At 39.0% G+C, this 143,285-nt stretch overlaps 2 protein-coding genes across 2 annotated transcripts; one reads left to right on the forward strand and one right to left on the reverse strand.

Moving 5' to 3' along the window:
• Positions 1 to 282: 282 nt before the first annotated feature.
• On the reverse strand, positions 283 to 73,593 carry KIAA0895 (KIAA0895 ortholog). Its single transcript, XM_030308227.1, has 8 exons — positions 73,480 to 73,593; positions 66,539 to 66,608; positions 46,334 to 47,028; positions 18,790 to 18,933; positions 17,816 to 17,948; positions 17,005 to 17,310; positions 3,205 to 3,302; positions 283 to 444 (listed from the first exon to the last, which is right to left on the reverse strand). Exons 1-8 carry the CDS (start codon positions 73,591 to 73,593, stop codon positions 283 to 285), a joined length of 1,722 nt encoding a protein of 573 aa, XP_030164087.1.
• ANLN (anillin actin binding protein) lies at positions 73,488 to 120,822 on the forward strand. The gene is given in 30 exon segments (XM_030308228.1): positions 73,488 to 73,563; positions 80,188 to 80,293; positions 80,296 to 80,340; positions 81,831 to 82,145; positions 86,326 to 86,711; positions 88,086 to 88,314; positions 91,042 to 91,232; positions 91,510 to 91,617; positions 94,834 to 94,865; positions 94,867 to 94,958; positions 98,010 to 98,120; positions 99,205 to 99,330; positions 99,333 to 99,442; positions 100,148 to 100,220; positions 100,223 to 100,291; positions 100,480 to 100,646; positions 101,270 to 101,405; positions 102,027 to 102,115; positions 102,118 to 102,208; positions 103,481 to 103,607; positions 104,493 to 104,548; positions 104,634 to 104,689; positions 105,127 to 105,165; positions 105,435 to 105,456; positions 106,359 to 106,471; positions 112,084 to 112,117; positions 112,120 to 112,169; positions 116,976 to 117,083; positions 117,922 to 118,094; positions 119,522 to 120,822. Coding segments are annotated over 30 exon segments (3,396 nt in total). The 5' UTR covers positions 73,488 to 73,545; the 3' UTR covers positions 119,646 to 120,822.
• The last annotated feature ends 22,463 nt before the right edge of the window (positions 120,823 to 143,285 follow it).

Here is a 143,285-nt window from a genome sequence, read left to right on the forward strand (position 1 = left end):
TCAGTTTGACCAAGATTCTTCAAAAACACTCACCAGTAGTATTTTCATCGGACTCTGTTGAGATCCAGATGAAAATAGGAGGAACTTCCCCCTGCAGCCTATAGAAACATGTTAGGGAAACAGTGTAAGGTTGGTACTTAACCTTTTAAAAATTCAGCTGAATACTGCAGATCATTCTTCAGAAAACTCATGTAAACATTCATCTTTTATAAATATGCTGGTGCTAACTGCACCTAACTATAATATAGAGGTATAGCTTCACTATGTCTGCAAGAATGCTGATTAATATATAAGATCTTTCAGTTCCCTGTCAGTCAATTCATTCACTTCCATGATCTTCTCTAAATGTTCCATGTATCGGCCATGGTCCTGCAGGAAATGAGGGACCCTCATGTTTTCAATAACTGCCAATCCTTTTAAGCGATCCACATCTTCGTAAGAGACCTGAAAAAAGGAAGACAGTTTTTATACGTAAGTAACTTCTTCCCTAAGTCTTAAGTGAAACTTTACATGGACGGGTTTTCAAATTAATACCTGCAAAGTAACAAAAATCAGTGACTTCCTTTACTATATTAAATAAGAATGTGTTTTAAAAAATCACTAGTACTGATTTAACACTCAATCTTGGACTTATACTCAGTTTGTCTAGAAATTATACAACTAAATGTAATACATGTGTATGAGAAACTCTAAATCTAAACAAATGTTCTAAATTTAAATAAAAGAACCCAGGAAATAGCTAGAATATAAATGCCATATTATGGAATTAGGAAAATCAGCACAATTATATACTGAATTCCTATTTTCTATTTAATTTCAGAAATAAAATTGTGTTTTATGTTGAATTATTTTACTTTTATTTTGAATTTTTGTAAGCAAATATTTTATAAAATTTCACGTTATTCACTTACTTACATAAAACGTTTCACCCATAAATACCAAAGATTGGCTTAAGTTCTAGAAACTGTCATTACAACTTTAAATTCCAAAACATGGCTGGCTTTAAAAACTACTGTCTTCTGATCAACACTCTTCCTGATTCAGTGGAAAGATTATAAAGAAATCATGTTCATATTGTATTTTATTACATTTTAAAATTTAAGTTATTGAAATTATTTGAGTATTTATACCACTAAGTGTAATTAAAATGGGTTTGTTGTTGATACTCGTGTGGTTTAGTAATTTATTTTTCCTTTTTTGACTGAGGAGACACAGCCATAAATATGTTGCTAAAAGTCAATGTCCAAAAAATTACTGTGTCTGTTTGCTTTTAATTTTTGGTGTTTAATCCACTTTGAGTTTATTTTTGTCTATGGTGTAAGAAAGCAGTTCAGTTTCCTCAGCACTATTTACTGAGGGAAGTTGTCTTTTCTCCACTGTATATTCTTGCCTCTATCATAGATTAATTGATAAAGGCATGAGTTTATTTCTGGGCTATCCTGTTCCATTAATTTACATATCTGTTTTTGTATTAACGCCATACTGTTTTGATCACTACAGCTTTGTAGTGTTCCTTGAAATCTCGGATTCTTACACATTCAGTGTGGTTCTTTATTCAGATGGCTTTGCTATTCGAGGTTGTTTGTGGTTCTGTACAAATTTTAGGATTATTCTAGTTCTGTGAAAAATGCTACTGGTATTTTGATAGGGATTGTGCTGAATCTGTAGATTGCTTTGGCTATTAGGGAAATTTTAACAGTATTAATTGTTCTGATCCAAGGGCACAGTATATCCTTCCAATTGTTTGTGGCATCTTCATTTCTAGATATTTTATCCTTTTGGTACGATTGTAAATGGGACTAAATTTCTCTTTCTGCTTTGTTATTAATATGTAGACATGCAACAGATTCCTGTGTATTAAATTTGTATCCTTAGAAAAATATCTCAGCTGAGATTTGGGTAGAAAAAGTCTAAAATGAGCCCAGTGCATTTTACTTAGCCAGCAAACATGATGACATGTTTCTAAAAACAAAGGAGTAGCCAGTGGAAGGGCTGAATAAAATAATAAGTCTGGGGGTTCCTGGGTGGCTCAGTTGGTTAAGTGTCTCACTCTTTTGATTTTGGCTCAGGTCATGATTTCTTGGTTTGCAAGATTGAGCCCCACCTTGGGATCTGCACTGACAGTGCAGAGCCAGTTTGCGATTCTGTGTCTTCCTCTCTTCTGCCCTTCCCTCACTCATACTCTCTCAAAGTTTTGTTTTTTTTTTTTAAAGAGTAAGTCCATAACAATACTACAAAAAAGAATGAAATGTAAAAGAATCAAAATATCTCTATTTTGCTACCACTAGTGTAGTTAACTGGGCAAAGAACAATGGATATTAAAACCATTCCTTGAAAGATTTAAGGAACAGTACATTCACAGGTATTACCCCACAGATTACTTATTTAATACAAAAAAGATACCTTTATTTTCTGATCTTTCCAGATCTTTCCATTGTAATTTACCCAGTGATCAAACGAAGTATCACTGATAATGGAACAAAATCACATGTGTGCTTTCTAGCGTGATGCACTATAAACTATACAAGTCACGCATGTAGTGTATTCTTGGTAAAAAAGCGTTTAGCCTGAATCTAACCATAAGAAAACAATTCATTAATCCAGATTGTAGGAATTCCCAAGAAAATGGTCCTGGACTCTCAAAAATGTCAGGAAAAACAAAAACACTTGATAGAGGGCAGCACAAGAGGAACTGTTACAGATTAAGAGACTAAATATTATGAACAAATGCAGGATCCAATCCTGATTGTAGCTCTTTTTTTGTGAGCCAGGATCCAAAGGACATTTTTGGGATAATCTGAGAAATATTAAGTAGACTGTGTTTTAGATATTGTATTGAATCAGTGATACATTTCTTAAAAAAAATCACATGGTCATGTCACAATATTTGGGAGATAAAGGGGAAAGTGTTATATTTGCAGCTCACTTTAAAATGCTTTAGAAGATGTACATTAAAAATACATTGCCAAATTTATTTTTCCCTTCATTTACCTCTTATTGTCCACGAAGAAATTCTGAAACTTGGTTTTGTAACAACCATACTTCTTCCCTCCAGTTATCACAAGAAGGAAACTTACTCCAACACAAAGTATAAAAACAATTTGAACCTGAGTCTTATTGAATCATTAAATTGAGCTGAAGGAAATAATGACCCCGGGTGTTGGTTTCACACCAACCAATGGTTTTGCCATTGGTTTCACTCACCTTCCCCAGAGCAGTCAGCAGATGAAAGTCAATGGTCTCTCTGTACCGGAGGATCTGCAGGATGCCATCCAAGTAGACCTGGTCTTTACTGAAGCACCCTGGAGGAACCACAATAGCATTTATTTTCTGACGTTTAGTAAAATTACTAAGTAATTAGATACTAACCCATTCCCTTTACTGTAGGAATCAGCCCTGAGTGAAAATATACACAGCAAATTATCTGTCTTCATAACATAAAATAGAGGGTCTTGGGAAGCACCAGGATATTGTGCCGAGTGGCAGCTTCCCTTTAAGAATTTTTTCTCTCCAGATCCCCACTCCCGTAATTAAAGCAGCATTTTTTTTCCAGTTATAAAGAAACACAGGTAGTTAAAAATATAGGACTCATAAATACGTCACCCACACTCCCACTATTTGGTCATAACCCTAACTCTCATGTACACAGAGGCACTTGAGGCAAGGGGAAGGATGGCTACAAAGCAGTGAATCTCAAAGGCAATGTGAAGACATGGGATCTCAGAAACCCCTGGTTTTTAAAAATGCTACTCCTTACACCATTAAAAAGTTATAGGTAATGTTGATACTATTCCTCCATATGAAAATAAGAATTAGAACTGGATTTTAACATGGACACTTAAAAGCAGAACAAAATATGAAGACATGGAAAGTAGGAACAGCCCACGGGAACAGAGACTAGTTAAGAGTGTTCCACTCACAAAGAAAATTTTTCTCCCGTGACATAACTTATGTAAATTTTCTAAAATTTTGCTCTATTAAACGGACTAAAATTCTATCCTCCATTAAGTCCTACATTAAGAATTACTTTTTTTAGGTATGCTAAAAGCATAGGAATTATGGACAAAAAGTGGGACACTTTGTAAACTAGGCTCCTATCTCATAAGCTGGTCCTACTTTTCAGTAGGAACAAAACTCTTATTTGAGATACCTAATGCATGAGCCCTGACTGGATCTAGATTTTAAAAAATGGCTATAAGGAACACTTTCCTTATAGCTATTTTTCCTCCACAGAGTGGGAGAAAATATTTGTAAATCCTGTATCTGACAAGAGATTTGTAATTAGAACATATAAAGAACTCTTAAACTCAATAATAAAAGTAACCCAATAAAAAAATGGACTAAGGATCTAAATAGACAATTATCCACAGGAAATATGCAAAGGACCATGAAAGCACATGAAAAGATGCTCAACATCATTAATCATCAGGGAAATTGCAAATCAAAACCCCAGTGCGGTAGGACTTCCAAGGAAGATGGCAGAGTAGGAGGATCCTAAGCTCACCTTGTCCCAAGATGGAGATAATTATTAACACCCACATTAGTGTAAATAACTCAAAAAAACAACCTGAAGACTGGAAGAACACACTCTCCACAGCTAAATGTAGACAGGCCACACTGAAGAGGGTAGAAAGGGCAGCGATAGGAGATTGTCTTCAGGAGAGAGGAACACCGTAACCATGCAGGAAGGAGAGAGGATCATTGTAAAACATAGTGAAGGGAGAGGAGCAGATCCCACACCTGGCACCCTACACATAGGGGACCTGCACTACAAAGACAAATCCCTTAACATTTGGCTTTGAAAGCCAGAGGGGCTTAGCTTCATGGGTTCTTATAGTCAGTGGGGCTTAATACCTGGAACTTTAAAAATCACGAAGCTCTGGCATGGGAGACCTGGAGAGCAATAGGAAACTGAGTCCCTAACCTTAAAGAGAAAGCATACCAAACAACCCCACTGAGGTGCAGCATAGAAGCAGCACTGGGGTATATGGGAAGGAGACTTATTTAGTAATCTCAGCATGTGTGCTGGAGGGACAAGAATCTTTAGAAGACTTCTCCAAGAACAAAAGAGCTGATGGGTGCCATCCCTCTCCCAACCACAGCCTAGATACATGGACACATGCAGGAACCAGAACAAATACTCTCCACCTGGCTTGCTAACAGTGCATCCTGCCCCCTCCAGCCCATCCTCAGCAGTTCTCCAAAACAGCTACAGGTCCCCTCAGAGAGCAGACCCTCGCCCAGCTTGCAAAGCTGTATTCTCCTGCGGATCCACCCCTCCATCCTGGCCTCCACAGGAGTTTTCCCAGATGGCTGCAGGTCCCCTCCAACAGCAGACCACTGTGGATCTTGCAGGCACCATATGCCCCACCCCAACCACACAGCACTACAAAACCTCTTCTTCATAAGGCCACTACTCTCAAGAGCAGGAAAGGTAGCTGACTTTACTAACACAAAGAAACACATCCAGGAGAGTTAGAAAAAATGAGGAGACAGAGGAATATCTCCCAAATGAAAGAATAGGACAATATCCCTGCAAAAGAGCTAAATGAAACGGTTTATGCAATATGCCTGACAGAGAATTTAAAGTAATGGCCTCATGGGCTTGAGAAAAGAGTGGAAGATTTCAGTTAAGACCCTCGACAAAAAGACGGAAAACATAAAGAACCAATCCCAGATCGAGAACTCAATAAATGATATTAAAAATACACTAGTGGGAATAGATAGTAGAGTAGAGGAAGCAGAAGAATGGATCAGCAACCTGGAGGACAGAGTAATGGAAATCAAGAAGCTGAACAGGAAAAACAATAAAAAATGAAAATAGATTAAGGAAACTCAGCAACACCATCATGCATAATAACATTCTAAGGACCTCAGAAGGAGGAGAGAGAGAAAAAAGAGGGAAGAAAATTTATCTGAAAAAATAATAGCTAAAAACTTCCCTAATCTGGGGAAGATAAAAGAAATCCAGATCAGGAGGCACAAATGGCTCCCAATAAAATCAACCCAAGGAGATCCACACCAAGATATAGAGCAATTGAGATGGAGTTAAGATGGTGGAATAGTATGGAGACCCTGAGCTTGTCACCTTCCTGAAACACAGCTAGATCAGCATCAAACTATTTTTGAACACCAAGGGAACTGATCTGAGGATTAACGCAACAATCTGCATAATTTGAGCCAGAGAACTTGGCAGGTACATGGTGTGGAAAGGTGAATTGGGGGACAGAAAAGTCACGGAGCCATGGAGGACAGGGAGCCATTTTTGCGGAGAGAGGCCGGGTGGGGGGGGGGGGGATGCAGCGGGTCGGGATCATGTAAGAAAAGCACTCCCCCCAAAAGCAACTAGAGAGAAAGAAAAAGAGTGAAAACACAGGGAACTGGGCAAGAAATCTGTTCCCCAAAACTATTACAGAGTAAAAGGAGAGGGTTCCAATATCGCCAGGATTCTATAAACTGTGGAGCGCAGTCTGAAGTTTCGGTGCACCTGGCAGTGCTCTGGTGAGGAAGTGGGACAAATCCGCAGGAGCAGTACTCTGAAAGTTCCCCGTGTGCCATACAGGGAGGAAAGATTCCCCTGCTAGGAATCCATTTGGTAGAGGTCTCCCAGTGGGCAAAAGTCCCACCAGACCTCAGAGAGCTGCCACTTTTACTGAAATTGGACCAAAGACACTAGAGTGCAGGAAAACCTGGTGCCAGCTGTGTTGTGATTTACCATAAACTCTGAGCCTCTGCTGCTTTGGGAGCAGGCAGACATTTTCTGGGACAAGCCAGCACCCAACCATTGTTCAGCAAGATCTTCCCCCAGAGAATCAGTGCAGGTCTAAACCGCAGGGGTCTCTGAAGGGTGGGGTTTTGAAACACAGCCCCATCTGAGATAAAACTCTGGAGGGAGGCGCCACCTGGTACGCAGACAGCTTGAACAGAAGATAAAGGTGGGGAGTGGATGGAAGGCTAAGACAAAGGAGGGGTGTTTGATCACATGTTTGTGAGGGCACAAAATTCCGTGCCAGAGATTAGAGAGCTGGGTGAAGCTATTTTCACCTCTAGCAGGTACATATAGAGACCGACCCCACTGAGCTAAGCGGAGCCACCAAGTGGAGAACAGAGCTGTTACACCACACCCTGCCTACCTGTGCCCTCCAAGCACATCCCCCAGAAGACCAGCACAAATCCCTTCCAACTGCTTAGTCTACAGACTATAGTATGCTGCAGTTTCAATTCTAGGGGAAACTGGATATAACTTCATTTGGGTCTCATGCTGTTTGTTGGTTTGGTTGTTTTCTTTGCTTCCGTTTTTGTTTATGTTGTTTTCTTTTTCTTTTCTTTCTCTTTCTTGGATACAGAAAGAGCAAAATTTTAAATTTAAACAATTGTTTTATTCTATTAATTTTTTTTAAATTTTAAATGTTTTTTTTTCTCTTTTCTATCAAGCTTCTCTGAGCAAGTAGACTGGAACACACCTAGGATCTAGCTTCCTTTATTTGATTTTTTGTTTTGTTAGAATATATAGTAATTAAAATGGCAAGAAGCAGAAATTAAGAGAGAATTTTAAAGCAGCAAGGGAAAGGGGGTGCCTGGATAGCTCAGTTGGTTGAGCGTCCAACTTCAGCTCAGGTCATGACCTTGCAGTTTATGAGTTTGAACCTCATGTCAGGCTCTGTGCTGACAGCTCAGAGCCTGGAGCGTGCTTCAGATTCTGTGTCTCCCTCCCTCTCTGTCTCTGCCCCACTTGCACTCTTTCTCCAAAACATAAATAGACATTAAAATTTTTTTTTAAAGCAGCAAGGGAAAAGAAAACAGTTACACACAAGAGAAACCCAATTAAGACTATTAGCTGTTCAGCAGAAACTTTGCAGGCCAGAAGGGAGTGGCATGATATATTTGAAATGCTGAAAGAAAACCTGCAACCAAGAATACTCTATCCCACAAAGCTATCATTCAGAATAGAAGGAGAGAGATAATTTCCCAAACACAAGTTAAAGGAATTCATCACCACTAAACCAGCCTTACAAGAAATGCTAAAGGCGTTTCACTGAGTGGAAAGGAAAGACCATAAGCAGGAATAAGGAAAGTAGGAACCACAAAAGTAATAAAATAGAGCACATGTATAAAAATCAGTCAAGGGATTCACAAAATAAAAGGAAGTAAATTATGACACCATATACCTAAAATGTGGTGGGGAGAGGAGTATAGATTTAATGCTTTTAGTATAGTTTACTAATGAAGAACTTAATGAAGAGACTCCAGCAAAAATTCCTAGAACTGATAAATGAATTCAGTAAGGTTGCACAACACAAAATCATTATACTGAAATCCACTGCATTTCTATACCCTGATATTGAGCATATAGAGAAATTAAGAAAACAATCCCATTTACAATTGCACCAAAAATAAAATACCTAGGAGTAAACTTAACCATGGAGATGAAAGACCTGTACTCTGAAAACTATAAAACACTGATGAAAGAAACTGAAGGTGACACAAATGGAAAGATACTCCATGCTGATGGATTTGTACAATATTGCTAAAATGACCATACTACGCAGCAATTTCCAAATTTAATGCAATCCCTATCAAAACACCAATAGCATTTTTCAAAGAACTAGAGTAATTAATCCTAAAATTTGTATGTAACCACAAAAGACCATAAATAGCCAAAGTAATCTGGGAAAAAGAACAATACAGGAGGTTATCACAATCCTGATTTCCAGATACATTACCAAGCTCTAGTAATCAAAGCAGTATGGTACTGATGCAAAATAGATATATACGTCAATGGAAAAGAATAGAGAACACAGAAATAAACCAATGATTATATGGTCAATTAATCTTCAGCAAAGGAGGCAAAAATATTCAATGGGAAAAACTTTCTTCAACAAATGGTGTTGGGAAAATTGGACCACTTTCTTACACCATACACAAAAATAAACTGAAAATGATTTAAGGAACCTAAATGTGAGACCCGAAACTAAAAATCCTAGAAAAGAGCACAGGGAATAACTGGACACTGGCAACATTTGTCTAGATCTGTCTCCTGAGGCAAGGGAGCACAAAACAAAGAAAAAAATCAAAAGAACCACTCTTAAATATAGAGAATAAACTCATGGTTACCAGAGGGGAGGTGGGTGGGAGATGAGTGAAACAGGTGAAAGGAATTAAGAGTACATTTATTGTGATAAGCACTGAATAAATACAGAATTGCTGAATCACAATATTGTAAACCTGAAACTAATATAACACTATACTAATGACACTGGAATTTTAAAAAATAAAACATTTAAAAAACAAAACAAAAAACCACAATGAGATACCCACTAGGATGATTATAATAATAATTTTTAAAGTGAAAACAGTACGTGTTGGTAAGGATATGGAAAAATAAAAACCAAAGGATGGCAGAGCAGCATGGAGACCCTCCCTCAGCTTCTCTTGTCCCTGAAATGCAGCTAGATCAGCACCAAACCATTTTGCACACCTAGGACTGAGCAGAGAGAATTTGTATAACTTGAGCCCAGAAACTGGCAGGTACACAGTGTGGAGAGGAGAACTGGGGGAGTGAAAAGCCACAGCAGGTAGGGAGCTGTTTTGGCAGAGACAGAGGAGAAGAGTGCAGTCATTGGGAGAGTGCAGGGAAAACACTCCCCTGGAGAGAAAGAGTGAAAACACTTGCAGGGGACTGAACAAGAAATCTGTTTCCCAAAACCACCGACAGGAATAAAGGAGAGAGTCTCAATACTACCGGGATTCTATAAACAGTGGAGCAGAGTCTGACATTCCAGAGCTCAGTGCCTGGTGGCACTCTGGTGAGGAAGCAGGGTGAATCCCCAGGAGCAGGCAGAGTGGTCCAGGGGTCCATGTGCCACACGGGGAGAAGTGCTTCCCCTGCTTGGAGTGCATTTGGTAGAGGTCATAAAGCCTCCCCACAGGGAAAGGTCCCAGTGGACCCTGGAGAGCAGCCATGTTTGCTGGTATTGGGACAAAGACACTGGAGTGTGGTGAAACCTGGTGCTTGCTGTGTGTTGTGATTTGCCACAATCTCTGAACCTCTGCTGCTGCGTGATGGCATGAACATTTTCTGGGGCAAGCTGGCCGTTCGCCATTGCTCAGTGAGACTCTCCCCTGAAGAGTTGGAATGGGTCCAAGCCACAGGGGTCTCTGAAGTGTGGGATTTTGAAACACAACCCCATCGGAGATAAAACTCTGGAGGGAGGTGCCACCTGATGGGTAGACAGCCTGGACACGAGCAGGGTAGAGGCGGGGAGGGGAAGGAGTCCTGAGACCCGTGCTCGATCACAGGTCAGTGAGAATGCAAAGTTCCTGTGCCAGAGATTAGGGAGCTGGATGAAGCCATTTCCAACTCTCCTGCACATGTGCATGCACACCACACTGATCCACCCCAGTAAGCTAAGCAGTGCCACCTAGTGGAGAACAGAGCCGTTACACCAAGCCCTGCCCAACAGCGCCTTCTAAACACATCCCCTAGACGACCAGCACAAGTCACCCCACCTGCTTAGTGTACCAACTACAGAGCACTTCACAGTTTGAGTTCTATGGGAAACTGGATGCAACTTCATTTGGGTTTCATTCTGTTTGCTGGTTCATTTATCTGTTTAAATTTTGTTTCCTTTCTTTTCCATGGATACAGAAAAATTTATTTTTAATTTTTTAGATTTTTTTGTTCTATTCGATTTTGTTATGTCAATTTTTAAAAATTTTTTCTTTTCCCCTTTTTCTTCCCCTTTTTTCTCTATTCCATAAAGCTTCTTTCAACAAGCAGACCAAAACACACCTAGGATCTAGCTTCATTTATTTTTTTTAATTTTTAAAAAATATTTTAATTTAAATTTATTTTATTAATTTTTTCTTCCTCCAAAATGAAAAATGAAGGAATTCATCCCAAAAGAAAGAACAGGAAGAAATGACAGCCAGGGGCTTAAACAACACAGAAAGAAGCAGGATGAACTAGAATTTAGAACCATGATAATAAGAATATGTTGAAAAAAAGCACAGAATCCCTTTCTGTGGAGATAAAAGATGTAAAATCTAGTCAGGACAAATTAAAAATGCTATAACCAAGGTGTAATCTCGAATGGATGCCATGATGGCAAGGACAGATGAAGCAGAGCAGCAAAATCAGTGATATAGAAAAAATTATGGAGAATGAAGCAGAAAAAAAGACGGAAACAAAGGCAAAAGAGCACAATACAAGACTTAGAAAACTCAGTGACTTATTATAGAGGAATAACAACTGAATCATACAAGTCCCAGAAGAGAACAGAGAGAAAGAGAGGCAGAAGGGTTATGTGAGCAAGTTATAGCTGAAAACTTATCTGGGGAAGGACACAGACATCAAAATCTAAGAAGCACAGAGAACTCCCATTAGATTCAACAAAAACTGACCATCACCAAGGCATATCATAGTCAAATTCACAAAATACACAGACAAGGAAAGAATTCTGAAAGAGCAAGGAAGAAAAAAGTCCTTACCCTATAAGGGAAGATAGATTAGGTTTGCTGCAGACCTATCCACAGAAACTTGGCAGGCCAGAAAGGAATGGCAGGATATAGTCAACGTGCTGAATTGGAAAAATATGCAGCCAAAAATTCTTTATCCAGCAAGACTGTCACTCAAAACAGAAGGAGAGATAAAGAGTTTTCCAGGCAAAAACTAAAAGAGTTCCTGACCACTAAACCAGTTCTGCAAGAAATTTTAAGTGGGACTCTTTGGGGAAAAGATGAAAACAAAACAAAAAAGACCAAAAGCAACAAAGACTAGAAAGAGCCAGAGCACATCACCAGAAACTCCAACTCTACAGGTAACACAATTCATATCTTTCAGTATTCACTCTAAATGTCAATGGACTAAATGCTACAATCAAAAGACACAGGGTATCAGAATTGATAAGAAAACAAGACTCATCTATATGCTGCTTACAAGAGTCCCATTTTTAGACCTAAAAACACCTGCAATTGAAAGTAAGGAGATGGAGAACCATCTATCATGCCAATGGTCATCAAAGAAACTAGAGTAGTCATACTTATATCCCACAAACGAGATTTTAAAATAAAGATTTTAACAAGAGGTGAAGAATGGCAACATAACATAATTAAGGGGTTTATCCACCAAGAAGATTGTAAAATATTGTAAATGTTGTAAATATTTAGGCCCCCTACATGGGAAAAATCAAATATATAAATCAATTAAACACAAACATAAAGAAACTCATTGATAATAATACCATAATAGTAGGGGACTTCAACACCCCACTTACAACAATGGACAGATCATCTAAGCAGAAAATGAACAAGGAGACAATGGCTTTGAATGACACACTGGACCAAATGGACTTAACAGATACATTCAGAACATTTCATTGTAAAGCATACACATTCTTCTCGAGTACACATGGAACATTCTCTGGAACAGATCACATACTGTGACACAAATCAGCCCTCAACAAGTACAAAAAGATCAGGATCATACCTTGCATATTTTCAAACCACAACACTATGAAACTTGAAATCAACCACAAGAAAAAACTTGGAAAGAAAATGAATACTTGGAGATTAACAAATATCCTGCTAAAGAATGAATGGGTTAACCAAGAAATTTTTTTGAAGTTTCTTTTGAGTGCACAGGGGAGAGGCAGAGAGAGAGAGAGAGAGAGAGAGAAAGAAAGAGAGAGAGAGAGAGAGAGAGAGAGGATCTCTAGCAGGCTCCATGCTGCCAGCATAGAGCCGAACATGGGGCTTGAACTCATAAACTGTGAGACCATGACCTGAGCCGAAATCAAGAATCGAAAATTTAACCAATTGAGCCAACCAGGCACACCTAACCAAGAAACTAAAAAGGAAATTAAAAAGTACATGGAAGTCAATGAAAATGAAAACACAATAGCCCAAAACCTCTGGGATGCAGCAAAGGCGGTCATAAAAGGAACAAAGGTCTCAAATACACAATCTAACCTTACACCTAAAAGAGCTGGAAAAATAACAGCAAATAAAGCCCAAAACCAGCAGAAGAAGGGAAATAATAAAACATTAGAGCATAAATCAATGATATCAAAATTAAAAAAAAAAAAAACAGTTGGACAGAGCAGTGAAAGGTTCTTTGAAAGAATTAACAAAATTGATAAACCCCTTAGCCAGAGTGATCAAAAGAAAAAGCAAAGGACCCAAATAAATGAAATCACAAATGAAAGAGAGAGCACAACCAAAACTGCAGAAATACAAACAATGATAAGAGAATATAATCAATTATATGCCAACAATATGGGCAATCTGGAAGAAATGGACAAATTCCTAGAAACATATAAACTACCAAAACTGACACAAGAAGAAATAGAAAATTTGAACAGACCCATAACCAATAAAGACATTGAATTAGTAATCAAAAATCTCCCAAAAAACAGGAGTCCGGGGCAGATGGCTTTCCAGGGGAATTCTACCAAACATTTAAAGAGTTGGGGGGCCTGGGTGGCTCAGTCAGTTAAGCGTCCAACTTCAGCTCAGGTCATGATCTTGTGATTTGTGGGTTTGAGCCCCGCGTTGGGCTCTGTGCTGACAGCTCAGAGACTGGAGACTGCTCCAGGCAAATGAAAACCACAGAGCCTGCTGCCTCTTCTCTCTGCCCCTCCCATGCTCATGCTCTGTTTCTGTCTCTCAATAATAAATAAAACATTAAAAAAATTAAAAAATAAAATAAAGAAGAGTTAACACCTATTCTTTTGAAGCTGTTCCAAAAAATAGAAATGGATAGAAAACTTCCAAACTCATTCTATGAAGCTAGCATTACCTTGATTCCAAAACCAGACAAAGACCCACTAAAAAGGAGAACTACAGACCCTGATCAACATGGATGCAAAAATTGTCAACAAGATACGGGAAAACCAGATCCAATAATACATTGAAAGAATTATTCACCACGATCAGGTGGGGCTTATTCCTGGGATGCAGGGCTGGTTCAATATCCACAAACCAATTAACGTGATACACCATGTAAATAAAAGAAAGGATAAGAACCATATGATCCTCTCAGTAGATGCAGAAAAAGCACTTGACAAAATACAGCATCGATTCTTGATAAAAACCCTCAAGAAAGCAGGGATAGAAGGATCATATCTCAAGATCATGAAAGCCATATATGAAAGACCCACTGATAACAACATCCTCAATGGGGAAAACCTGAGAGCTTTCCCTCTAAGGTCAGGAACAAGACAGGGATGTCCACTCTCACCACTGTTATTCAACATAGTGTTGGAAGCCTTAGCCTCAGCAATCAGCACAAAGAAATAAAAGGCATCCAAATTGGCAAGGAGGAAGTCAAACTTTTACTCTGCAGATGACATGATACTCTCCGTAGAAAACCCAAAAGGCTCTGCCAAAAAACTGCTAGAACTGATCCATGAATTCGGCGAAGTTGAAGGATATAAAATCTATGCTCAGAAATTGGCTGCATTTCTATGCACCAATAGCAAAGCAGCAGAAAGAGAAATCAAGGAATCTATCCCATTTACAATTGAACCAAACACCATAAAATACCTAGGATTAAACCTAACTAAAGCAGTGAAAAATCTATACACTGAAAACTACAGAAAGCTTAGGAAAGAAATTGAAAAACACAAAAAAATGGAAAAATATTCCAGGCTCATGGATTGGAAGAACAAATATTGTTCAAATGTCGAAAGTACCCAAAGCAACCTACATATTCAATGCACTCCCTATCAAAATAACACCAGCATACTTCACAGAGCTGGAACAAACAATCCTAAAATTTGTATGGAACCAGAAAAGACCATGAATATCCAAAGCAATCCTAAAAAAGAAAACCAAAGATGGAGGCATCACAATTTTGGACTTCAAGATGTATTACAAAGCTGTAATCATCAGGAAAGTATGGTACTGTCACAAAAACAGACCTATAGATCAATGGAACAGAACGAAGAACCTAGAAATGGACCTACAAACATATGGCCAACATCTTTGACAAAGCAGGAAAGAATATCCAATGGAAAAAAAAGTCTCTTCAGCAAATGGTGTTGGGAAAACTGGACAGTGACATGAAGAATGAACCTGGACCACTTTCTTACACCATACATAAAAATAAACTAAAGGGACGAAAGACCTAAATGTAAGACAGGAAGCCATTAAAGTCCTAGAGGAGAAAGCAGGCAACAACCTCTTTGACCTTAGCTGCAGCAACTTCTTACTTGACATGTCTCTGGAGGCAAGGCAAATGAAAACCACAATGAGATACCACTTCACATGTGTCAAAATGGCTTAAATTAACAACTCAGGCAACAAGAGATGTTGGCAAGGATGTGGAGAAAGAGGAACCCTATTGCAATGCTGGTGGAAATGCAAACTGGTGCAGCCACTTTGGAAAACAGCATGGAGGTTCCTCAAAAAGTTAAAAATGGAACTATCCTATGACCAAGGATTTATCCAAAGGATACAGAAGTGCTGTTTTGAAGGGACACGTGCACCCCAATGTTTATAGCAGCACTATCAACAATAGCCCAAGTATGGAAAGACCCTAAATGTCCATCGACTGATGAATGGAAAAGAAGATGTGGTGTGTGTGTGTGTATGGTACATATATGTATTATATATACACATGTGTAACACATATATACACATATATGTATATATATACACACACATACACACATATACAACAGAATATTACTTGGTGATCAAAAAGAATGAAATCTTGCCATTTGCAACAATGTGGGTAGAACTACAGTATATTATGCTAAGTGAAATCAGAGAAAGACAAAGAGCATGTGGCTTCACCCATATGCAGAATTTAAGATACAAAATAGATGAACATAAGAGAAGGGAAGCAAAAATAATATACAAACAGGGAGACAAACCATAAGAGACTTAAATACAAAGAACAAACTGAGGGCTGCTTGAAGGGTGTTGGGTGGGGGTGATGGGCTAAAGGTGTGAGGGGCATTAAGGAGGACACTTGTTGGGATGAACACTGGGTGTTATACATAAGTGATGAGTCACTAAATTATATTCCTGAAATCAAAAAAAAAAAAAGAAAGAAAAAAATAAGAACCCCCATATACTGCTGGTGGGAATGTAAAATGGAGCAGTCACTTTGAAGAACATTCTGGCAGTTCCTCAAAAGGTTAAACAGAGAGTTACCATATGACCCAACAATTCCACTCAAAAATATATATATAATCCATGAGAATTAAAAATATAAACTTGTACCCAAATGTTCATAGCAACATTATTTGTAACAGCCAAAAAGTGTGGAAACAACTCAAATGTCCATTAATGGTGAATAGAAAAATAAAATTTCATATATATATATATATTGTTATTCAGCAATAAAAAGGACTGAATACTAATACATGCTACCATACGGATGAATCTTAAAAACATTATGCTAAGTGAAAGAACCCAGACACAAAGGGTTATATATTATATGATTCCATCTGTATGAAATGTTCAAAACAGGCAAACCTATGAAAGTAGAGTAATGGTTACTTGGAGCTGGGGGCATGGGGGAGAAGGAATGGGAAATGACAATGGGTACAGGTTTATTTTTGGGGTGATGAAAACGTTCTGGAATTAGACAGTGGTGACAGCTGCACAACACTACGAATATTCTAAAAACTACTGAACTGTACCTTTTAATGGGCAAACTGTATGCCAAGTGAATTATATCTCAGTAAACCTGTTTTTACAATCAGCGCGCGAAGGCAGAACTGGCAAAATGTTAACTATTCATGTATCTACAGGAAGGGTAATATGGGTGTGAATTCTATCACTGCCATATTTCTGTAGGCTTGAAATTTTTCAAAATGGGATTTGAGAAAATAATGCTAACGAAACGTGATTTGGGAAAACCAGCACTGACCTCAAGTAACAGGTTTACTTTTTCGTAAGTAAGTGAATTCTATGGTTGGTGGAGAAGGATGTAACCAAAATCAACAGACAACTAACCACAAGTCAGGAAACCTATAGTCAAGGGACACCCACCTGGTTGAGAAGTATCAGTCCATCCCCTCTTCGCTCGTACACAATAATCCCATCTTGTATTGGGGTCTTTGACAAACTTTCCAATATCTTTGAAGAGTTCACAAAAAGACATTTGGCTGGCTCGATAAACAGTGTAGTAGAGGAGGGCAGCCCTCCATAAAAAGGGGTCTTTTCTAAAAAGGACACTGTGAATACTTGCCAGTCCTTCCTCTGTGGGATTGTTTGGCTTTAGCTCATGTTTTTTACGACCAGTCCAACTGTTCCATGGCTGCTGAAGGTTGTTAATACCTCGAAAATAATGTGTGCCTGTGGACAAGAAAAGGCACACAAAAACCAAGAAATGACATTCTCATTTTAACTCTTAGCCAAAAAAAGATTCTACCAACAGTTCTAAAATTAAACTGATGTGTACCTACAAAACAAAGTGGAAAATGACCTTACCCTAAAGCCTTTTGCAGGAGGTACTCTGCCTTCAGAAGGACTACATGTGTCATGAGGAGAGGTAAAGGGAAGAATCACAGACTTTGATATTTGAAAAAAATATGAGAGCACTTAGTTCAATTTCTTCAAGTTTCAGGTGGGAGGACTAAAATTCAGAGGAATTAAATGACTATCCATGCTTAATACAGCTACACAGTGCCTGAAAAAATCTAATTTGAAGTAAGACATTACTATCTTGGCTCAAGTGAAACCTAAAAATGTCATTACTTTTTGCTAAATACTGCTAAGAGAAAACCCCATTATAAAAGAATGTTTCTCTGATGCTGATTTCTGATATTACAAATGAACAAATGGAGAAGGGCTACCCTACCTATTTCATGCCTCAGCATTCCCTCCAGCCAGTGCTCACGTGCAGTGGAAACATTGATGGTCAGCGTTGGACATCCATTTACCACTGTCATCGAAGCTCGGGAAAGCAGATCTTCAGTGAGATGTACCACAATCTAAGGAGCAAGAGGAAAAATATAAATATATGAAACAAAACGTAAAGGCTGGGGAGAAGCAGCTTTCACAGGAAACCACAGACCCATAAATCAAGATGTTTTTATTTTGCTTATACCAATTCAAATCTCCCAGAAACCTAGACGATGAAATGCAGGGCCAATCACTTCTGACGCTTCCACCTTTGAGCCGGGGGAACTCAAGAACCTTTCCTGGAATGAAGGAAAGTAGAGGGCCGCGCTCTCAAATACAGTCCCCCCTGGCTACAATGATGCAAAGGAAGGTATACAAGCCAGAGTCCTGTTCGCTGTTGGGCCAAAGCTTATTTTGAACTGGCTACTAACAAGAGGAGCCACTGAGGCAAATCTCTTAAGAATTTTCATAAAACAATTCCAACAGGGGCGCCTGGGTGGCGCAGTCGGTTAAGTGTCCGACTTCAGCCAGGTCACGATCTCACGGTCCGTCAGTTCAAGCCCTGCGTCAGGCTCTGGGCTGATGGCTCAGAGCCTGGAGCCTGTTTCTGATTCTGTGTCTCCCTCTCTCTCTGCCCCTCCCCCGTTCATGCTCTGTCTCTCTCTGTCCCAAAAATAAATAAACGTTGAAAAAAAAAAAAAAAACAATTCCAACAATTCCATAAAGTATACAGAAGTGGTAGTAAGTAAAGAAAAACACATAGTGAGCAAAATAATTCAATGCGACATAAATTTAGCATTTAGTGAGACTTCTGGGTGACTAATTTAATGAGCAGAATGGGGATAGGAGAACAAAACCTGCAGAGAAAACCATGTGGCACCGGGAGTTAAAATGCCAGCAGTCAGCATCTCGTGTCATCCCAATTCATACCTCACCCATGCAGCCTTCTTTCATCATGTACTTCCTAACGTGACTCCAGATTCGAGTTTTAGATAGCAGGCTGCCACCGGTGGCCTGCTCAAATTTTTCATAACTTCCATATTTCTGTAAAGTCAGTTCCATAATATTGATGGACTGTAAAAAAAAAAAACCCACAGATAATGCAAATAAATAACCTTGAATTATTTTGAGATGAGTAATAAGCCAGTTATATTCTTATTGATCATGACCTGTTCTGTGTTTATTGATTTCCAAATGAAACTGCAACTGAGGTACCACATCTAATCCTAAACACTGTTCACTAACTGTCACAAATTTTTACAAACACCTCAGTACTTAGAAATCCTCTTTCTGTGTTTGTTTCTCCTTCACATGCTAAAGGACAAAGGTACTGCATACAGTGTCACCACCTGACAGGCTGAGGAGATAAGGCAGAGGGCTCCTTGGCTTCTCTAAGACCATTTGGTGGTTTGGCAAGAGAACTCAGAGTGGAAGGTATGTCTCCAGATTAATTACTAAATTATAACTGCCATTTGGATAAAAAAAATAATAGCCCCAATTTTCTTTTTTTTTTTCAACGTTTATTTATTTTTGGGACAGAGAGAGACAGAGCATGAACGGGGGAGGGGCAGAGAGAGAGGGAGACACAGAATCAGAAACAGGCTCCAGGCTCTAAGCCATCAGCCCAGAGCCTGACGCGGGGCTTGAACTCACGGACCGCGAGATCGTGACCTGGCTGAAGTCGGATGCTTAACCGACTGCGCCACCCAGGGGCCCCATAGCCCCAATTTTCAAGAACACAAAAAAATAATCCACAATTCTTCTGTGACAATCTTATAAAATTTGAAGCTTTCCTGGGCTAGTCTTTCACAGAAAACAGTCTCAACATTACTAAAAACATTTTCATCTTTCATTCAGGGAAGGGTACTACCTACTTTTCATTCTTCATTAATTTTCACATCAAAAGAATATGAAAATTGAGATCTTTTCTAAACACAGATATACAGAAAGGAAGACTTAAAAAAAACCCCTAGTAATGAATCAGAGATCCTTAGTATCCTGAAAAAGCCACAAGAAAGGAAAACATACGGAAGAAAAAGAATCTTCAAAAGGCCTTTTGGGAAAGAAGCTAGAAAATGCAAATATATCTTATAGGAACTGAGAGAGAAGCTAGAAAATTCATGCTATGAAGTCTAGTTTTTTATTGTCAGACTAGTAAAGAGATTGAAACTATAAGCACTAGAGTCAGACTACTTGCATTGCTGCCCTGGTTCTATCCACCTTCTGGCTTTGTGGCCATGGGCAAGTCACTAAACTTGTCAGTAAGCCTCCTCATTTTTAAATGGGGTAATAATAATAATGCCTACTTCATGGTTTTGTTGAGAAAATTTAGTCAATCTTTGTAAAGTACAAATAAGTAGTCAATACCTGTCAATTATTATTACATCATCATCGTCATCATGATCGGTACATTCATTCTTTGTAAATGCCACCGCTGTACATAATATGCTCAACACAAAAACTACAGAAAACGAACACACTACAAGTTATAATACAACATATATATCTCCACTGAAAAAATATGTATTACTAATAAACTAGGCATGTGACTTAAAGTTAGTGTAACAAGAAATGGCTTCGATAGGCTTTGCCTGGCTTCTGTTCCCAAAACTGTTCTTGAAAGCCTTGCAATTCAAACTGTGGTCGAAAGGCTGTGAGCTGGTTTCAAATGCAGAATTTTGCCCCCCACCATGCCTAGTGAATCAGAACATGCACTTTAACAAGATCCTCAGATGACTCATGTGCACGGTAAAAAGCAGCATCTCAGAGAATGGAAATATAGCATAAAGAGGCTACATTTTTTATATGACAACTCTGATAATTAAAAGAATAAAAGCACATAATTAAAAACCCATTTCAGCAGATTAGCAAATATTTTTTGCATACCCTAGTTTAATGATCCCAAGTCATCAATATATCAAACACGGTGAGAAGAAGGTAAGAAATTTGGCCTTAATTCCAGGAGACAGATGTGGTGCCTTCTATATTGGACTGACACTTAGACCTAAAAAAGGTTAAAGAATTTTTTTAATATAACTTGTAGTTGTATGTTTTTAAAGTATGTACTTAATTTTGGATAAAATTAGCTTTTCTAGCATATGCTTACTCACTAGAAAAACTGTCGTTATCTGGTTACTATGGTAGTCCCCGCTCATCTGCAGGGGATACATTCTAAGACCCCAGTGGATGACTGAAAATGCAGAGTACAAAAGCCTATGTACACTATTTTTTTCCTATATATACCCACCTATGATAAGGTTTAATTTATAAATTAGGCACATTAAGAGTTTAACAATAACTATTAAATAGAACAATTATAACAATACACTGTAATAAAAGATAAGTGAATGTGGCCTCTCTCTCAAAATATCTTATGGTACCATAACCCACTCTTCTTCTTGTGATGTGAGATGATAAAATGACTGTGTGATAAGATGGAGGGGGGGTGAATGACACAGGCAGCAGCATGAGGCTACCACTGACCTTCTGACGATATGTCAGAAAGAGGATCATCTGCTTCCAGAGAGAGGTTGATCTCAGGCAACTGAAACTGCAGAAGGTGAAACCACAGATAAGGGGTACTACTATGTTTATTACAGCAGATATAAAAGAATTTAGAGAATTAAGAAAAACTTAAATACAGGTGTTCCCTGTTATTGCCAATGAATGGTACTAGAAGGCTATTAAGTGTTCATATTCATTCATATTCCTAATAGGAAACGAAAATTTGATAGGAAGTTTATACTAAAAATGTACCCTATAAATATAAGAAAGAAAACATACCTTGGCAGCTTAATAACATTTAGGCAATCTTTATGTATGCCTATGTACTAATTTTTTGATTCATCAATGAATGAATAAAAATAGTGGGGGCTGGGGGGGGAGGGGGAGTGATTTTTCCATCAGAATGATATACAATAGCACATAACATCCTTCATTTCATCCTGATTTACATAGCATCATAATGGTGGCAAACTACATGGGAGCTTGTGTTAATATGATGTCATGTCCAATCATTCTTTAAAGTGCCTATCCTATTGTTATCTCTACTGATTTCTTTCTTCAACAGTTTTTCAACTGGTCCGACCTAGATAGATTTGTCAGTGATCACAAAGATCTCCAGTATCCTTCACTAACCTCAAGAAATAACTTCCCAATCCACCTGCATTATAATAACGCCCAGGCACAGAGACAGAAACAGTGGTTAAATGGGTGAATAAGTTCAAACATTAAAAGAGAGAGCAGAAATGTTGAGTGGTCACTTCATCAGTGAATATTTTTATATTACAATTTCTACTGCTTTATGTAATCTCTTAACTGCAGGCCACAAAAATTTTAGGAGTATGATCTCAGCTTTGGAAAAAGGAAAAGGCAATAAACAATGTAAAAAGGCACAAGGAAGCCTGCAAGAATATACCCAAAGGCTCCTGCTCCTGTTTGGGGTGGAGTGACAGATTGCACTGAAGTTTATTATCTGTACTTTTCAGAAGTTTTAAAATTCTTTACAATATGCATTTGTTAGTGTTATGATCAAGAGGAAAAAGTCATTTTTCTTCAGTTTTACTGAGTTATGACTAACAAATACAAATAAAAATTGTGGGGGCACCTGGGTGGCTCAGTCAGTTAAGCGTCTGACTCCTGATCTCAGCTCAGGTCATGATCTCACGGTTCGTGAGATCGAGCCCTGAGTCGTGCTCTGTGCTGACATTGTGGAACCTTCTTGGGATTCTCTCTCTTCCTCTCTCTCTCTCTCTCTCTGCTCCTCCCCCACTCAGTGTATGGGCACGTGTGCTCCCTCTCTCAAAATAATAAACTTAAAAAATAAAATAATAAAAATGGGGCATATTTAGGTTGTACCATGTGATGTGTTTTTCTAAAGGTGTACAATGTAATGATTTAGTATATGTACACACTGTGAAATGATTACTACAATCAAGTTGATTGACACAGCTATCACCTCACGTAGTTACCACTTTCTGTGTGGCGAAAACATCTAAGATCTTAGTATATTTCAAGTATACAATACAGTAATTTTATCTTAATTTTTTTAAGTTTATTTTGAGAAAGGGAGAGAGAGAGTAGGAGAGGGGAAGGGGGGGGGGGGGGGGGAGGGGGGGAGGGAGAGAGAGAGAGAGAGAGAGAGAGAGAGAGAGAGAGAGAGAGAATCTCAAGCAGGTTCTGCACTGTCAGCACAGAGCCGAACACGAGGCTTGAACCCATGAACCATGAGATCATGACCTGAGCTGAAATCAAGAATCAGACACTCAACCGAGCCACCTACAATACAGTATTATTAACTATAATCATCATGCTGTACATTAGATCCCCAGGACTTATTCAGCTTATAACTGAAAGTTTGTACCCTTTGACCTACATCTCCCCATTCTCCCCCACAACCCATTTTTTTTTTTTAAGAGAAAAGAAAGGAGAAGTTTATCTGCTCTCCCTTGAGTTCAGAGAATCCATATCTATACCACTTGGAGAATCAAGCTTTCACATACCTCATCCACATGGCAAACTACTTCTAAAAGGCAATAAATTTCATGTCAAATCTCTCTTCTCCATTAGTGTCATCATTTAAGTGAATCAGAAGACATTTCCCAGTATTATTTGGTGGGGAATTAAAACAAGAAGACGCTTAATTATTTTTCTCCAATCATCACTTTATTTTTTTTTAATTTTTTAAAGTTTATTTATGTATTTTGAGAGAGAGAAAAACAGCACACGAGTGGGGGGGGGTGGGGGGCAGAGAGAGAGAGAGAGAATCCCAAGAAGGCTTTGCGTGCTGTCAGCCAGAGTCCAATGTGGGGCTCAAACTCATGAACTGTGAATCATGACCTGAGCGGAAGTCAAGAGCGAGATGCTTAACCAAATGAACCATTCAGGTGCCTCTCCAATCATCACTTTCAATTTGCCATCCAGGATATCATCTTCTTATGTCCAAATATCTCAACCAGTTTCATTGGCTTTCCAATAATTTTCAAATATCAAGGAAAGTCCACTTGAAGTCAACTTAATCAACTTTAAAAGGTCAATCACATAGAATTTAAAGCGCTTTCCCCTCCCTGAGGACAGGCCAGGCCTGAGGCCTAAAGAACCTTCACTGGGAAAGAAAGGTATAATAGTGATTTGATTCTTTCTCATTCCTCCCCGGTTTTCTGGGCCTCTCTTTCCCTTCAGCATACTGCGGGATGGGAGAAAGGAAAAAACAATTCTGAGATAGCTGGTTCAGCTGCAGCCCTCCTTCCTCGAGGAGAAGTCTGACACAGGCCTATCCTAGCCGGCACCTCCACTACAGCACGGCCACTGCAAGAAGCCGCCTAGAGTGGACTACTAACAAAACTCTGAAATTTTAAAACACAGTAGGAAAAAACAAAAGACTTAACTGATTGTATACCCATTTTATGAAATACATGCAGTCAGTGACAATAATGCTGACAAAAAAGGTTGACAGTTTTTAATGACATGAGAAAATACAGGTATGTAAACAAAAAATATACTAACCTCAATTATGAACATTAGGGATGGGACAAGGAAAACACACTAAATGTCAATAGTGATTATCTGTTAGCGACAGAATAATGGGATTTTATTCTCTTCTCTATACTTTTCCAACTTTCTATACTGAACATATATTTCTTTTATGACTGGAAAAATATAATGTTTAAGTGTCGTCTACTTTGTAAACTCCAAGTCTTTCTATTTACCACCTACTTTCTCCCACTTGCCAGTTAGTCATTGATATCCTTTCTCTGGAGTATTTGTGTTTAAAAAAAAGAACACATGGGGGAACAATCTTAACAATTCAAATATTTTTCTATAGATTTTTAGGCAGAGCAGACTGCTGGTAGAGTTGGTATGGCTTGCACACTTGAGGCCTCCTCATGGAGGAAGCAGCCACTTGCCTCAGCCATGTGAAGATCTAGCCCTGACTTACCTATAAATATCAAATGTATTCTCTGCTGCCTTTCAACCATAAGAATAGCAAACACAAACAGTAAGCAATCAGATATTACATAGTTTTACTGATCAGTTTTAAAAGTTTGGAACCAAATCATCTTAATATATAGACAACCCTATTGCCCAGGTCTTAGTTCCCTAGTCTGGAGGAATGTGACCTTGTTTCTTGCTTTTGTGTCCATCTTACAACTATGCCAACTCTTCCATCACTGTGTTAGAAAATGATATAACAGAATCTCCTCTTGAGTTCTATAAGAACAATATCAGGTAGGATATTTCTTCCTAAAAATGGGCTGAAATATGCCACCAAACAGTTTTGCCTTTTAAAATTGGACCAAAAACCATTATTTTTTTGCTAAATTATGAATCAATACCAGAGTAATAGAGAATAGAGAATCAATATTGATATCTCTGCTCATATCAACTATTTCTGAATCCTTCTCTTTATAAGAGGATGTTCTGAAGCTTTGTATATCTTACAGACATAAAAACAAATAGATTTTCAGAGAGCTCAAACCTAGAGCAAAAAGGAAGTAAATACAAACAAACAATTGTTCAGCATGAAGGAAATGATCCTATCTCTCCCATGATCTAGATGTTATTTATAATGTTACATAAAATAAAACATAAAAATAAAAATAAAATAAAACATTCTTCATAATGCTACAGCACTACCATCTCATGACCCTGAATCACTCTTATTCTTTTCTAGGAAAACAAGAAGCGGGGTGCCTAGGTGGCTCAGTCGGTTGAGTGTCTGACTCTTCATTTTGGCTCAGGTCACGATCTCACAGTTTGTGAGATGAGCCCCGCGTTGGGCTCTGCGCTGACAGCATGGAGCCTGTCTGGGATTCTCTCTCCCTTTCTCGCTCTCTGCTCTCCCCTGCTCTTTCTAAACTCTCTCTCTCAAAATAAATAAATAAAAATAACAAAAACCCCAGAATTGTATAATCAGGAAGACAGCAAAATAAGAGGACCCTAAACTCACCTCGCCACATGGATACAACTAGGCAACACTCACATCAGTGTAAATAACCCAGAAAATGGGAAGACTGGCAAAACAAACTCCACAACTAAAGGTAGAGAAGAGGCCACAATGAAGAGGGTAGGAAGGGTGGAAGTGTGGTAGGGAGCTAAACAGGCCATCTGCAGGAGGGAACCTGTGGACGCAGAGCGGGGAGAGAAACAGATCCTTTCACTGGGGAGCCCACAAGGGGAAGGCAAATCCCCACATCATTTAACTCAGAAAACCAGAGAATACGAATTTCACTAGTTTTTACAACCAGTGGGACTTAAAGCCTAGAATTTACCATTATCAGCTGGCTCAGCTCTGAGAGAGCCCAGAAGGCAAATGAAAACTGAGTCCCCACCCTTAAGGGGACAGCACAATAAACAGCCCAGAGAGATATACGGAAGCAGCAGTTTGAAAAATGCCTGGGGCATAAGGGAGGGAGAGTTATTTACTAATTGCAGAGCCTGTTCCAGTGGGGCAGATTAAACTGGGAGGCTCCTCCAAGAACAAAGGAGCTGGCAGGGCCATTTCCCTCTCCTACCCCCAGCATTAACACATGCTACCCTGCAGGAATCACCACACTCCCTACCTAACTTGCTTACAACCTACCCTGCCCCCTCCAGCCAGGCCAGCCTCAGTCCCTGTGCTGCAAGTCCCCTCCAGAAGACCAGCGCAAACCTTGCCAACACCATCTGCCGACTGTGAGCTTTGCAGGGCCTCCTGTGGGAGATACATGCACCTTGTTAAAACTGGGATTTATTCCTGGGATGCAAGGGTGATTCATTATTTGCAAATCAATCAAAGTGATATATCACATCAACCAGAGAAAGGATAAAACTATAGGATCATCTCAATAGATACAGAGAAAGCATCTGACAAGAACAACAACGATTTATGGTGAAAACTGGGGACAAAGTAGGTCTAGGGGGAATATACCCCAACATAATAAAGGAAAACCCACAAGGGCACCTGGGTGGCTCAGCTGGTTAGTGTCCAACTTGATTTCAGCTCAGGTCATGCTCCCAAGGTCATGGGATCAAGTCCTGTGCCAGGCTCCGTGCTAAGCATGAAGCCTGCTTGAGATTCTCTCTCTCCCCCTCGGTCCCTCTCACCTATTTGTTCTCTTTCTAAAAAAAAAAAATTTTTTTATTTATATAAAAAAAAAAAAAGTCCACAGCTAACATTATTCTCAATAGGGAAAAAAATGAGAGCTTTTCCCCTAAGGTCAAGAACAAGACAAGGATGTCCACTCCTACCACTTTTATTCAACATAGTACTTAAAGTCTTAGCCACAGCAATCAGACAAGAAAAAGAAATAAAAGGCACCCAAATTGGTAAGGAAGAAGTAAAACTTTCACTATTTACAGATGCCATATTATATATAGAAAACCCTAAAAAGTCTATCCAACAACTATTAGAACTAATAAATGAATTCAGTAAGGTTGCAGGATACAAAATCAATGTACAGAAAGCTGTTGCATTTCTATACACTAATAATGAAATAGCAGAAAAAGAAATTAAGAAAAGAATCCTATTTATAATTATACCAAGAATAATAAAATACCTAGGAATAAACATAACCAAGGAGGTGCAAGACCTGTACTCTGAAAACTATAAAACACTGACTGAAAAAAATTGAAGATGACACAAATGGAAAGACAGTCCATGCTCATGGATGGGAAGAACGAATATTGTTAAAATGTCCATACTACCCAAAGCAACCTACAGATTTAAATTTTTTTTTATGTTTATTTAGTTTTGAGAGAGAGAGTGCAAGCAGGGGAGGGGCAGAGAGAGGGAGACACAGAATCCGAAGCAGGCTCCAGGCTCTGAGCTGTCAGCACAGAGCCCGACGCGGGGCTCGAACTCACGAACTGTGAGATCATGACCTGAGCTGAAGTCAGACGCTTAACCAACTGAGCCACCCAGGCACCCCAGCAACCTACAGATTTAAAGTAATCCCTCCCTATCAAAATACCAACAGCATTTTTCACAGAACTAGAACCAACAATCCTAAAATTTGTATGGAACCACAAAGACCCCAAATAGCAAATGCAATTTTGAAAAAGAAAAACAAAACTGGAGGTATCACAATTCCAGTCTTCAAGTTACATTACAAAGCTGTAGTAACCCAAACAGTATGGTACTGCTACAAAAATAGAATGGAAAAGAAGAGAAAACCCAAAAAGAAACCCACAATTATATGGTCAATTAATCTTTAACACATGGGGCAAAAATATGCAATAGGAAAAAGACAGTTTCTCCAACAAATGGTGCTGGGAAAACTGGACAGCTACATGCAAAAGAATGAAACTAGACCAATTTCTTACACCATAAACAAAAATAAACTCAAAACACATTAAGAACCTAACTGTGAGACCTAAAACTATAAAAATAGTAGAAGAAACCACAGGAAGTAGTGTCTCTTAGCCACAGCAACATTTTTCTAGATATGTCTCCTTCTGAGGCAAGGGAAACAAAAGCAAATATAAACTATTGGGACTACATCAAAATAAAAAGCTTCTTCTGCACAGAAAAGGAAACCAACAAACCAAAAACAACCTAGTGAATGATAGAAGATATTTGTAAATGACATATGCGATAAAGGGTTAGTATCCAAAATACATAAAGAACTTATACAACTGAACACCAAAAAATCCTCAAAATAATCCAATTAAAAATGGGCAGAAAACATGAACAGACATTTCTCCAAAGAAGACAAACAGATAGCCAAAGGACACATGAAAAGACACTCAGCATCACTCATCATTAGGGAAAGGCAAATCAATACCCCAATGAGATTTCACCTCACACCTGTCAGTGTTTTAAAATAAAAAAACACTTTTTCTGATGGAAAGATGGCAGCATAGGAGGACGCTGGGCTCACCACATCCTGTTGATCACTTAGATTCCACCCACACCTGCCTAAATAACCCAGAAAACCACCAGAAGACTAGCAGAAAGGACTCTCCAGAGCCAAGCATAGACAAGAGGCCCACAAAAGAGGGTAGGAAGGGCAGAGAGGTGGTGCACGCTACACAGACTGGCAGGAGGGAGCCGGGGCTGTGGAGGGGCAGCCCGCCGGCAAGGTAGAGCCCCCGAGTCTGACTTGCAAAAGCGGAGGGGCCAGACTGCGTGAGTTCTGACAGCCAGCGGGACTTGACATCTGGAATGTTAAAAGCCAACAGCTCTGCTCTCAGAGAGCAGGAGGTCTAGAGGACAACGGGAGAAAGAGCTGTTGAGCCCTGGAGGACAGAGCTCAGCTTGGCGGGGAACAAAGGCGCTGGCCAGCGCCATCTCCCTCGCCCATCCCCCAGCCAAAATCCCAAAGGGAACCAGTTCCCATCAGGGAACTTGCTTGCACCGCGCAGACACCCAACGCTGTGCTTCTGCTGATCCATCCCTCTGACAGGTCTACCTCCCTCCTGGTGCTTCAGGGCCCCTCCGGAAGCGGACCACCAAAGGCAAAGCAAGCTGAGTCTGCGTCTCCCGCCTCTGTGCACCTTGCGGACCCACCCCAGCTAATACGCCAGATTCCATCGAAGCAGCACCACAAGCTGGCAGTGTGCAAGTAGCCCAGACAGAGGCCACACCACTCCACAGTGAGTCCTACCCTTGGGAGAGGGGAAGATAAGGTAAACACCAGTCTGACTGTGGTCCCAGTGGTGGGCTGGGGGCAGACAACGGGTCTGACAGCGGCCCCACCCACCAACGTAAGTTACTCCAGACAGCACAGAGGAAGAGCCCTGCAGTTCCGTGCCACTCCAGGGACTATCCAAAATGACGAAACAGAAGAATTCTCCTCAAAAGAAACTCCAGGAAGTAGTGACAGCTAACAAACTGATCAAAAACGATTTAAGCAATATAACAGAAAATGAATTTAAAATAATAGTCATAATATTAATCACTGGGCTTGAAAAAAGTATAGAGGACAGCAGAGAATCTACTGCTACAGAGATCAAGGGACCAAGAAACAGTCAGGAGGAGCTAAAAAATGCTATAAATGAGCTGCAAAATAAAATGGAGGTGACCACAGCTCGGATTGAAGAGGCAGAGGAGAGAATAGATGAATTAGAAGATAAAATCATGGAAAAAGAGGAAGCTGAGAAAAAGAGAGATTAAAAATATACAGGAGTATGAGGGGAGAATTAGAGAACTAAGCGATGCTATGAAATGCAATAATATACACATAATTGGGATTCCAGAGGAGGAAGAGAGAGAGAAAGGTGCTGAAGGTGTACTTGAAGAAATCATAGCTGAGAACTTCCCTGATCTGGGCAAGGAAAAAGACATTGAAATCCAACAGGCACAGAGAACTCCCTTCAGACGTAACTTGAATTGATCTTCTGCATGACATATCATAGTGAAACTGGCAAAATACAAGGATAAAGAGAAAATTCTGAAAGCAGCTAAGGATAAACATGTTCTAACATATAAAGGGAGACCGATAAGACTAGTGATGGATCTATCTACTGAAACTTGGCAGGACAGAGGGAATGGCAGGAAATCTTCAGTGTGATGAATAGAAAAAATATGCAGCTGAGAATCCTTTATCCAGCAAGTCTCTCATTTAGAATAGAAGGAGAGATAAAGGTCTTCCCAAACAGACAAAAACTGAAGGAATTCATCACCACTAAACCAGCCCTACCAGAGATCCTAAGGGGGATCCTGTGAGACAAAGTACCAGAGACATCACTACAAGCATGAAACCTACAGACATCACAACGACTCTAAACCCATATCTTTCTATAATAACACTGAATGTAAATGGACTAAATGCTCCAACCAAAAGACACAGGGTATCATACTGGATAAAAAAAAACCAAGACCCATCTATTTGCTGTCTACAAGAGACTCATTTTAGACCTGAGGACACCTTCAGATTGAAAGCGAGGGGTATCATACTACTGGAAGTCAAAAGAAAGCTGGAGTAGTCATATCAGACAAACTAGATTTTAAATTAAAGGCTGTAACAAGAGATGAAGAAGAGTATTATATAATAATTACAGGGTCTATCCATCAGGAAGAGCTAACAATTATAAATGTCTATGTGCCGAATACAGGAGCCCCCAAATATATTAAACAATTACTCACAAACATAAGCAACCTTATTGATAAGAATATGGTAATTGCAGGAATTTAATACTCCACTTACAACAATGGATAGATCATCTAGACACATGGTCAATAAAGAAACAAGGGCCCTGAATGATACATTGGATCAGATGGACTTGACAGATCTATTTAGAACTCTGCATCCCAAAGCAACAGAATATACTTTCTTCTTGAGTGCACATGGAACATTCTCCAAGATAGATCACATAATGGGTCACAAAACAGCCTTTCATAAGTATACAAGAATTGAGATCATACCATGCATACTTTCAGACCACAATGCTATGAAGCTTGAAATCAACCACAGGAAAAAGTCTGGAAAACCTCCAAAAGCATGGAGGTTAAAGAACACCCTACTAAAGAATGAGTGGGTCAACCAGGCAATTAGAGAAGAAATTAAAAAATATATGGAAACAAACGAAAATGAAAATACAACAATCCAAATGCTTTGGGATGCAGCGAAGGCAGTCCTGAGAGGAAAATACATAGCAATCCAGGCCTATCTCAAGAAACAAGAAAAATCCCCAATACAAAGTCTAACAGCACACCTAAAGGAAACAGAAGCAAAACAGCAAAGACACCCCAAACCCAGCAGAAGAAGAGAAATAATAAAGATCAGAGCAGAAATAAACAATATAGAATCCAAAAAAAACTGTAGAGCAGATCAATGAAACAAAGAGTTGGTTTTTTGAGAAAACAATCAAAATTGATAAACCTCTAGCCAGGCTTCTCAAAAAGAAAAGGGAGATGACCCAAATAGATAAAATCATGAATGCAAATGGAATTATTATAACCAATCCCTCAGAAATACAAGAAATAGGGGCGCCTGGGTGGCGCAGTCGGTTACGCGTCCGACTTCAGCCAGGTCACGATCTCGCAGTCCGTGAGTTCGAGCCCCGCGTCGGGCTCTGGGCTGATGGCTCAGAGCCTGGAGCCTGTTTCCGATTCTGTGTCTCCCTCTCTCTCTGCCCCTCCCCCGTTCATGCTCTGTCTCTCTCTGTCCCAAAAATAAATAAAAGACGTTGAAAAAAAAATTTAAGAAATACAAGAAATTATCAGGGAATACTATGAAAAATTATATGCCAACAAACTGTGGACAACCTGGAAGAAATGGACAAATTCCTAAACACCCACACACTCCCAAAACTCAAACAGGAAGAAATAGAAAGTTTGAACAGACCCATAACCAGCGAAGAAATTGAATCAGTTATCAAAAATCTCCCAACAAATAAGATGGCTTATTGGGGACCAGATGGCTTCCCTGGGGAATTCTACCAGACGTTTAAAGCAGAGAAAATACCTATCCTTCTCAAGCTATTCCAAAAAATAGAAAGGGAAGGAAAACTTCCAGACTCATTCTATGAAGCCAGCATTACTTTGATTCCTAAACCAGACAGAGACACAGTAAAAAAAGAGAACTACAGGCCAATATCCCTGATGAATATGGATGCAAAAATTCTCAATAAGATACTAGCAAATCGAATTCAACAGCATATAAAAAGAATTATACACCATGATCAAGTGGGATTCATTCCTGGGCTGCAGGGCTGGGTCAACATTCACAAATCAATCAATGTGATATATCACATTAATAAAAGAAAAGAACCATATGATCCTGTCAATCGATGCAGAAAAAGCATTTCACAAAATTCAGCATCCATTCTTAATAAAAGCCCTCGAGAAAGTCAGGATAGAAGGAACATACTTAAACATCATAAAAGCCATTTATGAAAAGCCCATAGCTAGTATCATCCTCAATGGGGAAAAACTGAGAGCTTTCTCCCTGAGATCAGGAACACAACAGGGATGTCCACTCTCACCGCTGTTGTTTAACATAGTGTTGGAAGTTCTAGCATCAGCAATCAGACAACAAAATGAAATCAAAGGCATAAAAATTGGCAAAGATGAAGTTAAGCCTTCACTCTTTGCAGATGACATGATATTATACATGGAAAACCCAAGAGACTCCACCAAAAGTCTGCTAGAACTGATACATGAATTCAGCAAAGTCGCAGGATACAAAATCAATGTCCAGAAATCAGTTGCATTCTTATACACTAATAATGAAGCAACAGAAAGACAAAGAGACTGATCCCATTCACAATTGCACCAAGAACCATAAAATATCTAGGAATAAACTTAACCAAAGATGTAAAAGATCTGTATGCTGAAAACTATAGAAAGCTTATGAAGGAAATTGAAGAAGATACAAAGAAATGGAAAAACAGTCCATGCTCATGGATTGGAAGAATAAATATTATTAAAATGTCAATACTACCCAAAGCTATCTACACATTCAATGCAATCCCAATCAAAATTGCACTAGTATTCTTCTCAAAGCTAGAACAAGCAATCTTAAAATTTGTATGGAACCACAAAAGGCCCCAAATAGCCAAAGTAATTTTGAAGAAGAAGACCAAAGCAGGAAGCATCACAATCCCAGACTTTAGCCTCTACTACAAAGCTGTAATGATCAAGACAGCATGGTATTGGCACAAAAACAGATACATAGACCAATGGAATAGAATAGAAACCCCAGAACTAGACCCACAAAAGTATGGCCAACTAATCTTTGACAAAGCAGGAAAGAATATCCAATGGAAAAAAGTCTCTTTAACAAATGGTGCTGGGAGAGCTGGACAACAACATGAAGAAGAATGAAACTAGACCACTTTCTTACACCAGTCACAAAAACAAACTCAAAATGGATAAAGGATCTGAATGTGAGACAGGAAACCATCAAAACCCTAGAGGGGAAAGTAGGAAAAAACCTCTCTGACTTCAGCCGCAGAAATTTCTTACTTGACACATCCCCAAAGGCAAGGGAATTAAAACCAAAAATGAATTACTGGGACCTTATGGAGATAAAAAGCTTCTTCACAGCAAAGGAAACAATCAATAAAACTAAAAGGCAACCAACAGAATGGGAAAAGATATTTGCAAATGACATATCAGAGAAAGGGCTAGTATCCAAAATCTATAAAAAGCTCACCAAACTCCACACCTGAAAAACAAATAATCCAGTGAAGAAATGGGCAGAAGACATGAATAGACACTTCTCTAAAGAAGACATCCAGATGGCCAACGTCACTCCTCATCAGGGAAATACAAATCAAAACCACACTCAGATACTACCTGATGCCAGTCAGAGTGGCCAAAATGAACAAATCAGGAGACTATAGATGCTGGCGAGGATGTGGAGAAACGGGAACCCTCTTGCACTGTTGGTGGGAATGCAAACTGGTGCAGCCACTCTGGAAAACAGTATGGAGGTTCCTCAAAAAATTAAAAATAGACCTACCCTATGACCCAGCAATAGCACTGCTAGGAATTTACCCAAGGGATACAGGAGTACTGATGCATAGGGCACTTGTACCCCAATGTTGATAGCAGCACTCTCAACAATAGCCAAATTATGGAAAGAGCCTAAATGTCCATCAACTGATGAATGGATAAAGAAATTGTGGTTTATATACACAATGGAGTACTACGTGGCAATGAGAAAGAATGAAATATGGCCCTTTGTAGCAACGTGGATGGAACTGGAGAGTGTGATGCTAAGTGAAATAAGCCATACAGAGAAAGACAGATACTGTATGTTTTCACTCTTATGTGGATCCTGAGAAACTTAACAGAAGTCCATGGGGGAGGGGAAGAAAAAAAAAAGAGGTTAGAGTGGGAGAGAACCAAAGCATAAGAGACTCTTAAAAACTGAGAACTGAGGGTTGATGGGGGGTGGGAGGGAGGGGAGGGTGGGTGATGGGTATTGAGGAGGGCACCTTTTGGGATGAGCACTGGGTGTTGTATAGAAACCAATTTGCCAATAAGTTTCATATATATATATATATATATATAGTTTCATATATATATATATATATATATATATATATATATATATAAAGAATAGTCAAATAGCACAATGTAACATTCAAACCACTAGTCCAGAAAATAAAAAATCTCTATATAAAACTTTTAGCATTGTATGCAGTGCTGGGGGGCTCAGTTGGTTAAACATCTGACTGGATCTCAGCTTAGGTCTTGATCTCAGGATTGTAAATTTAAGCTCAGTGTTGGGCTCCACACCCAGCATGGAGCCTACTTTAAAAAGAAAACAAAACACTTGGCATTATCTTAGATCATTTTAAAAACTTTCTGAAAAATCTTAACATTCTGGTGAATGATCTGCTTTTGGTATACCTGCTAATTCTGTTTACTGTTTAGTAGTTTGAAAATCTGACCATCAATCATGAACCACTTCAACAGTCCTGTGTAGAAAAACTATCTCCCTTCTTAATTGCAGTTTTCACTCAGTGAAAAACTGTGTACAATAGGGACACTATTATGATACGAGTCGGGGTGATATTGTGAAAGACTAGAAATGAGTAGATCTAGTTTTACATTAATGCCTTACTAAATGTGTCATCTTGAGTATGTCATTTTACTTTTCACAGGTTTAGTTTCTTCACAGGCAAAATGGAGATGAAAATTTTTGCCATTTACCTCAAAGAGTTGTTGTGAGGATGAAATTAGAGACAATACCAAGAAAGGAGAAAAGGAAAGAATGTGTTTTGCAATCTATTTCCCACATGACTGTATACAGGTTTAACAGAAGATAGCTGGGTCTTAATTTTACAATTTAAAGTAACTGATTTGACATCCATCCAGTCCCAACCCTCCCTTCATTACTTTCCTTTTTAGTAAATTCTAACACCTAGAACTCTTCCCCCACCACCCATCCAAATACTGAATAACCCCTAGGAGATCATATAGACCTTGTCTTTAAGTCAGTGTTTTCCAAACTGTTTCCTGTAGAAAAGTGGTTAACAAGGTATCATTTTTAAGAGTTTTATGGCCAAATGTGATTGGAAAATATTGTATTAAACAAAATTAAACAAGACTCTTCCAAGCCTTCATTTTGATGCTGTACATGGTCAATCTCAGGGATGAATATAACATTTTGTGTCTTCCAACTTATGTGACCCTCTTTTCTCATGCAGTATTCCTCAAATCAGTTTGAAAATACTTATTTCAGATAAGCATGAGTTGTGTACACACCCATACACTCTCTCTGGTACTTTGAGATTCTCAGAATGAAAAGCAAAATCCCAAATACTAAATGAATTTTCCAATGGTGACTACTACTTCTTGGCAGCAAATTAAGTAAGATATGGATTACTCAATCAGATCATTAGGTCTCCACTTAAGGTACTACAGCCACAAACTGATGGGACACCAGAGCAGTAGTCATACTCAGATACCTTTAGCTGTGAGCAGTCACTACTCTGTAAAGCCACTGAGTGTAATACCTGGGAGAAACAATAGATTCATCCTTACATTCCAATTAAAAAAAAAAAAAAACACTATGTTGACCCCTTAAAAAACATACATTCAGGTTAAACCTGACCCTTGGGCCACAAATATGGATCCATTGTTTGTAAAGTACATCACTAAATTTCTACATTACCATCTAGAAAGTAAGGGCCATTCATTCATTCATCTTATTTGTGCTAATCACTGATACATTTTTTTAAGGTTTTAAGTAATCTCTACACCCAGTGTAAGGCTTGAACTCACAACCCTGAGATCAAGAATTATACACTCTACTGACTGAACCAGCCAGACACCCCTAATCACTGATACTTTTGTTATTTTTATATTTTATAATCTAAGCCCCCATTTAACCATTAGACTGGAAAAGATGACACATAAACCAACAAAATTTAGTAATACTCTGATAGAGGTATAAATATTGAGATGATGGAGAAAGGTAAATAAAAGTAGGCCACTAGAGGAAATAGAGGGCATTCTGGACAAAGGAAAGAATAGTGTCAGAAGCATACACAAAATTAAGTGAAATAGAGTTTCTGGGCTGGAGAGGCATCATAAGTCTCATTTATTTAATGCCAGGAACTGAGCTAGATTCTGGGTCCCTGGCTGGTGCATCCAGAGAGTGTGCGCCCGAACCCCAGGCATCGCCCAACAGACCCCCAAAGCTTGGCCAAGGCAACTTCAGGTGAGCCACCCACCCCCCCCCAGCCCCTTGTGAGCACAGCAGGTGGCGCTCTACCCCAGCTGAGCTGGGAGAGGTTGGGGAGGGGATGCAGGGCCCCGGGCCCGTAGACCTTTGGTGGGGAGCCTGAGAGTCACCCAGCAGCTGGCACGGTGCACAGCATACACACACAGCCTTCAGACCCAGATTTCAGACACCCAACAGCTGGCAAGGCCTGCCCCTTAATGTCCCACACGGCAGGGCTGGACAAGGGGTCCCAGACCTGGCAGGTGCTCTGTCCCGCCTTCCTGCAGCCGCCTGGGTCCCTAATCTCACCATTTCCCTCCCATATGCTGCCTTCCTCACTCCCAGGGTCTGTGGATCTCCTCTTTTTGGAGGAAGGAGAAGATTAAGAAGAGGTTTGCCAGTTGGGTGGGGAGCACAGGACCTCCTTCAGACCTAGGCAGGAGCCTGTGAATTGTGGAGGGGTTGTCAGGACTGTCTTTGGGTTTGGAGCCTTCGACAGCAGGCTGGGGGTGGTGGGGAGGCCTGTCCACCCCTCCTGCTCCACAGACCTGACCTGGACCCCTCCTCACACCAAGATCTGACTCCCATGTGGCAAATTCCTTCAGAGTCTTACTGGGATTGGAAGAAGCCCTCTGGCACAGAGACTCCTAGAGGTCTTCAGGAGGTCTCCAGCTATCAACCCTGAGACTCTGCTCCCTACCAAGCCCCACATGCTCCCCTTCCAGATCAAGCATGGTGTCCAGGGTCTGGGGGCGGGGTTGAGTAGGACCCTGGATGGAGGCAGCTGCCCCTACTCCTCACTGATGGAGCTGGACCACTGTTCAAGAGAGAGGGGACAGAACCTTCTGGAGGTGGGAGCTGAAGATCCAGGCTGGCAGCGAACATAGCTGCTCTGTCTCCCCTAGGTCCTGCTGAGCCTGCAGGTATAGCTGATAAATAAAATACTCTTTTTATCAAAGGAGTCAGTCTAGTGGTGAAGACAAAAAAAAAAAAAAAAAAAAAAAAAAGAGGATAGCAGCATGATAAACGCTATGCTAGATAATTTCCACAAGATACTGTGGGATTACAGAGTTGACTTGGAAATGTAAGCATGAGCCAGATCATGAAAGATGAAAGACCTACAGGCCATGCTACAGATTTCGGACCTAATCTCAAATTATGAGGAGACCTGAAGTGTTTCAGGAAGGCAAATGACATCAGACTTGTATCTTAGAAAGACACTGATGCAGTGTAGAGAGCAGGGGAGACTGAAGCAAATACTTTTGCCAATACATAATTCAGTTTTCCATAAAATAGAAATTGTAGACTATGACCAGATTATAAGAAAAGTATTAAAAACATATATATTCTACATATGCAGAATGTAATAGATTGAGCGATCTGAGACACTGAGTCTAACATCAATGAAGGGAACAAATGAAAGAACACAGTTGGACTAAAAAAGATGTCACCCGCAGCCTTCTTCCCGCCCCGCCCCCGCCCCCACTGCATGTTTGCGTCCTCAGGGCTGGGGGTAGTCTGGATGTATACAGTGGTGACTGGGAATATCAGAGGGCAACTGCTACCAGGATAAGAGATTTATAAACAGCTTAGTAATGAAGACTCTTCTTTTACCACCTATCAGGAAAAAGCAGATATTCAAGCTGTTCTGTAGCAAAGATCCTGTTAAGAACCTAAGAACGCATGTTACGCAAAATTTCAAAGGCAAATCAACAAAATGCTGTTTCAGTGAGTCATCTAGGTCATAGCTTCTTCCAAAGACATACAATCTGATGGTGTATTTCCATCTCTGAATATAAAAAATCTTCCTTGCTATTTATTAGGTTAACAAATGACTCCACTTCTCATACAGAACATCTAACACAGAACATACTAAACTCTCAATCTTTAAAAAAAAAAAAAAACTCACAATTTTAGGTTATCTGTGAAAGGTTTGTGATTTGCTAAACACAAAACTATGTCACCTAAGGAGAGGTAAGATTTAAAGGTGGCTTGCTTTTTCTTCCCCTTTTTATTTGAATGACTTGAGGTCTACCAAGATAAAGTACTACAACATTCGTACAATTAAACCTTAGCCTCAAGGAACCTTTTATAAGGCCTAAGGAAACCTTAGCCGCAAGGAAATGTTGCGTCAAGACATCCTGCTATCAGTGAAGCTGTCTGATTTCCAATTAAGTTGCTTCCAACAAAAACGGAAAATAAACACATCTTGCTTTTAGAACATGACATGATTTTATGTATTATTCAAAAGCATGTGTTTTAATATAATGAATTACCTATTCCATTTACACAAGACCTTGTTTTCTGAGAACCACACTTAAAATTAAAAGTCTTTATGTTATGCCAACCATTGGTCCCAGTACAACAGAGCTTATTATATTTAATAGATCTGGTAAAATAGAGGTGGTGAACTGGCAACCCAAGGGATAAATGTGGCCCAGGAACAAGTTTTCCTTGGTCTGGACAGCCTTTGTTAATTGAATTAGCAGTTAACATTTACTTGGAGATAAGCAATTTACATGTTTCTATGTCAGAATAAAGATACATTACAAAGTATAATGTAAAATTACATGAATTTAAGATAAAACAGATTTGCTCCTGATTTCCATGATTATTCTCTTTACATCTCTATTAGGTTATCTTCTTAGTAAAGCTTGAAAAGCATTCTCCTGAGTTGTCACACTGAATATACATTATAGAAAGAACTGCATTGAAATGGTTAACTTTTAGGTTTTTGTACTTGGAGCACTGTTATCTGAAGTAAAAGAATTTTCAGTTAACACAGCTTGTGGAAACTGAGCTTTTCTGTGATTAATACGCAATGTGAAAGAAGAACTAAAAGTTTTTACAAAATAAATGACACAACTGGATATATAATATGACAAAAACAGAATCTTGATTTAATTAGCCACAGTATTTTTAGGTCTCAAATTGAGAGAGATCTGTGAGGTCCTAGAAAGAGTTCTAAATAATCATTTTCATTCTACACCATAATGTGCAAGGAAAACTTCAGAGACTGAGCCCATTTCTCTCCTACAAAGCAAGAGTCCTACAAATTAATCCCAAATCAAAGAAAAAAATATACACATATTAATGTTTGTTTATTTCTGAGAAAGAGAGAGAGATAGAGAGAGAGAGACAGAGAGACAGAATCTGAAGCAGGCTCCAGGCTCTGAGCTGTCAGCACAGAGCCTGATGTGGGGCAAGATCATGACCTGAGCCGTAGTCAGATGCTTAACCAACTGAGCCACCCACACGTCCCCCAAATCAAGGAATATATTTTTTTTTCAACGTTTATTTTATTTTTGGGACAGAGAGAGACAGAGCATGAACGGGGGAGGGGCAGAGAGAGGGAGACACAAAATCGGAAACAGGCTCCAGGCTCTGAGCCATCAGCCCAGAGCCCGACGCGGGGCTCGAACTCACGGACCGCGAGATCGTGACCTGGCTGAAGTCGGACGCTTAACCGACTGCGCCACCCAGGCGCCCCAAGGAATATTTTTAAAAGAAGGCAATTCTCCAATTTCTTAGTTACATTTAAATGTCTGACAAACCTTTTATTTAACATAGTAATTCTTACAAACAGCTAAAATCCATTCTGCTATTGGTTGAAAGGGTTATATCTTAAGGTATCGTAAAGATTAACAAGTACACATCTATGGAGTACTTTGGCATACTACAATAGAAACATAAATATGTTTTATTGTATGTTTTTGACATCTCAATACTTTGCAAACTTATCTGTACATTTCTTCCAGTAATTGCAAGCCTTTAACGTCTGTTCTTTATCCAGACTAACATTCCTTAATACTTATTTCCCTGTCTTTCCCAAGTTCATCTTTTCCCCCAGAGGTTATGATGCAAGATGTCTATAACCAAATCAGAGGTTCAAAAGCTTTCTTTCTTTCTTTATAAATCAATTCAGTGCTTTATTTTTACTTAGATGTTTGATTTTAAGCATTGCTTCTATCTCTACTTCATGCCACTGTTTGTGGCTTTTTTCTACTACTGCGTTTACTACTTACTACAGACACTAGTGAATTACTCATGGCTGGTGTAGCACCATCCTCAGTAGGAAAGCAAAGGTGGTAGCTGCCTTCATGAGAACTATTCCACAGAGAGAGAGCAGGGAATATCTTCCTATTTTAACTAATTCATATAAATGCTTCCTTCCATTAATATGGGTAATCAATAACTACCCTTACAAATAGTTCTTTTGAAATATATAAAGTCTTAGGAATAGGAAAACACTGGATACAGTATTTCAATTGTAGAAGGAATTTTTGAAAACTATTTTTTAATTTTTTAATTTATGGATTAAATTAATGTATTTTATGTATTTATCTTGAGAGAGAGAAAGAGAGCAGGGGATGGGGTAGAAAGAGAGAGGGAGAGAGAGAATCCCAAGAAGGCTCTGTGCTGTCAGTGCAGAGCCCCATGCAAGGCTCGGTCTCACAAACTGTGAGACCACGACCTGAGCCGAAATCGAGAATCAGATGCTTAACTGACTGAGCCACCAGGCACCCCTTACACTATTTTCCATTATTTTTTTCATTTGAAGACACTTAAGTAATTTTATTTTAACACTTATCAATTCTGGATTATGTATACTCCACCTGAAGCAGAAAGGGAACAGATGAAATGCAACAGTCAGGACAATAGTAAAAGAGAAGTAGTACAGAGCCTTACTGGAAGGGATGTTGCTGCTTTGTTCCCTGGCAGAGCCACAAGGTCAGGAAGAGAGAAATCAACACCTATAATGTTGTGGATAGCCTGTCTGGGGAGCCCTTCCCAGTCTTCCTAAGGCATTCATTAACACTGTATTGAGTTGAGACTGAAGTCATAACTAAAAGAGGACGATGGGTGCCCTTACTGGGAGATACTTTTGTCTCACAGTTCTAAAAAAACCAGCAAAATCACTATTACACAAGTATATATCATAAAGAGGAAAAAATATCTTCAATGTCCTCATAATTAGCTTCTGCCAGAGGCATGGATCCTTGCCAGCAAAGTGAGAGGATCTTTCCATCTGGTGCCCTTTGGGTGCTGGGGGTGGCAAAGGGACAGCCAGGCTAAAACCATGCTGTGAAACAGTGGTGTGCTGGAGCCCCATCATTCTGGCTTGTGAGGACTGAATTTTTATTAATTTGCAAGCAGTTCATGTTACACTGCTTGAAACTGATCATGGTGGAAGTATTCATATTTACATCATGGACACTGAGAGCTGGTTTTCCAACATGCCATTGTGTGGAAGTCAGCAGCACTTGAAACAGACTCCTGGTTCTGCACCTTACTATATGTGACCTCAGGAAAGTTACTACACTTCTCTACGTCATTTTTTTCAACTGGTAAAACTACAAGTATTGCACCTCATGTGAGGAACTAAAAATGGTAACAGCTATAAAGTACTAAGCAATCAGAGTAACAAGCAAATATTAAGTAGTCTATCAATGCTAGTTATAATCTGTCACACATTGATGGTTCATGTGACTTTGTCCTTAAATTTCAAAGCAATTTTAATGGAGCAAGGGTCCTTAAATAAAAGGGCAATGTCAACAATTTCATAATAATACAAGTATATGGAGAACAAATGTTTTTGTTCGCTCTTCCCCTGCTACCCTCAAGGCAAAATTTCTAACTTACTATACACTTAATTTACTTGGCCTTCTGTACAAATATCATACAACTAAAAAGTATTAGAAAGTATTACAATGCCAAAGAACCCCATGCTTATGGTAAATATTATATGAATATAGGGCCCAGGCTCAATTTGTGAATAGTAATGTAACACAATGGACCTTTACAAAGCTATCAGAGAGCAGGCCTTACAACTGACCAGGAATCTCAAACTGACAGCAAATACAGCAGCCCAAACAGATGTTTCATTTGAATACAGAGTTTTTTTCTTCTTCTTTTCTAAAATATGAATGTAAATAAATGCCTTTAAGAGATCAACTTAAGCCCACCAGTCCCCATCTCTTACATCTAGGAAAGTCTGAAGGAAACCAGAAGCAAGCTTCTAAGAGTCCTCTCCAAATGAAGTCACAAAGGATGCAAGTAACTTCTCCAGCAACTGAGTTCTAAGAACAGGTAAAGAGTGGTCTACCAAGGAAACTTGTTACAGATCAGCACCCAAGGTTTTAATTGGGAACTAGTACAGAAGCACCCCTATGCCTACCATGTTCTAAAATTCCAGACTCTCAAAAGGAAAAGAGGTGTCCAATATAAACACTTTGCACAACTCAGGCACAGCAAACTACTCTTACCATTTAAGGCAAGTTTTATTTCAGTCAACTGTTTACCAGTCAAGTTCTCAGACTAAGGCCAACGTTGCAAGCAGACCTTTCTAAGTCAGTGGTATCAGGCCTGCTATCAACTGCTTTTGCACACCTACCTTTAATTTTTCTTCCCTGACAGCCAGAGGAGCCTCGTCCAAAGGTCTTTACCTGATACCCCAAAGCCTTCTTTCTCTCATACAAAAGCGACCCATTTGCCAACCACTAATTATCCCCACTGCTCCAGTTTTATTAATACATACGAAAATAATTCAACCGTTATCTTATCTAGCCAAACAAAAGTTGACTTATTTTCCCAATGTTATTAAATATCACTCTACTAATCAGAACCTCTAGTTAGCATGAGCTAGCCTGGATCTACACTGAGATAGGATTCCAGCCAGAGGTAGAAAACAAGTCACTTAAGTTGTCCATTGGCTTTATCATGTAAATATATAATTTCCATTTGACTTGCTGGAAATACTGAAAATAGTTCAAGGACTCTTATTACTACCCTGAAGACTCTTCTCATCTCTCACTTCCAATCTTACTCAACAAAGTGCACAGTGCAAAGCCAAATGGATTTGGTATCTAGGTTTCCCAGGGGCAGTCAGCCCCCAGGAAGTAGGACAAAAAGTGCACTGGCTGCCAGTTTTGCTGTATGAGGGCGCCACTGAGGAGCCACTTCTAAGCCGCTGGTGAGGATGCACCTGACCCTTAACAGCTTTCAGCATTCTCTCACCCCAGATCCCTTCTTCAACTCCCAGGAAGCACTGCACTCCTTCCTGCAAAGGTCCAGAGCCACACAAAACAGATATTCTCAGTTTCTGTCAAGTTTAAAAATACTCAAGGGTTGGGAAGCTGAGGGCCACCATGGCTGTCAGCAAGAGGGTGAGCAGGGTTCAGCAGGCTCCACCTGGAATTATATTCAAGTCCAATAGCCTATGCTAGACCCCATGAACCACCTCACGGACCTGTCTCCTGGGGGACCTAATGCTTAGATCACAAAAACCTGCATCCTGGAACTCCTGGACATTGATGGGACAATCAACTGAGACTGACCAGAGCTTGAGCACTGCTTTGGTTCCATTCTGATAGACTTACCTTGTGCATGGAAAGTTTAGCACTGTTCTGCCAATGTGTGCACTGGAGAGGACCATGGTCACTCCAACAACAGTGCAGACTGCCTTCCATTGAAGGATTCAGATCCTGACTATCTGCTAGGGGTCGACAAGGCCTTGAGGGTAGAGGCCAGAGACCATCAGGTGACTTGGCTATCCTGGTCCCCTTGTGTAGCATGTTTCTGAATCCCGAGACTAGCTCTGAAGCTATGTTTTTGCTTCACAGCTGGGGGCGGGGAAGGATGTATGACATCATGTCATAATCCACTCAGATGCTAAATAGGAATTTAAGCAAATTTTATGGAGGCCTTGTTCTAATGAATCCCTTTTATTCAATTAAAGTGGTTTAAACAGTACACTAGGCATTTGTTGACAGCATTCTCCCAAAGGGTGGCCTTTGAAGTACAGCCAGTAGGATTGCTGGTGCTATTTACTCGAGCAACCCAAGTATAGGTTTATCTCCTCAAGCCGGAATTGGGTTAAAATAAAGACTGTAAAGCCACAGGCCAAGCAGTGTCAGTTCTCAATCTGTGGAGCAGCTGATCTTCCTGTCTTCCAGGGAAATGAGAGAACACTCATTTTGATCCAATGGTGGGAAATCTCTTTCCCAATTGGTAGGGTTTAGGGTAGGACACCAAATTAAAGAATATTGGTAGGTAAATCTCAGCCATCTCTTTCAGCACTAATGGGGAAAAAAGCAAATAGCATTTTCATAATTATCATAAATTTTAAATGAGTGAAATCCCTATTCAGTTGATTGCAATGTCCGAAATAAAAATCACAAAATGACTGCCAAAACAGGAATAAAGACAATAGTTGCCCTTATTAGTATTTAGTACAATCTCAGCACTTCTAAATAAAAAGTGCCCATTAAAAATCTAGAGAAGCAGTTGAAAAAGTTTCTTCTAATAAAGGAAAATAAATAGCAAAACTAAAATTATTATAATCCTAAAATAAGCTTTACATAATGGCTTCAAAAGGCTTGTCAGATTCCGTCATTTATTGCAACAAAAATCTGCTGGCCACAAGTCCAAGGAACTGTATTATAGCAAAAATGCTAAAATAGGGCACACACCACAGGCAAATGGAACCACGCAGTTTCACCTAGCCTACAAACAGATTTTCAATCACTCACAAAGCCAAGTTGAACCTCATGTATTATAAAAGCGTGTAGAAAGTTAATTCAACCAAAGGTAGTCTGCCTTTATCATCTCAACACTATGCCTTTCAGATAAACATCAGCCAATTTCTCCTCAAAAAGTTAAGGATTTCAAAGTTTTTTAAGCCTCATAATACACAAAACTATGTGCCACATGTCTAAATGGAGCAATATCGAAAGTGTTGCTCATATCCTTCACATCATGATTTTCTAACCTTGAAAATAATTGTTAAAACTCCACTATTTTCTTCTTTAAATGAGTGCTGAAATATTTATTTGACAATGATTAACAATGACAACAAAGCATTAAGAAGTTCATGGGCAAGTATCAAGTCTAGCTCTCCAAAATGCCTATGGAGCCTAAAAAAGATGGGAGTGTAATAGCATAGGGGAACCAAAGACTGTATGATCTACCTAAGGCCCTCAAAATCAAATGGAAAATGCAAACACAGTGTGAGCTGCATAACACTGGTCTCTGGGTTGGCTAATGGCCTACATGTCTGTAACTCCCAAATGAAAGCCTAGAACCAGAATCTTAAGCTTTTTCCAAATATAGCTGCTTCCTGCCACAAAGTCTATCTAACAGATTCTTCATAGATTCTGACTAGTGCATAGTAGTTTACATATAGGCTATGGCACTCACCTGGATTTTTCCTATCACATATTTACATGTACTGAATGGGAGTTAACTATAACATATAAACAACTGGAATGTTTTTTAAAGTCTTTTTTTCTTTTTTTTTTCTTTTTATAAGATTGTAAATAATTGCTTTAGTTACATAAAAATGAAATACCATTACTGAAGTAGCATTTTACCTGTTTAAGAAATCGGTCAGATGCATTGCTGTGTTTGGCCAACACACTTGGCAGAGATGGATTTGCATATTCAAACTGAGGATTGTAGGTATAGTCAGACTTGAAAAATCTCAGTTTTTCTTTCTCCAAGTTGGTGGGCTTTATAGCAGTCAGTATACAAAATTTCTTCCCAGAAAAGTCATCTCCCTTTTCAAAACTTCTAGACAGCTGAGGCTGTGGCTTTGGCTTTGGCAGAGTGGAGAAATGGCGTCGCTTTACCTTGTTTTTGGGTTTAGGCGGCAGTACTATGCTGCTCCCTGTAACAGAGATATCATGTGTAAACTTTATAGGACTCGACACTGAACTAGTGACAAAGACACCAGGCTGCCTTTCTAGGCAGTACCAAGTACCACTGCTCATCACAGGCACTGGGGCTTTCATCTTGCGAAGATCTTTACTACGAGAAGAACTAGGAGATTTGCTGGGCTTTCTACATCTTTTGGAGTAGGTGGAAGAAGGCTGTTTTTGTGAATGATGTTTTTTCTCCTCTTTGCTCTGTAGCAAAACATTGTAACTACTGGTTCCAGTTGTGAAAATGTCCTTTAGTATCCCAGTAGATAAATGTGAAATGCTTCTTTTGCTGTCAGTGATCAATGACTCTTCTGCATTTAGAACAGACTTCTTAGCAAGTTCTTGCTCAGGCCAGTGAAGCTTTTCTGTGTTAATAAACAAAATCAAAACAAAAGAAATAACAAAGATACCCGATGAAGCAAATTGCTTATTATACAAAAAGTACTCTGAAGGTTCTGTAAACCTTACAATTTTGCAACGATCTTTAGAAAAGACATTTTAAATATTAAATATATTACCAAGCTTTGGTCATGCTAGACATTGTCACTTCTATATAAGCATATATATGCTAAATTTTAAAAATTCTCAGCTTGAAGCCATTAAGATGATCAAAGTTTAATATCAATGTGAGATAATACACATAAATAATCTGAATATTCAACTCTACCAATGACTATAATTTCACAGTAAGGATATAATTTTCAATAGTATTTCCAATATCAAAGCAAGACCCAAGGCATTTAAAAGCCAGTACAATCTTGAAATTAGATGCTGTAAATAAAGATAGCTATCAGGAAAAGAAGGACAACACTGCCTTATTTATCTCAGCAACAATTTTTAAAATTAAATAAATGATATGTGTATGTTAAAGCATGTTTTCATAATGTCACTCAATTGTTTGATTTTCTTAATTCTAGGCTACAGGTTAAAAGAAAATTAAGTTTTTTTTTCTTGTCAAATCTGAAAAAAACTGTAACTGTTATTACCTAGACATAAGAATATCAAATGGTAAATTAAGGAAAGGTCAGCTTTGCCTTTAGATTTCACAGTGCTTTAAAGAGGTGCGAACCACCTGATATACTGACGCTCGCGCTCTGCTTTAAAACTGTGTTGACCTGCATTGTTTCATTCCACAAATACATGGAATACTACTAACTAGGCACTACGAGAAACATATGTTATGAGAAACATCTTTATAAATCTACTGTCTCTGCCTTCAACCAGCTTCCAATCTGGCTCTGAAGGCAAGGCAAGCCTATGAAGATTTGAATAGTAATACAAGACAGTATAAGTTTAAAAGCAAAAACAGAAAATACAGAGTTCAGAGAAGAAAGAAAGTAATGTGAAGAGAAACATGAGATTTCGGCTAGACCCTTAAGAACTTTCAGATTCAATTCTAAATTGATGAAGCGTTTGAATTTGTCTTAAATCCTACTTACCAGAACTAGATTCCAGCCCAAGTCCTATCTACAAATATGACCTCTGGCCAAGTATGCTTATAAACCTTCCTTAAGTCTTTCAAATGACATATGATTCTCTCAATTCTCTTTTCCAAGTCTCATGGACCCTTATGCCTCTAGCCCCAACCTTTGGCTCCTACTACGGAAGCAACTTCAATGCTAGCCAACTTGAACAGCTGCCTGCCTTGCTAAGAAACAATTTATTTCAATTTTTTAAAAACTTTATCCACGTACATCTGTCATTCACTCATTCAAGGTTTGACATTCAGGGATCCTTTCTACAATGAGTAGTAATACATAATAATAACAATAATGGCAGATACCATCTGTTGACACATTTATGTGAGTTTGGGATTTCACAGAAAACTATACATGTTATATCACTTAATCCTCAGAAATGTTAAATCATTTGTTCAATGTTATATTACAATAAAGTAATAAACAGCAAAATGATTTGAGAGCGGGTGTATGTAATTAGAGTTCAGGCTTGTTATTATGTATATAACATATAACGTTCATTCAATTATCAACAGCTATATGCTGTCAGCTATATGCACAGCACTGTACCTTTTCTTTCTCTGTACAGAACATCTACAGAGACATGGTAATCTGAATCACTGATGTACTAAGATAGGTACCAGAACCGTGTTTTATTCATCTCTTCCTTTCCAACATCTGGCATGGATCTGTTAGACATTTTTAGTGCACGCTGTATAAATGAATAAACGAATGAATGGCACAACCCTAAACAGGTCGTCTCCAACCATTCTAGATAAACAGATATTTGTAGTTCTGGGACCATTCTACAGTTCTATGAAGTCACTGCAGAAGTGGACATATAACAGGGAAACCAGTGGTTCTCAACCAGAGGCAATTTTGCTCCCCAGGGGGCATATGGCAGTGTCTGGAGACATTTTGGTTGTCACAACAAGGGAGTGGTGCTACTAGCATCTTGTGGGTAGAGGCCAAGAATGATGCTAAATATCCTTCAATGTGTCGCACAGCCTCCTACAACAAAAATATCCATCCTAAAACAGTGCTGTGGTAGAGAAACCCTGCCCTAAATGTAAGTTTTTGAAGCTTAGAAGTCATAGAGTTTAGGGTAAAGATTTGGTAAAATACCAGGTCAAAAATGGGTAATAATCCAAATACGTAAAGTAATAGTCCCTCTAGTTAACATTTTCTAGGCCAATATGTGAAATTTGAATTCTGGTGTCTTAAAGACAAAAGCAAAAATATGCAGAGGCTAAATGTCTATTCTATGCACAAGATGAGAAGTAGGAGCTAGATACAGGGTCATGTTGAAGGTTGATTACACAAAGAAGCCATTCAATAAACGGAAAAAAACAGCCAAAAATAAACAGAACAAACACAACTTTCATTACAGGCTGGTAGGTCTCAGTCCCTCAGGGGTTTCAGACTTAAATGTTGCCAACCGATAGTCCAAACTGGGCAGGCTTGGCAAACATAGGCTAAGGAACACCAGAGCACAAGCTGTAGCCGAAATGCCCATGAACAATGTCAGTTTCCCTAAAAAGACATCACAAGTTTATGAGACAAGAGGTGATTAGGAAAGGAAGAATGAAATGGACACTAAAAGGAAAAGAAAAAAAGAAAAACCTGTAATAAGAATAAGGGTATCACAAACAGAAAATCAGGTGAGAAGTAGGCACAGCCAGGAAGGTAAAGGGAGGTAATCAGGTTCTTTTTTCTTTTGGTCTTCATAATAAAAGGGGAGAAAGTTACATCAAATTAAAATCAGTGAATAAAACTATTCTAAATAATTCCCAATTTTGATGGTTTATTACAGGTGTGTTGTGTTGAGTATATTTGTTTAAAAATGAATTCAGTTTAAAAATGCTTTCTTTGGTTCCTAAAACATAATAGCTATATGACTACAGAGCTGAACTCAGAGTTCTTTTGTTTTGTCATAAGGCATCAGTGATCACTAAATTCAGAATTTTGTGGGGGTGCCTGGGTGGCTCAGTCGCTTGAGCATCCAACTTCAGCTCAGGTCATGATCTCAAGGTTCGTGAGTTCAAGCCCTGCATCCGGCTCTGTGCTGACAGCTCGGAGCCTGGAGCCTGCTTTGGATTCTGTGTCCCCTCCCCCCCACCGCTGCTTGTGCTGTTTTTCAACAATGAATAAACATTAAAAACATTTTTTTAAATAAATTCAGAATTTTGTTCCACCTCAAACAATCTATACACTTCAGGATTCTTAACAAAAGTCCTAAACCATCTGCCAAAAACACTCAATGGGAGGTGACAGAGTGTGTAGGACAGAACCCTTTCCACCAGGAGTTGTAGCATTTCGGCTCACTTGCTAATTTTCTACCTGAGAGGATTAGCCCCAGTCCATTTTAAGCTCCATCTGTTGATGAGTAAGGTTTGGGAGTGCCAATAGTGTATTTATTTAATAAAACGCCAATCGTGCCAAATGCTGATACCCCATGAAGTTCATAAAAGTGGGGCAGGTGATCAAATAACTCATGATGAATATAAATTAAGTCCTCAGAATCACACTGATCTTATTTCAGTTGTATTAAAGTGTACTACTATGAGAGACCCTAAAGTACTGTTTTTTAATTTTAAATATTATTGCTTACTTAAAAAATGACTTTTACACATGCATAAAAACATCATAAAAGGCCAGTAAGATTTCATCTTCTCCTTTTCCTGAAAAATTAAACTTTATTTTTTTTCAATATATGAAGTTTATTGTCAAATTGGTTTCCATACAACACCCAGTGCTCATCCCAAAAGGTGCCCTCCTCAATACCCATCACCCACCCTCTCCTCCCTCCCACCCCCCATCAACCCTCAGTTTGTTCTCAGTTTTTAACAGTCTCTTATGCTTTGGCTCTCTCCCACTCTAACCTCTTTTTTTTTTTTTTTTTTTTTTTCTTTTTTCCTCCCCCTCCCCTATGGGTTCCTGTTAAGTTTCTCAGGATCCACATAAGAGTGAAACCATATGGTATCTGTCTTTCTCTGTATGGCTTATTTCACTTAGCATCACACTCTCCAGTTCCATCCATGTTGCTACAAAGGGCCATATTTCATTCTTTCTCATTGCCACGTAGTACTCCATTGTGTATATAAACCACAATTTCTTTATCCATTCATCAGTTGATGGACATTTAGGCTCTTTCCATAATTTGGCTATTGTTGAGAGTGCTGCTATCAACATTGGGGTACAAGTGCCCCGATGCATCAGTACTCCTGTATCCCTTGGGTAAATTCCTAGCAGTGCTATTGCTGGGTCACAGGGTAGGTCTATTTTTAATGAAAAATTAAACTTGAAAAATAGTTTTTAATGTTTACTTATTTTTGAGAGAGAGAGAGAGAGAGAGAGAGGGAGGGAGGGAGGGAGGGAGAAACACAGAGTGTGAGCAGGGGAGGAGCCGAGAGAGAGGGAGACAGAGAATCTGAAGCAGGCTTCAGGCTCTAAGCTGTCAGCACGGGGTCCGAGGCAGGGCTTGAACTCACAGACCGTTGAGATCATGACCTGAGCCGAAGTCAGCCATCTAACCCACTGAGCCACCCAGGCGCCCCTGAAAAATCAAACTTTTAAAAAGCATACACAGGCTTCTTTGGGGGAAGTGTACTCATTTTCCCTCAGAAAATAAGGCAACCAGTCCTACTTTCTCATATTAAAAGTCACTATGTAATGTGACATTTTAGCCATCAGCAATCTTCTTCACCAGAACTTTAGAGTAAACAAAAATAATCTGTTGCTCAAAGAAATCATTCATACCAACCTGATTACCCATATTGAGGGGGGGAAAAAAAGGAAATAATAATACATTAAAATTGATACTCAGTATAATCACCTACTTGTGAATATACTGAAATTACCAACACAATGAAAGCTTAATTTGTTTCTAGAACAGGTGAAAAGGATACCAGGATTCCTGGCTTCCATCCTCAGCTCTTTCAATCACCTCTCTGTAATATTAGCCTAATCATTAAGCCCATCAGTGCCTCATGTTCCTCATCTAAAGGAAAGAGAGAGGGACTCACTAAACTTTGTTTTTCATGACTGTGAAGAGGTGAGGTTTCACAGTAATTATGAGATTCCCCAGCTGAAAGGAAGATTAGATCACCAGAAACAATGGCTGGTGGAAAATACCATTCAACCAATTTTGACTCAGAAAATGGCAATTTCATACAGTTCACTAGAATTTATGAAACCTAAGAATATGGGATAATCTTACATAATAAGACAACAGATTGATTACAAACAAAAGAAAAGGCAAAACAATATAGTCCCCAAACAAGATAAACACTTTATCAAGTAGTTGTTCATCACTTAAATGATATAATATCAATAGGAAAAAAATGAATAAATTATGGTAACCTGTATATCAGAACACTACATTGCAATGAAAAAGCAGCTAAGCATGCAAGCAACAATACAGTGCATCTCACAGGCAATACTGTGCAAACGAAGCCAGATCAAAAGAGTACATACAGTATAATTCCATTTTTACATAGTTCAGAAACAGGCAAATCTAATTTATGGTGTTAGAAGTCAGAATAGTGGTTACCATTGAGGGATGGGTTATAACCTAGGAAGAGGCTATCTTCTTCTGGGCAGTGGTTACATATGCACAAATTTATTGGGTTACACACTTAAGACTTGTGCACTTTACTGAATGTAAGTTACACCTTAATCTTTTTGCAGGGAGGGGGAAAGAGATACAGGGAGAGACAGAATGCCAAGCAGGCTCTCTGCTGCCAGCGCAGAGCCCGACACAGAGCTCAAACTCACGAACTATGAGATCATGACCTGAGCAGAGATCAAGAGTTGGACGCTCAACCAACTGAGCCACCCAGGAGCCCCACACCTTAATCTTTTAAGATATGTGAAAACATCAGTATCTTTGAAGACATACTTATTGCCCAATTTGCCTTATAACAGATAATCTACTATTTTTAACATCTCTGAATTCAACAGAACCCCATATAGTTTCTCAACTGTAAGTTAAAAAAGGAGATGAAAAGGCACTGCTCATGTCATTCAGGAACTGAGAAAATTGACTTTACTTCAGGATTCCCAAAAATGTCACAATCCCAGTTAGGAGTACTTCAGTGTTACTCAACTAGTAACAATGATTCTTTATAATGTGATGCTGTTGTTCTTTGGTCAGGAATTGCGTGTTATTATTTTAGTTAGAAATATGCAGGGTATTCTATAATGCCAGAAAATGGTGGTTGTGGTAAAAGAAACCGTTTTAAAAACCATCTGAAACAACAGTGAATGTGCTAGAAAACGAAGTTCCCCATGGTTTTCCCCTTAGGATGAAGACAAAACTCCTGACCGTGGCATATGATGTCACTTACCATCAGGTCACCCTGCCTCTCTTGCCTCCATGCACAATGTCGCCCTTAGTCCACTCTAGCTTCCTTTCATTCTGTCAATCCCTCACACTCACCAGCCTCTCTTCAGACACAACACCTCTTCATACACTGTCCCCTATGTTTGGAGAGTGCTTCTTCCCATCAGATTAATTCCCACTCATCCTTTAGTTCAAATACCACTTGTTCCGGAAACCTCCTCTGGAAGGTTCTTTGAAGCACCTGTCACAGTTGTAGTTTTACATTTGTTTGTATGAAGGACTCCTCCAATACTGAAATTATAAGTCCCATTATGGCAAACATCTGTGTTTGGTTTTGCTCATTCACTGACTTGCTCATGAAAGAATGGCCTGAGAGGTAGCCAGTATTTGAGAGGAAACGAAAGGATACCGGATTTGAATGCCTGAAGGTTGAGGGAAAAAAATCATACCAGGATCACATGAAAAAAATGAAACAACCAGTGATGTGGAAGACAAGTTTTTAAAAAAAAAATTTTTTTTTAACGTTTATTTATTTTTGAGACACAGAGAGACAGCATGAACAGGGGAGGGTCAGAGAAAGAGGGAGACACAGAATCTGAAACAGGCTCCAGGCTCTGAGCTGTCAGCACAGAGTCTGACACGGGGCTCGAACCCACAGACCGCGAGATCATGACCTGTGCCGAAGATGGACGCTTAACCGACTGAGCCACCCAGGCACCCCTGTGGAAGACAAGTTTTAATGGCAGGTGCCTAATGCTATAGGACAAACAGGAGCTACGCACCTAAGTGTATCCATATCAGATGGCCAAACACTGGCCTTAAGAAAACTTTTGTCTCCAGTATTTTTAAACACTCACTTTTGTTAGAAAGGAGCTTCATTTCTTTTATACCATACACTTCTTTTATACCATACAAAATATGGGCAGTAGGAAATCATATATTAACATACTCTTATAAGGCTTCTTACAGTTTCCTGTCACTCACTGAATGGGCTAGATGTCTTCTACTTTGAAAACAATTTTATAGTCAAGTGAAATACAATCTTTCCAGGCAAAAATTATTTACAGATTTGTCCGTGATAATAGCTTAAAAACATCTTGATTCAACTATCAGATAATGCACCACTGATGTTAAATGAGATCTTCATGTTGAACTCTGTGGCTTAAATCAACATATAGTCACTGTAATAGTGTTCTCCCTTTCCTACTGGTTGAAAACATGGGCTTTGGAATGGAGCTTCTCCAGTTTGAATCTTGGCTGCTTATTAGTTGTGACCTTGACCAAGTGAACTTCTTTGTGCTGTAGTTTCCATTTCTGTAAATGGGATAATAATACATATTTCACAGTATTCGTGTGAAGATTGAAAATGGTAATATCTATGAAGTACTAAGAACAGTGCCAACCTGTAGTAAGCAGCCTGTGTTAACTATCGGTATTGTTATTAAATTCAATATTATATTCAGCTCCTACAGAAATACTCCATGGAATAATGTAAATGGGAAAATATTTAGAATCATTAAATTTGGATTTCCAAGGTAAATTTAACAGTAATTACTTCTATATTCTAGAATCAACATTTTAGTGGCTTTAGTACAATAAACTATCTTTAAAAAGCTGAAAGTAGGCAAAAAAACCCTTTTCTGATTTGATTCCATTTCAAACAGCATACACAGCTTTCTTATTTTGTTCCTCCAGTCGGCAGCTCTATCAGAATGTTATATTTAATTATATTAAGTCATGACTAGTAAGTCAAAAGTGAGTAAGATATCATAGAGGAAGAGATTTCAGAAATATTTAAGTAATTGCTTCCATCCTGAGATTAAAAACCACCAGAAGAAGATGGCTTCTTAGGTATCAATAAGTACTGAGAGGACAGCAAGGGAAAAAGGGGTCATGTTTTCAGCTACATTCTCTTCATAAAGTTTCTAGTTGTCTCAATTGGGCTTTCTGGTATGTTAGTGAAAATGTTTGCATTAGGGTTCTGGAACTATTGTTTTAACTAGTCAGGTACCATATAAAAACTATTTTGAGAGGCACCTGAGTAACTCAGTTAGTTAAGCGTCAGATTTTGGCTCAGGTCATGATCTTGCAATTTGTGAGTTCGAGCCCTGCGTTGAGCTCTGCACTGGTGGTGTGCAGCCTGCTTGGGATTCTCTCTCTCCCTCTCTCTCTGCCCCTTCCCCACTTGTGCACTCTCTCTCAAAATAAATAAGCTTTAAAAAAAAAAAAACTATTTTGAAAAATAACCCGGTCAATTATTTCTAAAGGGGCTGTAAATTTGATGCTCTACTTCTCAAATGGCTGTTTTAGTTCTTACTGAACTATAGAAATTCACTGCAGAATAATCTATCTCCGGGTATGCAACACGTACAATTGGATTGATTTCTGCCACTAAATCACAGAAAGGGAGTTGAGGCAAGAGGAATCAGTCTACTATTTCTTAAAGTATCTCTCCTCAAACTTCCAACTCTGCACAGTGAAAAGCAGGAGATCCATTTAGCTGGATCTAAGTGGTATTCTGACTGAATGCCCACTTTCTAATACTAATATCATAATGGTATTCTCTCTCTACAATGATTGTTTTGCTTTGGGGAAATTATCATAATTGATATTATTTCTAAATCAGTATCTAATAACCCTCACTTTGACAAAATCAAACTGTATTTTTCTGCAAGGCAGTGATTTTCAGTGGGAAAGGGGGGGTAATTTTGCCCTCCAGGGAACACTTGACAATGTCTGGTGGCATTTTTGGTTGTCACAACTGGGTGTGTGGGCGACGGAGGGTATCCAGTACCTGCTCCCAAAAAGAAGGTATGGTATTTTTAAGTAACTTTCAAATTTTTCACTGTATTTTAAGGTGAAAAAATAGTATCTGCATCAAATTACATTTAAAAAACTAATGCCAATTTAAGTTGCTTCCTGTCAACACAAATAACAATGAGATAAAGTACAAAATCAGCTCCATATTTTGTAACATGAATCATGAAATAAAACAGCATAAAATTAAGACCACAAGTATTTTCACTGGAATTCAGTTTTAGAATTTAAAAACTAGTCTAAACTCTAAAACTTTAGGATTTAAAAATAGTCTGTTTGGTACTGCAGTGCCTGAAACTAAAAAATTCTGGCCTTGACACTAGTTTGCAGATTAAGCATTTCCCTTTACTGTTGTTCGTCATGATAACTGGACTACCAAAAACCCTGTCTGGCAGAAATGTTACAGACAATTAAAGGCAGAATAATGTCCTAGGGAACTCTTCTAATACGTAAGCTAATATTTAAATGATTAACATCAATATCTATTTTTTAAATAATATAAAAGGCAAGTAAATTTTCTGACCTGGGGTCTGAACACCCATTTCTTCTGCTTAGAATCATACATGCCATAAAGTGACCTATTAATAGTATTAACCCAAAACGTTCTGACTTAAAAATAAAAGCACAGGAAAAAAAAAAAAACCAGAGAGAAATAAACACTGTATAAATACTCATATACTGGAATGTGTTCTTTTGCTTAGCTCTGATTTTTCTGAACATTCTAGAAAATTAGACGCCAGTACACTATAATGCCTAACTACATAGCTAATATGCTTTGAAATGGCTTATTTACAGCGCACATTTGTAGGATGAGTAATCTGTCGATTATGATTCACTTCCCTAGATTCCATGGCACGTGCTTACTGATAATAAGCGACAAAAGGAAAAGGGACCGTTTTTCTGTCTTCCCTCCGCGAATTTTGCTGAGCACCTCCTGCGCGCCACGCACTTGTTCCGGGCGCCGGGTTGAGCGCCCCGGCCGCGCGCGGAGCCCACTCAAGCCGTTTCCTCGGCCTCCGGGGCGACCGGGGCCCCGAGTCGCCTCACACCCGTCGCCAGGAGCCGAGAGGACACTGTCCGCCACCGCCAGCCCAGGGGCCAGCCCTTCCGGGCACTCACCCGTCACGCGAATGGACTCCAGCATCGTCCCGCCGAGGCCGCGGGCGGCTGGCTGGCTCCAGGGGCGCGGGGGTTGAGGGCCGGCGAGAACCGGCCGGACTGCCTCTAGCCTCGGGCCGGGACCTCAGAGGAGGGGTCGCGGCGGCAGGCTGCTCTCCGCGTCCTGGGGCAGGATAAAGCGGACAAGGACCGACGAAGACGTGCGCACCAGGCTGTGAGAAGCGCTCCCTGCAGACCGCAGGTGCTGGAAGGTACACACAGCGGCTTTACAAGGGGCAGCTGCGCTAAGAACCCACCGCCGTGACGTTGCCGCTCCCCCGTTGCTAGGAAACGCTCCGCGCCGCGGCGTACGCTGCGCTTCACAGAGCTTGCCCTCCACTTGGGGCGCTGGCGCAACGGCGGCCGAGTTCGCAGGAAGAAAGAGGAGGGAAGGAAACTACAACGCCCAGCGAGCACTGCGCAGGCCCGTGGCCCCGGAGATTTGTGGGCTAAGCCCCAGGACAGACTTGGTTCTTCGGCTGCTGGTGTACGTGCATTGTGTCTGATTATTCTTGTAGAGAAGACGTTTGTGCCCTGTTCAAGAGGGCTTAATGCTGCGGTAGCTTCACAACTGAGAGGCGGTGTAATATGACAGCCCAGCTGTGTATCGCAAAGCCAGTCTTCTCTGCCCTTTAGTTAAAAGGTTCGGAAAAGCTAAAACAACTTTAGATTGAACGGTGTTCAGTATTTCCAAGTTGAATATCCCAGAATAATGTCCTTAATACTAAAAATACAAATTTTAATTTATGATTGTGCAATTGATACGGCTGGATGTTGTCCTTCGCTTTGTTATTCCTTGGGAAATGTAGAGAGTATACCATTCAACATTTTTTGAGAGCCTGATGTGTGCAAGGTTCTGAGGCAGGCCTGGAGGACATAAGGTAAATGACATAGGTCTCACAGAGCTTACAGTCTAGGAGGAGCTCACAGGATAGTGTTGGCACTTTCAAATTTCTGAGCCACATTTTCTCTTCACCCTTTCTCAAGGTTGAGACAGGACACAAGTAGCTGACATGTGTTTTCAAACCCAGGAACAAAAGAAAAGTTATGTTAACATCATAATCTAGAAATAACAGAGAACGTGTGAGAATTTGTATCTTTTTTAGCAATTAGGAGTGAACAGTGGACATTTGAACTATCACAAGTAGTAGATAACCTCACATTATATTGTCTGAAAATCCTGTGAATACTGTCTTCAAAATATATCTGGAATCCAGTCATTTCTCATTATAACCCCTGCCACCATTCTGGTTCAAGCCACCACCATCTCTTGTTGGATTATAGCCATAACTATAAATGATCTCTGTTATTTCCACCCTTGCCCTCTTCAGTGGCCAGTGTGGTCCTGTTAAAAAGTCAGATGTCACCACTCTGTGCAAAACACTTCAATGGCTTCCTCTCTTTCCTATGAGGTCCTTTATGACCTAGCCTTCCGTCATCTCTTTGATCTCATGTCCCACCACACTCCGCCTTGGTCTTGTCCAGACACGCTGACCTCCTTGATATTTCTCAACTATGCCAAACACTCTTTCACCTCAAGACTTATGTAACTTGGGATTTCCCCTGCCTGGAATGCTCTTTCCCCAAGCAGCCAAAGGACTAGCTCCTTCACCTCCTTCAGGACTTAATCCAAATGTCACTTCTCGGTGAGGCCTTTCCTGCCACTCAATTTAAAATCCCACTTCCTTCTCAGATTTTCTTCCATACTTCTCTGCTATATTTTTTCCCTTTAGTACCAAACACTAACTTATTGCATAGGTTACTGATTTATCTCCATTGTCTGTCTCCACTCCTAGAATAAAATTTCCATAAATACAGTGATTTTTGCTACCTCACTGCTATATTCCTGGCATCTAGAATAGTACCTGGTACACAATAGATACTCAATAAATATCTGTGAATCAATGAATAAGTAGCTAATAGAAAGTATGTATTTTCAATGATAAAGAAAATAGAATGATATAAAACAGGCATCTGAATAAAGAATACATTTTCAGGGGTGCCTGGGTGGGTCAGTTGGTAAAGTGACTGACTCTTGATTTTGGCTCAGGTCAAGATTTCACAGGTTGTCAGACCAAGCCCCACATTGGGTTCTATGCTGACAGTGCAGAGCCTATTTGGGATTCTTTCTCTCCCTCTCTCTGTGCCTCTACCCCCCACCCCCCGCCCTCAAAAATAACTAAACATTAAAAAAAAAAGAATTAATCTTCAGTTTAAAGCACTTGAAACAGTTTTGAGCAATGACTCCTTGCATTCACAAGGGCAGTTATTCTTTCAACATATGTCCCAAGGAAAAAGCCTATAAATGAACCTTAAAAACCTGAATTCCTTATGTACCTAAAACTCTGACACATGCTTTTCAAGTTTGCTATAAAATGTATCTATTAAAGTCACTGCAATTTAAGAACTAATTTCTCAGAAACATAAAGACTCCTAAAAGATGTTTCCAAGTCACATATTCAGCATCTACGTAAAGAATTTACTCTGAATGCTTTTACTAAAGCATGCTTAATCATATTGTCCATATCCATTACATTTTGAAGAAATCAAGATATGTTATTTTATTCATTCTACAGGTATTTATTTATACATAAAGCATTGAGCTTAGTGCTTTTAGACTACATTATAAAACATGATACTTATCCTCAAGAAAATTACTGACTAGTTAGGAAAGGGTTTACACACACACACACACACACACACACACACACACACAAACTAAAGTTAGAAAAGATGTACAATAAATGTATACCTCCCTCTTCAACATTCCATTGAACTTAAGCATTCCCCAAATAAGCAATTTGATGATGCTCCTGTAGTTCGCACACCTACATTATTTCATTCTTTACTTTTAAAATTATTTTTATGTTCACCCTACCAATATTTTCTTGTGGGTAATTTTGATTTCTAAATACTTTTAGTGATAACTGTTATTAAAGGTGCATATCAATTTAATCAAACCATTCTGAAAAGATATTCTTTGTGTACCATTAGGCATTGAAGTCCTCTTGCTAACAAATTTGTGAATACAAAGAATTTATCTAATTTCTTACAAAACTAGTACTGTTATCAGCTCCTTTTACCATTCCTGCCTATGCAATTATTCATCCTCATCAAGCTTTGTGCATCTGCTTTGTTAATTATTGATTTGTGCTATGCCTGCTTAGTATTTCCATTGGGTACAGCATCTGCAGCTGTCCACTTGGCTGCTTTTGAGTCAGCATTGTTTTTACATATCCGACAGAACAATGAACAATTCCATCTTTCTGAGAAACTTTCTTTATATCCGTTTCTATATAAACCGTTAATATTGAGACAAAAGGATTGATGTGATTATCAGTTACTACTCCATTTTCAAAGCACTGACAGCAAAATAAAGTTAATAATTTATTAAAACTGCCTTTAATAACTTATATTTAAGGATACACTTCCCCTCTTTATAAAGTTTGACTAAACTAAGGTTTTCCAATGTTAGCCAAGGATGTCATTGTAGTTATCCTACCATAACATTATTCTTCATTTTACGTTTATAGTCATTTTTACATACACTACCAATATTATATTGTGAATCATTTTGATCACTATCTTTAATGATGACTTCCATTCAGGTCTTAGATATGAAAATGATGGAAAAATAGCAATTTTGATAGAAATATTATTCTTTTGTGTGTGCTAAGATTTTTGTTATGGAAAAAGCTTATATTTTTCTTATTTAATAGCAACTTTTATTTAACTCAAATGTTAATCTGTATATCCATGTACATGCTACAGAGTAAACTATTCATAATCGATAGAGTTACTGAATAAAAAAAGTCAGCCAAAATATCTCTGTAATAAGAGAGGATCATTTTTGTTTTGGTTTTAGAAAAAAGATCAATACCTTCCTTTTTAGAGACTTAGAATACATTTGATCATTTACCTTGAATGGTGGAGCTGTGTAGTAAAGACCAAGAAAAAGGAAAAGAGAGATGGGGACAACTGGAGAAAGCTGCTAATTAATAAGTATTGCAAATGCTAGTGGAAAGACAACTCTATTTCATCTTCCTTTTCTACAGGAAAGGTTCGTTTTGGTGAGAGCTGATCAAGTATATGTTATGCTTGAAACTGAGAAAAGGTTTAATTTCTTAAAAAGTTATCTCAGTAGCTAAAATAAATTAAAACATTCAAATCACATGTATTCACTTAAATTTTATTTTTAATTTTTTAAAAAGAGAGAGAGAGAGAGAGAGAGAGCACAAGCGGGGGAGGGGCAAAGGGAGAGGGAGGAAAGAAGAGAGGATAGAAGGTTTGAAGCAGGCTTTGCACTGTCAGGGCAGAGCCCAATGCAAGGCTTGAACTCAGGAACTGTGAGATCATGACCTGAGCCAAAGTTGGACGTTTCACTGATTGAGTCACCCAGGTGCCCCTCACTTAAATTATAGAGGAGACTTCAAAAAGGGGGGAAGAGAAGCTTGTAGAAAATACTTTTGACTTTTATTCCTGTTTAAAAATTTTTTTCTTTATGTTTATTTATTTTTGAGAGAGAGAGAGCCAGAGATAAAGACAGAGCATGAGCCAGGGAGGGGCAAAGAGAGGGAGACACAGAATCTGAAGCAGGCTCCAGGCTCTGAGCTGTTAGCACAAACCCTGATGCTGGGCTTGAGTTCATGACCTGAGCCCAAGTCTGACACTTAACTGACTAAGCCACCCAGGTGCCCCTTTCCTTCCTGTTTATTGGAAACAATTTATAACATTCTGTGTCACTGAAAATATAGCAGTTGAGGAAAGTTATTCTGCAGCAGTTTGCTTTTATAGGAGAACAGAGCGACTCTAATTGCAACACCCCATCCTTAACAAACATTAACAGAAGCCTCAGGGCAAGCTGTAAATAATGTTCCTTGACTCATAAAAGGAAAAAAAAAATCCAACAAATAGTTTCTGTGACTCTAAAAAAAATTTGGTGGGGTGCCTGGGTGGCTCAGTCGGTTAAGCAGTCGACTTCGGCTCAGGTCATAATCTCACGGTTTGTGAGTTCAAGCCCCGCGCCAGATTCTCCGCTGTCAGCTTGGAGCCTGGAGCCTGCTTCAGATTCTGTGTCTCCCTCTCTCTCTGTCCCTCCCATGCTTGCTCTCTCTCTCTCTCTCTCTCTCTCTCTCTCAAAAACAAATAAAACAAACAAAATTTTTTTGAGTGGCACTTGATTACTTTCAGGATGTCTGTTTTGAGAGAATGGAATGTTTTCAGTATGTCTTTTTCAGGAGAATGAAAAGCCTTAAGTGGGAGACAAATCAAAGAATGCTCTGTGAAACCTCCTCTTCCTTTTCACCTCAGTGAAAATAGAAGAGCAGAAAAATCCTGAGAAACACTGATTATTTTGATAGGATGTTTTGTTGTTAGTGATTGGGGGAGGAGGGATATTTTTTAAACAGACAAAAAAAATTGCCTATGTTAATTATATTTTGAAAAAAACAAGATGTGCATTAGTTTAATCCTTTCACAGATATGTAAGTGTCTCCTATATACAAGGCAAAAAAGATGATGAAAAGAACACAGTACCTACCCTGAGAGAACTTACTCATAGTGCATACATACATATGTGAACATGATGTACATACATCAGCCAGTCTTTGAGCACATACATCAAGGGTGCTGTGGTAAGAGTCTCGGTTCTCTGGGAACATATGTTATAGTGGGAGAAACAAACAAGAATCAAATTAACAAATGTGTGATTACAGATACAGATAGGTGCTATGAAGTACAGTAAATCAGGAAAGTATGCTAGATGGTGACTTGTAAGGGGGGTGTCAGGAAAAACCTCTTGAGGAAAAGACTTTTGAGCTGAGATCTGAAGGAGAAGAGTCAGCCATAGTAAATTTGGCAGGGGTAGGGTGAGGTGGGTGGGAGAGACAAGCATTCTAAATGGAGGGAATTGTAAATGCAAAAGCCCTGAGATGGCAATGATCTTGCCATGATCCTGGAACTACATGAAGGTCAGCATGACTGGAGTCCAGCGAGCTGGGGGAAAGTGTTAGAAGAAAAGATCTCAGAAGTAGGCAGGGGCCAGCATAAGGAATTTGGACTTTATTCTAAGTGCAATCAGAAGCCACTGGTTCATTTTAAACAGGGCAGTGACATAATATGGCTTATTTGTTTTTAAAGATTGCACTGATTATTCTGAGGACAATGGATAAGAGGTTGAGAATGGAAGTGAGAAAACAAGATAGGAGACTTACAGTGGGCCAAATGAGGGTGCTGGTGACTTAGAGTGGAAATGAAAGCTGTAAAAAGGGAAAGAAGTAGGAGACCCAGCACATAGAGGAGTTGATCCGCAGGCTGACTTTGTGGGGAGGAGAGGAAGGAGGAATTGAATGTGACTCCTAGGTTTTTGGCTTGAGCAACTGAGTGGATAGTAGTATCATGTATGGAAATGAAGAAAATTAGGGAAAAAACAGGTTTAGTGGGGAATTCTATTTTGGTTAAATTTAATATGCCAGTTAGAAGTCCAAGTCAAGATTGCAAATAGGTGGTTGGATATTAGAGCTCAGAGCTCAGGGAAGAGCTTATGCTAAAGAAATAAATCTGGGAGCGATCAGTATAGGGGCAGCATTTTAAATCAATGGGACTGAAGAAATTACCGAAGGAGTGTGTGTAGGCAGATAGGAGAGCTCAAGCTAGAATTTAGAGTTCTTAGTCATCTAGTTGTGGAGCAGAGGAAGGGATCCAACAAAGGTTTTCTGTTTTTGTTTCTTTTTTCCAAATATACGTATATACACATATACACACAGAGTAATATATACATAACTATACAACAATATCTGTATATATGTGTGTATACAAGTGTTTTTTCTGACCTGTTTAAGATTAGCTGGCAGACATGATGCCCTTTTACCCCTAAATACTTCAGATTATGTATGTATATATGTAAATATGTGTGTGGGTGTATGTGTATGTGTGCATGTACAGAGAGAGGGAGAGAGAAAGAGAGGGAATGAGAATAAAGCAAATGTAGTAAAATTTTAATATATTAAGAATCTAGTTGAAAGGCATCCTGGAATTCTTCTACTTTTTTCTATGTGTAAATGTATAAAACTTTTGAAACTTTAAGTCTGAAATTGTATCAAAATAAAGTGGTGCAAATTGAGTACCACTGTAGAAAATGACCTCACTGTAGGTTGGGTGGGGAATCTTAGAAGACATGATATTCAGCTGGCCTCATATAGATATCCAAAGGTATTGTGGGAGCATTTCAGTAGCAGGATCAAGGTGAGAAACAAGGGATGTAGCAGAGTAGGGTTATGTTCAGGAAACAGCAAGTGAGTGAGAGTTTTCTATTTTTTAAGCACTTTCCTTGGCTCTAAACATTAAGCAAAGTGAGTAGTAAACTCTTTTGCAGAGTTAAAAGAGTGGCGTGGGAAACCGATAGAAAATTTGATAGGTATTCAAGTGGATAAGAATGAAAGAATTGTGAGAACATGAAACATCCAGTTACTTGGGATAGATTTGAAATGGCTCAATGCTCAGCAAGCCAAGAATAACAGAAAAAAATAGAAGGTTAGAAATTGGCAAATTAGATGCAGCAAGAAGGACAAGGGCCCAAGGAAAATGGTATTGAAATGGTTCCCCTTGGGGACTGGCTGGGTAGGGAACAGATAAAACACAAAGGGGGCTAGGCGATGTTTGGGGGAGAGACCTGGAAAGGGCCAATAATAGGTTCTAGAAATCTTAGACTAGTCACAATCTTCTTGTTTCCTCATGTACTATTTTAAGGGGCTGAATTAGGTGATCCCTGCCAGCTCTTATCTTTTTTTAAAACTCCCTTTTCACTAAGCCTCCTTTTAAGAATTGATTAAGCAAAACTACTGAGCAGGGGGCTTCATAGAAAAGGGCAAGGTGGAAGGTCAGGGCCAATACAAAGCATGAGCTGTAACATTTTAAATGTGACCAAAAGTTGGAAAAGGAGAATGGACTGAAGGTTAGGGTTAGGAGGGCTTGCAGGGTTAGCAAGAGTGAGCAGCAGTAGAGAAGAGGTAAAGATTCAAGATTACAATCAGGAGGCCAGCTTTGGGGTTTGAAATCTTAGAGATGGAGCACTTCCAAGTGTTGATTAACATCCATGTGTGGCCATACATGGGATAGATGAGCAGAGGAGAAGAGGACATCAGTACAGTTGGAAGGTCTGAGGAACGGTGAGGTCAGGGTGTAGGAGACTGTAATCACTGAAGGTTCATCAGCAAACATTTCTTGAGGGCCTATTACATGTCAGGCATGAATGGTGCCGAGGAAGACCAGGATGGTGTCCAACTGCAAGAAGCAGGGAAGTGGGAAGTGAAGGTGGATGTCACAAATGCCCAAATGTGTCAATTTGTGAATTAATGAAAGAGTAAAAGAATCATAGTCTAAAAGTAGTATGCGAAGAGAAATTTTGAAGTGTTTGGGAGGTAAAGAAGCTCAGGACAGACATCAATGGAGTACAATGAATCTCCTCGTATCAAATTTAATTTTTCATGTTCAATAGAGAGATTTTGATGTTTAAGAAGCATTGGCTTCTGCTACTTTGTAATATTTAATAACTGCTTTTCTTTAATATGCACCATTTAAAAATTTAAATATTGGTTCTCTGAATATAACTTAAAAAGTCTAGGTATGGAAATGTAAAATTATCAATATATAAATTATAATGTGATAAGTACATAAAAGAGTTCTTCCTCTTAATGAAAGATTTGCTATAGTCCTTTAGATATTAATTCTTTTCATATCCTTATTCACCACTTGGAAAAGTAAAAAAGGAGATTAAAGCTGTGTAAATTTTGAGAATAATCTATTGAGTGAAGAAAATATGTCTGTAGTTCCACTGGGTTTTAAAAACAATACAATATGTTCAGAAAGCACAATTTGTTTTCCCTCACTTTGGAATATGAAACATTTTCATTAATTAAATTAGAAAAGAAAAAAAACCTGATACTAAGAACCATTAAAATGTGACGCTAGGGGCCATAACAACTAAATAGCAGGGTTCATAACAACTAAAACAGCCCTTTCCAGTAACATGTATAACATCCTTTGTTCTTATTTCTTCATTATAATAAATGCGTAAAAGAAGTGGCCCTTCAGCCAGATAACCTGAAGTAGAGAACTTGACTTTAATCCTTCTTGCCACTGCCTTGTGGTTAGACCTTGGCCTTTTCTCTCCCTGTAAAAATAAGAATATTTACATCATTGTATCATTTGTGAATGAAATGAGAATGTGTGTGAATGTGTTTTGAAATAGTAACTGTAAATATACAATATTTAGAGTGTCTTTATTGAGTAAATGCTTTCAAATTTTTGTGTTTTTAGCCCTCTATCAATTTTATCTGTGACACACATAACATTTCTTTTGTTGAAAAGGATCTTAGAAGGAGCAAATACTCATTTACTTGTATTACCTTTAATCTACAATGCCTTGATTCTATTCTTACATAAATGTAATAAGCCGTGATCTTTACCTAACTAACTTGAGAGGTTGCAGTTTTCACAGGGAAGACACTTCTGATGATTTTTAAAATATTTACATAATTTAGGCCAAACTGTATAGTCTAACTACTAATAATCATGTGATTACAGCATGCATTTCTTTTCTTTACTTCTTTAACTTAATAGTTAAAATGAATTTTTTTATTTAAAGAAAGAAATTCCAAGAGAAAACCATGGTTACTATTTTTCAGGACTTTAGACATAGCTCAAGGGCACATTTAAATCATTATTGTGTCTTTAGTGACCAAAATAAATACATAAACTGAAATGTCAAAAGTATAAACAACTAGCATTTGAAGTCAGGCAGATCTAGTTCAAATTATTAGGTGATGGTCTGACCACTTTGTATCTCAGTTTCCCTATATCTAAAGTAGGAATAATAGTTATTTTCTACTCAATAATTTAATATCTACTGAACTCATATTCCCAGAAGGTGCTATAAACAAGACATGTCCCTGACACTCCATAGCTTACCCTCTAGTAGGAGAGGCAGATAATAAACATAAATACATAACAAAAATAATTCCACAAAAGTGGTAAATGCAATGGAGAAAATAAATCAGAGTAATAGGATGGAAAGTGACTGGGGTGAGGCAGAGAGGAAGGGTGTGGCCACCAAATCAGGGAAATCTTTGAGGAGGTAGTACATTCCAGCTCACACTCATTTAATTAATGAGGAGCCAGGAGCCAGATATGGGTAGATCTAGAGGAGGAGTTTCTAAGACGTCGAAAGTTCTTGAAAAAGAAAGGAATTTGGTCTTTTTTTTTTCCCCACAGAAAAGAACTATGAGGTTAGAGCCTAGTGAAAAAAAGGGAAAGTATTGTGATATTTGTGGATATTAGGAAGGGCAAGCAGAGTCCAGATTATTTAGGGCTTAGTAGATATGATAAAGAATTTGGATATTATTCTATTATTGCAATGGAAGATACAAACTAGCTCTGCATAAGGAATTAACAATGCATAATTTACATTAAAATCCCTTTATAAATAAATTACTAAAACTAATAAGATAGTTGAGTAAATTTGCAATCATCTTTTATGTTCCTATATACCAGTAGTAGTTTAAAAATAGTTAAAAAGATATTATATGTGAAAGTAGCAACTACAACAATACAAAGGAATAAATCAATCAATCAGTTTAAATTTTTGTATGGAAGCACATTATAAACATTTTTGGAGAATATTAAAGTAGGCCTAAATTAATGAAGATCTACCATGTTCACAAATAGAAAGGCTCAATAACACAAAGATGTCAATTCTCTCCAAAATATGTGATAAATTCTGTACAATTCCAATAAAAATCTCAAGAGGATCTTTTTTAAATTGTTTTTCTTTAATGTATTTTTGAGAGGCGGGGTGTGGTACAGAGAGAGAGAGAGGGAGGCACAGAATCTGAAGCAGGCTCCAGGCTCCAAGTTGTCAGCATAGAACCTGATGTGAGGCTCGAACTTACAAACTGCAAGATCATGACCTGAGCCGAAGTCAGATGCTTAACCGACTAAGCCACCCAGGCACCCCTCAAGAGGACTTTTTTTTTCTCTTTGTGGAGCTTGACAATCTGATCATAAAATGTATATGTAATAACAAGGGGCCAAATTAGCCAAATCAATTAGCCAAGCCAAGTTAATTTTTAACTTATCTACCAGATATCAACACTTACAATTAAGACAGTTTGATACTGGGAGAGAAATAGCCAAACTAGTAGAAGAGAATAAAGTGCTCCAAAATAGACCTACATCTCCATAAAAAGCTGATATATTACAAGAGTGGCATTATAGGTCAGTGGGGAAAGAACGGGCAAATAATTAAGAATGGGCTAAGACTTTTGGTTATCCACATTAAAAAAAAAATCAATCTAGATAATTTAAAGACAAAATGATGAAAACAATACTTTTTAGAAGAAAATATGGGAGAACATCTTTATAACCACAGAGTAGGGAAGGATTTCTTGAGACCAAAAAGCATAAGCCCAAATGAAAATATATATCTAATTACATTAATATTAAACATTTATGTACATCCAAGATATCCTAAAGTGCAAAGATGAGCCATAAGTGAGGAAAAGATATTAACAAGCCAAAAAGAGTTATTTTTCCAGAAAATACTAAACAAACAACAAAAAGCCTATGAATCAAGGCAACAACAGATGTTCGCGAGGATGTGGAGAAAGAGGATCTCTTTTGCACTGCTGGTGGGAATGCAAACTGGTGCAGCCACTCTGGAAAACAGTATGGAGGTTCCTCAAAAAATTAAAAATAGAACTACCCTATGACCCAGCAATTGCACTACTACGTTTTTATCCAAGGGATACAGGTGTGCTGTTTTGAAGGCGCACATGCACCCCAATGTTTATAGCAGCACTATCAACAATAGCCAAAGTATGGAAAGAGCCCAAATGCCCATTGATGGATGGATGGATAAAGAAGATGTGGTATATATACACATGGAGTATTACTCAGCAGTCAAAAAGAATGAAATCTTTCCATTTGCAACTATGTGGATGGAACCAGAGGGTATTATTCTAAGTGAAATTAGTCAGAGAAAGACAAATATCATATGACTTCACTCATATGAGGACTTTAAGATACAAAACAGATGAGCACAAGGGAAGGGAAGCAAAAATAATATAAAAACAAGGAGGGAGACAAAACATAAGAGACTCTTAAATATAGAGAACAAACACAGGGTTGCTGGAGGGGTTGTGGGAGGGGTGATGGGCTAAATGGGTAAGGGGCATCAAGGAATCTACTCCTGAAATCATTGTTGTACCATATGCTAACTAACTTGGATGTAAATTATAAAAAATAAATAAATTATTAGATTAAAAAAATAATCTCTTTATCCAAGGTGGGGGACCTATGAATCAACAAGAAAAAATCAAATAGCTGTATGGCAAAGGACATAGAGTTGAAATTCACAGAAAAGGAAAACTGAAAAGCCAAGAAACACATGAAATAATGGTCAAGATCAGGAGTGATAGGAAAAGTGAATACAGACTAGAATGGCAAAATCTAAAAAGTATCTGACAGTTAGGGAGGCCCTGCAGTAGTAGGCATGCTCATGCACTGCCGACTGAAGTTAAAAATTGTGACAATAATTTTGAACAGTAATTTATTTTTAATATCTGGCAATAATATTGAAACATTTATTGAAATGATCCTCTAATTCCTAGGTATATTACTCTAGATAAAATTTTGCATGTGTATATAAGGAGACATAAAAAATTTATGGCATTGTGGTGCATGGGTGGTTCAGTCAGTTAAGTGTCTGACTCTTGATTTCAGCTCAGGTCATGATCTCATGGTTCATGAGATCAAGCCCTGCATTGGGCTCTGCGCTGAGAGTCTCTGTCTCCCTCTCTGTCTGACCTTCCCCAGCTCTCTCTCTCTCAAAAATAAATAAAAATACAACATTAAAAAATATTTATGGCATCACAGAATCTTTGGGATGAAATATTTGAAATGAGCTAAACATCCATTAACAGGATAATGGATACACAAATTGCAAGTATATTCATACAATATAATACAGCAGTGAAAATCAATGAAGTGCAGCTATTACTGACATGAATCTCATAAAAAGGATACTGAGCAGAAAAATAAACAATTGCAGAAAGATATAGTTAAAAAATTTATGTAAAACAATATATTGTTATGGATATATATGTAGATATAATAAAAGTACATACATTTCGTGGGAGTGAAAAACATTAAAATCAGGATAGTTTTGTCCCTGGGGAGCGGAAAGTGAATGGAATTAAGAAGGGACACACAGGAGACTTCAAGTATAGGATTATATATTTCTTTAAGCTAGGTGGTGGGTACATAGTCATCTGTTTTATTCATCACTTTTTTGTAAACTGGAAATATTTTATAACACAAGTTTTAAATTTTTTTTTTTCAACGTTTTTATTTATTTTTGGGACAGAGAGAGACAGAGCATGAACGGGGGAGGGGCAGAGAGAGAGGGAGACACAGAATCGGAAACAGGCTCCAGGCTCCGAGCCATCAGCCCAGAGCCTGATGCGGGGCTCGAACTCACGGACCGCGAGATCGTGACCTGGCTGAAGTCGGACGCTTAACCGACTGCGCCACCCAGGCGCCCCTAGAAATATTTTATAACACAAGTTTTAAAAGAAGAAAAGTAATTCTAGCTTATAAACTGAAGAATGAACTACCAGGGGGTAAGAATGGAAAAAAGGTGACATGTTAGGTAACAGTCGCTGTACTCTAGGAAGAGTAGACTTGAGTATCTAGCACAGCTTCTGGTAGCTGGTAGGTGCTTAACAAGTTGTAACTATTGTGGTGGTTGCTGTCATCATCAATCGTCATCAGTGTAAAGATTAAAAGACACGAAGAAAGATAAACTAATATTTGGAGTAGTTATATTGCACTATGTGCTTTATGCATCTTTTTTAGTCTTGACTAGAATCTGGTTATAAAGAATCTAAGCCTCACAGAAGCCAAGGCTGGAAGGCACAAAGACTACGTAAATTTCTAATGACTTCTTTTCCAATGTTGTTTAAACCACACACTCTTCTCCCTCTTCTCCAACACACACACACACACACACACACACACACACACACACACACACACACACCCCTTTCCTGTCGAGCAGTGAGAAAAATTCAAACATTTTTACTTTGGAGCATAAGTAGCATATTTGGAGTTAAATATTAATAATTTGATACACTAAACACTTGGGTGGTGCCTTATTACAGAATACTTTTGGAACTCTCAATTTTTCATCTGATCTTCCTGACAACTCTGAGGAAGGCAGCGCAGTTGATTATTCCTGTTTTACAGATGAGTAAATCAAAATCCAGAGAGACTAAAGCAGAAGTTACTAACTTGGAAGGGCGCCTGGGTGGCTAAGTCGATTAAGTGCAGGATTTTAGCTCAGGTCATGATCTCATGGTTCATGGGTTTGAGCCCCTGGTTGGGCTTTGTGATGTTCACGAAATTCTATGTCAAATACTTTATGATTAAATGGTCATTTTTCTAGGTAGAGGGTCAGCTTTACTTGTATTTTTAAAAGGCCCATTACTTCCCAAAAAGGTTTAAAAGAATATTGGGTTAAATGATTTGCCTAAGATCACATGGTCCTATAGGAGCCAAGACCCCAAGCAATTTCTTCCTACTCTACACTCAGAATTCTTTTTACTCCAACCTATAGCATCAAAATTCAGAGAGATTATTAGTGAAATACTGTTTGTAATGTCTACTGAATGCTAAGATGGAAGTGTTATTAAATATACCAAAACATCTAACTTGGAAGGAATAGTTTTGGTTTGTTCAGCCTTTAGGCAGTCACTCTGTAAATGACTCCGTAATCTACATGGTGTTGCTTTTCAGCTGAACAAGTCGAGAACTGTTGTCTTCACAAGCCCTTGAGCAGACTTGCTAAATAAGAAAGGAATCTGATGCAGTAATTATATAACGTATTTTACAATTCTGAGTAATCTGTAAAGATTAATTGTTGAGACACAGTTTGATCTCCTGGTGGAAAGGGTACCATGGGCTGAGAATGGGATTTTCATTTCTCCTGGACAAGAGTTACTTGTCTCAGGGTCTCCTTGCTCTTGGCTGTAAAAGGATTAAGGTGGATGGCTTCTCAATCCTTCCAGCTCTAACGCTGTATAAATTTAGATGGAATTTAAAATAGGAAGCTACTGGGTGGCTCAGACGATTGAGATTGAGCATCTGACTCTTGATTTCTGCTCAGGTCAGATCCCAGGGTCTTAAGGTCCAGCGCCTATGTCTGGCTCTCCATTGAGTATGGAGCCTCAAGATTTCTGTCTCCCTCTGCCCCTCTTCGAGATCATGCCTGCTCTAATATAACAAATAGGAAGGCAGACAGGAGTTCTGTGTATGAACTTCTCACACACAGTCTGTTAATGTTATTTTCCCAATAAGAAAGGTCTTCAGGGCCCCAGGTGGGTGGGTCACTGATCATTAGCCCCAAGTGTTTGAGGACCCACTAGGGCCCTCATGAGGGCAAGCTTGCAGTCTCCATCAGGGTGACGTGAAGGCGAGCGGAAAGCAAGCTACAGAAGGCCAAAAGGACAGTGGGATTTCAAACACAAGGGCTCTTAATCCTATATTAAAGAAGGAAGGAAGGCAAGAAAGTCCAAGTACCACGGGTTCCAAGAGATCAGCTTAAACAGGATGGCTTGTGCGAGCGTTGGGGGTGGGGCTTCGGTCCCGAGGCGGCTGGAGGACGGCCGGAGGACGGCTGGAGCGGAGCCGCACCTCCTGCCGCATCCCGGCCTCCAGGGCTGGGGTGTGACTGAGAAAAAGCCAGCCACCCATGGGAACCTCCGCGCCCGTCAAAGCCACGTGACGGAGAGCCGGGGCGGGCCGAGGCGTGTCCTCTCCGCCCCGCGCGCAGGCGCGCTGTACGGGCGCTGAAATTCAAATTTGAACGGCCGCAGGAGGCCGAATCTGACACTGGAGGCTGAGGGATAGAGGAGAGTAGTTTGGGAGAGTTCTCCCCGCCCCGGCCTTCTGGTTCTCTTCAAGTGACACACGGAATCGGGACTCACTTTTCTTTTTCTGAATTTGAACCACCGTTTCCGTCGTCTCGCAATCAACACGCGAACTCCGGGGCGATGGACCCGTTTACCGAGGTGAGAAAATTTGCGGGCGCAGCCAGCCATCCCCGCTCTCGGCCCCTACCCACCCTTCCCACCTTTGCCGACCTCTGGGCCCACCGGGCCGAGGGCGCGTGCGCGCGCGTGCGCAGCGTGTGTGTGTGGGACGCGGCTGGGAGAACCGTGGGAGAGAAGGGGCTGGAGGGCGCACGTCGCCTACTGTGCGGCTGCTGTTCGTCCGCGGTTTACTTGTTGCTGTCCGGCAGTGAAGCTCAGGGAGGGACGTTTTGAGTCTGTCCTTTTAGGCGTTACCGGAGAGCCCTCTGCCAGCCCCGATTGTTGTAACGCCCTGTGAAGTGGAGCCCCGTCCCTTCCGAGAGTGAGGTTGGGGCCTGGACGGAACTGGCCCTGCTGGAAGGGAAAGCGAGGATAAGGTGTAGGGTGGAGTCGGGTGTCCGAATGACTCAGTGCTGTGTGCAGTCGCCGCCTGCAAATGGAATGTGATTTGCGGGGTTCAGGTCGCCCGCAGAGGTGTTATGCGTGTAAAAGATCCTGTTAATGAAATGACGGCAAAATGTTAAATAAGCCAATACTGAAACCATTGCATCCGTTCCTATAAAGTGAATACATTCTTCAGATTTGATTGCTCAGCTAAATAGGGAAGAAATTTAATCCCCGAGATTGACACTTGGATGGAAAGGAAAAAGTGCTGGCCGAATATATACAAACAAAATTAATAGCCGACAATGTAAAAAACCAGAGAAAAGAAATAAAACTCTGTGTGTGTTTTTGGAGCATAACATTACAGTGATAGTTTTTAACTTCTCTTTTGTCCTTTGGAAATCGAATATGGATTAATTACATCATGTGTCAATTATTTCTCTAGCTTTGGTCAATCTTGTTAAGAATGTACATGGACACACTCAGCAGTTTAGTGTAGACCACTTATCCACTCCCTTTTCTTACAGGACAGTTCCTGTTCCTTTAGGTTGTGCAAGTTTCAAACTGCTATTTTTTTGTGTTGCTGCAGAGTGGGCCTAAAGATGTCTCTACACTACATTCAAAACTTAAATGCTATGGAGAGTAGAAATACTTTTTTGGGGGGAACCTATATTTACAATTCCATAAATCTTAAGATAAAGTTTCCACAATTACAGTTTACTTGTATTCAAACATAACAGTATTTATTTTTGTTTCAAATTCTCAATCATCTAGGGAAAACACATTAATTTGTTAAACTTACTTAAAGATCTGACAGAAAACCCAGAACACATTTTTGTATGAGCCTTAAAAAATAAGGCTGATCATGCAGTATGTATTTTTCTCATACTTTGAAGTTAAAAAGGATAGATTATTTTGTTAGTAATATAGAATAGTCTTCCTTAAAAAATTAGCCCTATGTGTCTTGAATATTCCTGTTAGTCTCCTAAGTAACTGACAGGAACAAAGCATTTTGAAAGTTGGCTGAAAATTGTACTTCATTTTACTTAACAATGTCATTCTTAAGCTAGTGCAAATTTCAGTTGAAAGAAACTTTTATTTGAAACAAACCTTTTGTTTTAGAGTGTGCTCAGAAATATGTATGGTTTATATTATGAAAAGTCAGATCAGTTGCAGTTGGAATAAACAGCTTTGACTGTTTTCCTTAATTGGTAATGAGGGTACTATTTGAAATGGTTTCAGGGACTAGGTGCTTAATTATAGCATTCATAACATTCTTGCACAGGGAAGTGAACTGGTGCAGTTCTTTGTCTGAAAAGGACTGAAACTAAGTTAAAATGACTTTCTCAACCAGAGTTCTTTATCAGAACCACAGAACACAGAAAATGATTTGAGAGGCTATTTTGTTAATTTTCCCAAAGGTGATTCATCACCATGCCATCCTATAAGCATAGGAGAAATGTTAATTCATTACATTCATGTCAGGGCATTAGGGCTAATTCTATTGATAACTGGTTGAGAAAGCCACAACCATCCTAAAGTTTCTTTTCTAAAACAAGGCTGTTGTGCATTGCTTCTCCCTGCTGTCACCAGTGCTGTTTGGCACACTCTTCCTCTCCCTGTCTCTTCCACCTGGCAAACTGATGTAACCTCCAGCTCGGACTTGGATTTCCCTTCTTCAGGGGGCAGATCACCTTTTGCAGTGCTCTCCCTGCACTGTTCTTACCTGTTGAATATATTTCCTGCCAGAATGTGAGCTTCATGAATGCAGGCCTGTTCTTTCCTATTCAGAGGGATGTTTCCCTAACATCAAGCACATCCAATAACATTCTGCTGAAATAATAAAGAGAGCCATTCAGTGCAAATTATTTTACAAACAAATAACTATGTACAACAGTAACTATTAGAACATTTTAGCCATATTCTTTCCTTTCTTGTAGAAAATTTCCAATTACTCAAGTGTAATGATTCCTCATGGATTCATCACCCAGCAACACACGACTGTATTGTTTCACTGTACTCCCCTCTAATCCCTCCCACTGAATTATTTGGAAGCAAATTCTAGAGATTATATAATTTCATACACACACACACACACACACATATATATGTGTGTGTGTATATATATATATATATACACATATACATATATATATATCATTAAACACTAAGGACTTAAAAAAATCATAGTGCCATTATCATACCTAAAAAATCAACAATTCCTTAATATCATCAAATATTCTGTCAATATTCAGATTTCCTTAAGTGTCATGGTTTTGCAGTTTGTTTGAATCAGGATCTAGGCAGGGTCCACAGGGCAATGTCTTTCTATATTCTTCCTGGAAGAACCAGAAATAAAGAAGCCATCTTGGTTCATGGATGAACAAGCAGTTAAGGCAGATGTTTATTGTTTATTATTATGATCAGCTAATAACGTTTAAAAAGTTATGTTGATATGAAGTTAGTGCTCCTGACAATAAGTTCTTAAAAAAGAGTCATTGGGTTTAATCAAAAGACAGTTTATAGCCAAGTGGTTAAGAGCTCAAACTCTGGAGTCTGGGTTTGAATCCTGCCTTACCACTTAGCTATGAGACTTATGGCTTGTTTTTTAACCTGTGCCTGGGTTCCTTCATCTGTGAAAACAGTAGTAAAGACAGAACCTGCCAAGCAAAATTTTGAAAATGAAATGAGATTTTGTGTGCAGACACTGAAAGTACTTACATAAATATTGGTGCTGTTGTGCTTGCCATTAGGTGAATGTAAAACCATAAACTTAATGCTCATAACATTAGCGTTAGCCTCTTAGTTTGAAGATCTCACGGGGGATGCCATTCCCTAAGACCGTCATGGGGAACCCCATGGCTGGCCGTGCTGAGTCAGAGCTTTCTGTGTAGGACCCTTAAAAGAGAAAAGCTACAGTTAAAATACCCTGTAAAACATCTTCTCTTGTGCAATAAATAAATGAACATGCTGTTACTAGTCTGGATGGAATTTCTCTTATTTTTCAGAATTAAATGAAAATCTCTGTATTGACCTCGGAAAGGATGCTGCTAGAGCATATTGAAAATAATGAGTTAGCTTATATTGAGCCTCTTGTTTAAGAAGGCAGGGAAATAAGCAATACCTCCTAAAAAGATTTTTGTCTAACGATTTGAGGTGTATGTGTGGCAGAAATTGCTTAAGGACTGCAAGCTTCAGTTATTTTAGATTCATCCACATGGGATGTCTTATTTCCTGGTTTCATTAGTTATTGCAGTTTTTTTTAATGCCTTTATTATTTAAAGCAGGAGGTGTGATATTTGAAGGAATATACTTTATAAATAAAGAACCCTTGGATTCCTGATGCATTATTATAGGGACTTAGATTTATTGAGCTGTTGAGTTTTTGTTCCTTAGATACATTTCTTTTAAATTAATCTTTGGCCTTTATTTTATGGATTAGGGAACTTCTGCTTACCTATTTTAATAGATTTTGAAATCTTTGAATCTAATGTAGACAATAGAGTACTTGTATATGTTTGAATGGCAGAGCTGCATTCTTTTGTGACCAACCTCTTGCTCATAGTAACTGAAAACATACTGACTCACAAGTATTCTGACGGGAATGGAATGTGAACATGTACATGAACGAAGAAAATTAGGCTAGTTTTTTTATCTGGGGAGTGATATATTTTATTATGGGGGAAAATATATATATATATATATATATATATATATATATATATATATGAATTGGTGTAACAATACTGCTTTTGAGTTTGTTGAAGACTTTTATTTAAAGGGTAAATGTCTTGTGTTTTGGAAGGCATTTGGTTCATAAATTACTTTCAGTGATACAGCATTTAGGTTTAGTGTCACTCTTTGAATGAGAAATCATTCCTAAGAAAAGTGGAGAGTTGTGCCTTCCTCTAAATTTAGCTCCATTTCTTTTGCACATTCAGAGGAATTTTAATCTTTTTTAATGTTTATTTATTTTTGAGAGAGAGAGAGAGAGAACATGAGTGGGGTAGAGAGACAGGGAAATACAGAATCTGAAGCAGGCTCCAGGCTCTGAGCTGTCAGCACAGAGACCAACACGGGGTTCAAACTCACTAACTGAGATCATGACCTGAGCCAAAGCTCGGCACTTAAGCAACTGAGCCACCCAGGCGCCTCACTCAGAGGAATTTTAAAGAATAATTATTCTATTTTTAATTAAGCAATTAAAAAGGTCAAATGGGAGTGTAATTCCTTAGTCTGTGCTAACTACTGTATCTGTGTGTGCAGGGCAGTGTATAAACTCCAGCCAATAATTCTCATATCTCCTTTATTTTATTTTATTTTTTTTAATTTTTTTTTTTCAACGTTTATTTATTTTTGGGACAGAGAGAGACAGAGCATGAATGGGGGAGGGGCAGAGAGAGAGGGAGACACAGAATCGGAAACAGGCTCCAGGCTCCGAGCCATCAGCCCAGAGCCCGACGCGGGGCTCGAACTCACGGACCGCGAGATCGTGACCTGGCTGAAGTCGGACGCTTAACCGACTGCGCCACCCAGGCGCCCCTCATATCTCCTTTAGTTGTATACTTTTGAAAGAGAAAGAATTGTTTTATAGGATCTTGTGTTTGTTCAACTACACTGTTTCAAATAGAAGCATTAATTGATTCAGGGTAAGAAAAGAGTAATCCTGATTTTATGGAATGGTTAAGATATCAACTCAAGATTATTTTATTATGTACTGATATTCAATTAAATAAAATGTGGGATTTTTTTAGCTTGGCTTTTTTTTTTTTTTTCCTGTCATCTTAGGAAATGTCAGGTTTTCAAAGAACTAAATATGTCCATTATCTCTTGCTGTTTACCATTATACCAAATCTTAGTGGCTGTATTAGCTTTGTTGCTGTAACAAATTATCATACTCTTAGTGGCTTAAAATCACATATAGTTATTATCTTCTGAAGATCATAAGGTTGATGGATTTTACAGGGTTAAGATCAAGGTGTTGGCAGGATTGTGTTCCTTCTGGAGGCTCTAGAGGAGAATCTGTTTCCTTACCTTTTCTAACTTCTAGAGGCCACCTGCATTTTTTGGCTTGTAGCCCCTTCCTCTATCTCCAGAGCCACCAATCGCATCACTCCAAGCTCTGCTTCTGTTGTCACATCTTCTCTGACCTTCCTGACTTTTCTCTCAGAAGGACAATTGTGATTACATTAGGCCCACCTAAATAATGCAGGATAATCTTTTCATCTCAAGATTCTTCATCACATCCGCCAAGCCCCTTTTGTCAAGTAAAGTAATACATTCACAGGTTCAGGGAATTAGGAAATGAACATCTTTGGGGACTGTTATTCTCCCTACCAAAGTGCTTAAAACAACCACCACGTTAGTTCCTGATTCAGTGGCTCAGCAATTTGTGTTGGGCTCAGCTAGGCTGTGCTTCTGGTGGTGTCCCCAGAGGTCATACAGGAGTCTGCAGTGATCTGGCAAATTAGCTGGGACTGGATGCTCTAACGTGGCCTTACTCATCAGTCCGGTGGTTGATGCCAGCTCTCAGCTGGGCCAGGTGTCTCTAGCAGGCTTGTGCAGTCTTGGGCAGGTGTCTCTACACCTCATGGCACCGTCCAAGAGGAGTGCACAAGAGAAACCACAAGACCTCTGGGGCCTGTGGTTGGAAGTCATGCCGTATCACTTCTGCCACATTCTGTTGGTCAAAGTAAATCATAAGGCCAGCCCAGTTTGAGGGTGTGGAAATAGATTCTACCTTTTGATGAAAAGCAGAAAAAATTTCTGGTTATTTTAAATCTCATAAACCAACTTTACACATTTTATCATATTACACCTGTAATAGTAAAAAAAAAATTAGTGTTTATTTTCAAGGAGAGAGGAGAGGAGCAGGCAGGGAGGGCAGAGAGAGAGGGAGAGAAAGAGAGAATCTCAAGGAGGCCCTTCAATGTCAATGCGGAGCTTGACGTGGGGCTCAAACGCATGAACCGTGAGATCGTGACCTGAGCTGAAATCAGGAGTTGGACACTTATTGGACCGAGCCCCCAGGCACCCATGTAATGATTTTGACATTGGGGTGCTTCTTTGGTGAATTTTAAATTATTTACTTAGGATCCCATTTTTGAAAATGTATTTAACTGTTATCCTACATGGCAATTAGTGATTTTAGAAGGGCCTCAAGTTTTGTGAACTTTTGACCTAAACTTGTGTTTTAATGCTGATATATTATATATGTAGAAACTGCTTGAACGAACCCGTGCCAGGCGAGAGAATCTTCAGAGAAAGATGGCTGAGAGGCCCACCAGCAGCAGCAAGGTCTGCCATGCATGCTAGAGAACCAGAGAGCACTTTCTGAAGCAAGTAACCAACAGCCTCTACCTGGTAGTGAAGGTAAAAGACTTTGTGGGGAAAAGTAAAATTTGCATCTTTTAAAGGAGATCAGCCCCAAACATTTTATTGTGCATGTAGAAAAACCAAGGTCTTTGGGAGACAAATATATAATAGCCTCTGGGGAAAGATCAGCCTTCTGTTCTATTTTAGGTCTGTTATATTAGGCCTAGAACTACCAGGCCAGAGCAGAGTATCTAATAAATACTTCAAATTAATTGGTTGAACTTTATTTTCCTCAACCTAAGGTTATTTAAAACCCCCAAGGGAAGAAAAGTAAAGGAGCAGGGGAACACTTAATTACACAGTGGTGGCATGGACTTTATCCATCCCAACGATGCCAGAATAGCTGACCACCCAGTTCAGATAGTGTCTCTGGCATGAGTAGGGCAGCGAAAGGCTTACCTGCTCACAGATGCTTGATATTTAGTGAGTATTCTCATCCTCTGTCAGTTGAACCAGCTCTCTAGAGCTAGGCTCGATGTATAGGTTGTTAATTTAAGAACCTAGTGAATTAAACAAAACAAATAAATACACACAAATAACAAACCTAAACTCACCTAGAAATTTAACTTATTCTTTCCTAAATCCTGGCATCCCCAGCCTGCATCAGTAAGCTGGCTGCTTTAGTGTTTTCCTAGCGTGTGGAATAGTCTGGAGATAATAATTTTCCTTAGTATAAATTTAAAAATACAAATAGAAAAAGAGCATTACAGAAGGCAAAATCAATATTACAAGAGATGGGGGCATGGAACAGGCTCACAGTTACTTTGTAAGCTAACCATAGAATAGGAATTTATTTTCATATGTTTATACATTTTGAAGGAAGGAATACCATATATATCACATATATATGGTATACATATTACACACGTGATTTGTTACACATGCATGGTATATATTACACATATGTGACCTATATGTCAGAATACATGGTATTTATTGTATATATATATATATTGCATGTATGATATATATATATTGCATGTATATGGTATGGTTCACGAAAGATTGTTTTAAAAACAGAAAGCCTATTTCTACCCTTAGCTGTGTTGCTTTAGGCAGGTAACATAATTGCTCTGCATTTGGTTTTCCTTATCTAAAAATGAGGTAATTGGGCTGTGTGATCTTTGAAATCATTCAAAACATTTGCTTATTATATGTGTATGCACTTTTTATTTCCTAGCGTCTTAAGACTACATAAAGTATCAGGCATATGTCTGGAGAATATTATTTGAATATCTTTTCATTCAGGTGTTTTAAACTAGAAATTATATGTTTGCTGAAAAAGAAATCTTTCATATCAGATTTCTAAGTCACTAAAAGTAGAATTTTACATATTTCTTGTTGCAAGGAAAATCATTTAAAGAGTCTAGAGAAACATGATGTTTTTAAAATAATTTGTCACGTACCTACTGCAAGTTTTTTAGGCTATGAGAAATTGCGGACTTCTGAATGTTTTTTTTTTGGGGGGGGTGTCCTTTTTAATCTAGAGAAATCTTGTACAAAACCATCACCATCAAAAAAACGCTGTTCTGACAACGCTGAAGTAGAAGTTTCTAACTTGGAAAATGAAAAGCCAGTAGAGTCAGCTTCTGCAAAAGCCTGTCCTCCAAGTCCTCTGCCTCCTCGGGCGCAGCCACAGACACCAGCTCCTGTCAGTGATGCCGAGGCTGTCCCAGCACCGCTGCCGGGCGTGAGGACAGGGCTTAACTCAAGACTGGAAGTGAGGGCAGGCTCCTCAGTGAAAACACGAATGCAAAGACTGGCGGAGCAGCGGCGCCATTGGGATAATAATGACATGACAGGTATGAATTAGAGGGATGGCATGGTCCTTCAAATCTGTTTCAAGAAGACTCAACTTGGTAGGTTGAAAATCTGATTTATTGGTTAACACATGAAAGATAAACGCTTCTGTTTTATCTATCTCCTGAGTATCTGTTGCCTACAAATGGTTTGTATATCAATAGCATATTTATAAGTTGGTGGTGTTCTCATTGAAGTGGGTGCTGATGAGGTTCTTAGACCAGCTCACAAAAGCGTGGTCTTATGACAGAATCATCTTATATTTTCAATTAAAAACAATAGAGAACAAACTTACCTTGGCATTATTAGCCTTGCTGATCTTCAGCTCTATATGCAAGAAATCTCATTTGATGGATTAACTAATTAAATAAATTTGAGTGGCTAAAGTATGCAGTACTATTTAATAGAGGGGAGAGAACACTTACACACTTACTGAGCACCTATAAAGCATGTTACGCTAAGGTGCTGGGACCCAGTGAAGTGACCTGGGCTCATACTCAGATGGAGAGTGTCACATCAAATTAGCCGTCATGCAGCAGGATTATGTGTTCTATGATCAATTTTGTCTCCTATCTTCTTACAAAAAAAAAAAGCCTTGAGATGACTTACAAAAACAACTATATTACAAAACAAGAAAAATAAGGAAATTCCAGGGTGAAGGGAAGGAAAAACAAAGAAGGGAAGGGTAAAATTATTTTATTAAATACAGGCTTTAAGGTCCATCTCACTTGCCAGAGTTCTGAACTTACTAGCAGCCCATGCAAAGAGGTGAAACACCATCAGTTACGTGACTGGTGTTTGTTTACAAGATGAAAGCAGAACCATGGCCGGAACTAAGACCCAAGAGAACTTTCTTTCCTGGGTCCTGAAAGATGACTCTGCAGAAGGTAGTAAATGTGTAAGGTTTTTCAAGGTAGGCAGGCGGCCTGGCTCCAAGCTCAGTTCAGTAAGCACAGTTGCAAAGAGAGCCAGCACAGTACAGGTGGACAGCTCACTGGCAACTGGGCCTTACCCAAGGAAATGTTCCTCTAGCTTTGGCTTTCGGCCTGGATCCGTGTAACGGAAACATTTGGACTGTTGGATTAGAATCTCAGGAGTGTGGTGGAGCCCTGGGGTGTGCTTTTGTCTTTTTTTTTTTTTTTTAAGCTCTGTATGTTACTCTGATGCGTAGACAGAATTGAGACCAAGTGACTTGAAGAAATGGATGCATTACACAGATTTAGGCAGTCTTTCGTAAATATTAATTCTTTTTGTCTGAAATTTTGATAAGTATTGGACAGTAGAGCATTTAAAGTTATTCTTTTTGGCAGTGATGGTAATTCCAAGAGCAAATACTGTGTAAAGTGCTAGGCATTCTAAACATTATTTGTTCTAATATAGCATTTAATTCCTATAGAAATCTAATGACATACATCCCACTTTTATGTTCATGGTATCGAAGAGGAAACTGGGTTTGGAGAGAGCAAGGGGCCTGCCTAGAATTAGAAGCTAAAATTCCAAGCTCAGTAGTTTGACTCTAGCGCTCAACTCTTGCCTGCTATAACTTACCTGATGACTTTTAGCTTTTTTTTTTTTTTAATGTTTATTTATTTTGGGGGGTGGGGAGAAGGGGAGGAGCAGAGAGAGGGAGAGACACAGAAGGCAAAGCAGGCTCCAGGCTCTGAGCTGTCAGCACAGAGCCTGACATGGAGCTCAAAGTCACGAAGCACGCAACCATGACCTGAACTGAAGTCAGCCACTTAACCAACTGAGCCACCCAGGTGCCCTGACCTACTTGGTATTTTGGGGCATGTAACAGAGTACAGATGTTCCATATTGTCTGTTATGCCTATTTATCTTAGTAGTGGGCAGGGCTCACCATGCTTTACAGTGCCCAAGGAGGCTAACTGGTACATGTTCCTAAACACAAGGATGTCCCATTTCTGTTTTGTAGGAGGTATTTATGGATAGTGGAGAGAGGGCTGTGACAGAATCCACGCTTAGAACAGATAAGACCCTCAACATTCTAGAGCAGAAAGCATTGCAGCAGTGATTTTGAACATTTTGAAAGCAAATGTTAACACATGCCTACCTCAACTTTGAAAATAAATCTCATTAAGGCATAGCCTGTCTGACTCTAAGCACTGACACTTGAGAATAAAGCACTTGTGATGAATGATTTAGTGACTGTTATCCAGGATGTGGGTAGCAGCCAATTAAATGAGGAACTATACTAAAATAGAACTTATCTGAAGCTTCTTTTCTGATCGAGAACAGTTAGTAGAGCTAGAGTTCCAGTAAGCTCATTCCTAAAATATGATAATAAAACCGTCATCTGCATAGAGGACAGGGCTTATTCTCAGGAAAGCAACAGAGGTATGCAAAGGGGTCTTGCAAGGGCGGTGGGGTTCCGGGAAGACTTTCTGGAGGAGGCAGAGGCAATCAACCTGGACTCTGAGGGAACACTGGCTTCAGACAGTGGAGGAGGTAGCCTAGGCAGAAGCAACAGAATGCCTAAAAAGCAGAGTTACCATAAACAGACCGTGTGCATAAAGAGTAGGTATTTTGTGGGCAGAAAAACAAGACATCGGTTTGAAGACAGCAGCAGGGGTCCAGAGCATGTGGAATTTAACCAGGAGGTGATGGTGGTGTACTGGAAGAGTTTAAGTGGGCAAATGTCGTAGAGAGATCACTCTGGCATCGAAGTGAGGAGGGACTGAATAGGGCAGAGACTCGAGCAGGAGGATCAGTTAGAAGGCTCGTGTTATAGTCCACGTGTGGGATGAAGGCCTGTGGAAGTGAAGGGGAGAGGCCAGATCTATAAGATTTAGGAGACAATCTCTGGAACTTGATGCCTGGATGGTGGAGGAGGTGAAAGGAGAAGGAGGAAGAGGTCATGATGAGGAGGAACATGTTTGGGGCAGTCTCAACGTCAGATATGTTATTTGAGGTGCTTGGGTGGTAGCCGAATGGAAGTGGTCGGTAGTTGCAAGGACACCACGGAAGATCTGGCACAAGGACAGAACTAGCAGAGCATGATGTCACCAGCAGAAACACAAGGCCTACAGAGTGTGCACTGGCATCTAGTGACAACAGCAAACGCAACTTGCGGGCTGCGGTGTAGGCAGAGGCAGGTTGAAGGGAGCTGAGTGGTGAGAGAATATTTGTGCAGGGCAAGAGGGGCAGCTGCAGAGGGGTATATGTTGCTGAGAGGGTGTTTGTGTTTAGCTTTAAGATGAGACCGACTTGAGCATAATTATGTGCAGAGACAAAAAGGGTTTGTACAGAGGAGGAATGCGTACAGGCCTTCGTCAGCTATCCATTACTAACGTGAGATCTATCTCCAAATGAAGTAACTGTGGAAAAACACTGCTGTCTAGCCCTGTGCTATCCAATTCTGGAGACAATAGCCATAGGTAGCTTTTAAGATTTAAATTAATTACAATGAAATGAAATGAAATGAAATGAGGTTTCTGAGTTGCCCTAGCTACATTTCAAGTGCTCACTAGCCACATGTGGCTGGCTAGTGGTTGGTTACTCTACTAGATAGCATGGATATGGAACGTCTCCATCATTGCAGGAAGTTCGATTGTACAGCACTGGTTTACTCCATTTTTAAAACAAAAAGTACCTGTGGCATCTGTAAGCTTAAATTGTGCAGTAGTGTAACAAAATGATTTAATTCTAAAAATATAACCTAAATGTACAGTACCTTCGGGCATTCATGATCCATTGAATTGAAAAAAATAGGTATAAGAAGTTTGTGGGTTTCTTTTTGTTTTAATTTGGATTAAGTATCCTCTGATTTGATAAGGTATTGTCAAATTTAAGCAGCTTGTAGTTTCATGCATACGAGAGCTTTTTATTAGTTCTGAAACCTACTAACTTCTTTATTTTTTTAAAACTTTTTAAAATTTGTTTTTGAGAGAGAGAAAGCAAATGGGGGAGGGACACGGGGCGGGGGGCAGGGGGACAGAGGATCTGAAGCCGGCTCTGTGCTGACAGCAGAGAGCCTGATGCGGGGCTCAAACTCACCAACAGTGAGATCATGATCTGGGCCGAAGTTAGATGCTTAACTGACTGAGCCACCCAAGCACCCCTCTACGAACCTCTTCTTAAAATTCTGAGTGGAGCGATCCTGGGAATACACATATGCATCACTCTTGAACATGGGTCTTACTCTTTTTCTGAAAACATTTTCAGATGAGATACCCGAAAGCTCACTCATGTCACCAATGCCATCAGAGGGAAGGGCTGCCTCGCCTCCCAAACCACCCCCTGCAGATGCCTCGGCAACTCCAGTTGGTAGAAGGGGCCGTCTGGCCAACCTTGCCGCAACTATTTGCTCGTGGGAAGATGATGTAAATTACTCATCTGCAAAGCAAAACAGTGCACAAGAACAGCCTGGTACCACTTGTTTATCCAAATTTTCCTCTGCAAGTGGAGCATCTGCTAGGATCAATAGCAGCAGTGTCAAGCAGGAAGCTGCATGCTGTTCCCAAAGGGATGGTGAGGCCTCTTTGAATAAAGCTCCGTCCTCGAGTGCCGTGGGTGCATCTTTGAATGATGCTACAGTTTCCAGCTCTGTGGTAAGTCATGCAGTATCAGTCTTGGGAAACCTTTTCTTTTTGGTTATGAGTGATAATGTGTATGTGTGTGTAGGGATGTATCTTATATACATGGTGTTTGTATGTATTTTTAGAAATTGGGGGCGTAGAAAGTAAAAATCCTAAATTTGGTAGCCTATACCAAATAAATTAGTAATTGACAACTAAATTACACTAAGTTCATACGATTCCAAGGTATATAATAATAATGGAATGATGGAGCCTCTTCTTAGTCATCAGGGAGAGCAACTGATAATTATTTTCTCTGCAGAATGCTTTATGTATGTGTATAAATATAAGATATCAAATTTCTCTGAAGGGACATTTAATAAACTAGTAGCTAAAGTTGCCTTCCGAAGGCATTTGCTGGACAAGATTGTCAAGGGTGGGTATGATAATTTTACCATATATTGTTTTGAAATGTTTGAAAGTTTTCCCTTGCACATGAATTACATCAACAGCTTTCAAAAACAATCTTAAAAAACAGAAAAGCAAAAGAGTAGTATGTTTCTGTGCATTGTTTTTAAATGTAGAGCCAGGTTTGGGAATTTGATAGAGTTGCATTCAACCCAAGCTCTGCCACGTAATTGAAAATGTGGCTTTAGACATTAATCTTGTAAAACCTTATTTTCCTATCTGTAAAATGGGAAAGAAAGGGTTATTGGGAAGATTAAATGAGACAATGTGTATAAAACCCACAGCAAAGTGCTTCGCATAAAGCACTTAATATGTTATAGTTAGCCATCAAATACATATGATTTTGTTAAATTAATACTGACTTAATTAAAATACCAAAAATATGCAATGTGCTCTAATATGCTTAACATTTATAAAGGTGCTAGTGAGATAATATAAAAGAAATTGTTTTTTAAAATAGGGAGTGACCCTATCCCTTACATGAAATTACTCCTCAATATATTATGCAGACTAAATTATATATTATAATTTAAAGAGTACCATTTTCTTCTTTTTTAAGTTCTTTTTACATGTTTTGAGAGAAAGAGAGAGCATAAGAAGGGGAGAGGCAGAGAGAGAGGGAGAGAGAATCCCAAGCAGGCTCTGCACTGTTAGCACAGAGACTGACTTGGGGCTCGAACTCACGAACCATGAGATCATGACCTGAGCTGAAATCGAGAGTCATTTAACTGGCTGAGCCATCCAGGCACCCCAAATAGTAAGCATTTTCTAAGTTGATTTTTTGTCAAGCCTTTCAAAATGGTTTGATCTATTAGAGGGAAAAATTGTTTTTCATAAGTTTACTTAAAGGCTACTAAGCAAATAGAATTTAACTTGTTTTAAGTCTACCTTTAGATATTATGAATATTGTTATTTACCTTAAGTGTTATCATGTTTCAGAAAGCTGCTTCTTCCCCAGTGAAATCTTCTACTCTATCCCTTGCTGATGCTAAAAATTGTGAGGTACAAAATCCTGAGCTACTTCAGAAAACTCCTGTTAGTCTCCTGAAAACAGAGGTACCGAAACCAACTGGGAAGTCAACCGTGTCCCAGACAGTTGGGCCCAAAGAAGAATTAAATAGAGAAGTATGTCGGCAGTCTCAATCTAAAGACAAATCTGCAACACCAGGTTATGTATCTTTTTAAAAATCTAGTTACTGCTGACTGTTTTCAGAATGTCTGTTCTCAGCGTTTTAGGTGTCCAGTCATGAATTGTATGTTCGTGGTTTGCCATGGCAAGTGTCTGAATGTATAAAATGGAACTTCTTCAAATTCAGCTCTAACTCATTGAATGAATATTCATTAGTGTAGACTTGTCCAGTTACTGGTCAAAGTATGTAACTTGTTACATTTTAACAACTTAAACATGGTTTTTTTCTAGAATGACCATGTAGTTTCTTTCTTCCATACTTTTTGATGGAGACAAAGTGTATAGAACTGGAAATCACATTTTAAGGACATAATGGAGAAACGTTCTTAAAACCAAGTGTGCAGAGCAATGCTTTCCAAACTTAAATATGAAGGCACCCCTGATAGCAAAGGAAAATGAGTTGTATACAAATGACTCCACTCCTAATTATATTTGTATGTGGTTATATTATGTGTGAGTATATACATGTGAAAGTTCGAAATTCCCTATAGTAAATTGATGTTCCTAGAAATCCGTATTTATCTTGTGGGGGCTTAAACCTTCTGGCATACCCCCACATGCTGTTGGTTGAGAAACCCAGGACTAAAAAGCGTGGTTCAAATATATAGAGATATAATTTACTTTGAACAATATTCTTTTTCATTAGAATTGCTTTTGGAAAGACTTTCAGTTCAAAATTTTAACTTCTTAACAATACAATCTCTCGGAAACAGTAGTTCATTATAAAAGAGAAGTAGAGAGAGATAACAGTGGGAATCCATTAGTTATGGGTTAGGAAAGCAGTAGTCAGTTTCCAGAGGAGCTGAAATGAGAATTTGAAGCAATAGCAAAATCCCCACATGGAATAGAACTAGTTATCCCCAATTTTCTGAAGACTTATGGCATAGATAAGAAGCCTTTTTTTTTATTATTATTATTATTATTCTTGGCTATTGGATATGCCCAGAATTTATTATCAGGCCTCAGAGATATTTAATTTACATGTTTCTTTGTCTTCTTAGTGGATTTTGTTTAAAATGGTTTTTTTTAATGTTTATTTGTTTTGACAGAGAGAATAAGAAAGAGAGCGCATGCACACGCGCATGAGCAGGGGAGGGCAGAGAGAGAGGGAGACACAGAATCTGAAGCAGGCTTCAGGCTCTGAGCTGTCAGCATAGAGCCTGACTCAGGGCTCAAACTCACGAGCCACGAGTTCATGACCCGAGCCGAAGTCAGATGCTTAAGCCACCCAGGCACACCTATTCTTAGTGGATTTTAGTTAGAGGTAATGGTGTGAAGTGACATGTGGAGTCTTGGGTCAAATTGTGCCCTTTACCTGTTTTTGCAAATAAGGTTTTATTGGAACATAGCCATGCCCATTTATTTACATGTTGTTTGTGGCTGCTTTCATGCTTCAGTGCAGAGTTGAGTAGTTATGACAGTGGCCAAATGGGCCTGCAAAGCCCAAAATATTTACTATCTGGCCTTTTGTAGGAAAATGCTGATTTCTGATAGAGATAAGCCTCTTTTCATATAGTACAAGCCTATCATCTTCATGATGGGGGTGGTATATATCCCATTTGTTCTACTTTTCTTTTTTAAAGTTTATTTATTTATTTTGAGAGTTGGGGGGAGAGAGAGAGAGAAAGAAAGAGAGATTAAGTGGGGGAGGGGCAGAGAGAAGTGGGACAGAGGATCCAAAGTGGGTTATGCTGACAGCAGAGGGCCTGCTGATAGCAGAGAGCCCCATGTGGGGCTTGAACTCATGAACCTTGAGCCAAAGTCAGATGCTCAACCAACTGAGCCACCCAGGCACCCCCCATTTGTTCTACTTTAAATTTTTTTTTTTTTAACATTTATTTTTGAGAGAGAGAGAGACAGAGCACAAGCGGGGGAGGGGCCAACAGAGAGGGAGACATAGAATCCGAAGCAGGCTCCAGGGTCAGGTCTGTCAGCATAGAGACCGATGTGGGGCTCGAACTCACGGACCATGAGATCATGACCTGAGCTGAAGTCAGACGCTCAACCGACTGAGCCACCCAGGCGCCCCTCATTTGTTCTACTTTAAATGTACTTCATATTATTTCAAAGGAATACTGGTTTAAGACTTTATAGATTGAAGACATCCCTTGATAAATTGAATGATCTCTAATTTTTCTTTTGGGAGAGAAGGATTTAATCCCTGGATTTTAGTATATTAGACTTGCTAAAAGCAAGATGAAATACATTGGGCTATAGAAATATAAGTAGTTTGGTGATCATGGCTCGGGCACTTGGTGGTCGGGGAGTGCTATTAATAAACACACTGTGAATCTCCAATCCTTTAGGAGTATTTCCAGTTCTGATTATGTAGTTGAAAGGTTTTCTAACTCCCACTGCTCTCTTATTCTACCTCATCCCCCCCTTTTTTTTAGAGAGAGAGTACGCTCAACCCACTGAGCCACCCAATCTACCAGAGCACCCCATCACTCTATCTTTTAAAATTTTTTTAATTCTTCTTTCTTTTTTAAGGAACAAAATCTTATAAATTTTAGGGCTTTGAATTAAATAGAATAGTATGGTAAATTTCTTTTTTAAAGCTATTTTCCTACTGTTTACTTTCCCAATGAGTATTCTAAATAGAATGAAAGCATTTTAGAGCCATTACTGGATTTTAGAACTTTTTCAATAGACATGATAATTGTTATTTCTTCTAAATGGCCTCCAAAATGTGTGTGTTTTCTGTAGGAGGAGCAGGAATTAAGCCTTTCCTGGAGCGCTTTGGAGAGCGTTGTCAAGAACACAGCAAACAAAGTCCTGCTCGGAGCACACCCCAAAGAACCCCCATTATCACTCCAAATACAAGGGCCATCCAAGAAAGATTATTCAAGCAAAACACATCTTCATCTACTACTCATTTGGCACAACAGCTCAAGCAGGTCTGGCTTACTGCTTTTAACACTATTCATCATGTGGTCTCGACATAGGACCTAGAAATCCAATTATGAATTCTGATACCAGTCTTTTGACTGAGATAAATAGCATCGTGATTCTTTGTATCACTTATTTCAAGTTAGAAATACTTTGTCTTGTATTCCATGAATATTGTGAATTTTTACCCTTAAAACTGAAGACAAGCAAAGTTTAGTAATGTTTGTGTATTATTCTTAAACATACTATTGCTCTCGTATCAAATAGAGCTTTTGATTGTTTTAGGAACGTGAGAAAGAACTAGCATGTCTTCGTGGCCGATTTGACAAAGGCAATTTATGGAGTGCAGAAAAAGGCGAAAGCTCAAGAAGCAAACAACTAGAAACCAAACAGGTGGTGTAAACAAGAAATATGAAAGTGAACCTGGCACCAAAGCAGTGCTGGGATAACTTGGTTCTGTTTGGTTGTAAAACACTTCTTTATCCCGTCCCAATTTACTGTGCCACTTTCCACTCATAAACTCCTTCAGCATGCATTCCAACTCTGCTTTTCTCTTGTGATGTTTTCCCATTCAGTGGAACTCTTAACGTATTCACTGATGACCTACCTAAAATCAAATTTTAAAACTTCTCATCATTCAATTTATTTCACATTTCTTTTAATATTCTACTTACATGCTGGTTCTAAAGTGTTTCTCAGAATCTACTTATTTTAGTACTGATTGTATACCTCCCCACATACCACACTTTCAGACTATCCATAATCCTTTTCAGTCACCAATTATGTCCCAAATTTCTGTTTATTCCTATATTACCTACTGTCAAATTTCATTAATCAGCCTTCAACCAAGTCCCTTCGTGTAAATTATTTTCTGCTTCATTTACATGCCTACTTGTACAAAATACTGTATTAGGATATACTTTTCAGGTAAAAATAATAGAATTATATTTAAAGTGGGTACCGGTAGAAATAGAACTATACATTTAACCAGTATACTTGACAAAGATCTATTTAATTGATTTGTTTTACTAGTTCTCTTGATTAACAAATCATGTTTCCCAGGGTTCTGACCTAACCCTGTTTCTCCTCATTTGCCCTGGGGCTTCTCTTCTCTGTCCTCATGTTTAGCTTCAGCCAAGCACACAAATGCTAAGGTGCTTAGCTATGCTGTGTTCACCTCTCTCCTGAACTCCTGTCCTAGCTAGCTAGTGGATTTCTCTTTGCTTCGCAGAAGTATATTCTCCATGGAGTCTCTGTTTTCACCTAGGTCTTTGTTCTATACCTCATCAGCTAAAACAGTCTGGGAGTTCTTCCTTGGCTCCTTCCTTTTATTACTGTGTCTTCCCACCTCCTCTTATTACTATATCTTCCCCTAGCATGCGCGCGCGCACACACACACACACACACACACACACGTACACATCATTGGATGTTTTCAAAATATGTCACAAGCTGCCTGTCCTCTCTGTTTTCCTCTGCCGTTACCTTAATCACTTTCAGAACTTTGTATTGAAAACCCTGCTTCTAGTCTGGCTGTTTTCCTGTCCACCTTACCCACTGCTGCCAGGGAAATAGTCTTATAAAGCAGATATTTGTGTATTCACTTCCTTAAAATCCTGGAAAGTTTTCCATAGCTATCGTCAGAAAATGTCTCAAGTGCTTGGCTTGACATCCAGAATCATTCAGAATCTGGCTCCTCACTGCTCCTCCACACGTGTGCTTCAGTCCTGTCATTTAGACTATTTGCAGTTTCTCAAATGTATCCACGTTTTCAGATCTCTTGGCCTTTGCCTTGCTGTTCTGTCCGCACAGAGTATCTCTGTGGTGAGCTCCTACTTCATTAGGAATAGGTCAAACTCTAGTCCCCTCTGGAAATCTTTGCTTGGCCCTTTTCCTAAGTGGCCCCTCCTTTTTTTTCACCATGTCATCCTGAATTTACCTCGACTGGAATACTATCTCCTGTAATTGTTCTACCTTTGCTTTTCCACCACTGTCCCACAAGGACCTTATCCATCTTTATCTTTGTTTTTAGTGCTTGGATCACAGTAGGGGCTCAATAAATTTGTCCTTGAAGGAAGGAAGGAATGTGCTAATGCTTCCCATCCGCATATAGCAAGCTGTTATCTGTTATCTTAAAACCAAAACTACTCTCCTGACCCCTGTTACCCCCCCTTTCTTTGCCTCCTTTTCCATTCGGACTTTTGTAAAAAGAGTATCTCTTGTTGCTTACAATTTTTTTTTTTGTAAGAGGCTACTGAGATCATCCAGGTGATGGCAGGTGTTGGACTGGAGAGGCGGGATGGTGAGTGCAGTGTAACCAGGGGGCGTGAGCCTAGAGGAGCAGGGGCAGGAGGAGAGGATTACTGAGAGCTTGGAATTAGTGTTAGAGACTGGAGAGGGGCTGTCCCTCATGCCGTCAGGGTCTAGGGGAGAGAACCACCTTTATACACAATATTGTAGGGAAGTCCTGCCTTCACAAGAGAGCCACGTCTGCAGCACAGCATTCGATAGTTTACCCTGTGTTCGTGCATCAAAAGCTTCTTCTTGTTTTTTTTTTTTTTTTTTTTAATTTTTTTTTTCAACTGTTTATTTATTTTTGGGACAGAGAGAGACAGAGCATGAACGGGGGAGGGGCAGAGAGAGAGAGGGAGACACGAATCGGGAAACAGGCTCCAGGCTCCGAGCCATCAGCCCGAGCCTGACGCGGGGCTCGAACTCACGCACCGCAAGATCGTGACCTGGCTGAAGTCGGACGCTTAAGACTTGCGCCACCCAGGCGCCCCTCAAAAGCTTCTTCTATTCGAGAGACAACACGGTCTGAAAATTACATCGGAATAAGAATGTGTAGGTTTGTAAACTGCCCTGCCAGTTACTAGCCGAGTGTGCAAGTTGCTGAACTCGTTCTGTGTCTCGGTCTTCTCATCTGTAAAATGGAGGTAGTAGCACCTAACTTACAGGGTTATTGGGAGGACTCAGGGAGGCACTGCCAAGTGCTTGGAAAGGTGACTGGCACAATGAGGCTCTACTAAGCATTAGTTGCTGTTATTTCTTATTTTACTTGATTTATTTCTACTATTGCTTTAATCATAAAGCCTTTTCCGAAACAATGATGTTTCTCTTCCATTGCCTTTATAATGATTAAAAAAAGACTCAGAGGATTTCCTGTTTTTTCTTTTTCTTTCCTTCTTTTCAGATCTGTTTTTGGTTCTTTGTTTTCTTGGCCTTTACTCCTGAGTAACCATTTAGGGGAATCTGATATAGGAACTGTCAGTAGATTTTATAGGTGTGGAGGAGAGAAGTGACATATGGGGAATTACTTTTCTCTGTGTGGATTTCACTTAAATCAGTTTATCTAAAACTACTCTGATGTGAATTTTCATTCCTGCCTCCTAGTCTGTTAAAAGTTGTACGTTACTGGAATTACCAAGAATAATGAACCAGCACTGAGGGCTTCTTGTGATCTAAACAGGCTGGGACCTTTCACATACATTGTTTTGTTCTGAGGAAGCTTATATAAAGAATGATTTGTGTTTGTTCATTTAATAACATGTAAAATAGACAAAAAAATCTATAGTTTTGAGAAATAAAATCTTCATTTCCTTTCTGCAGGAAATTCACTGTCAGAACACTCCCCTCAAAAACACCAAGCTGTTTCAAATACCCATCGCTTCTAGTAACGGAAAAGGTGACAGAAAATCAAACACCAGGAAAACCTTCCAGCACAGAACCTACAGGTCAGCATTTTCCACTTCTCCTCCACTTAGTAGCTTTCAGTCTACTGGAGTTTTGGAAATTGCATTGGAAAACGGAAATACTGCTTCAATGTAAAAAGATAGATTAATGTCTTTATTTCTACTCATTCTTTAATGTTCAGCCATGCAATATGCTTCTTCCTAGTTCTCTTTCCAGACTCAGGACTCATGCTCTTGATGGGAGGATAAATTACTACCACTCTGTTTTTGTTTTTTTTTTTTTTTTTGAGAAAGATTCAGTAATATCTGTTGAATTGTAAAGTGTGCATGCTCTTTAATTTAGCTACCTCTACAAGTGTTTCTACAAGTTGACTTCTTAAAACCTAGTGTGCAAAGATGTATGTACAAAGAGATGAATTGTAGCACTGTTAGTAATAAGGTGTAAATGACCTCAATGTCCATCAGTAGAAAACTGTTTAAATAAATTATGCTAAATCCATGTCCTCAAATATTATGTAGCTGCTTAAAGAATAAGATAGCTTTGTATGTAATGACATTTAATATGTCAGAGGACACTTAAACATTTTAGTTTTTTTTTTTTAAGTCTGGTGAAAAACACATTACTAAAATTCACCATCCTAACAGTTTTTAAGTAGTAGTAGTTTTAAGTATATTTCACATCGTGCAGAACAGATCTCCAGAACCTTTCATCTTGTAGAACTGAAACTGTACCCTTAAACAGGCCACTCTCCGTTTCTTCTCTCCTGCAGCCCTCGGTAGCCACCATTCGCTTTCTGTCTCTATGAATTGACTACTTAGAAACGTCCCTATAAGTCGAATCATATAGTATTTTTCTTTTTGTAACTAGCTTATTTAATTTAGCTTAATGTCCTCAAGGTTTATCCATGTTGTAACTTGTGACAGCATTTCTTCCTTTTTAAGGCTGAATAGTACTACGTTGTGTATATGTACATTTTGTTTATCCATTGTCTATCAATGGGTATTTGGTCATTTCCATCTCTGGTTATCGTGAATAGTGCTGGGTATGCAAATTCTCCTTGAAACTCTGCTTGGATTCTTTTGATATATACCCAGAAGTGGGATTGCTAGATCATATAGTGGATCTATTTAAGTATTTTGAGGATAATTATACTATTTTCTGTGGCAGTCACACCATTTACCAATCTTACCAACACTGCTAAGGATTCCAATTTTCCCGCATCCTTGCCAACACTTGTTATTTTCTGTTTTTTTGTTTGTTTTGTTTTTGTTTTTTTATAGTAGCCATCCTTTAGGGTGTGAGGTGATAGCTCATTGTGATTTTGATTTCCATTTCTTTTATAATTAGTGGTGTTGAGCATCTTTTCAAATGCTTGTTGGCTATTTGTATATCATCTTTGGAGAAATGTCTGTTCAAGTCTTTGCTCATTTTCTAATCAGGGTATTTTATTTTTGTTGTTGAGTTATAGTTATATATTCCATATATTAACCTCTTATCAGATACACAATTTACAAATATCTTCCCCCATTCTGTAGGTTGACTTTTCAACTCTGTTGAATGTATCCTTTGATGCACAAAAGTTTTTAAATTTGATGTAGTCCCATTTGTCTGCTTGTGCTTTTGTGGCCTGTGCTTTTGGTGTCACACCCAAGAAACTGACAAATCCATTGTCATGGATGTTTTCCTATGTTTAGGAGCTTTATGGTTTTGAGTCTTACAATTAAGTGTTTAATCTATTGTGAGATAATTTTGTATATGGTATCAGATAAGGTTCCAACTTCATTTTTTGCATGTGCATATCCAGTTTTCCCAGCCTCATTTGTTGAAGAGACTGTCCTTTCCTCACTAACTCATCTTGCAGCATTGTCAAAAATCATTTGACCATACATGTGAGGTTTTCTTTTGTGGCTCTCTGTTCTTGTTCCCTTGGTCTGTGTTTGTGCCATACTGTTTTGATTACTATAGTTTTAAATATGTTTTGAATCTGGATACATCAGTCTTCTAATTTTGTTCTTTTTCAAAGGTATTTTGTATATTCAAGATTTATTGAATTGAAGCTCCATACAAATTTTAGGATGGACTTTTCTGTTTCTCTAAAAAATGCTACTGGGATTTTGATGAGAATGCATTGAATCTGTAGATTGCTTTCAGTACTATTGACATCTTGACACTATTAAGTCTTCCATTCCATGATCATGGGGTGTCTTTCCAGCTATTTGTGCCTTATTTAATGTTTTTTAAGCAATGTTTGCAGCTTTCAGTGGACAATTATGTCACCTCCTTGGTTAGGTTTTTTCCTAAGTATTTTATTCTTTTTGATGCTGTTGTAAATGGGATTGTTTTCTCAATTTCCCTTTCAGATTTTTTTTGTTAGTGTTCAGAAATGCAAGTGATTTTTGTGTGTTGATTTTATATTCTACATCTTTGCTTATTTGCTTATTCTAACAGGATTTTTTGTGGAATGTTTATAGTGTTTTCTACATATAATATCATACTATCTATAACAGAGGTAATTTTACTTCTCCTTTTCAAATCTTGATGCTTTTTATTTCTTTTTTGTGCATATTTCTCTGACTAGGACTTCCAAAGCTATGCTGAATAGAAGTGGTGAGAGTGGGCATCCTTGTCTTGTTCATGATCTTAAAGGAAAAGCTTTCGGTTTTTCACTACTGAGTATCATGTTAGCCAGTGGCTTTTCATTTGTGGCCTATATTCTGTTGAGGTAGTTTCAGTTTCCTTCTATTGCTAGCTATGAAGTGTTCTTATTGACACTTTTTTCTAAAAAGTGAAAAATAAAATGCATGCATAGTATGACGACCTTCTGATATAACAAAGGATATAACATTTTGCATACATACAGGGGAATTGGAAGGACAAATAGCCTGGTAATATGGTGTCCCCTTTCTCTTGTTGGGGAGGAAGAGAGACGGGAACGTTAAGAGAGGACAGTTGTCTTGGGGGATTCTCTATACATTTTTAGATCTGAAATGCATAGTTTTATGATCAGAAAAAAGAATACAAAACATATCTTAACTGAAAAATTCTAGGTTCCTACATACAGTAATATGGTTTTTCTTAAAATTTTTTTTTAGGTTTCACTGAACGTAAAATGACGAAGTCTAGCCCTTTGAAAATCACATTGTTTTTAGAAGAGGATAAGTCTTTAAAAGTAACATCAGACCCAAAGGTTGAGCAGCAGACTGGTTGGTTTTTATACTTTATTTCCTATTAATTCTGAACTCACTATAAGATATAATATATTGGTAGAAGCACATATTCAAATATATATGTTCTATATTCAGAATGTTCTCATGATTCTGTAATATTCTCTTTTTTTAAAGAATATCTTTAAGCTTATTTATTTTGAGAGAGACAGAGACAGAGTGAGCAGGGGAGGGGCAGAGAGAGAGGGAGAATCCCAAGCAGGCTCTGTGCTGCCAGTGCAGAGATGTGGGGCTCAAACCCATGAAACTGTGGGATCATGCGTGACATGAGCTGAAACCAAGAGTCAGGCACTTAACCGACTGAGCCACCCAGGCGCTCCTCTTTCTCTCTCTTTTTAAAAAATTTTTAACGTCTTTATTTATTTTTGAGAGAGAGAGAGAGGGAGAGAATGAGGCGGGGGGGGGGGGGGTGGAGGGCGGAGACACAGAATCCAAAGTAGGCTCCAGGCTCTGAGCTGTCAGCATAGAGCCCAACATGGGGCTTGAACTCACAAACCACGAGTTTATGACCTGAGCTGAAGTCGGACACTTAACCGGCTGAGCCACCTAGGCACCCTTCTCTCTTTTTTTCACTAGGAAATATTCTAGCTTCCACAAAGAGATAGCACTGTTAACAGTTATCTTAGGTCACAGATCCCTGTGAAAATCTGATTAAAGCTATCACTCACTTTCATAGGGAAAGGAAATGTATTGCCCTTCCACACTCTTTATATACTGTTAGGGAGGTTAGTGGTTCTTGAAGGTTATTTGGGAACCCTGCCTTAAGTGCTGTTAATATTTTCCTATTATTGACAGCCATGTGAAAAGGCATTCCCCAAAAAACAAAAAGAGTTACTCGAAAGAACATTTTTTTTTAAGTCTGAAGTTTCTTGGCTATTATCTTGTTGTTCGCATTCTTAGTAATATTCTTTCTTAAATCCAAAGTGTTTAGTGAGCTTTTGACAGTTCCAACTTTCACTGCTTTGCTGTTATTTAGTAAGCACGTGGAACGTTAGGTCTGCTCTGCTATCCTTTAATCTTAAAGGTCTGAGTCACAGAATCACCTCCTGAAATCTTTTTTCAGAAGTGGTACGTGAAACTGAGATGAGTGTGGATGATGACGATGATATCAATAGTTCAAAAGTAATTAATGACATCTTCAGTGATGTCCTGGTGGAAGGTGAGCTGGACATGGAAAAGAGCCAAGAGGAGATGACCACGCAGAAGCAGAAAGCGCTGAAGAACAGGAAGATGCACTGAACATCTCCTCCATGTCTTTGCTTGCTCCGTTAGCACAGACCGTTGGTGTGGTAAGTCCGGAGGTAAGAAAGATTAAATGTCAACAGGCCCGGGACACAAAGAAACAGCAATCACGAGATCCCCTTTTGTTTGAGTTGGTACATGGGGATTTGGCACTCTGTAGCCAGGGGGATGCTGGAAGTCTGATGTCACTTCTCATAAAAGAGAGCTTAAAATGCTTCAGTGGTTTCCTGTGACCCTGGATAAAATGCAAACTGTGACATGGTTTAAAAGGTCAGACATTTGGGCTCAAATCCTGGCTTTGCCATTGGCTGTTTATTGGCCGGGTTATTTAACCTCTTTGCCACAGTTCCCTCACCTGTTAAGTGAGGTTAAAAGTAGTGCCTATATCATGGGGTTAATATGAATATTAAATCACTAGTATATTAGTACATAGCACAGACAGACAACTAACATTGTTGAGAGCCAACTATTGTTTTAGCTATCACCCTAAATTGAATAGCTACAGTTTGAGAAATTGATTGAATTAGAAAAGTTTTTAAGAGAGTTATAAGTGCCGGTTTTAGCTGTCTTTGAACTTTTATCATTTACTATTTAGGGAACTTATTTTTTAGTTTGCCTTTGTTTTTATGATGCATCATAAATCAGCTGACTTATTGGATCTTCATTTCCTAATAATAGAGCATTTATTCAATTCCTCAGAGTTATCCACTTAGAATCAGTGTCATTCCATAAAATCTACTAATACCTGATGTGCTTCACTGCAGAGTTTAGTTTCCTCACCTCGATTGGAATTGAAAGATTCCAGCGTAAGTGATGAAAGTCCAAAGCCAGGGAAATTCAAAGAACCCGTGTTCCTCGAGCTGAGTCAGGTGATAGCATTGGTTCTGAAGATCGTGATCTCTTTATAGGTAAGCATGTTTTCAAAGGCATTCAGTCACTAAGGGTCATAGTTTAGATTTATAACTTATAATGTTATTAATAATCACCTGTATAAAACTTGCGAATGACTTTTGTCAGCCTCTCTTTTTACCAATGGCAATTGTCCACATGTTCACTAAAAGAGAGTGCTCAACGTGTTGCTGGATTTCTGATAGAGTATACCTTATTTCCTGAAGCATTGATGCGTACAGATCTCAAAGATTCAAAGAAACAGAACGTCCTTCAATAAAGCAAGTGATTGTTCGGAAGGAAGATGTTACTTCGAAGTTGGATGAGAAAAAGAATGCCTTTCCTGGTCAAGTGAACATCAAACAGAAAATGCAGGTATGTACTTCCATGGAAAGGAGACTTGGAATGTTTTCTGTACTAGATCGTACACTCCTTAAGGACAAGGGCCCAGCCTTATTCATCTCCGTACCCTGAGTGAGTAGAACAGTGTCTGACACACTGGAGCTCAGTAAATCACTCTTGAATTCATTGTAACTGAGAAAGGTCCTCTTTGTTGGGCAGGTTGGAAGCTTGTTTGATATAGCTGAAACATTTAAACATGTTTGTCATAAATATCCTTAAGTATAACTTTCATTTTGCTCTTAGAGGTTCTTTGATGCTAAGGAAGTCATGTGCAACATACATGTAATTTAAATAAAATGAATCAGATAATTTCTACATCTTTACTTTGTCGAACATAGCCACGAGTATAATTTTTATTCAGTATGAGTTGAAAGTCTTTTCATGAGAATGTTTATAGTGTAATTTTTATAGCGTGTTGAATGTTTTTGGTGCATAGTCCAGACACTTGAACAGTGAAACAATTTCATTTTGACTTCACTCTCTGGATATTTTGGAAATTATCCAACAGGATTAGTTAAAACTGAAGTTTTAAATAAAGTGAAAATGGTGATAAAAAAAATGTGAGTTCTTTTTTCTCGTTTCATTGGTTTCCCTAGGAACTCAATAATGAAATAAATTTGCAGCAGACAGTAATCTATCAAGCCAGCCAGGCTCTTAACTGCTGTGTTGATGAAGATCACGGAAAAGGGTCACTAGAAGAAGCTGAAGCAGAAAGACTTCTCCTCATTGCTAGTACGTGTGATACACCTGAAACCATTCCAACAGAATTCCAAATCAGGAAAGACTTATTTTGTCCAGGATAGTTAGAAATCTCTGTTTTAAAGAAAGGGCTTTTTCTGTTTAGTTGATCTGTGTTTCTGTTTGTTTGTTTCTTATAACATTTGTGAATACACTACATGTAAAATAAAATGTAGTTTGCATGAAAGGTGAAAGGAATTGGAATGCAGTTGAAGAAATGCAGTTTTGAAGTATGCGAAAAATGAATATATGAATGTCTCTCTCTCTCTCTCTCTCTCTCTCTCTTGTCTCCGCACCTGGCTATCTACATGTAGCTAAAAAAGTCTGTGAACTTTGTTGTGTATGTGTAGTGGCAGATGACAGGGCATGTTAGGGTGGAGAGATTATACCATACAAGAAAACTGGCTGCAAGTTCAAGCATTAAATTATAAAGATTTGGTAAACGGATGAGCAGTCAAGGTTTTACCCACCCACCCACCACCTGCTTGTACAAAGAAGTACTGATCTTGTCTTTGATCTTACGTACATTTGCCGCATCAGTGCATTTTCTTGAATCGGTCTCATTTAGAGACAGATGCAGTTTTAATATTTGTGACATTGCATATTTTTACATAGCTGAGAAGAGAACACTTTTGATTGATGAGTTGAATAAATTGAAGAACGAAGGGCCCCAGAGGAAGAACAAGGCTGGTCCCATATCCCCAAGTGAATTGTCGCATCCAAGGGATCAGTTACTTTGTCAGAAATCCGCTTGCCTCTAAAAGCAGATTTTGTCTGTGGTACAGTTCAGAAACCAGGTATGGTGATTTTTATTTTCACCGCTTCTAGATCCTATGTTAAATTATGAACTTACCTAGGCAGGAATGATGCAAATGTGAGCAGTAGAGCATGCACAAGAATGTGCAGCTTGTGTCTTGGGCCCTTTAGTTCTTTGATGGAAGATCTGTGCGTAAAATAACCAAGGGAAAATTTCATATGGGTTGCTGATCCACATGGTGACAGACATGGCTCTAACTGAAAGCCGGGCTGGTTAAACATAGCTTCGCGCTGAAGTATTTTCCTAAGATGAGATGATCTGACGCGGCAGATCATCAACTTCATTATTTCATTTGTGGAAAGTATGGGGACATCTAAGAGACCTGTTTTCCTTATTCTTTCTGTTTAAACCCATCCCCCAAATCTTGAATGATTGGTTGTAGAGGTGAAGATCACCACCACAGTGAAGATGGTTCTATTGAAATTGTATCGCCTTTGTCACTGTAGATTGAATAAGTATAAACGTATTCTACGAAAAATCATAGCAACGTGGGTAAAGGAGAGTATGGCACCAGGATCTGAAAACAGGGCAGGGTAATTATAGCAAGCTTAATAAAGTTTCATTAAATTTTGGTGAAGTTATTTTAAGATTCCTTTAAATTTTCATTTGCATGGACCTTTCTCTGAGGGAAAGGAGGGCTAGACATAGGTGAGAAGTGAATTTGAGGTACAGGGAAAAGAAGGAATGGAGATCTTTAAAAGTTGAAGCATCATTGTAGGGAGGAGGTGATTTAGGTTCTGATTATTGCCGTTGTCTGATTTGGATGTGGTGTGGAAGAAATCTATTGGTAACATAGTATGTACCTTGAATATGTGGGTATTCAATGACAGATAGTGAAGGAACAGTTTATGTTTTTATTAGAATTTATCTCTAAGTAACTTTCACAGAAATGCAGTATTTTATTTTTGCAATAATAAACCCTAATTTTCTTTTTGATGGAATATACTGTCAGCTAAAGAATTAGTCAATAGGTAAAATACGAAGTCAGCAGAAATTGAGGGATTATGGAGTGGCATTATTTCAGTTCACATAAATAATAGGAAGAGATCTTGCCTGATGCTTATTGAGGATGATTATGACTGCTTATATGTCTTACTTAGCTTTTTGTGTCTAGAAAGTTGATTTTAGTAATTTTTACATACATTATATAAATTAGTCACAGTATTACTTTATTCCTTTGGTTTTCCAGAATGCTGATTAGCTAAATCTGATTTTGCTTGTGCTTATTATGTAATGTGATTACCTTTTGCAGATGCAGCAAATTACTATTTCTTAATTATACTAAAAGCAGGAGCTGAAAATATGGTAGCCACACCATTAGCATGTACTTCAAATTCTCTTAATGGTGATGCTCTGACATTCCCTACTACATTTACTCTGTAAGTAAATTATGCTTTTGCTGGTTCAAACACATTTTCTTTAATGGAGTTAGTACAGATGGAATGTATAGTCTTTGAAATACAGTATGTTCCTTCTCATGTGGACAAATAACTGTTTCAATTTGTTGGTTTAAATCTTTTACATGTTTCTGGTATTTCTTTCCATTGTATAGCACATTTCGTCCATGTGAATATGTATTTAATGTTTTGACATATACATAAACATAAATACATGCATAATATAATTAAGGTCTATATTATATATTATATAAATTAATACATACAGAGGCACCTGGGTGGCTCAGTCAGCTGAGCATCTGACTTGAGCTCAGGTCATGATCTCACAGTTCACGAGTTCGGGCCCATGCTGGGCTCTGTGCAGACAGCTTGGATCTTAGAGCCTGCTTGGATTCTGTGTCTCCCTCCCTCTGCCCCTCCTCTTCTCTCTCTCTCTCTCTCTCTCCCTCTCTCTCTCTCTCTCAAAAATAAAAAAAAAAATAAGTAATATAAACATATGTATAAGATCTAGACCTTAATATTTTATTTATGTGCTTTAAATCTTATAATGTACTTAATATTCCAACTCGGTGAAAGATGTATTGTGTCACAAATTTATTTTGAAATACAGAGTCAAATCCAGCTAGAAAAAATTGTTTATTAAAGACCTTGAATTGTAAAATACTGAGAAACTATTTGACTTGTATTATAGTAAAAGTAGACTTTCTTACCAATTTTATGTTCTTTAATGGTTTGTAACTACTGCCTGTAGTTAAAAACACTGTGAATTCCTTTACTCTCAGCATCATGTAACAATATTAGTGGCATCATTTTTATGGCATAAGTGTGTGTTTTCCTTACAGTTTTATTTACGATTTATCTTCCCAGGCAAGATGTGTCCAATGACTTTGAAATAAATATTGAAGTTTACAGCTTGGTAAGCAGTGAAAGCTTTGTAAAATAACCAATATTATGTTTTTCTTAGACATATTAGATCTTAAACTAATTATGCTTTGGGTTTGTGTGTAGGTACAAAGAAAGAACTCTCAGGCCCTGATAAGAAGAAAAAGGCACACAAGTCCAAGGTGAGAAGGAAAAACCCAGGAAAAGGATCATCATCAGAGATAATACATATATCAGTTTTTAATTTCTCTACATTTATTTGACAACCAGCTTTTATAACCTGTTTAAATGTTTCTCAAGCCTTTCCTCTGAGCTCTTGCCTCACCAAGTTCTCGGTTCACCAGTACTTGTGCGGGCATAAGCCGTGAGAACTTGTAGGGTGGTATTTAGCCTTCCCAGTCTTTGGTCTTTAGTGCTTTTTCTAACATCACTTAGAAGAATTTTACTTTGGCTCCAACGAAAACAGGAATGACAATATGGAGAAAAGCCTTAATAGAGGACTCAAGTATAAATGTATTCACATTAAGAATTATTTCTATGTGGGAGTATCTCAGGTTGGTTAGTTTTAAGCTCTGAATCATAATGTTTAGCAGTAAATATACTGTACCTTTTCTTCTAGGCTATTACTCCAAAGCGACTTCTCACATCTATAACCACAGTAAGTAAATCTTAAAAAATTTAGCTCCTTGAGAAATTTTCATTTTTCACACACGATTGTAAATTGGTTAACCATTTCTAAACTCTTAGCACTGTGGAAATCGTTAAAATATACTACTGGGGAGAAACATCTGATTATTTAAAGAGGAAAAGATAATATTTTCTGAAATGTAGCTTTGCAGTGTTAGAGAGTTTACTGTTTAATATCTAAATCTTTGTATCGAATAAAGGAAATAACTTGTGTTTCTTCTTTACACCGCTTTTGTTTAGAAGAGCAGCCTTCATTCTTCAGGTGAGTGGATCTTGAACTATTCCAACACTAGAGTCAGTAAATGAGCTAAGCAACCACACACGTGCTTTATGCACACAGGCGTCCTGATGAGCGTGCACCTTAGTCTCCTTGAATAATATTTTTCGGTGTGGTTTCTGGTAACACATAAGACGGCTGGGCAGAATAGCATGCTGTCAGATGTCACCATGGGCCGCCAGGCATCACGTTATATAGGCTCTAGCAGGCAGTACCATATGATAGCAAGTCACCTGGCCATAGCTGCAGCCAGTGGCATCACTCTTCACCCCAACTTCTGTTGCTCTATAGATTGGTTTTGTGCTTTCCACACTGTGGACTTGACCTCATTTAACTTTGCTGATCATGACTGGCATTGTATCGTGTCAGAAAAAGCATCTTTCTAGTTCCCAGGAAGTTGTGAAAGGCATTCTCTAGAATGGCTTTAGGCCTGAGTTTTCCAAAGGGGATTAGGATGGAGCTGGTTTAGTCCTTCCTTTGGGCTTCTGGTCTCTTCTTGGCACAAGAGGGTAACTAAGAAAAACTGCAGATATAGTCTCTGCTGCTAATTATATTATCCTAGACTAGAGCAATGAAGTCTTTTCACATCTCCTTTAGGAAAATTGCTTTTTTTTTGTTGTGTTTTGTTTTTAGGAAAAGTTTATGTGCACATTTTTAGTTCTGTGTCTTAAACATACAGCCATCCCAAAGGAATGATAAGGAATGTCTATACTGCCTCACCTAAGTTATGTAAAGTACTTAACAGTTTTTTTTTTCATTTTTAAAAATGGAGGAAAATGGCAGTTTCTCTGTGATGACTTAATTAATTCTTTTGGGGTGAGGTGAAGAATTGTTACTTATACTTGCAAAAATCACTCTGGACTCACCTTCATTTCCTTTCTCTCCAGTCATGGCCAGTCCAGGTGGTCTCCATGCTGTGCGTACCAGCAACTTTGCCCTTGTTGGGTCTTACATACTGTCATTATCTTCAGTAGGAAACACTAAATTTGCTCTGGACAAGGTAACCCAAATGTATTTATTTATTAACTTTTAGACAAATTAGGTCAGTAGAAATGCCCCAACACTTTCAAGTATTTTAAACCTACATTCTTGATGTTGGAAGTATTTCTCTCTCATCTCTTAATAGTTTAAATCTTCAAAGTAGTGTATAGTGATTTATTCTAAATGTTACTTCGGACCACACAAGTATGTATTACTTCTTGCCTGTTAAGCTTACGTTTTAACCATAATAAACTTGCCCATTGAACCAGTACTTGAATGAATACTATTTATAGATTTAGTTTTGACAAGACAGGGAAAGATAGGTTAATTTCTTAAAAAGTACTCATGAATCTAAGGGATTCTTTCCATACTTTCCTCCCCAAATTAAAAGCTTCATCATTCAGATCTTGCGTTCTGTCGCTATTGAGTGCTTTTTCACCATAAGGTGATAGACTAACTTTTAAAATAGCCAACAAGACCATTTTAAAGAGTGGGAGAACTAGTGGCAAACTTTGGTCTTTGGGCTGACACCTGTGGTATAATACAGAGGTATTTTTAAATATTTAAGAGATTTTCCTAGTCAGAATATGGAAGTGAGGAAATATAAAAATTAGGAGGCCTGGTTCCTCATGTTGGCCCTGCTAGTAATTTCCTTTTTAACATGGAGCAAAGTCAACTCATTTCTCCAGATCTTGTTTTCCCAGCGGAGAATATTAGGTTAGATTAAAACAATCCAACTTTAAATTCTATGAAACATTTTTCTTTTAGTTGATAGACATAAAACAGACTACCTTTGAAATTTTGATTGTTGTTAATGCATATGTATTTTATCTTAACATGTTAATTTTTAAACTTTATATAACTTTTTATTTAGTAATTCAGGTAGTTTAACAAATTGAGTGATCTTGGGTCTTTTATTTTGTGTGTTTTAGATAATTATGATGTTAAAAGAGCGAGAGCTACTGGGCTATATGTTCCAGGAAAAGGTTGCCATATTTTCTTTGCTTGAAACTAATGAGCTTAAAAAATCAATCCTTAATTTTTGGCTCAAATGTATTCATTTTCACTAACCACTCTCATGTATTCTTGGTTATTTTAAATAATTAAGGACACGATGTACATTATTCTTTCTTTAGAGTCTTGCAGATGGGTGTCTTTTCTTTACTCTCATAATTCTTTAAAGCTCTCTTTGACAGTCCTCTTATTTTTTTCATGCATGTTGGTACTTGGTCTTTTCTTCTATTTTCTTTTTTTATGTTACAATTCTTTAAGATTCCATAGTCATTTCAGCTTTGATTTTATGTGTACTAAAATACCAAATTATAACTAAAACTAAAATGTATTCAGTATTGTTGACCTCCCCTATATTGAAAGAGCTACTGTTGATGTTTATAAAAATGGTCTCAATTGGCTAATAGGATTATTGCTATGTAGATGATGCTTGTTCAGTGACTTTGAAATTAAAGTGTGTTTAACACTAAAATTGTACTGAGTATAATCATATGTTTTACAGGTTTTTTTAGGATTTTTAATTTCCTTGCAAATATCAATTGCAGACATTCTGTGGGTATATAGAAATTTACAAAGTGCCAATTTCTACACGTGTAAGAGATTTTGTTAATCTTTTTTTTTTTTTTTTTAATTTTTTTCAACGTTTTTATTTATTTTTTGGGACAGACAGAGACAGAGCATGAACGGGGGAGGGGCAGAGAAAGAGGGAGACACAGAATCGGAAACAGGCTCCCAGGCTCCGAGCCATCCGCCCAGAGCCTGACGCGGGCTCGAACTCACAGACCGTGAGATCGTGACCTGGCTGAAGTCGGACGCTTAACCGACTGCGCCACGCAGGCGCCCCTAGATTTTGTTAATCTTTAAAATGAAAGAGATTTTAATGAGGTATGTTAAATATAGACTGGTCTTGAGAAATGTTTTGGGTGCCATTTTAATTCAAAATATCACCCTTACAAATTAAAAAAAATGCCGATATTTTCATTCTTTTAATATCTTTGAAATTATGTCTTAAATAGCCAACCACATGATTGAGCACAAAATCAAATCACTCAATTTGGTTGTGTCTAATACTCTAAAATCTCTTTCTGAATCAAATACAATCACATGCTTTTGTGAGTGGCAAGGGGAAGCAAATATTTGTTCCAGTAGTTTATAGTTGATGTAGAAGAATATTTAAAATAGTAAAGTTTAGATGTTCTTTAAATTGGTGAGAAAAATGGAAGACTTTTATACTCCTATAATAATCCTATTTAATTGACTTTGAGAAAATAGACAAGTGACCCATATCCAATCAGATACCAGCGATATAAAGTGAGTGTTTGCTTATTTTATTGGTGCCGTGACAACAGCAGTCATAAAGGTTATCTCTTAGGTCACCTTCAGAGTGGAATTCCTGTTGAGGTTAACCCAGACTGTTTGCTCTGTAGATTTAGGAGACCACTGATAGCAATTGCCTTCTTATTTGAGGTTAAGTCTGGCATCCTGGAATTTAAATTATGAATCTCCATGAGTCACAGGCTCTCAAGTCTTTTCTTTGAATAGAGAATCCGAAATAGTCATAGATTTTATTACACTTTCACGGATAAAGAGAAAAGGACATCCCACAGCTCATCTTTGACTTAAAGAAACCTCATAGGTATTTACACCCTACTGGAAATAGAGATGGCAATTTACATAGCGGTGGGGCAAACAAATGTGAAGTAAGACAACCAGTTAGCATTGTAGAATTTCAAGGTTATAGGAGGAGTGATTAGGTGTGTTCTGCTGTACCCGAAGCTATCCTAGTCCTGGTGTCTGCCCATTGGGCCAGTATAATTATTAACAGTTCCCCTTTCTCTCAGAGATCTCCCACTTTATGAAAAATTACAGCCACCCTGGTTGTAAGTTACATTTTATAGCTCTTAACAATAATCTTTGAAGTGAGAATATCTTCAAAGATCCCTTTGTTAAGTAGAAAACCGAATAGGATCATACATTTTCACAGGTTTCTACATTCCACAGGGGGTAGGAATATTGACCCTTTTGTGAATATTCTCAATTCACTCATCAGGACAAGCTTCTGACCAAGAATATTGTCAACTTTTCATAGCTGTAGAGAAAGGGTGAACATTTTCTTCTCATTTTTCGGAGATTCTTTTTACCGGCAGCATTCTCTGGGTTCAACGTGAGATTCTATTAATTAGCACTGAGAGCCTGAGGAACTTATAGCTGACAATACGGAAAAGAAAAAAATGAGGGAATTTATAACAAAAAGGATCATGAGGTACCTGATGTTTTGATTCTACATTTTGGATGCCTTTTAAATTCAAAAAGTTAGAGGTTTATCTCATGGAATTAGTCTGTTGAAATCTGTCCTTTTTGGCTAAGAATTCTCCCATTACTTTATCTTTATTGTGTTGGAGGACTGAATTGTTGGAAACTAACCTTACACTCAAAAGAAGCTTTTACACTCAAAAGTAGCTTCTCTCAGGATTTTCTGATACCCTAGGACACATTTGCTAACAGGTGCACAAAATAAATCAAAACAAAGCACAGGTTCCCACAGACACAGGTCAGAGCCATGGCGGCTTGATGCTGAGATACTGAGTGTGGTCCCCAGGAAAGAACTGGTGCCACTCTTGCTGTTTAGGGGTGCATGCTGCCTCCATCACAGCCACCTGCAAAACAAATGCTGAATGCTCTTTTTGCTTTTTGCCTTTTTTCATAAAAGCGAACATCCTCTTTGGATTTCTTTCAGTTAGCAAAAACAGGTACTAACGTAGGTCTTTTGTACAAGTGAAGTGGGCAGACTTTTGAGAAGCCAGGGGTTACCTGTGTGCTACATTTTCAACTTTTTTCTTTTCTTTTCTTTTCTTTTCTTTTCTTTTCTTTTCTTTTCTTTTTTCTTTCTCCTTACTTCCTTCCTTCTTAATAGGAAAATTCTGGGTACTTACTTGGCCAAACGGTATTCTTTTACAAACATTTGTCAAATGCCTGAATAGAATTTGGCAGTGGGCTATGGGAACCAACATGGAAAAGACATGATAGTTGACCTCAAGGATCTGCTGTGCAAAGTATGGGGCTATGGGTTAGGGCACAGAAGAGAACACATGCGGGGGAATTTCAGAGCCTGGAAGACAAACTTCATACTTTGAAAAGAACAAGATCTGCGTGGCCTAGAGTAGTTCTCATATTCAGGAGTGGGGAGAAAGGATTCAGCATCATATTGTCTGTATCCATTCATCTGTTGATGGACGTTTAGGTTGTGTGCACCTCTTGGCTGTTGTGGAGAATGCTGTAGTGAACATGGGGGTGTACGCATCCCTTGAGAATCTGTTTTTATTTTTATTTGTTTATTCATTTTTTTCTAATTCTCTTGCTATTTTTTAAAAATATAATTTATTGTCAAATTGGTTTCTTATTCTTTTAGATAAATACCTGTTTGATTATGTAGTAGTTCTATTTTTAATTTTTTTTGGAGAAACCTCTGAAAAGCTTTCAATATTGATAAAGTCTGATTTATGTATTTTGGTGTTGCTATTGTTACTCATGCTTTGGTGTCATATCTGAGAATCTATTGCCAAATCAGTGATCATGAAGATTTACTCCTATGTTTTCTTCTAAGAGTTTTATGGTTTTAGCTGTTATATTTAAGTCATTGAGCCATTTTAGGTAATGGTATATGATAATTTTGGTATATGATGAGGTAGGGAACCAACTTCACTCTTGGATGTAGATACCCAGTTTCCCAGCACCATTTGTTTACAAGACTGCTCTTTCCTCATTGAAAGGTCTTGGTACCCCTGTTGAAAATCAATTGGCCATAGCTGTATGGGTTTATTTCTCGACTCTCAATTCTGTTCCTTTGGTCTATATCTTCCTTATACCCTTACCACACTGTTTTTTGATTAGTGTAGCTTTGATTTTTTTTTTTTTAATGTTTATTTATTTTTGAGACAGAGACAGAGCATGAACGGGGGAGGGTCAGAGAGAGAGGGAGACACAGAATCTGAAACAGGCTCCAGGCTCTGAGCAGTCAGCACAGAGCCCGACGCGGGGCTCGAACTCACGGACCGCCAGATCGTGACCTGAGCCGAAGTTGGACGCTTAACCGACTGAGCCACCCAGGCACCCCTTGCTTACTGTAGCTTTGGATTAAATTTTGAAGTTGGGAAGTATGATTCCTCCAATTTTGTTCTTCCTTTTCAAGACTGTTTTGGTTATTAATAATTAATAATTACAATTCCATATGAATTTGAGGATCAGCTTTTCCATTTCTGAAGCTCACTATTCTTTATTGCTGAGTAATAATGTATTATATTAACTTACCAGTCGAGTATATTCTGTTGATGGAGAATGGGTAAGCACATGTATTCTCTGCTTAAATCTGTCTTTTCTTGATTGCATTAACTTGGGACTGAGGGTTCTGTTTTTATCAAACTCTATCTTGAATGAATTTATTCTCCAAAAGCATTTGTTGCTAAGGAACCAGTGGCCTTTTGGCCACCTCTTTTATATTCCAATTTTAGAAAATACTGTGCTTTCAAGGCATAATATTCTTTATTCATGATTTATACATGTTTTATCAAGAAAAAAATTACAGTGAAACTTTTGCAAATAATTTACCCTCTGTCTTCACAGGTACCCTTTTTATGTCCCTTGGAAGGTCATATTTATTTAAAATAAAATGTCAAGTGAATTCAAGTGTTGAAGAAAGAGGTTTTCTAGTAAGTAACATCACTTACTCTATGTTTTCCTTTTTTTCATGTTGTGAAGTATAGACTTGGTTTCGCATAGGAATGAAAACCCATGTGATTAAGTGATAAATTGGTTCAGTAAAGACTTGTTGCATGTCTGCTATATGCCAGTCACTGTGCTGGAATTGGAATCTAATAGGCCACGAGAAATAATCTTCCCCTGAGAAACTTTTAGTGTAGTACGGGGAAGTACAAGTAAACTGCCAAGTGCAATACAGCACTGTAAGAAGTGGGAGCTTGGTGTGCATGGGGGTCGTTGATGGGACAGCAGGTCTGAAGTATGGGTACAGGGCCTTAAGGAAACCACTGGAAGAAGTAACTGGTAAGTTGCCGAGTAAGTTAGACAAGGAGAAAGAGGAGGAAGAAGTGCTCCAGGTAAGGGGAAGAGCATGTACGATGGCCTGGAGGGCCCTTCCCTCTCTCACCAGGACGGAAAAGGATGACACAGACAGCAGCAGGTATTTCAGCCGGTGCTTAGGGTATGAGTGTCTATGGGCAGGAGGGACAGTGAGGAGAGCAATTGCGGACAGTGTGGTTAGGGGAGATGGGGCCAGGTGTTAAAGGGCCTCTGAAAGAATTTGGACTTTTATCTCGAAGCCAGTGAGGTTCACTGGCAAGATTTTAAGCAGAGGAATAACATCAGATTTGAGGTTTAGAAAAGCCATTTGCCTGACGTGTGGGAAGGAGGTTGGAGACTGGCGACCCTGAAGAAGACTAGTGAGGAGACTCCAAGAGAGGTGATGGGGCCTGGCAGTGAGGTGTGCCAGGAGAGATGAAGCAGGAGGAAGGGCAGACCCAGTGGTTTGGCTGTGTGACGTAGGGTGTGGAAAGCAGAAGCAAGGATGTCGCCTTCATCCCTGCCTTGTACAACTTGTTGGGTGGCAGTGATGCCACTAAGATCAGGGATCTTGGGGGAGGAGCAAGTGTGCATGTTTGGGTAGAAAGTTTTTTGCCCCCCAAATTTTATTGTGGAAAATTGCAGATATACAGCAATGTTGATAGAATTTTACAACGAGCACCCATATATCCACCATCTAGATTGTGCCCTTAACATGTTTTACTATCCTTGCTTTATCATGTATCTACTACCTAGCCATCCTTCCAGCTATCCCTCTGGCCACTGCTGAAAATATATTTGGGGGGGAAGAATTTTAAAGTATATTGTAGACATTAACATGTTCTTCCAAATATTAAGTGTACATCCCTGAGTTTTGACACATGCATACATGTCTGTAACCCAAATTTCTATTAAGATGCAGAATATTGCCCTAGAAAGTTCCTTCCTACCAGTCAGTCCCCACCCCAGGTGGGAAGGTGGGATGAATTAAGTTTCCAACAATTTGAATTTTAGGTACCTCCAAAGATCGGGGTTTGAAGCTCAAGAGAGGAATTTTGGTTGAGCGATAGTGATTGAAGTGCAGGGAAGTTGAGCAAAGCAGAACCGGAGGAACACTCACATTTAAAGCACAGATCCAGAAAGAGAAGCTCGCAAAGGAGCCTAGTGGGGGAGGTGGTATGTCATGGCTGCTGAGGAAGAGAGAATCTGAAAGAGGGAGTGGTTAAGTTAGCTCAGGACCTAGCAGAGACCATGGGACTCTTTTACAAGGCAGAGCACAAACCTAGATTGCAGACGGTTATGAACAGGGTGGGAGGGGAGGAATGAAAGCATCAGCAGCTCTTTGAAACCACATTTGGCTGCAAAGGGCAAAGAGAGTGTGGTGCCTGCAGAGCTGTATAAGGTGAGAGAAGAGTTTGGTTGGCATTTAAATAAGATCAAAGAGACTCGAGAATATTTACATTCGAGTGGGTGGCTTCTAATAGGGCAGAGGGGTTGAAGGTGCAATGGGGAACCTGCATTAGGGTTATGGAGTATTACATGGAACGAGGTCATGAGACTGAGAAGAAGTAAGACCCAAGCCACAGTTCACGGTTTGAGCTTATTCAGAAGTACAGCTGATCCTTGAACAACACTTGCATGGGTCCGTTTATACTTGGATTTTTTTCAATAAATACATACAGTACTGTGAATGTATATTTTCTCTTCCTTGATGATTTTCTTAACCTTTTCTTTTCTCTAACTTGCTTTTTTGTAAGCTTACAGTGTATAATACATGTAACATGCAAAATATATGTGAATTGACTGCTTATATTATCGGTATGGCTTCTGGTAAAGAGTAGGCTATTAGTAGTCACTTCTGGTGGGGGGTAGGGTGTCAGGTTATATGTGGGTTTTTGGTGGCCCTAACCTCTGGGTTGCTCAAGGGTCCACTATACTTTTTCCATTATCAGAGGAGAAAAGTACGTGTGTAGAATATATAGAAGATTGTGAGTATTGTGCACGAAGTAGAGAAAATCTGATCGCTTTGGGTTTGTGAAGCAAGAATTTGAATGATACAAAGGATATCTCAAAATCAGTTTGCAATTGCTATCTGAGGGTGCAGAAAGCTCTGTGGCCAACATAACTGTAAATCAGTCTGCCTTAGCTTTTTGATGTAAATCCAGTAGGTGGCACTAGATATTCTTGGAAAAGTATTTTTATAAATTTCTGACTTGAAGGCAATGTTTACCTACTGACTTTTTCTTGTAGTGTAAATATTTTCATATTTTACTGTAGCATACCTTTAGCAACTGACAGACTGTGTTATGGCAGCTAGTTCATTTGCATATAATGTCAGACTTATTTAATTTTTGAGCTCGGCTCTCAGCTAGTTTAGTGTTAGGTCTCTTCAGGTTTACTCTGTCTTAGATCCTATAGCCCATTCTTACCACATCCATGCTTACAGATATGTGGTAAGAAATTGCTCAGCACTCCCTAAAATAAAGTCTGCCAAACATGCCTTTTAACTACCTCTACCCTTTATAAGATAAAGGTAGTAACTTAAAGTTGCTTGGTTCAGTTTTCCTTCCTGATATGTCAGAACAGCTAGAAGCAAGGTGACTACTAACGAAAGAAACTTACTAAGTGATTCTGAAATGGTGCTAATCTGGCTCTGCCTTGACTGAGGAGCAGCAAGAGAGGAAGTTCTGGATTAGCTAGAAGTTTCCAGTTCTGCCTTGTGATTATGTACCATCATTTGATTTCCTTGGCCTAAACTTTCCTCAACTATAAAAATGAAAATGCTGTCCTCTTTTTATTCTTCTCTGATAATAGTAGGGTATAGTAACAATGTGTTATTCTTACCCATAAAATTTTTCCATGTACCTTTATGATGTAAAAGGTGAACATAAACGTAAGAGGGAGCTGGTGAGTCATTTATACTAATTTTGTGTTTAAGATTAAAAGAACAACATTCTGGTCTTTTTCCCCTGGATGGTTTTGAGCCAGTATTGCCTAGAAAAAGCATACCTTGGGAGGAAAGCAGATAAACTGGGGAGGAGGAAACTAAGGTGGGGTAAGAGGATATATGGTTAGAGTAAACTAATTAATTTGGGCTAATTAATTAAGCTAACAGACTTCATTCTGTCATGGAAACATTTCTTCATACAAAGTAACTTTCCTCCATGCTCAGAGCTTGTTTTCCTAACTCAAGCCAATTTTTGGTAAATTCACACAAATCAGTGAACGAGAAGAGCATATGTCCACTATCCTAGGGTTGGTATGAGGCTTAGTTGATCCCTGTGAAGGTAGAAGAGCCATATGCATTCTGAAGTCAAACACCAATAGGCTTCTGGATTATCTATGTTAGCTAGGGTCAGCAAAGTGTGGCTCACTGCTTGTTTTTATAAAGTTTTATTGGAACATGGGCTCATTTGTTTACATATTATCTAGGACTACTTTTGCACTACCCTAGCAGAATTGAACAGTTGTGACAGAGCCCTTATAGCCCACAAAGTCTAACATCTTTACTCTCTGGTCCTTTACAGAAAAAGTTTGCCAATCTCTGATCTTTAGCATTGTTACATTTTACCTTGCCTTGTGCTTTAAAAAATAGTAGTTCCTAAAGGAATTTTTTTTTCTTTTAAATCAAAAGTAAAGACTTTTAATTAGGGCTTATTAGGACTACAATGAAAAAATAGTGAGGTCTGGGGGGCGGGGGGGGGGGCGGCGGCGAGGGAGCGGCTTTCACTTACACTGTTTAAATAGAAGTACTTTCATAGAAAAGAGCCAGATGTTGTTAGTTGCCTGCTTCAGAGTCCTGACCTTAACCAACATGGCTGCTTCACTCCCTTTAGAATGTAGCTTGCATCTCTAAGGCTTGCGCTCGCCCAAGACATGAGCTGGCCAGCTGCCTGACTACAGGGAGATGCTATGTCAGATGTGCTTGATGGCTGTGAATGTGGGTCTCTGATGTTTATCACAGTAATCCATCAGCATGTATAATTACTAGATGACTCCTTTCTAATCCTGTTTTGTTCTTCTGAATGAATATTAAATGCCTGTCTTTTGTATTAAGATGGGTCTAACTTAATCAGCTATCAATAGTTTTGTCAACATATAAGGCAGGATATTCTACTCTACAATACTTAGAGCACTTTTCTCTTATTTAAGGAGCATTTGGTTTGGGACACTAGGCTTTAAAAATGTCTAAATTAGAGGTATTAATTTGGGGTTAATGTTTAGAAGTTCTTCAACGTGCTTATTGATGATATTGAAAATCTGGGTCAATTTCTGGATATGAGCAATCAGTGATTTTCATTACTAAGGTAGAAGATGGTAAAAATAATGTAAGTAGATTTTGAAGTATGAAATATGTCAACACATTGAAGTTTAGCGTATAGATTTATCATTTAATTGATTCTCAAGTTTCTCAAGTTAGTGTTTCATTGACTTTTCAGACCATATTTGAAGATGTTAGTGGTTTTGGTGCCTGGCATCGAAGATGGTGTGTTCTTTCAGGAAATTGTATCTCTTATTGGACTTATCCAGATGATGAGAAACGGAAGGTAATATTAATAGTCCTGGTTAGTGGTGAAAGCTCTGACTTTCAAGTAGTTTTTCATACAGAAGTTCCCTCTGGTCTCCACACCCACCCAGATTCCCCTTTGAGTACGTTTACTAAGCCATTAAAAATGTTCTTGTTGTGAGACCTGTTTTTGTGTGTGTTAGTATTTATGTAAAAGTTTTATGTCTTTTCCATTACCTGTGATTTGACCACTCTTAAAATACCTTAAGGTACATATTTGTCTTTTCTTTCAGAACGTTTCATACCATTTTGTAAATAACATTTTTAGTTAGAAATATATTAAATTCAATTTTGTTTTTATTAATAGTTGACTTACCTAAATCTGGGATAAAACAGTAATGGAAAATCACCACAGGAGTATAGTGATTTTAATTTTGTTTCTGAAATTTGGTAATAGGATTTTATGTGATAAATTGAGTCTCATTTTTAAAGAATTTAATGTTATTGCCAAAGTATTATTATTTATTATCCCCAAACTGGAAAATGGAAATAAATAATTACAAAGTAATGTGTGTTTCTAATTGTTGAAGCTGGTTGATGGGAGTTTATTATACTATGGCTTTAATTTTGCATCTGTGTGAAGTATTCCATAATAAAGAGTTTATTTTTTAAGTTGGCTAAAAGCTCCAGTTGACAGTTTTGGCTTCTACTTTTATGTCCAGAAAGAAACAATAACAGATGTATTTCTCTAAACCTATTATAATTAAATTTTAACTTTTAAATTAATGGCTTTTTAATTTTGAGTTTGTACCAACTTAAATACTGCTTAATGCTCATTGATGTAAATGATCTTATTTTCTATTAATTTGTTTTTAAAGAATCCCATAGGAAGGATAAATCTGGCCAATTGTACAAGCCATCAAATAGAACCAGCCAACAGAGAATTTTGTGCAAGACGCAACACTTTTGAATTAATTACTGTCCGACCACAGAGAGAAGATGACCGAGAGACTCTTGTTAGCCAATGCAGGGACACTCTCTGTGTCACCAAGTATGTATTAAGCTATAAATATAAATATTTCTGTCCAGTAAGCAATTGATTGCCCACTATGTCATTACCATTTTAAGAAATACCAGAGATGGTCCTAGTCTTTGAAGAGAGTACAGTCTTAATGAGGAAAGAAAATACACACACATCAGTAAGGGAACAGTCTAATAACCAAATTAATATAGTTAAGAAAAGCATGACACTCAATCTGTATCTTAGATAAAGTTTTCCATTGTACTCATAGTGTAGCCACAGCAGTTAGCTAATGTACTTTGGGTTAAGATTGAAGATTTTGTATACAATTGAGAAGGCAAGTATTTAAAGAGGCTTTACATGTCCCTTCCTTTCCATTCCAAAATGCTCTCAACGAACTCAAGTGACTTACAAAAACAATCTCATGCTACTCTGCAAATTTCTGGTTGGAGATTAATAGAATAAACTATCGGGAATGAGGGCCAGCAGAGTAAAGTAACTTGCCATGGTAATAGTTGGTAATAAGACACTGAGGATGTAAGCCTAGGTTTCCACAGAGCAGTGACAGAGACTAATGAGTAAACACACTTAGCACAGTCTCAAGTGCATGGAATGAGCTCAACAAATGGTCACTATTAGTAAATGTTGTGTTCTATCTGTTGACTAATAGATGATCAGCTCACTACTTATCCAATTTCTAGCACCAGTGGGGAGAAATTACAAAGATGCAGAATGAATACAGTATAAAAACCTTCGAACAACTGCTGTTCCTAAAAGAATGATCTGGTTTGTGAGTTAGGGAATTCTCCCCTCCCTCACCCTCACCTGCCTCATCAACTGGTTATTCAATTTGTGGCTAAATATGGGTGCAAAGAAGAGATTCCTGATAGGGACAGAGAGGTCAGGATAGACAAAGTCTTAGAATCTTTAAATGATTTATTGTGAATACCATGTTCTACTAACACAGTACTAACACAAAAATAATAGGAGACCGTACAAAATCGTATTACCTGTAGAGCCAGGTGAGGGTCCACAAGCTGGTGATTTCAGCTCTTGGGGATCCCATGTCTGAGGAATTTGGGAGGCTCCTTAAAGACCTGTGGTGCCTTAGCTCTTGATAGGAAGTGGCCCACACTCAGTGGGTATCCTGTACTACCAAATTGCCCAGGCCAGACCACCTGTACAAGATGGTTACCATCTTTCAGTGTGGAAACTCCATCATTAACCAAATGTGATCAGTGTGAATTTTGATTCAGTTAACCAGTCTATGGGGATAGTTTTCCTTTACTGCAATTGAAAAAGCACCTCACTTTGGGGCTTTTGATTAGTATCTGTTAAAAGATGGTAAAGAGTAACTCATTTTACTGGTTTGCTTAGGCTTTCTTCCACCCTTAGCAAGAGTATAGGGAGGAATGGAATGGAGGAAAAGATCCTGACCTTTTGTTTGTTTCCTGTAGGAACTGGTTGTCTGCAGATACCAAGGAAGAGAGGGATCTCTGGATGCAAAAACTCAATCAAGTTCTTGTTGATATTCGCCTCTGGCAACCTGATGCTTGCTACAAACCTATTGGGAAGCCTTAAGCTGTGGGAAGTTTCTAGGCCATTTAGAGTTTTTTTTGAGCTATATCATAAATGTACCTTAAAAGCATCAGATTTGCTGATTGCATTTTATGCTTTAATTACAAGAGGGTATGTGCCAATATTCACTACATATTATGCAGTATTTATATCTTTTGTACGTAAAATTTCAACTGATTTCTCTTCTGTCATAAATGATTGGAAGAAAATTCATTATAGTCAGTTTTGCTAAATCTTAATTTAAAAAAGCCTCATTTTCCTAGAAACCTAATTATTCAGTTATTCATGAAAAAATATTTTTTTAAACGTAAGGAATTGTCTTGGAGCTGTGGGTCTCAAAGTAGAAAGGTCTTCCGGGGGCTGGAGACAGAAACCTCCAACTTGCTCATCTTTTCTCTAGCCTTGGTACTTCTTTCTAAAGTTTGTGATCGTTTACTGATCGTTACATGTTAGTAGAGTACTGAGAAAACTTCCAAGGGACTTTACAGAAACATTTTTAGTAATGGAGGCAAGAACTTTTTAAATAGCAAATGTACATTCGTTTAAAGCTTGAGGCTGCCTTTAAACAGGAGATGTGGACATAGGGGATATTGTGGGAGATCTGGGTGTTAAATATTTTCTATAGAAGAGTTAATAATCACATGGTTTACATTTACTCAGTTTCTATAGATGCTGTGTGGTGCACATTTTCATAGAGTACAGGCTTTTAAAAATAATTATTTTTGCTATATAGCTAAGACTCCACTTGGCATATCAGTTCTTTCTGCTCCTGTAACAAGAATAAATGTAAATTGAAGAATCTTTGTATAAAGAAAGTAAACTTTACCAAGCTGCTATGGACTAATACTTTGCCTGCCAAAGTTCTTGTCTTTTTTTTTTCCCTGTCCAAGCAGGACAGTGTCTAGAAGCACATTGTGAAATCTTTTGAAAAACTATTAAGTCATGCATTACCTTTGAAAGCCCAATTCTTTATTTTATGATAAAGTATTGTAAAGCATGGTCACATCTTTTAAATATACTTTGAATTTCTTCTCTGAATTGTTAAAGTTATTGACGATCTCATTTATAAACACTAAATTCCGTCACCTCCTGTCATTTAATTTGTATTCATTCAATGTGTTTTTGTTATGTGTATTATAAAAATATATTTTATGATCTCTTACCCGAATAAATGCTTGCAGAGGACTTAAGGAATCAGTTGTTTACAAAATACTATGTAAATGTGCGGTATAGCTGTTGTGTCCCTAGTCTGTGGGACCTTTTTGGTGTGTGTGGGGAGGGGAGTTCACATTCATCTTTTTACCTCCAGCCCTGTGCTCCACTTATTATGTGTCCTTAGGGTCTTTGTTGAATGAGTAGGTGGATGAAGAATCCGTCTCTGGGGCATTTCAACAGAATATGGTACTTAGATGTGCATTCGAGGAGGTGCTTAGCAGAAGAGTACTTAGCAGAAACTGAGCGGATAAGTGACATCCCCAGCCAAAACAGGGAACAGTTTTGATGGGATTGGTGAGAGGACCCCTTTTATTTATTTATAGACTTGTACTTATTTTTGCTTTTTGATTGATTGATAACTCCAATATAGTCAACATACAGTGTTATATTAGTTTTTGTACAATATAGTGATTCAGTAGTTCTCTACATTACTCAGTGCTCATCATGACTCTTAATCCCTTTCACCTATGTCACCCATGCCCCACCCACCTCCCCTCTGATAACCAGGTTGTACTTCCCTTTGAAGAGGCATTACCTACCATGGCACAACATTCAAAAGGCAACAAAGAAGTGAAAAGCCTGCCTTCTCTCCTTTGTCACAACCACTTTTACCAGTTCTTGTGTGTCTCCCTAGACTGATTCCAGCCATAATATACAGGCATATTTATATTCCTTTAATCATTAAAAATATTCCATACATGCTGTTTGCTGTAAACTGAAGGGGAAAAAAAAAGCACAACAGTGTCCCTTTTCAGTCATTCCTGCCCATTTATGTAAAGTTTAGTTTTAGAAGAAATTTAAGATGATTGTGGACTATCAAGTTAGAAATACCAGGTAAAAAGGAAAACTACTCTGTCATCTGCCTGCAGGGGACTATGGAAACCATTAGAGTGGATAAGATCATCCAGGGAGTATGATATGGAAAGAAAAGCAAGAACAAAAGGAATGTGTTCTTTAGGGACAAAGAGAAAAGGGAGTGGCTCATGACAGCCTTCCATGAAAAAACATACAAGAGTGATGACTGGTGAGACCAAAGAAGAAGAATCTTAAGATTCTGACCACAAGATCACAGAGCAGGGTAAAGAAAACGTGAGCTGAAATTTGGAGCAGTTAATTCAATAAAATGATTTCAATAAAAAAATCAAGTTACAACAAAATCCATAGAGGAAGAGAGTGACAGATTTGATCAGACAAAAAATTTCCTGCTTGAAAAATGTCTATAAATAAAGTTAAAACGCAAGCATCAGACAAGGAGAAAACATTTACAACATACTTAATAATCAAAAAGTTACCGTGTAAAATTTAATCTAAAGAGCTCCATTGCCTAGCTATCACTGAGCATTTACTATGTACCAGGTGATATTCTTGGTGTTTTGCACGGATTATCTCATATAATCTTAACCTGACCTTAGGAAAAATAAGGTGTTGTATGAGGAAACTAAAGCTTAGATAACTTCGGTAATGAATAAACAGGAAAATTCCATTTTAAATGGGTATAACTGGCTCATTGGCCCTCAAATTGGTGAAACTATAGTCAGTGTTGCTGAGAAACAGACTCTTGGTAAGAATAGGAACTGATAAACCAGCCTTCTTGGATGGCATCTTGGCTGCCTACTGTAATCTCTGCTAACACAGGATCAGACTCGCGTGCATCAGAGATCTTATCCAAATAAAGCTTTGCTCATAATTTCAAGGACACAAACAGTCAAGGTCCTCATGAAGCAGGGAGAAGTCTGCATCACCCTGTGTGCCTCCCAGGTCTTTCAACCACGCATCAGACACTCTCTTTGGCCCAGGGTAATAGGTAAGATCTCACGTGAGGTCTGTGGAACAGCCCACACAGAGACTTTAGGTGAGGAAACACTGCCATTTTATATGCCATGTATTTATATACTTAGTGTATGTGCCTTTTATCAGGAGTCTTGCCTCACAGATCCATAAATTCTAAGTTTATTTACCATAAGCTATCCTTAACCAGCCGCATCCTTCTAAGTGCATTCCACAGATAAGAGATGTAACAAACATTATTAGTCTATTATCCTGGAGCTCCAGTTTCCAGCACATTTACAAGAATTTAGATGTGTCACCTGATTTCTTTTCCTGGAACCAAAGGCCAATTGCTTTAATTCCTTCCTCTCCACTCTCCTCAGATGAACTTGTGGGTAAGGAAAGATACACATAAAAGGGTGATCATTACAACAGTGTTTTAAAGGAAAAAAATTGAGGGACACCTGGGTGGCTCAGTCTCTTAAGCATCTGACTCTTGATTTTTGCTGAAGTCATGATCTGAAAGTTCATGGGATTGAGCCCTGCTTTGGGCTCTGCACTGATGGAACTTGATTGGGATTCCCTCTCTCCCTCTTTCTCTGCTCCTCCCCCACTTGCATCTCTCTCTCTCTCTCTCTCTCTCTCTCTCTCACACACACACACACACACACACATACACAAATAAATAACATTTAAAAAATAAGGGGAAAAAATTGAAATAACCTGAAAGTCCATCAACAGGGACAAAAACGAGAAAGAATTTACAAGCCAACCAATAGGAAATTATGGTGCATTCTTTCTACAAAACACCACGCAGTATTCAAGAAAAGAAGCAAACCTAGTATGTATACATATACATATATGTGTATATATTTGGAAAAAAATTCCAGAACAACCTATGGGAAAAAGACATATGCCATGCAACATGACACTATGTAACATGTATACATGTACATACCTAGATGCAAATGTGGAAGGAACCACACCACAATTTATATGGGAAAGGGCAGTGGGCAGAGGCTGGGAACAGTGTTGGGTGGAGGAATGCTCTGACTTTTAACTCTAGAATATTTGGTATGCTTATGATGAGAGTATTTTCATATTGCTCATGCACCTGAGTACTTTAGAAATTGAAATCAGAAAGGAACATCCAGTGCCTGGAAGACTGAGTAGAGACCACAGGTTATTGGGTCGGGAAGGGAAAGGCACAGTTGGGACAATAGTTTGCTGAGGCAATGTTGAAGGACAGATAGTTTGGATGGAGAACTGAGTATGTCACTACACTGGTCGGGAAGAGCAGAGGGGCGGGAGGACCTGAGGATAGTGGTCAACAGGAGTGTAAGAGATGAGGGAGGATGAGTGTGTGGAGAGGATGAAGGGTAATCAGACCCAGATGATAGGTGGAGTCCAGACCCCCTCCCAGGAGTCAGCATCTATTTAGGGAATTTGTAAGTGTTGAAGAAATGGGGCGCCCAAACTGCACAGTCATGCAGGACTAGGTGCCGTGTGTAGGGCTTCCTCCTCGTTCACGACATATACTGACTGGCCAGTGGGATATGTGGAGGCCAAACAACTGTCACTTGTGACAACTGCACAGGGGTTTCAAATAGGGAGCCAGAGCATGGCCAACCACAGCTGACGCAGAGACCCTGTGAAGACATTTGGGGCAGTAATCTCTAAACTCTAAGAGAGTTCATACCGTAAAGAGTCTAAACCCGAAGAGACTATATACGCCCCTCCCATTTTCAAGCTGACCTCTAAAATTTTTCATTAGAACTTTACAAAGTTGCAGAAGATGTAATTTCCATCACATTAGAAACACTACCACTTCAGATTAAAATTTTCACATTAGTTTTTAAAACCAAATCCAATAGAATCTAAATGCAAGTACAATTTTATCCCTTCCTCCATCGTCAATTTAAAAATTCATGAATAGGATATTTTTGGAAATTTTATAGTGTTCTTTTTGCTTCTGTTCTTTCACATAATTTTATACTAATGTAATTTATATTTTTATGCTTGAGCAAAACGTATATATAAAATGAAATGGAATTTTAAAAATGTTCCATGACCATAAGATTTTAAATGTTAAAACGTTGTTTTGAACTGAATTATCATTACATTCATTATCAGTTAACAAATGATCAAAGCTAAAGTAGACATTTGAAAAATTTTAAACATAAAGAGCAAAACTTTGTAGGAAATATGTTCCTTAATGAAATGGATGGGCTTTCCATCAGCCGGCTTATGGATCTATGGATAAACATCAATTCTTTTTGGAATGAGACGTGGTTCAGCACTGATTCTATTTCTTTTTTTCATTTTTATAGAAAACCTAATTAGATAAAAATGAAAGCTTTGTTATTGCAAAGTCACTCAATTCTCGGGACTCTGAAGTGATCTATCAAAAATTATTTTTAATGATACACTCAATTATTTTTAACTGATATAGCAGGCAGAATATATACTGTGCTACCATAGAAAATGAACAATAGCAACAAAATTCAGTGGATGGAACTGGATAGAAGTTTTTCTTTCATATGAAAATCTAGAAAGGGTGTCAGTCTGGGTAGAGAGGTGGTTCTGAACTTGCAGGACATCCAGGGACCAAAGACCTTACACCTAGTGTAGCCTAGGATGTGGCCCTTGTCCTCATAGTCAAAGCTAGCCCCCCCTGCATCACTTCCAGAATCCAGCTTTCAGGAAAGGAGAGAGAGGGGAGCTCATCTCTGGTCATTTTAAGATCAAGACACAGAACCGGCATGCATCACTTCTCACACCCCGCCTGCAAGAACTTAATCACATAGCCATCCATACCTTGTTGCTAGGAAAGGTAGTCTTTAGTTGAGTGAGCCCCAAGCCCTGCTGGGATGCATGAGCGTCTATTACAAAAATGCCCAAAGGGGCATTCAGGGATGACCAGCAGGCCCTACCACTGCTCGAATTCCTTCGCTTTTGTTGAAAACAAAGGTATGAAAGCTACCCATCTTGCAAAAGGATTTGTTATCTGCCTCGAGAGTCCAGGAAACCATTATTTGAATTGTCATTTTCTTTTAGTGTTGGGAGATTTTTACATCCCAGGAAAGTGACTGTAGAGAGAAGCATAGTGCATTTCCTTTGCAAAGCAGGGGAAAGGCAATTGGGAACAGGGGTGAGGGTAGACGAGACAGCTTAGAGGAAGGTGCCTCCCGAAGGGAGGAGTTGCCTCCCTGAAGCAGTTCTGCCTCACTGAAGAGGAAGATGGCGGAACAGTTCCCCTGGAATTATTCAAGGGCACGGCCTCTGAGAAGTCTTCCTGCTGAAACTTTCTATTTTTCATGTGTTCTAAGCATGTTCGTAGGTGCTCATTGAAGCATTTTTACTATGGTTGCTTTAAAATTCTCATTTGGTAATTCCAACATCTGTGTGATTTCGGTATTGGCATCTATTGATTGTCTTTTTTCATTCAGGTTGAGATTTTTCCTGGTTCTTGATTTTTTTTTAAGGTTAGTTTTATTTATTTATTTTTTTTTATTTAAAATTTTTTTTTAATGTTTATTCATTTTTGAAAGAGAGAGACAGAGCACAAGCAGGGGTGGGGCGGAGGGGGGGTTGGGTAATGCAGAATCTGAAGCAGGCTCCAGGCTCTGAGCTGTCAGCACAGAGCCCGATGCAGGGCTCGAACTCACCCATCATGAGATCATGACCTGAGCCTAAGTCGGATGCTCAACCAACTGAGCCACCCAGGCGCCCCAAGGTTAGTTTTATTTTTTTTAATATTTTATTTGTTTTTGAGAGAGAGAACGAACGTGAGTGGGGGAGGGGCGGAGGGGGACAGAGGATCCAAAGCAGGCTCTGTGCTGATAGCAGACAGCCCAATGTGGGGCTGGTAATTAAGAACTGTGAGATCATGACCTGAGCTGAAGTCAGACACTTAACTGAGCCACCCAGGAATCCTGATATAAGTGATTTTTAAAATTGTACTATGTATGTTTGGGGTGTCATATTATGAGACTCTGGATCACATTTAAATCTTCTGTGTTAGCAGAGCTCCTCTGACACCAGGCTGGTGGGGAAATGGGGGGATTGTTTCTGCTAGGTGGGTAGTGAAAGTGCAGTTCCCCACTCAGCCTCAGTTGGCAAGAGGGGAGGGGAGGGGCTCCTTGTCAGTGCTGGTGGGGGGTGGGGTGCTGGCCCCTGCTAGGCTTTGCTGCATCACTTTGGCTGGGATGGAGGGCACCTGTTACTGTCCCTCAAATGATCAATACTGACACCCAGAAAGGGAGGGGAAAGCCTTGTTACAACTGGATGGTGGTAAGAGGTTCTGCTTCCCCTTGGCTTCTTTAGACTCTGGCAGGGAGGGAGAGGGATGCCTCATTACCACTGGGTGGCAGTGGAAGCCTAGGCTCCCCACGTGGAGGTGCCTCCTTACAGCTAGTGGAGGGTAGAAGTCCAGGCTCCCCACTCTGCCTTTCCTGGCATGGGTGGTAGTGGGGCCATGTTTTCTTCTGTGGTATTTGGTTAGAGTAGGGTGGTTATTGTCCAAAAGTTTGCTTTCTTTCTAAGTTGCCACTTTTCTGCTCCTTTGTCTAAAGAGAGCTGGCTTTCCTTTGCTGCCATTGGCATTTCTAGGTTGCTTCTCTAGCATTCAGTCCAGAATATATCACATAAAAAGAAAGTGCAGAGAATTTACCATCATGTTGTTCCTTGGGTCTCAAGGTCTCTAGATAGGTTTCCTTTTTCTTTCCACCTTTTAGAGTCTTCTGATGTTTGTTTTATATAATGCCTTGGGCTTTGGCTGTGCATAAAGGAGGAATAGGGAGAAATACATCTACTACATCCTGGTTCCACTGATTGAGTTTTAACAGTCTGTAATTTCCAGAGTTCTCGAGCACATCTTGTGGGGCTTAATTATGTTAATTTAAATGATCCTCTCTATTATGGAATAAATTTTTTTTCTTTAATCAATTCTATCAAGAAGTGTCCCAAAGCTGATGAGCTCTTTTTAATTACTTAGGCAATTTTGGTAGATTCTAGTGAGGTTGAATATCTTTCCATGTGTTTATTGGCTCTATGTATTTCTTCATTTGTGAATTTCATGTCTGTGTCTTTTGTTTATTTTTTAATTGTCCATATTAACTGGTTTATAAGATTATATGTTAGGGATATTAATGCTTGGGTATATGTGGTTAGATCTACAAGCAAGTCCTTTATTAGCTGTGCATTCTGCAGCTACAAATTGGATATTCTAGTACCCACCACAAAATCTGTTGGGTACACTAAATAAGACAATCAATGTTAAGGCCTCAGACCAGTAAAAAGGCAAAGAGTAAATCCCTAATACGTGACAGCGATAGTTTATTGTGGAATTAGCAGCCCAAGAAGATCTGGACAGAGGCAGACATAAATCTGGTTGGACTAGCTATCTTCCCATCAAGCTTTCTACTCTTGCCCTCTGCAGTTAGAGGTTGCTGGGAATTTGAAAGTGGCTAGAAATTCTCTTGGCAAAGAATAACACTTTCTGGCATTATTGAAGTTTTGTCACAGAGACATAACCGTAATACTACAATTTTAGAATTGCCTATGTGCAATAAAATATTTTTGTGTGTGTTTTCAAGACCTCCTTGAGGAATTAAAACAACTTTTACTTCTATAAAAGGATGCATAAAATAGACTTAATTTGATTTCTTCCAAAAGTTAATTTTTTGTGTGGATGAAGTGATTTCAAAAAAATGACATGTACTTCATAAGATCCTGGAGTTTGGGTGTTGCATATGAGGTCTAACAAAACGTGAGGCTCCAGGCTGGAAAGAGGAAGACTAGGAGGGGATAGAAGATGTATCCTTATGAGCATTCTGGAGATGCTGCATATTACCTATGGTTTTGTTCAGAACATTTAGAAATGTTATGTGCCTCTGGGGACTGGTACACAAGGTCCAGTTTGCTTGACTCTGCTTCCCACAGTGCATTTGAAATAAGCATTATAGGGAGAGCATTTTCCCATCTTCTGGTTTCAGATTGTACTGGAAAACTTATAATAAAATCTTAGAATATGAAGCCCCAAACAAAGTAGTCCAAATCAAAGCAAATATTAAAGTCAATGAGAAAAAAGTACATAGAGCTTTCACTGTACCAAACAAAAACTTGTAGAAATGCAGGAATTCTTATGTAAGAAGTCTAAGAATAAAAACTAAAGGAAAAATACAAGCTGATCCAATCATTCACCCACTTTCTGGTTACCCAGTTGAGGAAGGAAGAGCATAATGAAAGGGCACACGTTGGTGCAGAACACACAAAACTAGGAGGGTAAAGAAAGACTTGGGTACGAGCTTCTTTTCTATGGCTTAATTCTGTGCGTACCTCATTTCAAACTACTCTGTTGCTCTGAAACTCTGGCTTCCTGATTTGTAAAATGCAAGAAAAGCTCTAGAGGTTTTGTGATGGGAAAAATCTTTTATGATGCTTCTTGACCTGGCGCATGCAGCTGTGAGCCCCTTAATGGAAAGAATGAGGTATTGCTCATTAACCGAGAAAAGGATCAAACACAAAGGTGTGGTACACATGTTGGTGCTCAATCAATGTTTATCAAGGAAGGTGTATTAAACCAATCAAAATCTACCGCTAATTTGAATGTGGTCTTGGATAAAGCTTGCTTGTAAAATTAGCAGACAGCGCTAGGAGATCTGTAAGGGTCTTTACACAGAATTCTACTGTAGCAAAGTTCAAAAATGTGTTTAGCAGTGGCTCACATCCTCCCCTCCTCCCATCTTTTTTTTTTTTTTTTTTCCCTTCCTCCTTTTTTTTCTGTGGATTAGGTAGGAATTAAGAAAAAGGAACTGGATTCTATATCCAGGTCAACCAGGAGAAAAGCACACAGAATTACTTCACATGAGAAGAAAGGAAAATTTAGAACCCAGCAAGGACAGGAAATTGGGCCGTGGGAAGCTCTTGGAAATAGGCAGAAATCGTGAGAGCACTGGAGGCACCAAAAGATACTTGACTGAAGCCAAATTTATCTCAGTTTTATATGACCTGCAAACCATCACTGACCATTAAGCTTACAGGCACATCTTACCATTCTGACAGTCTTGAGTTCAACCTGAGTGATTCTTCGAATATCAACACACATCAAAGACAGAGAGAGAGAGAGAGAGATTGAAAACAATTTTCACAGGCAAAAAAAGTCTCAGAAAAAGAGACTTTCCTTCCACTTAAACACAAATTGGCTTTTAAAAATTAGTGTTTTTTTATGGCCCCCCTCTTTTCCCCCCTCAAACTCCAGCACTGTCAAATTCCACAGCTCCTGCATAGGATAGTCAACCTGGAAGTGAGAAGTCTTTGGGGCATATTTGTGATGTACTGAAGCTAATTCTTACTGGAAATTGTATGCATCTGTTCCCAAGTCCGTGTTTAACTGATGTCAGTCTGGTAGCTTGAAATCCATCATGGTGGAGGTGTTTATAAATACTAGGGAGACTGGAAAACACTACAAATAAAAAATCAGGTTCCCAGTTCCCTCCCATGATACACCAACAGACCACCGGACATATCTCTACTCTTGATGGGCAGTGATTTAAGGCTGATGTGCCTTCCTTCAAAATTGATTTTGTTGTTACTGTGGGAGATGGAATACCAGGACTCACGATTAGCCAGAAGGGAGATTTTTAGTTGGGAGGTTGCCATTTCAGAGGCAGGTAAATGTTTTGAATGGAATAGCAAGGCTGGTGCCATGGAAGATATTCAGTAAGGAATGTCTGGGCCTAATGGAAATGCAGTGGAGACATAACCTGCTGGTAAGTAATACTGAAGACAGAATGGGCTGGAGAACTGTGCATGTGATATAGCAAAAAACATGTTGATTCCTAGAAAATTCCAGGACTATTTGGTCAGTTTGACCTGGTGGTTTCTGGCACCCCATATGTGGACATTATGGGGTCACTTTTCTGCCTAACTAAAATGTGCCAACCTTCAAAATGAAATAGCCAATTTTACCAGCAAAATGAATTTATTTGGGGATAACAGAGAAATCACAATTCAGGACATGCAAGCTGTGGCGAACCATAGGCAAGTCCAACAACACAAAGGGAAGGTGAGCTTTTTTTAGGTTTAGGAGGATGCCAGGGAGGGCTGTTCTGAACAAAAGTTCGTTTGAGAAGAACAGGAGCTCCAGGTGGTGGTGGTTGGTGCTTTGTTGGATCTCCCTTACTTTTCTTAAAGGCAGGAGACAAATTCCTATGTGCAAAGTCCCTTTGCCCTCCCTTTTCCAAGGGATTCTGTTTCTTCTTTCTGTTGGTAAGCAGGCTGCAAGGAGTGGTATGTATGTGAGTGCCCCTTGCAGGGCTTGCCGACTCTATTTTTAAGTGAGGTTTCACTTATTTTCACAAATGTAACCTCATTGTTGGACCTGAGGTGACCAGGAACACCATCTTCCTTTTCTCCATGTCTCTGAAATTGCAGCCATTTCTACACGGGACCCTGTAACTGGTGTAAGCAACAACGATAAATGATGTAGATTTTCTGGGACTTCTTCCAATGGCGACCCAAACGTGATTCCTTAGATACATGTGGCTGCACTAGACTGTGTTCTGCACAGTGCACACTTTCTGCTCCAGCTGTTTATACCAATGGCAGCTGTTGTTATGATTTGAACTTCATGTCTTGTTGAGGCTTGGGATGCATCTTTGGGACTCCCCAGACTTCTCCTGAGACTTCTTCCTCTTGAAGTTTGCCGTCTGGCATTCTTCGGTCCCACCCATTGTTGGGAGGCAGTTCCCATGGCTCTCTTGCTTTTCTGTCCAACTTGCACTTCTTTCGCAGGGAGAGGCACTGACTACTTTTGTTCTGGACAGCCCTTTCAAGGATGTTATATAGTGAACAGCCTTGGAAGATAAAGCATCTGCCTCTGGAGCAAAGAGCAAGTTTGCTTGGCATACACAGACAGTGTCGTTCTCAAGTACAAAAAGGAGACTTACTTCTCATTATAAAAGATGTAATTTTCCTACGCTAAGGGCTCCTCTCTGTAATGCAATGCACAGTACTAGCAGGTATTATCTGGCATTCTTTGTGTTGCCCTGGGAGCCAGCACAAATGTTGATACTTTGACTAATGTTATTGCTATAATATAGTCCTTTGTCTCTGACCCAGGAGTCCTGTATCTTTTGTCAGCATCCATGAAACTGTGGCAGGCCACCTGGTGAGTGACAGTAGGGCAAATCTCAGACCCTTTACCTACCTGAGTTTGTCTGATCTGCCTCTTGTTTCTAAACACCAACCTGGGGTAAATATGGAGATGCAAGGAAAAAAAAAAAAAGCCTAGATTGTGAGAAGCAATGTTTACTGAGGACTGAAGGACACCCATTTCTAAACATTATCCTCAGAACACGTACTTTTGGCTCTGGGACTTGTACTAAATTGTGTTTCCATTTTTTGCCATCTGCCTATTTTGATGGACATAAGAAAAAACAACGCAAAATTTACTGTTGTAAATATCGTTGGGATAGTTTCAAGGACACCGACTGCAACATCATGCAGTGTCCTTTTTATGAGAGCCCACGGGAGAAATTTGTCTCAGGTATCAGGAAAAGCTGCATTTCTGCTGAACATCTGTGGTGTGTTTGTCCTATGGACACTATAAATCTTATAACTGATTGTGTATTTCTATTGTCCCAGTATCTTGGAAGAATGGAGCCAAATTTGTGATCTAGCTCTTGGAATTGAGGCCAGACAGTATGTATCTGAGAGTACTAAATTTACCCCAGGTTATTTTCTTCACTCCATTTCCTCATTTATTTCTTTTTATATTTTTGCAATGTATATTATTAAAAATTATCTTAATCAAATTTTAAGGGTCTGATATTTTTATAAAGCTTATCATAAGACCACATCTCTACCCCTTTCTCCCCCTTCCCATGGCCCCTCCATCCTGTCTCTTTCTCACCTTTGGTTTAAGTTCTGTTTTGGGAAAGATGCTGGGAAGCATATTTATGGGAGCTAACAACAATTTATGGGAGTCCAACAATGTCATTGGTCTACCATCACACTTAACGGGTGATTTGGCCAGTTATAGAATTCTAGACTAGACTAAGTTTTATATAGACTTTTGAAGACTTTGCTCCATTCACTGCTGGGTTCCAGCTTTTCGGTTGTGTAGTCCAAAGACATTCTGATTCTAGATCCTTTGATGAGGCCCCTATAGTGCACACCCTCTTACACCTCAAATCTCTTACTTAGTCTCTTGCTTTCTTCTGCAGTTATGGGCTAATGTGATTACACTGGCCCTACTTGATAATCCAGGATCATCTTCTTCTCTTAAGACCTGAAGTCCCTCCACCACAGCAGCATCGAGGTTAGCATTTGTATCACTAGGGGATGGAGATCTTATCAGGACACTTTTGGAAATCTGTCTATCACACTCCTCAGCTATATATTGCAACTCTCTTGTTTCCTGAAAATTTCTTTTTTATAGTGTTCTGTTCTTGGGACTTGTGGACAATATCTTCTTTTCCTTTGAGAGTCTTAGTGAGTTTTTTCAAAGTTTTCTTCCTTCTGCATTTCCTATTTCCCTAGGTTTCTTCTTTCGGTTTGTTAGTGTGGGGCTCCCTTTTTCCATGTTACAGGCTTTCCCCAAGTGTTCAATGTCAATCTGTGGCTATCTGTCCAGGTGTGTAACTAACTTCTGAATGCAAACTCTTCATGGCAGGCTCCACCGAGGCATCATCAGGTGGGACATTTCACTGGAGAACCTACAAAGTCAGTATACATGGAATTTTTTTCTAGGACTGGTTCGAATCCCCAGAGAAGGAAGTCCCAGTCTCTTGGTGGAATACCTGTCTCCCAACATGGCAGGGACTGTTGGGACATCTCCAGATTCAATGGACAGGCTTCCCAAGCCCACCTGTTTCTAGCACGTACCTTAAACCTCAGCTCTGCCCAGTGTTTGGGGGCAGAGTCCCTCCTGCTCCCTGTTTTCTAAAAATCAACCCACGCCATTTTGCTGAGGCTGGGGAGGGGATCTGGGGGATCTACTGCATCTTACTAGATTTTCAAGCAATCCTCCTGTTTTCAATTCTGATTTTACTCCAATTTTAAGGTACCTGGCGCTGCCTGTCTCTGAGATTTTGTGAAGTTCTGTGAGGCAGGTTGCTTCCGGGCTTCCTCTCTGCGTGTTTGGCTCTCACCTGTTTTGGGTTGATCTAGTCAGCTGCTTTTTTACTTCACCCTCCATGTGCCTTGTGAATGTTTCCTCTCTCATTCACTTTGACCCTGTAACTACATGTGTCTTTACAATAACCTCATTGCTGTAATTTCATGGGCTTCCAGGGGACAGCCAAGGTGAACACATCTGTCCAATGAACCATCATGAATCAGAAAGGGCTACGTAGAGTTATTTATTTATCTATGCATTCATTCACTTATTTATTTTAGCAAAATCCACACCCAATGTGGGACTTGAACTCACAACTCCAGAGATTAAAGTTACATGCTTTACTGACTAAGCCTGCCAGGCACCCTGGGTTTTATTTTTAAATGAAAAGCCTTGAATCCCTTTTGGAATGTGGTAAGGAAAAAAAGACCCAATTCATTAAATACATTAATTAATATTGTATCTGGATCTCTGGGAAGTTACTTAGCTTCTGAAATGAACCTCATTTTCTCATTCGTGAAAATCCAAATAGTTTTGTTTGTAAAGATACAATGTGATGATATTTGAGAGTACCTAGGACAGCACCTGACATGCAGTTGACATTCACTTGATATACTTGTTGAATCAAGGAATAAAACGCATTCACTCAGAACTAAAAGGAAAAAAATAATACTGGGACTAGATATTGTAAACAGGGGCTGCATGCAGACATGAGATGCCCAAGGCAGATTAGGAATGTGGGCTTTCTCCAAACCAATGGACTTCCCATGTTTGCTCCATATTCATTTAGTTGGTAGCTGAAGGAAAGAAATTGATTTTCTCTTAAAAATATTGTATGTCCCTTTCTTCCAAATTTAGGGCTTATTATTTAGCCTAAATGTAATATAATATTTTAACTTCCTTAGAAATGTCTTTCATTTCACAGTTTTCCCACCACTCAACTCTACAGAGTTATCCATGCCTAATGATAAAGGATAACAAATGAATATAGTTGTAAAATTTTATTTAAAAATATTATGGGGTGCCTAGGTGGCTCAGTCGGTTGGGCATCCAACTTCGGCTCAGGTCATGATCTCAGAGCTTGTGAGTTCAAGCCCTACATTGGGCTCTGTGCTGATGGCTCAGAGCCTGGAACCTGCTTCGGATTCTGTGTCTCCCTCTCTCTCTCCCTGCCCCTCCCTCACTCACTCTGTCCTTCTCTCTCTCAAAAATAAATAAAAACATTAAAAAAAAAAACCTTTTTATGACTTTCACAATAGCAAATATGTTCCATTTTTTGGTAGATCCTGTATTCTTCGGTTTTATTTTTTTCTGAATCAGTGTTTTGGGTGGCGTATTGGAGGGTTACAATATATACAGCAAAGTAGAAGAACCCTCACTCTGTTGACATGTGCCAGAGCGTTGCCTGACTTTGTCCTCATCATATGACTGTGAGCCTATCCACACTCCATCACTGATGGAGAGGATGAATAAGTGGCTTATGGGAGGATTTCTTTTCAAATGTCCACTTCTACTTTGGGGGAATTGGAAAGAGCAGGACCGATTATAGTTTTCTAATAAAGCAAGGAACTACATGAAATATCTGAGCTAACTGGCACCTTTCCTCCTACTCCAGTGATACCTTGGTGACTATAATAAGTTGGCACCTTGAGCAGCTGCCAGACTGACCTGCCCCTTGATCTGGTTCTGTCCTCCACTTCTGCATTTTCTGCCTGCTCTCCCAGGTGCTCAGTGTCCTGATAATCTCTAGCCCACACTCCATGAAATAGCTTTCAGTGCTATTCACACTCAGGTGAAGTGCTTGATAACAGCATAAAGACCTATTATTTCTCAGGGAGTTCTGAACTTTAGTAAAGATCTAAACTCGGAACCATATACATGGCATTCAGCCCAGAGAAGAGCATCCAGCACCAGTAACTGTTTCCCATTGTCTTTGAAATACACATTATAGATCCCCTCTCCCAAATTTCTGCTCCTGTGGCATTCCTTTAAGCAGCCCCATTTGCTTGGGAAATACCTTAGACCACATGAAGGTAAGCTTCAGGGTAGATTTGCCATTTAACACTATGAATCACCTTCGACCACTTCCTAACTCCTTATTCTGCCCTGAGTCAACCTTCCAAAATACTGTTTTTGCTGCTTTTTCTTCCATTTGCATCTTGGTTCCTCTTTTTAGCTCTATTTGACTTCTGGGGGCTGTAATTTTTCACTAAGCTAAGCTGCCTCAGGTGAGCATCCTTCCTAGTTTCACTTGGCCTCCTATTTTGACCTTCCCAGGCCTTATGTGTAGGGTCTGGGAAGCACATGAAGCTAGGCCAGGATACACACCCGAGAGCCCAGCCATGTAGAACACATTATATGCAGAGTAATGCCTAGAGAATCTGTCTGAGGGACCACTGGCTTATCTTCTGGGCAGCTAAACCCATGGTGGTCTATACTGCTAGATGCCTACCAGTGTTTATTCTCTCTCTCTCTCTCTCTTTTTTACATCAGAATTGCTATATAGGGGTGCCTGGGTGGCTCAGTCGGTTGAGTGTCTGACTTCGGCTCAGATCACGATCTCACAGTGCGTAAGCTTGAGCCCCGCGTCGGGCTCTGTGCTGACAGCTCAGAGCCTGGAGCCTGCTTCAGATTCTGTCTCCCTCTCCCTCTGCCCCTCCCCCACTCATGCTCTGTGTCTCTCTGTCTCAAAAATAAATAAACATTAAAACATTTTTTTTAAAAGAACTGCTATATAACTGGGCAAGGTGTGAGGGTCAGAAGGGTAAGGCAATGTGCTTAGCTAAGTTTAAGACTACATTTCCTAATCTCCCTTGTATCTAGATATGGCCATACAACTTATTTCTGGTCAGTGATATGTAAGGAAGACTCAAAAGGAACTAACAATGAGGGGGAATATTTTTCTTTTTCCCCTTGGAATAAAGGCATGATGACTGGAGCTACAGCAGCCATATTGGATCAAGAGGGTAGAGGCCATGCCCCCAGCACAGTAAAGCATAAATATAAAATAAACATAGGTCCCTGATAGTTTAATGATGCCACCACACCTTCTTAGACTATACCTCAATTTTCTCATATGAGACAATAAACCTTTGTGGATTTATTCACAAGGTCGCCATTGCGACCTTGGGTTTTCTGCTATATATTGCCAAACCTAAGCCAAATTTACACCAACAGCTTCCCTTTCCCTACTTTTATCTTGTTGCCACCTCTGAAAGGGAGAGGAACACCTGTATTGATGTTGATAACACAAGATCTTGGATTGCTCTTCTAGGCTTGCTGTCATCACTACTGTTGAAGCAAAAGTAAAGCACATTGTTTTTTTTTAAAGATTGTAATAATATCCATGGCCAGAGACTCTGAACCCCACATACACAACATACTGGCATCTACCAAAAATATCTAAGTACTACTCCTTAACTCTACCTTTTACTTTTGGAAGTGTCTCCTGCTTGGAAAATGTGCACATAATCTTTGCATATAAGCAAAGGTTTGAAATCACTTTATCAAAGGCAGTGTAGGAGAGTAAGACCTCTAATGGGAATTCCTAGTATTTGCTGAAAACGGTCTGTTGTTCAGGTTCACTCTTCCTCCAGCCTCCAACTTTTTACTTAAAACAAAAATTTTAAACATGCAGAAGCATTCCAAGAACATTAAATGAATTGTAGTCATATTCCTACCCCTGAAATCAATAGTTGTTAGCATTTTGCCATATTGCTTTCTCTATATACCTCTATATTAAAAAAAATTTTTTTTGACATTTATTTATTTTTGAGAGACAGAGCATGAGCGTGGGAGGGGCAGAGAGAGAGGGATACACAGAATCTGAGACAGGCTCCAGGCTCCGAGCTGTCAGCACAGAGCCTGACGTGGGGCTCGAACTCATGAATTATGATATCATGACCTAGGCAGAAGTCGGATGGTCAACCAACTGAGCCACCCAGGGGCCCCATATATATCTCTCTATTTTTAAAGCTGAAATCTGTATCTAAAATAGCATATTTGGACCATTGAAAGTAAGTTGCAGACATTAATTTTCCATTCTTAACATATTATGAATTTCCAAATTGTGTTTTACCCGGTCAAGACAGATTTCCTAAGTATTTTCAGCCCAAGAGTGTGTGGGGCTTAGAGGAGCCATTTAGCATGGGCATGGGTCAGGGGAGAAACGAAGAAATCCAGAGAGCAATGTTATAAAGTGAATAGCTGGAATATCTGTGCTCTGTTGACTTATTGTAGGGAGATACTTGCTTTGTTCCTAAAATATTGTAAATTTAACTAAATTCCACCAAATCAGTTCAAAAACATCTGAGCCATAATGTTGACTCCCAGATAGTACTGGAAAGCCTTAAGTAGGATGACCAATTTTTCCTGGTTTTCCTGGGACTTTTCTTGTTTTAGCATTAGGTGTTGTGGAGAGCCCTCGTCCTGGGCAAAACTGGCTTATTGGTTACCCTACTTAAAATAATTCTGTGACTTAAACTCCCCAGGGAGAGACCTGACAGTTGTTTTTTCATTCACTTAACAAACTCTTCTGGAACAGTGGTTAGATGTGGCCCCGGGCTGGCGATGCGCTACTGTGACATGCCTCTGTTCTGGAAGGTCTGCACGTGACCCTCTATATTTGCTCCAGCTAGGTAATGACAAGCATCTGTGTCTCAGAATTGAAATTTCTTTTCTGTTCAGAGTCACATGGAGGAGAAGGAATGAGAATGGATTTATAGAAAGAATAGTCCGGATACTTGAACACATTTTGTCCAATTGTGGGGAATTTAGCTTTCTTTTACCTTATATTTCCAACTAGGGTTCCTCAAATAGAAAAGTCCCTGAGGAAGAGAAACTGTGGCCACAATTGTTTGGTGTCTCCTGAGAGCTTTCCCACTCTTCTGTTGCTCAGTGCCTTTGGAAACAAAACCTGCCGGCTTTTCACAGCCTAAGAGTCCATTTGCAAAGAAAAGCTGATGAGAGATTCCTGGCAGGTTTCTGGAACTCACTAATTAATGAGGGTAGTGGTGAGATACTAAAACCAGTTGAAAGAGCGCTCAGGAACTAAGGTATTTAGACATAGTGTTTGGGTAAGTTTGCTGGGTTAGATACAAAACTGGTTAATGTCCAACAGGGCAATAAACTATAACCCTTGGGGTTATCTGTTCTACTAAACATAAATTATTTGCATTTTCACTAGACAAAAATCTACAAATTAACCTCTGCCTCCAAACATTTGTGAAATGGCTCATTCAGTAGGAAGTCGAGCCCAGCATAGTACCGCACAAGCACCCTATAATCTTTTTCGTCTACTTCTACATCTTGGATAATTTCAGATGGTTGTTGAGACATGACTTTTGGTTGAATTTGACAGACACATAAGGAGAAAGCTAACGTTCTCTTCCTTTAATGAAGAAGGTACAGGGACTGATGGCAATCTCTTTATGCACCATTCAGTTTCCTTTCTTATGCCACATGGGATACCTTATTGTTGTCAACAAGAGATACACATGCCAGTTCAAAACCTTCAGGAGATCTGTCATCAGCTTTCTTGTGTAAAGATAAAGCTGTGAATAGCTTTCACAATTGGTGAGAAAAATGCCTTTTGAAACACTATGTGATTACTACTCCAGAAGTCTTATGTTCTCATAGTAACTCAGTGAATTTCTACTTAATTGAAATTTTAAGGACAAAAAGCAGATGTTCTCCTATATTAGACAAATTGTATTTACCTGAACAGTTTTATCTGCTATAGTGGAAAGAGTGAACAGAGTTGGACTAACTTTTGCCAATTAGATGAACTTATTTGAACCTTTGTTTCATTATCTAGAAACTGGTAATAATAGTGAACTAAATACATTCTTCACTTTAAAAACATGATGAAGTGTCTCCTAATCTTTATGCCATAAGTAGCACAATATTTAGCCAAAATATAACTGGGCGATTTTTATTTTAAAATATCATGCCATTTTCTGGTAAGATCTCTTGGGGGATGTAACTTGCTCTGGCTAACTAGCCACAACTGATGAAGGTCCATCCATTTTAACTGCCCCATAAAGTTAGAAGTTAACTTATAGAAAGTTAATGTGGGCTGTGTGTGTGTGTGTGTGTGTGTGTGTGTGTGTGTGTGTTTTGACCTGATAGAGGACAACCCCAAATATTATGGCATTATTGCTCTAGAGAAAGTTCAATTTTATATCTAACTAGACTCTCTCATTTCTGCTTTCATTTTCCCACTGACTGCTACATCCCCATTTTTCAAATGTTCTTTTTGTCAGCTCTTCCATTTGTCTATTTCCTCCTTAAAAAGTTAAGTAAAACTTTGCCATGTTTTCTATTTGTAAGAGAAGTAGATTTTTGTCAGTCTGAGAATTAAACTTTTAACCAACTATACAGAATCCAAGAAAAAACAATAACCCACACCTGATTCCAAAATTTTTGAAGAACAGTGTGGATTTTTACTGAAGAATATTCTCAGAGACGGAGTACAAGGGATTACCATGCCACACTGACAAAATGTTCCCTATAAATTTCTTTGTGTCTCCCAAATCCCAGACCCTTAGCTAGCTACCTAAATTCCCTGTGTCTCTCCCAACTCATTGTCCCCCACACCCCACCAGTCAATTCCTAGGCTCTTCCAGCACCTCCCTTCCTGGAGCAGACACAGCCTATGGTGACCACCCCCCCACCCCCACCCCCAAGTGAGATACACATTACAGACAATCTCCTCCCTGGGGGAGTGTGGAAGGAACCTGTGACCTGCTTCTAACTGACAGAAAACAGCAAAGTTGATGGGATGGTACTCCCTTAATTAGGTTGTGTTATACGACAAAGGTGATGGAAGGTCATTCCCATGATTATGTTATCTAAGACTCTGCTGTAGCAGGTTGGAGAGAAACACTTCCTACTGGTCTCTAAGAAGCAACCTGCTCTCATGTGACCTGTGTATGGAGAGGGCCACAGGGCCCTCTAGGAGTCGAGGAATTCTGCCAACACTCATGTGAGCTTAGAAGAGTACCCCAAGCAAAGAAAAAAGAGAACTACAGGCCAATATCCCTGATGAATATGGATGCAAAAATTCTCAACAAGATACTAGCAAATTGAATTCAACAGCATATAAAAAGAATTATTCACCATGATCAAGTGGGATTCATTCCTGAGCTGCAGGGCTGGTTCAATATTCGCAAATCAATCAATGTGATACATCACATTAATAAAAGAAAAGAACCATATGATCCTGCTAATAGATGCAGAAAAAGCATTTGACAAAATACAGCATCTTTTCTTAATAAAAACCCTCAAGAAAGTCGGGATAGAAGGAACATACTTAAACATCATAAAAGCCATTTATGAAAAGCCCACAACTAATATCATCCTCAATGGGGAAAAACTGAGAGCTTTTCCCCTGAGATCAGGAACACGACAAAGATGTCCACTCTCACCACTGTTGTTTCACATAGTGTTGGAGGTCCTAGCATCAGCAATCAGACAACAAAATGAAATAAAAGGCATCAAAATTGGCAAAGATGAAGTCAAACTTTCACTTTTCACAAGAGGACATGATACTCTACATGCAAAACCCAACAGACTCCACCAAAAGTGTGCTAGAACTGATACATGAATTCAACAAAGTTGCAGGGTACAAAATCAATGTACAGAAATCGGTTGCATTTTTATACACCGATAATGAAGCAACAGAAAGAGAACTAAACTGATCCCATTCACAATTGCACCAAGAACCATAAAATACGTAGGAATAAACCTAACCAAAGATGTAAAAGATCTGTACACTGAAAACTATAGAAATCTTATGAAGGAAATCAAGAAGACGCAAAGAAATGGAAAAACATTCCATGCGCATGGATTGGAAGAATAAATATTGTCAGAATGTCAATACTACCCAAACAATCTATAAATAACACAATCCCAATCAAAATTGCACCAGCATTCTTCTCGAAGCTAGAACAAACAATCCTAAAATTTGTATGGAATCACAAAAGACCTCGAATAGCCAAAGTAATATTGAGGAAGAAAACCAAAGCAGGAGGCACCACAATCCCAGACTTTAGCCTCTACTACAAAGCTGTAATCATTAAGACAGTACGGTGTTGGCACAAAAACAGACACATAGACCAATGGAATAGAGAACCCAGAAATGGACCCACAAATGTATGGCCAACTAATCTTTGACAAAGCAGGAAAGAATATCCAATGGAAAAAAGCCAGTCTCTTTAACAAATGGTGCTGGGAGAACTGGACAGCAACATGCAGAAGATTGAAACTAGACCACTTGCTCACACCATTCACAAAAATAAACTCAAAATGGATAAAGGACCTGAATATGAGACAGGAAACCATCAAATCCCTAGAGGAGAAAGCAGGGAATAACCTCTTTGACCTCAGCTGCAGCAATTTCTTACTTGACACATCTCCAAAGGCAAGGGAATTAAAAGCAAAAATGAACTATTGGGACCTCATCAAGATAAAAAGCTTCTGCACTGCAGAGGAAACAATCAACAAAACTAAAAGGCAACCGACGGAATGGGAAAAGACATTTGTAAATGACACATTGGATAAAGTGCTAGTACCCAAAATCTATAAAGAACTCACCAAACTCCACATCTGAAAAACAAATAATCCAGTGAAGAAATGGGTAGAAGACATGAATAGACACTTTTCCAAAGAAGACATCCAGATGGCCAACAGACACATGAAACGATGCTCAATGTCACTCCTCATCAGGGAAATACAAATCAAAACCATACTGAGATACCACCTCATGCTGCTCAGATTAGCTAAAATGAACAAATCAGGAGAATATAGATGCTGGAGACAATATGGAGAAATGGGAACCCTCTTGCACTGTTGGTGGGAATGCAAACTGGTGCAGCCACTCTGGAAAACAGTGTGGAGGTTCCTCAAAAAATTAAAAATAGAACTACTCTATGACCCAGGAATAGCACTGCTAGGAATTTACCCAAGGGATAAGGAGTGCTGATGCATAGGGGCACTTGTACCCCAATGTTCATAGCAGTACTTCCAACAATAGCCAAATTATGGAAAGAGCCTAAATGTCCATCAACTGATGAATGGATAAAGAAGATGTGGTTTATATATACAATGGAATACTACTCGGCAATGAGAAAGAATGAAATCATGCCATTTGCAGCAACATAGATGGAACTGGAAGGTATTATGCTAAGTGAAATAAGTCAGTCAGAGAAAGACTGATACCATATGTTTTCACTCATATGTGGATCTTGAGAAACTAAACAGAAGACCATGGGGGAGGGGAAGGGGAAAAAAAGTTACAGAGAAGAAAGGAGGCAAACCATAAGAGACTCTTGGATACTGAGAACAAACTGAGGGTTCAAGGGGTGTGGGGGAGAGGGGAAAGTGGGTGATGGGCACTGAGGAGGGCACTTGTTGGGATGAGCACTGGGTATTGTATGGAAACCAATTTATCAATACATTATATTAAAAAATAAACTTTAAATTTCTAAATTCATCAGTATAAAAAAAGGAAGAGGACCCCAAGTTCCAGGAAGAAACAT

The sequence above is a fragment of the Lynx canadensis genome, chromosome A2 (genome assembly GCF_007474595.2).
Source record: "Lynx canadensis isolate LIC74 chromosome A2, mLynCan4.pri.v2, whole genome shotgun sequence".
In the NCBI taxonomy this organism is placed as follows: Eukaryota; Metazoa; Chordata; class Mammalia; order Carnivora; family Felidae; genus Lynx; species Lynx canadensis.

Bases quoted from the DNA above. Each gene is read 5' to 3' on its own strand.
- KIAA0895 (XM_030308227.1), bottom strand. From the start codon at position 73,593: ATGGCTGGCTGCGCCCGCAAATTTTCTCACCTCGGTAAACGGGTCCAT. The intron at 17,311-17,815 runs GTAGGGTAGCCC...TCTTGTCCACAG, and splicing joins AATGCTGAGGCATGAAATAG to GCACACATTATTTTCGAGGT. The intron at 3,303-17,004 runs GTGGGTGTCCCT...TGGTTCCTCCAG, and splicing joins GACTGATACTTCTCAACCAG to GGTGCTTCAGTAAAGACCAG.